Raw genomic sequence first — 144,179 nt, forward strand, 5'->3', positions numbered from 1 at the left:
AAACTAGCTATCAACAGTATGAAAAGCGACAGACAATAAGAATGGCAGATGGTTTGATAAACTACCACATATAGTATTTAGTTTCTCAATGCTAAATAGGAGTCATTGGCATGCAAACGTTTCATTTTATTACAGTAGATGTTTTACCAATGATTGGGGGACTTTTAAAAAGTGTGAAATAGACCGGATACAATGCATTGTGGAGCTTAAACTCATTGCGTTATCCTCTCCTGTGACCTCTAAGACTCTCACTGATGACAAAATGGCAAAAAGCCCAGAAAGAATAAAAGCCCATAATTCAACAATTCTCTCCCTGTTTTCTAGTTCTAATTTTTAACTTGCCTTCTTCAACAATCCTAGAAACCTACCTCGCATGAAAACTCCTAAGGCATTCGAGATGCTGTTTTAAAATTGATGTGCTGCACTACTGAAGCAGCCTGAGAACTATGACATATATAAAGGCAATATTAATGTTTGCCTAATAATAAAGAAATTGTCAGAAAATCCACTTCCTTTGCTTAAGCATGTTAAAGCGTGCCATGTTTACTCTGAAGTCCTGATCAATGGGGAACCATTTATTCATAGTTCAGCACTTTAAACTGTAAAGCCTCTCCTTGATAAATAGAAATGCACAGATTCCTTTTGTCACATTTTAGTTTAACCTGCAGTTTGTCCCCCCTTTCAGGATTATTGAATCATTTTGTATTTATTTATGCACTTACTCATTTACTGCAAGCAGCAGGATTTCAAAGTGTATCCTTGCATTGGTTAATACTAGGGCCAATCGTGTTTATTCCTTTATAAAGTAATAATGTTTCAGTCAGGTCCAGTTGAAATGCATCAAATATAAGTTTAATCAACCTATTTTTTTAGTATTAGCTGTAAAATGACACACTTTACCCTTAAATAAATGCAATCAAAATGGAGAGCAGAGTGTCTGTAACAATCTATATCAATAACTAATACACGCATAATACCGGATCAACACATTTTATCCTAGGCAATAGCCTACAACAGGCTAAATAAATAAGATAGTAGTTCAATACGAGGCATATCAGAATCTTTAGGAAGGCATGTTTTGTCTATCAAATATTGAATCATTGCTGATGTTCTAACCACATTTCTCAGAAACCACAAGAATAAAAAATCACTATCTTCCAAAATATTTTTGCAAAGAAAAAATAGCACTTTATCAGTCAAAACTGAATGATTCAATCAAAATGAAGTCATTTTCTTGTACCGTAGTACTCAATTTACATGTTAGCCTAGTACTCCAAAGTATATTTAAAATAAAAATAATAATAATAATAAAAAAAAAATATATGGTCATGCGTTATGGTAAGAACATCAACATATCAAGTATATTTGTGTACTTGTTTGATAGTGTTTTGGTCAGAAAAGTGTTTATGTTCTGAGTCGTTTACGAGCTTCATGAAGTTCATCATCGCTACCACACGATGCAAAGTATTTCAAAGTTTGCTTTCAATGCATTGTAGGTAAATATCCACTTTATACAGCCATCTTTTTGTTATGTGTTCTAAAGGCTGGAACACACCAAGCCGACGGTCAGCCGTCGGGCAGTTTTTCCTCGTCGGCCGACTAAGTTTCCTCAGTGTGTTCTGCACCGTCAGCTGAAGTTGGTCCTCGTCTGCTTTTTTTCAGCCGATTCGACATGTTGAATCGGTGTCGGAGCTCGATGGTCCGTCTGATCATTCTGATTGGCTGTTCAGCTACCACCTGCCACCTGCTGATTAGGACAGGCATGCTACTTGGCCGTCAGCTGTCGAGCGTCGGTTTGGTGTGTCTTTGGACACAGACGCTGCCGACATGAGCCAACCCCGCAGTCTGCTTTCGTCGCCACTAGTTTGTCGGCGTCGGCTTGGTGTGTTCCTGTCATAAAACACCTCGCATTTTGCTGAGTGAGCGAAACCACTTCTAAATGTATGAGCGAGCTCGAGCAGTCTTGAATTGACCCTTTGCCAGGAGTTTGATTGACAGGCGATCTAACCAATCATAACGCAGAGTCTGCCATTTTGTCTGACAAAGCAGTCAGGGGAGTTAGCAATGATATTACGCAGCGCCCGTGAGCCCCTGCTTGCACAGGGAACCATGGAGACGTTTGTGAGAGATGCTGCGTAATATCATTGCACTGCTGCAGCCATGGAACGGCAGCAAAGTTCCTTGATTAACTTTTCATTTTCCGTCGGTCTTAGTACACGATTTAACTACAGAAGAGTCAAGTTTTAAATAGGAAAAATATCAAAACTCTTTGGTCATTTTTAAGCGCAATGCTAACGGTCTAATCAGATTCAATGAACTATGCTAAGCTATGCTAAAAGTGGTACCGCCAGAACCGGAGATCGGCTGAATGGATTCAAAAACGGTAAAACTCAACTGTTTAATTCTAGGGGAGTTGGAAAATGAGCCTATTTTCAAAAAAAGTGGAGTGTTCCTTTAAATTTCTTTAAAAATGACAAAATTTGAGACTTTGTTTCAGATCAAAAGTAACCTGCCTTGTCTTGTCTGACGACGCATTGTCAGTGTCCTCTTTGCTCTGTGATGTGGCGAGAGATCGGCATGGTTTGTCGGACGTAGCAACAGTAACTAAAGTCTTTGCGAACGGTTAAATTGATAGTTGTTTTCGAATTCGGCATGTGTCATCAAAGTACCGAGAGAGCGATTAGAGTGCAGACGGTTCGTATGATTTCGAATTGCTGCCGCAGTACGTTGAAGATCGGTCTGCGACTCTGCGTAGCGCCGCTTCAAGTCGAACGCACATAAATGTGAGTGAACTGCTCAAATGATTCATAGTAATGAGAGAGCTGTTCGAATGAGTCAGTGAGTGAATGAGCTGTTCGATTCAGTGTGTGAGATAGCTGTTAGAATGCATCAGCGAGTGAGCTGTTCAAACGATTCAGTGTGTGAGGTTTTGCTATTTTGATCTATTCATGCACAAGAACCAATTAAAAAAAATGGTTCATAATTCGGTATTTGTTTTACTAAACTGCCAATAGGAGACACATAATATGATTAATAAAACATTCTAGGATAAAATTTTTCTCAGGTCTGTTTAAGGTGATACCCTTCGCCAGACAAAGGATTTATTTGTCACTAAAGAACATTCATTCATTCATTTATTCACTCAAGAAGCTACACAATATCACAAGGGCATTTGCAGCCTGGATGTGTAACTGACAGGTGTTGAATTTATAGTATTAAAAGGGCAATAGGAAAGTCGTGAATGAAATCCTTTGGACAGCTGCTTGGATCATTGTCTATTCTGCAAATATGTGTGACCCATAATAAAAACCAATATATTTTCCTTGACTGGTCACAGGGTGACTGTGTCCCTGAGTAAGAAGCATGTTATCGAGTAGGGAAGTGACAAGGTTATGACCTTTTCTGCAGGTTAACAGTCTCTGCCACGTATATTAATGGTAATAGATGTGTTACCTGACATTTCAAGATAAAAATTTATGTTTAGACATTGACCTGCTTCTGTCGCAGCCACACAGTATGAAACACACTGACATATGATGGTGTTTCACCTTCCATTATCATGGCTAAGTATGAGTTGTGAGAGGTGGGATGGGGTGCATGACCAAAATCTATATCGTAAAGGAGTACATCACAATATAGGTTTTCGGGAGGCCCCAGCGATTTCAACCGTGGGGTCCATATGGGGTGAGGCTATCTTTGGATATTCTAGTGAATTTGATACTTTCTTAATGAAACTACATATTAATTCATTATTTTCTCTTTTTATTTGGAGATTATAATAATAAGATTATTAGGTAACACTTTAGTTTAGGGTCCAACTCTCACTATTAACTAGTTGCTTATTATATTACTAGGATATTGGCTATTTATTATTACTTATAAAGCACATAATCCTAACCCTTATTCTGCATGATCATATTACATCCCTTAATCCTACTCAATACCTAAACTTAACAAGTTTTCAATTCACTTTAAAGAATGCTTGCAAAAGGCAATAGTCACATGGCTTTTTGTTCAGCTCATTTACTTATTTTAAATTAATGTCTTGACTGAACTTAAATTTGCCATTATTGCAGCAATTTACTTAAGCAATTACTTGATTTCTTAATCAGCTGAAGAGTTCTGTACAAAGTGTTCCTTTTATTCACATGGTTTTAAATTGTTTTTAAAGTATCTCATCTTATGTTTTTCTTTAAGAAATGTACATTTCATAGAGAGCTAAGTACAAAGAGATCATTTTAAGAAGAACAAGTAAACTCATTATGGCGTCACAAGACAAGTTACTAAATGTGACATGAATCAACAATGAAAATCAAATTGGCTAACAGGCAAACAAAACAATCATATTGATTATTTATACCGCAATGCATGCTGGGAAGAAGGCAAATGGGAGTGAATCTCAAAACCATTTGTGTAGTCATACAGTATTTGCAGAAAAGTGCATTAGTCAAACTTACCTGCTATGTTTCTTGGTTCAACTTAAAAAAAAAAAAAACTTGAGAAAAGCAAGTAAATCCAAAAAAGTTTAAATCTTTGGCTGTTATACAGCATTATTTACTTGCTCTAAGAATCATTTTTAACAATATTTGACCAGTTTGTCCTTACAAATGTAGTTTAGAGACTCCAATATTTGTAGATGATGGATGTGAATTGAAGCTCATTCGAAAGTAGATTCTGGATATGAAGCATGAAGAACAAGGGAAAGAAAAAGGAGAGAGAGAGAGTGAGCGATTGGATAACATGATTAAGTATTTTCAGAGCGTGACTTTTAAATCACAAGGACAGGAGATCTGAATGTAATTTACCTCAGATAGGATGAAATTCAAATTTGTCGTAACACACATGCACACAAACACACACACATTCACACACTATATAACCATCCGTCCCCTGTAGAACCCAGATACACAGGGATTGAAATACCCTCAAGAATGAGCATCTGAGTGTCACGCCACAGGACAGAATGGCATAAAGTGTCTGGCAAAGAATGAAAACAATAACAAAACAGGACAGAGTTCAGGGGAATGTCTTGGTGCTGACCTTCAGGACAGAGCTGGGAATGTCATTCTTTTTTTTTTTCTTCTTCTTCCCTGAAAGAATGGTTCCAGAGAGACAATAAATGTGCAGACAGGTTTCAAATAGAAATTCAAATAGAGTTTATCAAAGATAAATTTCTCTTTATGTCCGTTTCTGTGCAGTAATCTATGGCCCTGTTTCCACCTGGTATTAAGATGAGCTTTGATTGATCGGATCACAAGTAGATTGAGGAGACATATTCCCTGTTTACACCTGGTGTTTTACACCTGTCTCTTTTGTCCACTTTCAACCACTTCTGTCCTGATTTCTTCAAGGGAAGGGTCTATAGGTGGGTAAATGTATGGGCTTTTTCAGATTTTTTGATCTAATGCACAATTCACATATGAACACGCATGGAGACAGCAGAAAAACATACAGAGAGCAGCAGCTTTCTTTTCTGCTCAGACAGGTGCAAAACTGAGAGTGTGTTAAAGATCAGGAATGATGAGAGAACATTGTGCTTGGTACATTTTTTCCTCTTTAAACCAAACCTGGGTCTCTAGCTAACAAGGTTTAAATCCCATATGGCTAACGCCCTTCCCATAATGTTTTTACGCATTATGTCAGTAGGCGGAGAGAAGGTGGTCTTTTGTGGCTGTTCAAACGCATTTGACCACATTCGAATGTGTTTTCCACTACCTCTGGAAGTAGTCGAAAGTGGACAAGCTCAAAACATTTTAGACCTTGTTTGTCCACTTGCGATCCGATTGACCAAAACACATCTTAATACCAGGTGTAAAAAGGACCGAAGATATAATGCATTGTATATTGGAGGCCTTTGTTTTGCTACCTTGAAAATGGTAAATTCTCACTACTACTACAACACACAAACCTTCTTGTTTCAGAGATACTCTGACTCGGTCGTCTTGCCATAACAATTTGGCCCTTGTCAAAGTCGCTCAGATCTTTACTTCTGCCGATTTCTCCTGCACCCAACATGTTGTTTACAAGAATATATATATATATTAGTATATGATCACCCCTTTACGTCTAAAGATCACTTGTTTCTGATCATTAGATGTGGTTTTATGCTGTAAATATGTTAACTCCTGTAAAATGCATTCATGGTGCTGTTCCTCTTTTATAAATCATTTTAAATAAAAGTGTCTGCTAAATGATTAAATGTAGGCCTAAATGTAAATTTGAAAAATTCTGTCTTTTATTGCGCATAATCTTTCTGTATGTTATCTGTCCAAAACATCCTAAGTGTTTCCAGCAGTTCTGGCTTCCTGCTGTCTAATGAGCTCCAGAGCTCACAGAAAAGATCAGCAGATTTTATCACTGTCCGACTTTCCCATGGAGAGAGTCATTAAGCAAATTAGTAATGACAGGCTCATTTGCATATTCATAGAGTGCCCTAGATCATGCCCCAAGACAAAGTAATACTAACACAACAGGTACAGAGGTTCTCCACTGACATGCCTGCATGGTGATGTTTGATTTAGACTCAGAGGGTTTCACAGCAGTCTGAATTCATGTCCCATGAATGGTACATTATGAGGAAATTTTAATTAGCTCTACCAACTAAATTAATGTCCCAATGGATGATTAAAATGGATCGATTATGTTTGGAATATATAACTATGTCTATCTCTTGTCTTCTATTTCTGTTAAAGACAATTGTTTGCATAGTGATTGATTGCTTGTTTATCTGATAAAGTCTCTTATCGAATGCTTGAAAAAAATGGACTCATTATGGTTGTATTGCACAGCGACTGATGTGCTAACAGTGATATAATGTGTGTGTGTGCCTGGCATGCAGCCTTCTATCATTGATTGGCAGTGTGTGATTCAAGAAATCTCCTTCCCACTCAGCAGACACCATGATAAGATCAAAGAGTATATTTGATAACCCATCTCATTTTCAGCAGTCTCACTCTGCTCGGACTGTTATATCAGCATACCTCAAGCACATTCAGACCTTTAGTTTACGATGGGGAAATTCAGGCATTGGGGACAGGCCTAAATAAAAGTTGTTGTTTTTTTCTCCAAGTGGTGTTTATTTAAGAAAACTGTGTTTATTACAGGACTCAACTGTAATAGCTCATGTTTAGCCCTAAAGTTGATTTTTTTACAACAAGTACAAGTCTATACAAGTTCCTCTTGGGACTACAATGTCCATGTCCTCGTGAGGAGCAAATAATTATGAAAATCCTTGTGTCGTCAAAAAAATAAGAAATTCATATTTGATTCGAAATCATGATAAATAGATAAATACATAACAAAACATTACAACCCGTCTCAACAGCCTCACAAATAAATAAATAGAATCATAAATAACATTCAAAAACATCTTTGGCCAAACGAGGCCCGTGAAGATATTTCCTCCTCAAAACTCCCTCCACCAAAGCTTGGAATCCAGGTCACGGTCAGCTTCGGTTAGGGACGCCATTCATCCTTAAGAAGGGTGACGAAACAAAGCTAAACCATAAAAAGAAGAATAACAAACCGACTCCATTGAGGCACTTTTTAAGGATGTCAGAAAAATTTTGCATCTTCTATGTGGTTCTTTTTCTCTCTTTTTTTGTGAAAAGCAAAGCTGAATAAATATGACCAAAAACCTCCAACATTCATTTACAGATAATCCAAAGGCTGCATTTTATTCTGCCTTCCTTTATCCTCTCTTGTTTTGAGTATGAAATCAAGGCAAACTAAAAAGTTCAAAAAGAAAAAGGTCAAAAAGAACCACTACAAAATAATATAATGAAATCTTGTAAAAGAAAACACACATCTATGTTTGTTTCAAAGCAAAGAAAAGAAAGGGGGAAAAAAAACAAAAAACATTAGTGTTTGTTTTCAGTGGTGGTGCTGGATGTTACGTCTGATTGGCTCTCTGATCTTTCTCCAAATATCCCTGCGAGGGTTTTGAAGCGAGGCCCCCACTCGTTGAGGTAATCATAGTCCTCCTCCGTTTCCCCCTTCAAAGACTCTATAGAGCTTAGACTCTCCGCCACCGAGCCCTCGCCCTCGTAGGCGTATGTGGCCAGCGAGTCGTATGGCGGAGCGGAAGTGTCACCGTCGTGCTCTTGCAGCCTCTGACTGATGAAGTTGCTGATGTCAGCGCTGTTCTGCGAGGCTACTGGCCGCCGTGGACACAAACCCAACTCTGGCTTAACATCTCGGCGAAACAGGTTTTCCTTGATGACTTTGGGGTTGCGGAGGGTGCCCATGTCGAAGGCGTGCGTGTCCTCCTCGCCGCCTCCTTCATCATCGTAATGGATGACGTTGTCACGGATGTCCTCTTTAGACGTCATGAGAGTCTCTTTTTTCTTCTGCCGCCGAACCCCCACGTAGAGTACCACGATCACTGCGGGAAACAGAAATTAAATTTATCACCATTTTTTTTCACATCAACAAGGATGCTATCAGAATGTGCAGCTAAAACAAGGTCTCTAAGGCTACGTTCACACTGCAAGCGTTTATGCTAAATTCTGATTTTTGCTCAGATCTGATTTATTTTTTTTTTATTTTTTTGTATAGCCAAAATCAGATTTCCAGTGTGAACAGATCATGGTTCTGAACTGACCTGTATGCACAAAAGAACGATACAAATGGGGATGCCAGGTTTTTACCACTCAATTGCTTCTCAAAACTAGTTCAAAACTAGCCCAATTGCGTTCTGTGGGGTATCCCGGTAAAAAATCCCAGTTAAATACTACGGTTGCTTCAACCCATGGAGTTGCAAAACAACTCGCAGCAACAGTGAAAAAGTAACCCAAAAGACCATTTGCAAAGTAAGTTACTGTTGCTATGTCCAAAAAGCCATGCCGATCTCTCGCCACACATACAATACAAACAAAGAGGACACTGGTTATTTTTGATATGAAAAGTCTCAAATTTCAAATGTTGTCATTTTTAAAGAAATTTAAACAATGAATACCATTTTGTGGCTCTTTAATGTGTTGTGACAGATCGCTGTAGCGCCCCAGTTCAAGTGGCTCGTGAACTGATCATCTCTTCCTACTAGTTAATTTATAGCATCAAATAAACATGAATGAAAAACATAAGGAATGTTATTTCGCGGAAAGACCATTTTTCAAGTTCCACATATATTAATCTGCTAACTCCCCTGACTGCTTTGTCGGACAAAATGGCGGCATTATGATTGGTTAGATCGTCTGTCAATCAAACTCCTGGCGAAGGGTCAATTCTGCGGGAAAATCGCAGATTTGGCAACACACACAGCACGCTGTCATACAGAAGTAAACACAGAGGGCATTAAAGTAAGCAATTACGCGTTATAGTGTGATCTGCTGTGGAAGCAATATGGAAAATAAAGACTGATGTGACAAAAGAGCTGAGATTTTATGATAACAAAGCTCAAACTTTTATGATACAAGCCTTCATGTTTTGCTAATAGAGAAATGAGTTTTGATATCACTGCCCTCCTTACTGACTACCTTTCGCAACTGTCTTGATAACATTGGGTATATAAAAGTACGAACGCTGATTTCGAGTGATGTAAAAACGGATTTAGTATCACATATGGAAGTGGCCCAAATCCGAAATGAAAAGATCAGATTCCATGTGGTGTAATGTTCACACTGTCATGGGGAAAACCGATATGAGTCACATGTGGGCAAATAAATCAGATTTTATGCACTTTTTATACATAAATACAAAAAAATATATATACAGATACACTTTTATACATATATATATATATATATATATTTTTTTTTTTATAAATATAGATAAACATTTTATAAATACATAAAGTTTTTATACACTTTTAAAATTGAGTTTTCTCTTCCTGGAACTAAAATAGGAAAAATATGTCAACAGGATTTCAGCAACTCCTTCTGGGAGCGATTTTCTGTATATTTCTATCTGTGGCATAGATTCAACAAGGTGCAGGAAACGCCTTGTTCCTCAGAGACTTTGGTCCATATTGACATGATAGCATCACGCAGCTGCTGCAGATTTGTCTGTCATTCTCCTCTGACCTCTGGCATCAACAAGGCATTTTCACCCATAGAACTGGCACTCAATGGATATTTTTCCTTTTTCGGAGCATTCTCTGTAAACCCTAGAGATGGTTATGGGTGAAAATCACACTAGATCAACAGTTCCTGAAATATTCAGAGCAGCCTGTCTGGCACCAACAACCATAGTCTGTTATATCACCTTTCTTCCCAATTCTGATGCTGAACGTCAGTAGATTGTCTTGACCATGTCTACATGCACTGGGTTACATGTCATGTGATTGGCTAATTAGATATTTGCGTTAATAGGCAGTTAAGCATGTGTACCTAATAAAGTGGCTGGTGTGTGGAGTCAATGTGTAATATTTTATTATTTTCTCTGAATTTGAATAATGAAAATCATTATCACATGACTTAAGGTCATATTAACAACATTTCAGTAAAATGTTTTGTGGGCAAAAAGGCTTATTGACTATTGACATAGCAAAATCTTTTGTGTAAAATTCCCATTCACATGGATTCCTATCGAAATGACTCGAGTGGTAAATGTGACTGCATCTTTAAAAAAATATGCACAAAACAGTTAATACAATCTGAAAACAATGATAGCATACATTTTAGTTATTTTAGTTAACTATTATATTATTATATTATATTTTCAGGCTAGTCAAGCCAATATGCATGTGACAGGGGAAAAAAAGAGACAGTTAGCTCGTAATAATTAGAATGCGGGTCTTCTGTTCCTATAGCCACCGTATTGAGTGTTGTGATTTCTCCCATTCATTTTTCTACGGGTGACTCAAATTGTCCTCATTATGCTGTCTGTACAATCAGAGAGTGAGGCAGGCAGAAAAACGACAGAGGCCAGTGGAAACACTCTTCCTCATTCAATCAAGGCGACAACCCCCTCATTTGTCAGAGTTTTTCATGATTGGCAAACAGCTCCTGACTGCAGTCATCATTTAGACGTGGAATGAAAGCTGCAGCAGTAATGTGTGCCCTCCATCTGATGGACTCTCTCACCCATCGTGTGTGACTATTTCAGAACCCCATCTTCTTGCTTTGTCATTCATTTTATATTGACTGGCCACAGAAGATCCTCAACGAACAATAGACAGATCGCTGTATAGACACCTCAGTTGATCATGCGAGTGAACGTGATCATGCCTTTCTCTTTAATGCTAGTTACTAATCATGTATGAACATCTGAAAGTATGTTGAAAGATACAGTATAACTTACTGAAACATATGATATCTCATGCAATCGCTCAATCAGTGTTTTGATGGTGAAAAGACGTCAATAAAAGAGCTTGTAAACAATGTCAAATAGCATTACATTTACCTCAGGCAAGTCATTCAGTGGCCACAGCTTGTTAGTTCGCTAGAGAAATGAACTCTTTCGCTAAATATGTGCACTATATTTGCATATATATTCATTATACTTTACTTGTTAGTGATGTCTTGATTATTTAATGTATGTTTAAATAAATCTGTCATGAAAATGACAGCAACTGTGTAATTGATTATATTTCAACAACGAATTGGAGTAAAGACATCATTTTATAATTTGATTTTAAAGTTAATGCAAAAACTGCCTCATGTTTGCATAGGCTACGCTTTGTTATTTGAGTGTTGAACAAAATAGCAATTGAATTTAATAGTTTGGGCTATTTTAATATTATGAATTTAATATTATAGTAAGGGCTCTCAATATAGTTCACAGCATTAGCAGAGATATTTTTTATCCTTAAGAAACCTTTAATTAATTGATTTCATTTAAAGACCGAGACACAATTTGTTCAGTAAACCAGTTAAATGAAGAAAAAAAAAAAAAAACGCGACTTCAAAACCGAGGTACGTACTGAACTGTCAGTTTTGCGTACTGTTACTCCTGAATGGATATAGATAGATAGATAGATAGATAGATAGATAGATAGATAGATAGATAGATAGATAGATAGATAGATAGATAGATAGATAGATAGATAGATAGATAGATAGATAGATAGATTTAATTTACTATGTGGCCTTAGAATGCAGTAGCTCACTATGATTTGGAACAGAGCCATGATGAACACATACATACTGTGTCTCACACTGTGCTTGCCTGTAATGGAGATGTGGAGAGGTTGTAGGTTCAGGAAATTTCTAAGTACATAAGTTAACACCTGTACTATGTTTATTAGTATGCATCAAATTAGAGGAAACTGCTATAAAACAAACAACAAGGTTGTTATTATATAGTCTAACAGTCTACATCAGTGTCTGTGAGATGACAGTGCCCCCAAGTGACATATATTTGCATTGCAGCTCTCAACCATTCAAACATGTCAGACATGTAGCCTATTTTGTGAGTCAGTGTTTGTGATTTGACTGGAATATGCAGGAGATAGGTTAGAGATTGATAAGCCCTCATCCTCGGTACGCTGATCTCTTGCTCTGTCTGCCATGACTGCATCCGTGGAGCGGGAAATGGGTCAGTCTGACAAATGAAGCGCCGATAATGGCTTATCTCCAGTGCGACAATGTGTTCTCTTTCTGTGCTGTCTGTGATCCTGGCTGGCACCCTTAGCAAGGACGCAGTGATGCTGAGAGGTGCTTGCCGGTATCTGTGAGACAGGTCAGTCTTTAGAGCTCTGCAGCAGTCTCTTAAACACAAGCTGTCACATTACAGTATGTTAAAAGATGGATTGACTGTTTTTCTCAGTGGTGTGAAGATTAGCCTAGTGAAATGACTCAAGGTCATTCTACAACTGGAAGTGGTGTATATACAGCGAGAACAATTAAATGGATAGTCCAGAGAAAAAAATAAATAAAATTCTGTCATCTTTTACTCAACCTCATGTAGCTCAAAACCTGTGTGCATTTATTTATTTATTTATTTATTTTTCCTGCAGAAGACAAAAGAAGATATTTTGAAAAACTTTGGTAACCAAATCGCATCTGATTTCTATGGAAGCCCGTTTCCGCCACTAAAAAAAAAAAAAAAAAAAAAGCCACAAAAAAAAAAAAAAAAAAAAAAAAGCCACTAAAAAAAAAAAAAAAAAACATTAATTGCGACTTTTTATCTCAGAATTGCGAGTTATAAAGTCAGAATTCTGAGATATAAAGTCGCAATTGCGTGATAAAAAGTCAGAATTCTGAGATATAAAGTCGCAATTGCGTGATAAAAAGTCAGAATTCTGAGATATAAAGTCGCAATTGCGTGATAAAAAGTCAGAATTCTGAGATATAAAGTCGCAATTGCGAGTTATAAAGTCAGAATTCTGAGATATAAAGTCGCAATTGCGTGATAAAAAGTCAGAATTCTGAGATATAAAGTCGCAATTGCGAGTTATAAAGTCAGAATTCTGAGATATAAAGTCGCAATTGCGTGATAAAAAGTCAGAATTCTGAGATATAAAGTCGCAATTGCGTGATAAAAAGTCAGAATTCTGAGATATAAAGTCGCAATTGCGTGATAAAAAGTCAGAATTCTGACTTTTTTTCTCGCAATTAACTGATGGTCAGTATCTCTGTCTGTAACAGCGCATCCAACGATAGACGTGCTGCAGTGAAGTCTGAAGCTGTTGGATGTATTAAAATGTGCCACTTCAGCTTTGTCTGATTTATTGCGCCTCCGCCACAGCTGATTCTTCTTCTTCTTATGATTATTATGATATTGTTATTATCGTGTAAAATTCATTAGTGTATCCATTCTGTTAAAAACAACTTTTATTGTCCAAATACCTCGACTGTAATTTGCAGAATTGCATGATTCTATTTCTACCCTTGAGTTGCAAAGTTAATGAAACATGATAGGTATTGGTTGTTTTAGTATTAAGCCCACTAGATGGCAGTAAAAGCTGTTTTTTCTCCTTGAAACGCTGTGTACAAGGTTACCGTGGAAACATTCTATATGCATATTCCTGCGTAATGCATATGTCCGGAGACTAATCTATATGTGTCTCCTCCAGTAAATTCAATATTTCTTTATTGGTAAATCGGCGCTAGAAATAATCCTTTATGATGTCCTCTATTTAATGTATAATAATAACAAAGCAGTAATCCTGATGGTCAGTCGCAATGAAAGGAAACGCAAGCAAAGTAAGAACTGTGAGAAATAACGTTTCACAGTAGTGAGAAAAAGTCAGAATTCTGAGATATAAAGTCGCAATTGCGAGAAATAAAGTCAGAATTCTGACTTTATATCACGCAATTGCGACTTTATATCTCAGAATTCTGACTTTATAACTCGCAATTGCGACTTTTTATCTCAGAATTCTGACTTTATAACTCGCAATTGCGACTTTATATCTCAGAATTCTGACTTTATAACTCGCAATTGCGACTTTATATCTCAGAATTCTGACTTTATAACTCGCAATTGCGACTTTATATCTCAGAATTCTGACTTTATAACTCGCAATTGCGACTTTATATCTCAGAATTCTGACTTTATAACTCGCAATTGCGACTTTATATCTCAGAATTCTGACTTTATATCACGCAATTGCGACTTTATATCTCAGAATTCTGACTTTTTATCACGCAATTGTGACTTTATATCTCAGAATTCTGACTTTATAACTCGCAATTCTGAGATAAAAAGTCGCAATTAAACATTTTTTTTTTTTTAGTGGCTTTTTTTTTTTTTTTAAGTGGCGTTTTTTTTTTTTTTTTTTTAGTGGCGGAAACGGGCTTCCATAGATTTCCATTGTATGGATAAAAATTACAGTAAAAGTAAACATGAACCAAAAGTATTTGGATACCAATATTCTACAAGTAAAATTATGAGAGAAGTTTCATTTTCATTTTTTATTTTTATTTTTTATCCCTTTAAAGAGGGATTTGTGAAAGGAAAGGAAAACCATTTCTGAGGTGGAGCAAGTTCTTACAAAAACAAAATTTTCCTTTTCTTTCTTTCTTTCTTTATTTTTTTGGAATACAAGCAATAAGATTTGCATTAGATTTTGATTTCATGTCAACTTTAATATGGCTAATGTCAAAAGTAACCCATCAACTCTGCAAAAGGTAAATAATGTTCTTCTAAAATGTCTCCTTCTGTTAATACAATGCATTCCAGTTTTCTTTCAACCATAATGGCTAATGCAGGAAGGCTTAAATTGTATTTGAGGTCTCAGTCTGACCCTCTTCTTTTGTGATTCAACTTAATTTGCTCTACTCTAAAAAGAGAAGAATCCAGCCTAGTGTCCTTTGTAAGTGCAATGCTGAGGGATAAACAAAGGAAATGAGTTGAAATTTGATGGAGACAGAGGAGAGAAAAACATGAATGCGAACCTGAAATAGCAGAGAAGAGAAGTATTAAAATAACGACATCTAAACAAATCAATACGTTAGAGCTCGTCAACTGTGTGGATTTTCGAGGAATTGCGTGTACTCGCTGGACTTTTGCTTCTCGTAAAAACCTAGTATTGTGCACGTTATTTTTTGACAGATATTGATATTGTGATATTCAAATGATGTGGATTTTAAAACACAGGAATTGTAAGGTAATTATTGTTTTCTTAGCCAGCAAGTATTTATTGAAGTGATTTATACCCTTGAAAGTGTTTTGTCGATGTTTTGGTTCTAATATTCCAACAGACAACCCACCCAAGTTTTTGACGGACGTGATAACATGCGTAAGGATCTATGTTTTTAGGATTTCTGGATAATTATTATGATTTTGAGTCAATGACATGATGGGTCTTTTTTTTTTTTTTTTCCTCCAAAGGCCTTAATAATAATAAAAAACAAAGATATGACATCTAAAGTATGTAAGGTAGTACAACTAGATCTCTTTTACTGAATCCAAAAGGTTTTAATTCTATTTTGTTACATATAGAGGTATTTAAAAGGTAATTCGGTTTAACCAACCAAAGGCCAATACAGCCATTTCATTTGTGATTAAAATATCTTAAAATGTGTAGAAGTCGTTGCTTTGTTATGAGAAAAAATGCCCAGAAAAATGAATTTCATTGATGTCATTTGGAGTAACCAATATATGCGGTCAATATCATGTGACAGGATGTGACATCATTCAGACACTTGCAAAGGACCACATGGTTGTGAAGCAAAGTAACTAACTCTCTCTTAACTATTTGAAAAATTCATGTTTTCACCTGATCATACACATGTCCTGAAACATCAGGTCATTCTGTACAACCGCTATAAAACATGGAAAATGTTGTAATATTTTAAAAACTTGTGCTAAATGTAACATTTGTTGTTTTGCTAGTTAGCTAGATATCAACCTAGCAATGTTTGAAAATATTGTCATTCGGTATAACCAAAAGTGTCATCCGGTAAAACCGAAATTTTGGTTAAACCGAATGAATTTTTGGTGACAAATTTTGTCCATCTTGTAAAAAATGACAAAAGCAGTGTTAATTGATTTATAAAAGCCATCCATCCATCCATCCATCCATCCATCCATCCATCCATCCATCCATCCATCCATCCATCCATCCATCCATCCATCCATCCATCAGAATATAGATGACCTCAGTTACACTTCATTATCTTCTACATCTTTGACCTTGCAGTCTGCGCTGATGACACAAATTATACCATGCAGATTGTCCACGCTCCGTTCCAGCTCACGGACAGTCTGCGCGATGTAATTTTCATGAAGTATAGGCTTAAGTGTCAGTCCAGTGGACACACACATCATTTGCGATTGAAAGGCTTCAGTGTACTGCATGCTGAGATCTGTGTCTGAGGTTCATTCGAGGACAGCCAAGTGCTAACCTCATTTTGTTGAGAACGCTCTTACTTAATGACCAGCCAGCCCACACAAATTACCATGGAAACGAGGCCATAAAAGTCTCCACTTCATTCCTCACCCCTCCACCCCAACACCCCGCACATCCCGTATGCAAATGAACTGGGTTTATAACTCCTGAGATTTCCACGTCTAGACCTCAGGGGTTAAGTTAACACAGAGAGTAATTCAGCCAGCGATCTGATGTTAATGACACTCAGAGATTTAGGGCTTTCACCATGACGTTGATGGGCGAAGACAAGGCTCATTTAAACCCTTGCTTATTCGCTTTATCAAACTATCCTCCTCCTTACCTGTCTAGAATGGCCAATATACAAGGGCTTAATTAACAAGTGTGTTTTAATTAAACCATCCCAGAGAGTTTCAGAACGGCCTATAGAGTTCATGGAGTCCAACAAGAGCCTAAAGCCAGCTGAAAGAAGTCTTCATGAAATCTAAATTAAAATATACTTTTTAAATGCACGTTCATGGACATGCTGTGAATGATTCATTAGTGAATGTTATTTCAAGTAATAAAAAAAGAATCATAATCACTTTCCTTTTTGACTGGTGTAGCAAAATTTCTCAAACTTTCCCCTCAAACAAAACTGCCTCATTCTTGCACTTTTCATGATCCAATCAATATATATATATATATATATATATATATATATATATATATATATATATATATATATATATATATATATATATATATATATATATATATATAATTTTTTTTTAATTAATAAATGCTTTCAATTTGAAATATGTCATATTACAGAAAAAAAAAAAAAAAACAATTGCAAATGTGCTTCATGACTTAGTTCAAGGTAAGTGTGAAATTTTCAAACCAATAGCGTCACAAAATAATATTGTAAAAATAATGCTGTTTTGAATACTACATTAATTAGTATATAGAGTAGTGTGTATACTGTCCACAGTATGCAGATTTTCTGTATGCATAGAATACCCAGATGACCTAGAGCAGGGGTCCCCAAACTTGTTCCTGGAGGGCCGGTGTCCTGCAGAGTTTAGCTCCAACTTGCATCAGCACGCCTTCCTGGAAGTTTCTAGTATGCTTAGCAAGACCTTAATTAGCTGCTTCAGGTGTGTATGATTAGGGTTGGAGCTAAACTCTGGAGAGACACCGGCCCTTCAGGAGCAGGAATGGTGACCCCTGACCTAGAGTACTACATTTGACCTTCCATGACTGATAAACTGGAAGAATTTATTTCTGGACTCATTATTTGATCATATAAATATTGTCAAATATTCTTTACACCAAATTGGATTCAAATTGCAAAATAATTTTCAAAATGATAACTGAATGTTATGGAAGTTTGTTTCTGCCACTGAATAAAATAAAAAAATAAAAAAATAAGGTAACTGCGACTTTTTATCTCTTTTTTTTCTCAGAATTGCATGATACAAACTCAAAGTTATAAAGTCAGAATTGTGTGATATAATCTTGCAATTGCGAGTTATAAAGTTAGAATTTCATGATATAAAGTCAGAATTGCGAGATATAAAATCACAATTGTGAGTTATAAAGTCAGAATTGCAAGATATAAACTCAATTGTGAGTTATAAACTCAGAATTGTGAGGTATAAATTCAGATTTGCGAGATATAAACTTGCAATTCTAAAAAAAAAGTCATTCAGAGTCAATGATCTCACAAAGTCAATGATTTCACAATTCTGAGAAAAGAATTTATTAGCGAGTTTGTATCTTGCAATTCTGACTTTATAACACAAAATTGTGACTTTATGTTATGCAATTCTGACTTTATAACTCGCAGTTGCGACTATATCTCACAATTCTGAGGAAAAAAAACAGTTTGAATTGTGAGATGTAAACTTGCAATTGTGAGAAAAAATGTCAGAATTGTGAGATTAAAAAAAAAATAAACAATTGCAATTATCTTTATTTATTTTTTTTTATTTCGTGGTGAAAACACGCTTCCATAGAATGCCAAATAATGTGATTCAGAAGTGCCTGTACTATGACAGACACTATCACAGTCTCTTTAGTTATCTTTCAAAATAAGATCCTGGCAGCTTTTGCTTTGCAGTATGTATTGTCACTCCATATTGAGTTGGGATTACATTCAGTATATGGTGTCTGAACAGGCAGCTCTCTGTCATATGCTCTGATGGATGGATGTTCGCTTACCCAGCAGTATGACGATGCACACCAGAATAGCGATCAGGGCTCCGGTACTGAGGCCCACAGGGAGGAAAATGGCTTCAGCACTGCATGTTAATAAAGACCCATCGATGTCACAGCCGCACACACGGATGGTGAGGGTGCTGGTACTGCTCAAAGTCTGGAGGCCACCGTCCTCAATCACCACTGGAAGGTGGTAGATCTCCTGAGACCGCCGTTTAAAGCCACCACGCAGGGCCACGACTCCGGCAGTGTTATCTGGGGAAAGACAAAAAAAAACAACAGACATTTTAAGACTTCTCTGTGCAAAATATTTTTTGGCCATTTTGGAACAGTATACAGATTCTTTAGTAAAATTAATATTTTATTTATCATTATTATTATCTATTTTTATAACATTTTATTTGTTTTATTAATATTTTTACATTCATATTTTTGTATATTTATTATATTTATAATGTTTTATAATAATATATATATATATATATATATATAATATTTATTACAAATATTTTAATATGATTTTAAATTATATATATCCTCTGAGACCCAGAAAAAAAAAAAATGAAATTTAGTATTTTTTCACGTCATTATATTGTTTAGAGCACAAACAAATGAAAAAATAACATTTTTGAAAAATTATATTTTATTCATATGTTATGCGACTAACAGGACTTATAACATTGCATGAAATGATTAATTTTTTTTAATCACCCATTAATTTTTAGGCTTCAGGATTGTTTTTAACCAAACTTTGTATAAAGATGATTCTCAACTATGTTATGAAAGATATAATGGAATTAATTGATATACCATTTTACTTTATGCAATGTGTAGGTAAAATAGTCATACATGGATTTTCCCATTCAATACAATGTATCTATACACTGAATCTAATTCGCATATTAATGTGTTCCTGGAGCAATATGTAATGAAAAAAGAAGTATAATGGGAATAATGATTGCCAACATTTCCATAATAATATCTAATAATCAATAGGAATATTGATGTATAATTTCTTTCCCTATTTTCCTGAGATGTTGATTTATAACAAACAAATTGAACATGAATCCGATTTAAATGATAATTACAAAATATTATCATATTTCCATAAGAGTGCTAATTTTCATTTTCAGTCATATTTAAAGACCAAGAAGTTGTTGTTGTCATGGCGAAACCTCTTAAAATTTGGTATCTCTGCAAAGCCCTGAATGTGCTGTTTACAACTGTGACATGTATCATGTCAGAGAAAATCACTAAAATATAATGTGCACTACAGAGGACAGAAGTCTATTCCCGGGTCCCAGGAGGACACACACACACACACACACACTGCATGGGCTCAGAAAGCAACAAGGGAAGATAACATTATCAACATTACCAATACATTTTCCTTTTTATTAAGCTTCATGTCTAAATAATACCCCCAAAACAGAAAATCACAAATTGAAATTGCTGATGAGCTAGCACACAACTATTGATTGTTTGGTGACTTTGTTAACAGCCCTAGAGCTCCGCAGGAAGCGTAATTGTGTCATTATAAAGGATTGTTATTGATTTACCGTAACCGCTGCATCCTTCATACAAATGATTTTGTGTATCACAAGGAGCTCTCTTGCATGATTTTTTATAGTGCAAAATATTCAGTGTTTAGTGTATTACGCATAGTAGTTCAACAGGGATATTACACTACAGCTGAGTTCCGAATCCCCCTCAGGTGTCTAAATAATATGCTTTTTCTCTGTGAGGAGATGGTTTGAACCTGAACATTTATCTGCAATAATTTCAGGAGGTAGAGAAGTTCTTTCACAATCTACCTTCTGATGACCTACTGTAACACTGCTGGTCGACTGAGATTTATAACTTCCTGAAGGCTACTCCATCTCTCTTCCAAACCCTTCCAACAGAATCTGACATTTTCATGTCTCTAATCAAATGATGTGGGGGGGTGATTTATCCATTTAAAATAGTTTTAGTTTTGCATTTATTTTGGGTTTCAAAACACACACCCCATTCACTACCATTATAAAGCTTGGGAAAGCCATGATATTTTTAAATATAACTCCGATTGTGTTCATCTGAAAGAAGATAGTCATATACACCTAGGATGGCTTGAGGGAGTAAATCACGGGGTAATTTTCATTTTTGGGTGAACTATCCCTTTAAGGTGAATCTGCCTCCTGAACAAACTGATTCATATCACAACAGATTCAGAGAACAGAGAGAGCATTGATTGTTGCCTCAACACTGAAAATGAAATAGTGTTTTTCACAAGAGCTTTTTCCTTATAGCAAACCCCCAGGCTCTAGCCATAAAGGTTAACAGCAATAAACAATGTAGCTGTTTGTGTTTTAGGAAATTAGTGGGATATAGTTGGTGTGTTAATGTTCAGAGAAATGACATGTTGTCAAAAGACTTTGTCAGCATCATGGTGGCTGCAAGTTGCTGGTTATGAACTCTGATTAGCCCAGCTGACCCTGTCACCGTGACTTTATGCTGACCGCATTTTCTTGACGGGTGAGCATTTTCAAGAAAATCTTGCATGTTACAGGTAGCCCCTTTTCATCTCTTTTTTTTTTCTTTTTTTCTGAACTGCCTTCAGCAGAAACTGTCACCTTGTCCCAGTAAATTACATCTTAAGTGCGTATTCATGCCTGAAGTGAGGACAGACATTCCATGAGGCCAAAAATAGTAAATGTACACTATGTGAAAGTTGTTCACCGTAGTGGAGGAATAGCACTTCAGCTGTGCCATAAGAAACAATTACATAAAGCAGTTTTATGAACTTTCCTTGAATTAAATCATTTTTAATCTAAGGATTGCAATTTCTAGGCTATAGGATAATGAGTGCAACTATATATATATATATATATTTGAGGAGGCAGTGCCTCCTCAAAAAAAAAAAAAAAAAAAGATGAGAAAATAATCCATATTATATATAAAACAACACAAATATTACAAATTATGACATTGAAAAGGGTGCAAGACACACGTATTTCTAAAGGAACACTGCCCAACAGCGACTCCCGCAGGTAAAGTTACAACAGGAGTCATGCCTCCCTTTTCACTCATAGAAAACCATAGGAAATCATCAGACCCCCGGCGTGCGGTGGGTTTTGTGGGGGGTAATTGAGAATGAATGGGGGAAAGCCACGTGAGAGGAGGCAATGTCTCCATCGTGCTATGATTGGATGCAATTGGTTAAGATTGGATATGATTGGTTTGTGCGATGAATCCCACCTCTTGTTGACGTGAGCATTCTGTGCGTCAGTTTGACTGAACAAATAATGGTGTCAACGGCAAGACTAATAGAGAATACGAACCGACGTCACGCCTCGTTGCATGCCGGAGCGGCGCCGCCATTTTGACAGGATCGCCCTCTATTACTCGTACTGAAATTAATATGGATTCTTGCTTACTTTTTGTTTTGTTTCTGCCATTAAGTGGAACGTTAACATTTTTAATGGTATCGTTTGCAGGGAATAGAAGCTATTTTATCGCGTCGCATGATTATTTTATTTTATTTATTTTTTTTTTTTTTCACTGAAGTTTTATAGAATTTCGTTTACAGTGTTGATCTGTTTACCGTGTCGCACGCTGGACGCTCACCACTGCTTCAGCCATCTTATGAATATTCAAATAAATCTATGTGATCAACACACTGAGAAAAGTCGATTCATTTTTTTGTTGGAAAAATTTAAATGATGCTTAACCGAGCATACTGAGTGGGCCTACAACTGTTGTCATTGAAATCCAACTTTTCCACGATCACAGATGAGGAGAATCAGAGATTATGGGTCAAATTCAGCGGACAGACGGACACAAACACAATGTATTTTATTTTAACAAATGACAACCACACTAAGCAATTTCATACCTTTATAAAACCGTTATGAAGAAAATGTATAAAATGCTTGCATTTTAAGTGATACTGAAAGTTTATATTTTGGTCTCATCCGTTTTTCTGCATGTGCTTTATTTGTAAATAGAATTTGGTCTCTAATATCAGTCTAAGTGCATTAAGCCTTTTCTTGAGAGGTCACGTTTTTATAAACGTGTTGCGTTCATATTTTGGGCTCATTTGCGTATCTCCACGCAGTATGCTTTAATGAATATGTACAGAATTGTTGGTCACATGAAGCGTTTGTTAAGCATTTGAATATCCCCGTCAAGTTCTGCTAATTCACGAGCGCAGTGAGAGTCAGACTTGCAAAGGTAATATTAATTATTAAACCAAACGAAATCAAAACGTTCAAAAACACTTAGCAATGCCATTCTTTTATTGAGTGATAAGCAGTGGGTTTAATCAGTGCCATTAATAATAGATTTGCCATCCGGCGTCTCCTCGACCTGCTTCCCTTGGTGTTTTTACACGTAGAAAAGGCGAAAAAACGTTTTTCACTGTCTTGTTTTCTCTCAGAACGATGATCTGAGTTACTATCACAATTATCGATGCAGCATTAATGACATACAATGGTGACATTTTTCACAATCATGACAGAAAACAAATTACTGCACTAAACTCAATAACGGAAAGGCTGCGCAATCCTGTCAAGATGGCGAATAAACAAAGAAGTTACCCAGAACTCAATGCGGCGTGACGTCAGATTCATATTCTTTATTAAAAAGTAAGTAAACAGATCAGCCAGTTAGATTTCACTGCTGTATCAAGTCAAAAACAAACTTGAAATTGACTGCTGGTTTTTTTTTTTGTTTTAGTGCAATCAGCTTGGTAAATTAAAAATACAATTTGTGTCTGTGACAGACAGTGTTTACGGAGCATGACTGATGATCCAACAGAGCCTAAATTGACCATTAAAAAGAAAAACATCAATACACAAATAAAATATACTGTTTAAATTATTAGTGTCTTTAGTTATTATCTTGGAATGAATATAGAAATGCTTAAAACACTAACTTGATGAGATTGAGATTTGAGTTTTGATAAATAGAACATTACATTGTAAAATTACAAAATAGAATTGTATTTGGTTTCTTTTCTTTTTTTTCTTTTTTGATGTAATGTATGGTGACTGGGAGGGGACATGTTCGGATCATTTAGTTTTGTAGTGGGCACAACATATAAAAACGTAATAATATGTCGTGACCACAAGATATTAATTCGTGGGAACGTGATAACTCATGGCCACGAGATCATTTTGTCGAGGTAATGACATCCTTCTGTCGTGCCCACGCAATGTAAAGTCGTGGCCTCAAGATCATATGGTGAGGGAACTATATATTTTTCTTGTGGCCATGACTTCATTATGTTGAGGAAACGACATCTATTTCTCATGGCCACGAGTTAAATGTGTAAACAACCTGCGTGACCATTACAACCTGGAACTATCAAAAATGGATGAGACTAATAATATTTATTTTTAATTTAGAAATTATTATATTAACATAGTGCATATTGTATTGCGTGCTGTTACTTAGACAGCATTCAAATGAAGTTTATCAATAAATGTTTAAACGTTGTACATTTTAATCCCATCCAAGTTTTCTTTCTCATTCACTTATCGTTTATTTTTTATTTAATATTTTTATATTATTATTAGTTACATATGTATATTTATTTGCTTTATTTTCCCATTCATTTCCCATATTTCTTTATCTAATTAATATTCTGTACTTTATGTTACTGAAAGTTTGTATCCTGTAGGTTTAATACTGTAAATGCCCGATCATGCCAATAAAGTGTTGACTTTATGATTGTATTTCGGTAGCCTATTTCTGACGACAGTAGTTTAAATTAGCGTCTGTTTTCACTTGTAGCCCCTCGTGCCTGTGACAGCATTCGAATTAATTCAGAGTTTAAGTTTAAAGAATGTGTTACTATTTTAGAATATTTTGTTCATTATTTGTATATGACCTATGGAAGCTTTATTTATGATTTTATTTTATTTCTGTAGATGCATGGGAATTACAGGGAGTTAATTTACGGGAATATATATATATATATATATTCCACCCTTATTTTTCATTCTTAATTAAAAATAAATATTATCATGGTCTTATCCATTTGTGATAGTTCCAGGTTACTATGGTCACGCAGGTTGTTTACACATTTAACTTGTGGCCATAAGAAATAGATGTCATTCCCTCTCACATATGATCTCGAAGCCACGACTTTACATCACATGGCAACAACATGTCGTTACCTCGACAAAATGATCTCGTGGCCATGAGTTATCACGTTCCCACGAATTAATATCTTGTGGCTACGACATATTATTACATTCCCACGAGTTTATATGTTGTGGCCATGGCAAAACTAAATGAACTGATCATGTCCCCTCCCAGTCACCGTAGTAAAGTAATGTTCATTTAACAAGGAGGATGTGTCAATGTTAAGAGTAATGCACATGAATTTACATTTGACTCATAAATAAATAAAAAATGTGCCTCCTCATTTCAGAACACCACTGCACGCCACTGATATATACATATATATTACACACACACACACACACATATATAGTTTCTTTTTCACAGGCTGTAGACGTGAAGACAATACCTCCAATTATTCTGCAAAATCAAGGTGTTATCATGCTATGCCTTCGTTTTGAATAAGCGACCTCTAGCGGCTAAAATTTACATATTGTGCCTTTAACAATTTAATTATGTATTCAGTCATTTATTTAAATATTGTAACACTTTTTTAATGATTTAATTTTGAATAATTTGGCCCTCCATACACTTCCAAACAGATCTGTTGACAAGGGAATTACAGACAGACTCACTCCCAAAGTCTCTGATGGTGAAGTTTTTGGTCTTCACTCCCTCTTGAGGGGATTTGAAGGAAAATCGTTGTCCAGCTTGAGGGAGATCCTGGTCAGTTGCACTGATGACCTGAACCACCTAGGTGAAACAAAGTTAATCAAAAGATTATTGATCAGGGTTTAAAAATTTATCCTAAACGATTTCTGATAGCACATTTTATCACTGCTGGACACCCAGAATGTGGCAAAAATGCAAAACCTAAAGTAATCATTGCGTAACTTATCTTGTAATGGTTCATCTCTTGTTTAAAGTCATCATGAAATCAAAATGGACACTTTTCGTTTTTATTAAATGATTTATCTAATGATTTATCCATCATTATTACAATTTTTTTGTTAAAAAAAAAAAAAAAAAAAAAAAAAAAAAAAATTCCCCTCCCTCTTTCAGCAACATCTCTTCTCTGATGGGGTGTTTACTGGCATGAGGGCGGGACAACCTGTCACTAACATGAGATCGACCAATTGGAAACCACAACCATCCAACAACACAATCAATTCCCCATGGACAAAATCAAGTCCCGCCCTACAACTCCCGACCTGGTTTTACTCAGATATATGTTACAATAGGGAAGAAAAGACTATCACAACTTCTGTTTCATGCCGACTTTAAATATTTTATGGTGAATATTAATGTTTATGAAACTTCCTAATGATTTATGAAGGTTATTAGTGAACACAGACACATAAACTCTTAGACAATTATAGTGAACTTGCATTGGACAAAAATATACATTATTAAACATACACAACAATATTAAAATTGAAATTAATATCTTCAGGTCTTTATGGACAAACTATAGTAATAATTAAACATCTGAAACCATGGAGATGTTTTAAAAGACAGAGGATGTAGAAAACTCATTTGTCAGTATCTGTTTGGTCTTAATTAATGGAGCTATATATATATATATATATATATATATATATATATATATATATACAGCCACTTAATATATGCTTTATAAGAAAAACAACCCACTTTGCAGTGCTTTATGCATATGAATCAATTAAACTCAACATTAAATAAAGCATAATAAAAAAAAAAAAAAAAAAAAAAAAAGTGTTTTAACAACTACTCCTGTGATTTTTCTTTTCAATTCTGCACCTAAAACCAATTAGTCTGCTTTCACATCCAGTGATCATGATACACTGTGCATTAACATCGCAAGCAGATCGATCTTCCATAGCTAACAGACATCCGTACCGCCCACCCTCCCACTGGCATCACCTATTGTAGGGCTGTCACAAGCACCACAGGTGCATGCTGGGTAGGACAATTAGCACTGCACTAATTCATCACTTACCCAACAGGCTCTTTGTGTCCAATGTATCAATCAAACCACACAGTTCTGGCCAGAAGTGTGAGGATTTCTAATATTTAATATTATTATATATTTTTATTATATATATTTTTTGGTGAGGTAGGAATGTGGAAATAAAATAAAATAAAATTAAATTCAATAATAAAATAAAGTAAATGTCCATGTTTATATGGGAAAAATTATGATTTTTATTCTGTACAAACTGTATATTCTATCCCCTAACCCTAAACCATACCCATCAAAGAAAACTTTGTGCACATTTACATTTTTGGAAAAAAAAAGAAAAAAAAGAAATAAATAAATAATATGGTTTATAAGCTGTTTTCCTCATGGGGACAAAACATGTCTCCCACAAGGTCAACAATTTCTGGTATCAGCATCATTGTGGGGTCATAATGTAGGGAATACCTGAACCACACACACCCATGCACATACCCACACATACTGTACCTGGCTAAAACAGGGAATACACTGCACTTTCTGGATTTAATGAGAGTGTCAGAGTCTGGAGTCTGTCATACATCATCTTAAATGGCTCATTAGACCAGAATTGGTTTTCGACATGCAAACATACACACATGCACACACAACCATTTAAATGCACTCACCTGACCGACTTTGGCGCTCTCACACACAAAGGTCTCGTAAGGCATGGCCAGCTCTGGTGGAAACTCATTAATGTCCAGCACGTGAACTGTGACGGCCACTCTACTGGTCAGCACTGGGTTATCTACACAAACAACATAAACATACGATATTATGACAAACAGCTCCCTGTGTACTTTGCTTTATTGATTACATACATTACAATGCACAAGTTTACAGTCGTTCTTAAGTTATGGGAACATTCTGGTCCTAGGATGATTTTTTTTTTTCTTAGGATTATTTTTTTTCCTGGTCTTTAGGATGAAACAAAATCATATAAGTTTTAACTGAAAAAATAAGTATTGGATAATGAAAATTTGGGTAAGATTTTTCAGTAATTTTTTATTTTATTTTTTTTTAAAGCAAAGATGCATTAAATTGATCAAAAGTGACAGTAAAGACATTTATAATGTTACAATTTCAAATAAAAGTTTCAAATGTTTCTATTTCAAATAAATGATGTTCTTGTACACATTCTATTCATTCAATAATCCTAAAAAAATCCACAAAAGCAGCACAACTTTTTTTTTTTTTTTTGAGCAGCAAATCAGCATATTAGGATGACTTCTCAAGGATCATATGATACTGAAGACTGAAATTTAGCTTTGCATCACATGAATAAATTACATTTTAAAACATATTCAAGAGTCATTTTAAATTGTAATAACATTTCATAACATTACTGTTTTTACTGTATTTTTTATCAAATTAATGCAGCCTTAGTGAGCAAAAAAAAAAAAAAGAGGCTTCTTTGAAAAACATTTAAAAAAAATCGAACCAAACTCAAACTTTTGAACCGTAGTGCAGTTTGAAGAAGTTACTTTTTTAAAGATTTTAAGTAGTCAAGTACCCAAATACACTTTAAAACTGTTTAATAGGTATGATGGATTCAGAACTGCTTTGTATTTGGAATTGGATCAGCCATCACATTAATAACTCCACACTTCCTTTACTAAAATCATAGATAGCCTGCGTATCACATGAGCTTTCTATTGAAGAACTAATGATTTGAAAGTTATGTTCTAAACCACACCACTATACTGCCACCATGTGGTTTTACAATGAAAACTTTAAAAGGGGCTTTAAATATTATTCATAAGTTGTCCATAATTATCTATTCTATTCTATTCTATTCTATTCTATTCTATTCTATTCTATTCTATTCTATTCTATTCTATTCTATTCTATTCTATATACTGAATTTACTTAAGATGGACAATGACACTATTTTCTTTAAGAGCTGTTATCACTGTAAAGCTGCTTTGACACAATCTGCATTGAAAAAAGCACTATATAAATAAAGGTGACTTGACTATTCTAGTAGAACTACACAAAAATAGCTTTCATTATTTTTAATTGTATAGCATGGTTAAGAAAATAACGCAGAAGGTAATCCAAGAACTTTCTAGCTGACACACAAGGTCGCTGTTGTCATCTCTGGCACAGCTGTTGATTTTCTAACCCGTCTTGCTGATATTGTTTGAATTCTGCTTGAGCATGCAGTGTGGAGGTGAACATCAGTGCGGAATAAACTTTTATAGATCAGATCCGTGAGATGGGCTCAGCATGTCTGAGGAGAAGGTGAGAAGGCTTAGAACGAGGGATCTGAACTCATCCCTCCCAGGGGTCCCGTATAAAGCCAAGACCTGTGGGCGACCTTGATGAAGATGAGCAATCTTCCTGGAGAGAAAGTGAGAGAGTGTGTGTGTGTGTGTGTGTGTGTGTGTGTGCAGCTGTTTGTTACTTTAGCTTCAGGGACTCCAGGGTGTCTGATGTCCAGTAAAGAAAAAAAAAAATTACTGTTGCTACAATTTATCTGAGATCTGACACATCATCATTCTCCAGGCCCTGTGCTTCTGTCCCAAATGTCCTGCAGCAGATTACTTTTTTTTTTGTAGCCAAAGCTGAAGTTTTGAAAGAGTTTTGAGAAACTACATGTTAAATGCAACATTTGAACCCACATAAGCCAATTTAATATGTTCATATATGGCAACACATTATACATTTCTAACATGAACTTTTAGAAATTTCAGTTTGTCATTATATGAAACGTAACAGATGAGTAATCAATTTACATTCAAATTATCTTAAAAATGATTTAATAATTCAGGTTGTTACCCAAACTACTGATGATGGTGGTGATGACCTTTAACCCATAATTCTATATGACCGGCCTCTTTAAATGTCCGTGTATATGTGTGTTTAAATTAAAAAGTTCAACATGCTGATGAAAATGTTGAAGTTATAGGCTTAATGCTGAACGTCACATGAACAAACAGGTCTCATATGCTTATCGGAAAAAAAAGTGTTAACAGCTGTATGAACTGACAAAAATGTATATGGTTATGCTAATATTTTAGGCATCTTAAATAAATCATATTTAAATAAATAATATCTCTATATTTAATGAAGCACATACAAAAAACAAAACAAACACAAAAAAAAAAAAAAAAAACCTGAACCGACGTAATAAGTAATGCTAAAGGAGGTTAATATGAACATAAAACAATATACATTAATTATGTTAATGTTAATAATGATATATATTATAAACTGTTGCCTAATGCTAATATAATTCATTTTCTAACATTTTGCAACAAATTTTGATATAAAACATCCTTAAAGCCTAGAGAGTTTTTTTAATTACAACACAGATCTAAGTCTAGTAAACTATGGCTTAACCTTCAATGACTGCTTTTACCAGTAGATGGCGCTGTTGAATAAGAGTGAAATCATTTCGCTGCACTTCAGACAGAATAACAGTAAATGTGCCTTTGTGATGTTTTTGTCGTTTGTCTGCTGTGGGAGGCACAGTGATACACATCAATAGTTACTGTTTGCCTGGCTTCAAACAAATGAAACTGCTCTGATCACATATTTAAAAGGTGCCTTTAATTTAGATCAAAACAATTTTGCTTTGCAGGTTTGACTGGCTGTTTGTGTACATTAGCTTATGAGAGCACCACTTTCCTTTTCATTAAATTTAGATTGTGGCCTCGTTTACAGCTGGTATTGTACGACGTGTAAACAGGGCAAACAATTCTGTCTGCTGAAACACATTTTATAAAACATATTTGTTCTAACTGTAGTGTAAAAAGTTTTTTTCTTCAGCTAGCTGACTAATCACAGAAGAGATTATGTAAATCAGAGGTATCCATGTGTTTGGAATGGCATGTTTGGAAACTGTGTGCTGACTCATGCTTCCCTCAGCATTTTCATATTTAGTACGAAATGATTCAGAGACTCCAGAACATCTGGAATTCCACCTGGTGTGACATTAACACTCCTAAAAAGCTCAGGAGAGAGGAAGATAAAACAAGAATCTGCAATATATTCTAGACTAGCTTGTGATGGTGTTAAACAGGTGTTCTCAGCACCTCGTAATCACTGATTCTGAGAGATATAAAAACCGTCAAGCATGTTTTACAAGACTCTGTATAATGCTAGTAAGGGTATTACACATCACACGTTGGTGATATGAGCATTTATAAGTGCTCAAAAGTGGCTTGTTAAATACTTTTTGTATAGTTTATAGCTCCAAATTGACCAAGTGGGCGAAAAAGTTTTAACTACCTAAACTTTAGGAACATGCAAAACTACATAGTGAAATGGAAATATTCAATGGGATGCCTGAACAAGAACAACTATCATTTTTATATAAATAATATTTTATGTAATATACAAAAATTTTACTCCAACAATAAGCTTATATATATATATATATATATATATATATATATATATATATATATATATATATATATATATATATATATATATATATATATATATATATATATATATATATTGAAAAAAAAAAATCACAAATTTTGTATGTATGCAAATTGTATAATATCCAAAGTACACATTTCTAGTAATTGTGCAGTTAATTCTCATATTGTATTTTCAAAAAGTTTAGGAATATTTTTCCTCTCCCAAATTTGTCACTACCAAAACACAATAATACATAATTTAATAAGAAGGCTTATATTGACCTATTAAGATTTAGTTAACATCTACCTTGTAAATAAATAAATAAATAAATAAATAAATCATCAATAACAATTACAATTTTAACAATATTTCAAGTGTAATTTATGAGATTTGTTGTATTTTGAATCCAATCTTTCTTTGTAAAAGGAATAAAGTTAAACTTACTGATTTCAAAGTTAAGGATTCATTAGTTTGAATATACATTGAACCAAACACTATAATATCATCTTAGCTGATAATTCAATATATTTTTGACGGTTCCATATTTCGGTCGTAACTGCGCATTTTCAGTAGTAACAGTAATATGCTGGTAGAGACTACATCGCATTACAGAATTTTAACTTACATAGTAAAACACTACTAAAACATATTAAAATACTAATAATTTGCATAACTGTACCAAAATTTTGTTTATTTCCCCCACATATTGATTATGTGTTCCCTTTTGTCACAAATAATGACATGTTTCGGTAATGACTGTTTCGGTAGTGACAATTTTAGATACTTTTGAGCCTAGCTCAAAGATACTAATCAGCACATGGTTCGCTAGCACAGTTCTGAACAGTTGTACACAGAAAAAACAAAAACAAAACAACAACAACTACATTTTATCAAATAACACCCAAATTATTTGCTTAATTTCAGAAAAAAAAGGTGCTTGGTAGTGACGGTCCTGAAAGTTACACACAGATTTTCAGACTTTTGAACACATTTAACTCAAAATGATGGTACTAAAGGGACTAAAACATACACTGTTTCGGTAGTGACGTGGAAATGCGGGAAACTTTTTTCTTTTCTTTTTTTACATCAAGTTTCATGATTTAAAAATAAAATATAAATTAAATATATATATATTACTTTTTTAACAACAATGGAAAAAAAAAATACAAAAATGATTTCAATATAATTTTCACAAGTTGAAATTTAGGGGTTTGGGTTCGGGACAGCCACCTCTCAATTGAAAGTACCCAAAAAATTATGATTTTATATATATTAAGCTGAATGATATTTTAAAGGATCTCAGTAAACATCTAAAATTTGAATACTTATATGCTTTTTAAATGTGTTTTTTTGGTTCTGGGACAGCAATACTTTAGAATGGCCCATATATATATATATATATATATATATATATATATATATATATATATATATATATATATATATATATATATATATATATATATATTAGGGCTGTCAAACGATTAATCGCGATTAATCGCATACAAAATAAAAGTTTGAGTTTGCCTAATATATGTGGGTGTACTGTGTGTAATTATTATCTATATATAAATACAAACACATCCATGTATATATTTCAGAAATATTTACAAGCATATGTATTTATTTATATTTTTATATAATTTATATTATATATAAATACATATAAATACATTTTTTGTACATAAATAACATATTTCTCTTAAATATATACATTAATTTGTGTGTATTTATATATACATATTAATTACACACATTACTCACATATATTATACAAACTCAAACTTTTATTTTGTATGCGATTAATCGTGATTAATCATTTGACAGCCCTAATAGTAGAGGAAAAAGAAATATAGTTAGTGATATTCAAAAATATATATAATTTTTTGATAAACAGTAGAGATGGCTTAGTTTATCAAGTATTAATATATATTTTTTGAATAGCACTGACTATATTTTTTCTTCTTTTTTTTCTTATATTCAGAAAGCTATGACTTACAAATAAAAGACTGTGCTCTGTGATTTCTCTGAATCTGAATGATTCCATCAGGGCCAACGGAACATAATGTAAAATTGTCTAAAAGACACTGATAGTGCATACAATATGAATAAAAATGGAGCTTCTAACACAGGGTGGACAATTCCCACTGCAGTAGAGTGAAGTTTAACAGCTCTGACTTGTGCTAAGTCTCTCCCAAATTAGCTTTAGAAATCACAATTAGCATATCACCAGTGCAACCTTGAGAGACAGTGAGTAATAACCGTTACCATGGCGATAAAGACTCAACTTTTAATGACCTCTCATCCCCATTCCGTCTTAATGAATGTGAGTCGCCGCGTTTGTAATTTTGATTGAGCACCACATAGCCTCCAAGATAATGGCTTTGGTGACTTCTCAGCGGATTTGACGACTTGATGACGATGGATTTGCTTATTTACGTGGTGATTCAATCCACAGATCTTTTCCGACACAAACACAATTACAGCAATGACAAGTTTGACGTTGGTGCATGATCGCCTTTCAAATGGCTTCCTAAAATAGTCAATGCGAAATGTAGTTTGCAAACCCTTTTACTTCCATAATCCGACGGCCTTTCCAAATGAAATATAGCATATTCAACCAGAGAGATAAAAATTGTAGACGGGACTTTGGGAATTGGTCGGCTGATGAAAAGTGGGTATTATACCGCACAGTTGAGGTGGCTGGAGGGGAGGACTGACATTGTAAAAGTAAAATAAAATAAAATAAGAGTCAAAAACTGTTAAAGTTTGGGGTCAGTAAGTTCATTTTTTTTTTTTTTTTTTAAAGAAATTAATATTTTTATTCATCAGTGAAAATGATGCCCTTTTGAACTTTCTATTCATCAAAAAATCTGAATATGAAAAAAAGTATTTCCACAAACATATTAGGTAGCAATATTTTTAACATTGATAATAATAAGAAATGTTTCTTGAGCAGCAAATCAGCAAATTAGAATGATTTCTAAAGGATCGTGTGACACTGAAGACTGGAGTAATGATGCTGAAAATTCAGCTTTGATCGCAGGAATAAATTACATTTTAAACTATGTTCAAATAGAAAACTGTTATTTTAAATTGTACAAATATTTCACTATATTGATGTTTTTACTGTATTTTTAATAAAATAAATGCACCCTTGGTGAGCATAAAATGCTTCTTTCAAAAACTTTTAAAAATATTGCAGATGCTGCACATATAACATGAACCAAAGAACTGTGCACATTAAGACCAGTAATATGAAAATATAAACCATCAATTCTGATTTCAAATTTAACACCTTTTTGATTTTATCATTAATGTTTTATCATTAGCTGAGAATTGTAAGACAGTTCTGGGACGTAATTATATTGAACCACATTGACGAAAGACTTTGCTCAGGCATTTCAGAACAACCAAAACAGAAGTTCAGATGCTGTGCAACAAGATCGGTCCGCTGGTTGGTCCAGTTATGCCGTCCCAACGCAAAGTCACATGTCTTTTTTGATGCGCATCAAGGAATTTATTAGGTAAAAGTTTTTCCATCGTAGTTTATGTGCATGTTTTCTTATAGAACAAAAAGTTTATCCTACTCAATTGAGCACATGAGTTTTTTATCCATGCAAATTTATGCACATTTTGGCATCCAGCATTTTTTATTTTATACGATATCCCAAAATGCGCATAAAAACAGGTGGATGGAAACATAGCTATTATTGTTGAAAACATAAAATGAGGCCATGTCTTCTATAAATGAGCACACTGATGGTAAGGAACCATTACTTCAACAGCAGTTTAAGAACGTTGGAATACATCAATTGTTAAATTCAGGAGGTCAAGGAGAAAAGAAAGACACTGTAGTAATGATACATATTCCAGGAGAGTCGTCATATTTTATGAATGCTCGTAAAAAGCAGACTTAATGGAATTTGCTGCTGACTGCGCTGTGATGGGCCACTGTAAATCAGTTAGAAAAAATCCCTGCATTTAATACAATTGGACTTTTATGAATCACTTCTGAGGTTCACAGCCATACTTACTAACTTTAGTGGCCACAACTGAAATGTTGTGCTGCGCTATACTCTCCCTGTCCAGAAGCTCATTGGTGGAGATGGTCCCTCTAACTGGATCGATGTCGAAGAAGCTGTCCAGATCGCTCTTCCAGTCAATGGAATATCTGAAGAACAAACAACAGATTTAGTACATATCCCTCTACCGCACGCATTATGATAAATCTATAAAAAAAAAAATAATAATAAAAAAAAAAAAAAAAAATTGACTCTTTTTCTTTTCTTAGAATGGCTTAACTTAAAGTGCTGTAAAAAAACCAACAACGTACAATAGTGGAAATAACTTGTGTAAGTGTAAGTGTATATAGTTAATATTTTTACTCATAAATGTTGTTTGTATTGAATCAATTGGTGCTATTATAAGCTTTAGCAGTAATTATAAACAATACCTTATACTTATTTTCCAACATTTTGTGCTTTTCCATTCTCTTTTGCTGAATAATGCTTTATATTCTTTAAATTTCATTACATTTTTCATGAATATTATTTAAATTGCAAATGTAGACAGTTAAAAACAAATCTAATACTGTTCCTCATGTATCATAAAACATTGACATAAAACCAAAAACATTGCAGTTCATGAAAATTCAACATTACGCAATCTTATGAGAGGAAGGTTATGAACATGAACCCCCATAATCCTTGAAACTTCACCTTTTTTTCTGTGCGAAACTTCAAAAAGCATTTTTTTTTCAGAGGTGAGACACATGTACACATCACATTTGGTGCTCTTCACACTTACAATACACTTACATCCACTTACACCTGCCTTTTTGAGACACCATGATAGGACAGTGGTAGGTCTGGGCCAGTAGTACTTGCTGTGGTGGCAGATCTCTGGTGTTGATTTAATCCATAATACAAATGTCATGGTAGTCCTTAACCTACGACTAATCAACATTATATCACTAGCATTCATGTTTTTGTTGTTATAGCTTAACAGACTGCAGCTAACTTTTGGTAGCTATCTAACCTATTATAATAATGTCATTCCATTATTGCGCAGTGTTGCCATATGGCAACAAAGACATTTTCTCGATTTACCAAAAAACAATTTCATAAAAACTTTTTTGAGTGGGGAATATGTCATCATACCTTACCTGAGATGATGTTAACAATTTTTTTGTGAATGTGACATGGGCGGGTCCTTGTTTGTTACTGACGTTTTAGTTTGCTTTCAGCAACTACTGACAAGAGATGGCAGTCTGTCAGATATCGCGTCACAGAAAAAAAATTGCATGTCATGTGACTTAACCAAAGCACATCATTGGCTAAACTAAGGTCTTCTCTTACCAACAGAAAAAAAACTAGAATGTCTCTTAAAGAGACGGTGGCAAGGAAATGAACACAAAGAGTATGTTGCCATATGGCAACACTATGCGGTAGAGGGATATGATGGGCATTTTCACCTTTACTACATTCAAAAAAAACGTAGGATTGTTTCAACCCATGTTTGGGCCAAATATGGACAAACCCAACCATTGGGTTTAAAATTAAAATTTAAAAAAATTGAAATCAACAGTTGGGTTTGTCCATATTTGACCCAAACACGGGTTGAAACAATCCAGCATATTTTACTGTAGATGATGATCAAGAGTATATATTACATTTTTTTGTCCTTTTTTCGTCCTCACAGTTTTGCACAGCGCTCATTATGTTTGATTTAGTCATGCGACAAATGGGCATGAAAATATTGTGCACTCTAGTGAACTGCTATTTGTGGGTCCAGTTTTGAGCAGCTGTGATGTCGGTGTAATGGCCAGCAACCTTGTTAACGCACCCCTTAACTGTTCTCAGGGGGTATTTTACATGTGTCTCGGTGATACTTTGCACCTCAGTACACACGGATATGAGAAAGTTCGGTTTTCAATGACCTTGTTCACATTCTACTTGATGTTTTGGACTCATTCTCTCATAAACACTTTTCCAAATCTGTTCTGAACTCCTGGATGCATTAATGCAGACTGATATTTTCAAAACTGCTTATTTATTTATTTGTGGCTTGACCTAGAATTGAGCAAAAGGAAATGGAGTGGGAGCGCTGGGTGAGGTGGGAAGCTACGGTGTTTATATTTTCCACATTTCAGCTGCTGCCTTGTTAAATTTACTTAAAAGGTGGTCAACAAAAACGAAAAACATCTGAGGGTTTTGTGCATTTGCTTTGGATTCTCAACAAAAGCCTTTGATGTTCTGATTCACAACCGTTAGGTGGCCTGAATCTCCATAATAATCATCATACATACCATACAGAAACTGCAGCTGTGGGAATGTAATGCATATAAATGACTCACCCGGAATTTGTGTTAATATAGCGCATTTCAAAACAGAAAAAAATTGGGAAAAGAAAACCCTCAGTCGTGTGGCATCATGTGTGAGAGAAAGACATGTTCTGGCATTGGTCAAGCTGTGTTTGAAAGCCAAACATTTAATACGTAGAGCAAACAAGATTAGGAGGTAGTGCATGTAACCTTTTTAATATTTAAAAAAAAAAAAAAGTTCATTATAAAATATTTCTATTTAATGTTCTATCATTCATATATATATATTATATATATATATATATATATATATATATACACATACAGCTATGGAAAAAATTAAGAGACCACTTAACACTGATTTCTTAACTTGGAGTGGTTTTCCATATATATATATTTATATATATATATATATATATATATATATATATATATATATATATATATATATATATATATATATATATATATATATATATATACATACATTATCCTTATGAAAATACCAGAGATGGCTTGAAGAACACAGATAAACCTTAATACTGTTGCAATGGTGTGTTAATTCTCTTCATGTTTAATCAGTCAAAATGTATCTGCATTTTATTGCGCTACAGCGATTGCCGATGTCTTTGTCCATATAAGGTATTTCCTGGGACTTATGTGTTTTATGACAGATAACAACCATTGTTGCAGGTGCAATACCACCACCTACTGTACGTTGGGATGTCAACCAGACTCTGGTACTGGAAAGTTTACGTGTGATATTATCATACGTGTACTATTCATTTTAAATATTATGGTTATTGTCAATACCGGTATAATTCAACACCCCTAATTAAAGGTGCAGTGTGTAAAATTTGGGAGGATCTATTGACAGAAATGCAATTTAATAGTTTTATATATATGTTTTCAGTGGTGCATAAAGACCTTGCATAATGAACTGTTATGTTTTTATTACCTTAGAATGAGACATTTCTGTCTACATTTACTGCGAGCCCCCCTCCATGTCAAGTTGTCATTATGCGCGGCATGTTTCCACAGTAGCCCTAAACGGACAAACTGCTCTACAGATCATGTTTCGTCACTATGTTTGTTGGTGTTTTTAGAGGCAGCTTGCATAGTCACTACATTGAATATGCACAAAGTAGTAGTAGTAGTAGTAGTAGTAGTAGTAGTAGTAGTAGTACAAACCCGATTCCAAAAAAGTTGGGACACTGTACAAATTGTGAATAAAAACAGAATGCAATGATGTGGAAGTTTCAAATTTAAATATTTTATTCAGAATACAACATAGATGACATGTCAAATGTTTAAACTGAGAAAATGTATCATTTTAAGGGAAAAATAAGTTGATTTTAAATTTCATGGCATCAACACATCTCAAAAAAGTTGGGACAAGGCCATGTTTACCACTGTGTGGCATCCCCTCTTCTTTTTTATAACAGTATGCAAACGTCTGGGGACTGAGGAGACAAGTTGCTCAAGTTTAGGAATAGGAATGTTGTCTCATTCTTGTCTAATACAGGCTTCTAGTTGCTCAACTGTCTTTGGTCTTCTTTGTCGCATCTTCCTCTTTATGATGCGCCAAATGTTTTCTATGGGTGAAAGATCTGGACTGCAGTCTGGCCATTTCAGTACCCAGATCCTTCTTCTACGCAGCCATGATGTTGTAATTGAAGCAGTATGTGGTCTGGCATTGTCATGTTGGAAAATGCAAGGTCTTCCCTGAAAGAGACGATGTCTGGATGGGAGCATATGTTGTTCTAGAACTTGGATATACCTTTCAGCATTGATGGTGCCTTTCCAGATGTGTAAGCTGCCCATGCCACACGCACTCATGCAACCCCATACCATCAGAGATGCAGGCTTCTGAACTGAGCACTGATAAAAACTTGGGTTGTCCTTGTCCTCTTTAGGCCGGATGACATGGCGTCCCAGTTTTCCAAATAGAACTTCAAATTTTGATTCGTCTGACCACAGAACAGTTTTCCACTTTGCCACAGTCTATTTTAAATGAGCCTTGACCCAGAGAAAATGCCTGCGCTTCTGGATCATGTTTAGATATGGCTTCTTTTTTGACCTATAGAGTTTGCCATTCGGCAACAGCGAATGGCACGGTGGATTGTGTTCACCGACAATGATTTCTGGAAGTATTTTTGAGCCCATGTTGTGATTTCCATTACAGCAGCATTCCTGTATGTGATGCAGTGCCGTCTAAGGGCCCGAAGATCACGGGCATCCAGTATGGTTTTCCGGCCTTGACCCTTACGTACAGAGATTGTTCCAGATTCTCTGAATCTTTGGATGATGTTATTCACTGTAGATGATGATAACTTCAAACTCTTTGCAATTTTTCTCTGAGAAACTCCTTTCTGATATTGCTCCACTATTTTTCACCACAGCATTGGGGGAATTGGTGATCCTCTGCCCATCTTGACTTCTGAGAGACACTGCTACTCTGAGAGGCTCTTTTTATACCCAATCATGTTGCCAATTGACTTAATAAGTTGCAAATTGGTCCTCCAGCTGTTCCTTACATGTACATTTAACTTTTCCGGCCTCTTATTGCTACCTGTCCCAACTTTTTTGGAATGTGTAGCTCTCATGAAATCCAAAGTGAGCCAATATTTGGCATGATATTTCAAAATGTCTCACTTTCAACATTTGATATGTTATCTATATTCTATTGTGAATAAAATATAAGTTTATGAGATTTATAAATTATTGCATTCCTTTTTTATTCAAAATTTGTACAGTGTCCTAACTTTTTTGGAATCGGGTTTGTAAGAGTCGTCGTCTGATTTATTAGAATCAGAGACCATTCTTTGTTAGAGGTAAGAAGAAACCTCATTGCTTCACTGGCTAATATACTTTATGCTGTCTCAGACAATGACATCTTTGTTGTGTCAGCCAGACGGCCACCGTAGCTTCCGAAAGGGAGGGGTGCGCGGCGGTAGTTGCAGTTCGCAAGCTCGCCGCTAGATGCCGCAAAAATTTACACATTGCACTTTTACCACAATAACAATATTTCATTTTTTAAATATCACGGATATCATCAATACCAGTATATCACAACACCCCTATTTTCAATATTTTGTACATTTGTGTTCCTGAGTGGTACATACGTTTTGGTTCATTTCTAATTAGCTGATCATTAACCTAATGTATCTTGAGCAAAGCCTGTTTTAATTGAATTTTTTGAACAACAAATGCTGCTGCCACAAAAAAAAAGAAAAAAGCTTCAAACAGAATTTCAATATGCTGCTTCATTAATCTTTACAAGACTACAAGATTACAAAACAAACAGACTGATGAACAAATTATTCATTGTAGAAAGTAGTTAGAGACTGGCTCGACAGACCCTTGGCTGTGCGGAGAGATGAAGCAGAACATCAAATTTGTCCTATTTTAACAACTAACATAACTCTCTGTTCTATTCTTGTAGCGGGATGCCAGTCAGTTAAACAAATGTCTATTTCCTGAATTGTATCTCTTATTAATAAGCATAGTTATTTGTGAATTGAACAGGATCAGGGGTCATGCAGTCATATTCAAATGTTGACTCAAAGCTGAAACATTCATAAGTATTTGGAAAAAGAAAACAAGTGTTGTGGGTCGACTCAGCTGAAATTGCAGCTTTGCTGCGCCCGGGATCCAAATGTGTAATGAGATAAATATCCCAGAGGAAATATGAGTATGTTAAAAACAAACATTCATAAATACAGAAACATCTGAGGACAAACTGATCTAAAATCAACATGAAATGCTGTTCAAAACCCATTTTGCTATATGTACATGCACATTTATTTCTCTTTAACTGTTCGTTCAGTATTTCTCACCATCATCTTGGTTCTAGTCTGTACCTCTCTGACCAATCAACTGCAGCATTTCCCATGTCATTGCCTCCTTAGGAGGAATTTCTTATGTTGTATTTCCTCATTTGTCAGTCACTTTGGTTAAAAGCATCTTCTAAATGATGAAATATAAATGTGATATTCTGTACAGAACGTCATTCCTCCTATATTTTGCTCACTGTGGGCCTGTGACTTTTGGGTGGTTTACGACAAGAAATGTTTCGGTTAATGAACAACACAGCTTCCGATGAATTTACTTCTTTCATAAATCCATCTATTTTTGATCTCTCTGCAGCTATTTTCTTGACCCCTGTAGCTTGAAAAAAAAAAAAAAAAAAAAACGTAAAAAGCTTTGGAGGAAGTTGTAGGAACTTTCGCTACCAAACTTAGCACTTTAGCTATTTTGTTTCCCGCATTCACTCTGTGGGCCGCACGCGCTGGACACGCTCCTTGTATAGAAGTATTTTAAAAGCTTTGTTCTTTTTCGCACAGAAGCTCATTGGGGACTACTGTTTTCTGATGAGAAAGTGCACATCTCCATTGAGCAATGTTACAATGTTTCTAAATAATTAACTAAGAAAGGCCAAAACAAAAGCAAAACAAATTTTCCTCTCACAAATACAAAAGCTTTCTTTGTCCATTTTGCTTTGTTATATTGAATTAAATATTCATAGAGAACTGACTTATGATGTGTTGGGACCCCTCAGTGGTGCATCAATTGTTTGTCTTCTTGTAAAACTTTAAAAAAGCAATCTTAAGAAGTGCAACTCTAAAACATAATGGATTATAAAATGAGGTGAATCTTTCAGCATGCTGCTGTTTTGACCTCAGTGTGCACAACGCTATATAGAGATGTGTAAGATGGACTGAAAGCATGCATATGTGTCCAATTATAATCTTTATTTCTTAAATAAAATAAAACAAAATATATATTGTATTTTTTAAATAAAAACAATTAATTTATCACTATATCAGCACACAACCAAGTGTTCCATGGAAAAAAATAATTCTGGTACAACATAACGGTGATTAAATAATCCTTTAAGTATATGAAGCTCAAAGGACTGAACTAACACCATTCCAGTTACCAGCCCTGAGTCCTTCTGTATATGCTGTGTTTGCATACCTGACTGGACTGTTTCCTGCATCGAGATCCTGTGCAGTTACGGCTCCTATAATGGTGCCTTGCGGCGTGTCCTCGTAAACATCCATCATGTAGGTAGGTTTGCTGAAGACGGGAGGCTCATCCACATCCAGAACGTTTATCTTTACCGTTGCGGTGTCTTTAAACGGGCCAAAACTGTGGAACCGTGGATCCAGGTGTGCATTCGAGGCCTCCACTTTAAATGTGTACGCTTTTTTGGTCTCATAGTCCAGTGGCTGAAGAACGAGATACAGAAAAGAAGAAGAAGAAGTTGAATGCATCAGATTTCTTCAGGTAAAGAGTGTCAAGGCCTGTTGAATTAGGCAAAACTAAGGGGTCAACATTTGGCTGGTTATATACAGTATATACTGTACATACATTATTTGTATATGTGGCCCGTGCTGGCAAAATTAGCTAATTTCGAGCTATAGGTAAAACAAGTGAAAAATGTGCCCCTGGACCACAAAACTAGTCATAAGTCGCATGGGAATATTTGTAACAATAGCCAACAATACATTGTATGGGTCTAAATATCAATATTTTATGCCAAAAATCATTAGGATATTAAGTAAAGATCATGATCCATGAAGATATTTTGTAAATTTCCTACCATAAATATATCAAAAATGTATTTTTTATGAGTGGATATGTATTGCTAAGAACTTCATTTGGTCAACTTTAAAGGCGATTCTCTCAATATTTTGATCTTTTTTGCACCCTCAGATTCCAGATTTCCAAATAGTTGTATCTTGGCCAAATATTTTCCTATCCTAAGCTATACATCAATGGAAAGCTTATTTATTCAACTTCCAATGTCTAATGTGTCATATTCAGATGTCTAAATCTCGAAATTGAGGTTTTCACAAAAATTTGTTCATTAAGCCTTCATTTAGCGATCCCAATGCTCCAAATAGCAATTAAACATCTAAAAGTATCTTTATTTGTATGTTTTCTGAGAGTGTATACACATATATATATATTATATATATATATATATATATATGTATATATGTATATATGTATGTATGTATGTATGTATGTATGTATGTATGTGTGTGTGTGTGTGTGTGTGTGTGTGTGTGTGTGTGTGTGTGTGTGTGTGTGTGTGTGTGTGTGTGTGTGTGTTCTGTTAATTTTATATATCTTTGACTTAAACACCAATTTTCAAAAGTTTTGGGTTGTTAAGATTTGTTGTCTTATGCTCACAAAGGCTTCATTTACTTTATCAAAAATACAGTAAAAACAGTAATATTACAAAATATTATTACAATTTGAATTAACTGTTTTTATATTAATATATTTAAAAAATGTAATTTATTCCTGTGATGAATTTTCTGCACCATTACTCCAGTCTTCAGTGTCACATGATCCTTCAGGAATCATTCTAATAATCTGATTTGGTGCTTAAAAGAATAATTTATTATTATCATTGTTGAAAACAGTTGTGCTGCATTTTTTTAATGGAAGCCATGATACATATTTTTCAGGATTTTTTGATGAATATATAGCTCAAAAGAACAGCATTTATTTTGTAATATTATAAGTGTTGTTAGTGTCATTTTTGATCAATTTAATGTATGTTTGCTGAACAATAAAGTATTTTTTATAAAGGTTTTTTTTTTTTTTTTTTTTTTTTAGTTAGCCCCTGCTGGTAGGCATCAGGTAACATGGCATCGGGCTCTAAAAGATACTAATGAATAGTGTTCTCCAGGTATCATAGAACTCCTCCATGTTGGCTACTCATTGAGGTCTTACATTAATGCTTAATTTATTTATTTGTGTTTTATCTTTTTTTTTTTTTGCTGAATTACTCACTTTGATCATTCTATATGCAGGCCCTTTCTCAGATCTCGAGTGTGTCTATGTCTGAGGAAGTTTGTCACAATTGCTTTCATGCATGTCAAACAAACAACACACACACCAAAAACGGTTCTCATATGCTCCTTTGCGCATTTTCTCCTGATTTTGCTCCCCTCCCCCTTGATTCAGGGCCCTATTTTCTGCTGAAATCTATCTTTAAATTCTCACTTCAGTTGTTCTAAATCAAAGATTGTCTGTCATCATCAGTATGACAGCCGTAAAATGTGCTAGTGTGGATGATTGTGGTCTTGCACCACTAAATCAAAGTAGCCCATCTAGAGATGAAAATCATACAATGCTATTGTACAATCACAGCTTTCTGTCTCTGTCAATCTTTCTCTCTGGGAGACAGCAAAAGGGCGAAGGAGACAAAGATCATATATCTGACCTGTATACGGTTTCCATCATGAGCAATTTAGTTCAGTATCATCTTCAGATGAAAACAAACACCTCAGGTATAAATGACTGGCACCTGCAGATCAGTAAATACACAGCATATGCACTCTATATGGCAGTGACATGCATTTTGCACCTGAAACTTACAAAGCAAACAGATTTTAAGCTGAGAGAGGAAAAAAACATCAGCTAGCCCTAACCCTGGCAACTCCAAATCGTTTGGGATTTGTCTGTGTCAGATGCCCTTGCTGAAGTTTCCTCATCAACTAAATCAAATGGTGCTAATTAGAATCCCAATTAGGTGAAAGTGAACCTCCAAAAACTGTAGTCACTAATTACCTGAAGTTCTTGTTGACATGAAAACAGAAGCATTGGTATTACTGAAGTCTAAACTGCTTGAATACAGGGAAAATAAGCTCAGAGTTGCCCACAAGTAATTAGGACCAGAGTCATTGTATACAAAAGATATTCATCTCATTATTTAAACTAGCCTATGGCCTTCTGCGTCCCACAGAGACGACATTGTTTGGTCTTTAGAGGCCAAGAGATGCATTGATATTAAGGTCGCAAGCTATGGAAAAATGACAGAAAGGCAGTTTGCTAGCAAAATCGCTTGGTTTTCAGAAAAAAGGACACATGGAGGACTTCTATCTTCTTTAATATGCATAACGCTAGTAAAACTGTATTTCCATCCGGGCGACATTATGCCACGTTCCTCATTTCAATCAGAACACACAGCCTTTGTAACTCTTATTTGAAACAAAAGCTATAAATTGCTCTCTGACTGTCATTTCATGTGGTTATTTTCCATTTAGGTCCCCTCAAAGGGATCTTTAGTGATGCTCCTATTGAATTATAACTGGATCTTCACAGTCGCATCAGCCGAGAAAGCTCTGCGCCGCCTTATGATATACTTTCCCTCCATGACACAATATTTTCATTTATACTCCCCCAGAGTGAGTTTAAGGTCATTTAAACTATTTGGCCGCATAATAGCTTTGCTTCGGTATAAATTATTACTTACAAACATTCAAAAACAGAGGTATAGAGACATGAAACAGCATCCACCTCACTTCTGCACCAATGGTGACTTCATGAAAATGGGATATTTGTTGCAGTCATACAAATTTCAAACCATCTTCTTTACTCAGAAGATAATGAATTCCAATATAATATATGAAAAGAATATCTGACAGATTGGGAAAAAAACAAAAACATTATATGAACTGTGCACATCCTTGAACTTCAAGAGCACAGGCCAGCAGTGTATCAAAATGACAAATAATGAGAAGGAAGACAAAGCCTTTTATATATTTATTGAATATATATATATATATATATATATATATATATATATATATATATATATATATATATATATATATATATATATATAGGACTGCCTTTCTTTGATAAAAAAAAAAACGCAGAAAATATTAATATCAATTTTTTTCTATTTATTATATTTCAAAATATATTAATTAAAAAAAAGTATATATATATACACACACACATATATATATATATATATTTTTTTTTTTAATCAATATATGTACATATATACATATGAAGACTTCAGATGCAAAAGCCTCTAAGTGCTATCTGAAATTTTCTTCTAAAATGAGCATTTTTTATCAAGTTTGTATGTTTATGTTCAGTTATTTCACTTTAATTTGAATGAAAAGGACCTATTAATTGCCATTTAAAGTCTTCATATATACACACTGAAATATCACATGATCCTAAGTATTCAGACCCTTTGCTGTGACACTCATATATTTAACTCAGGTGCTGTCCATTTCTTCTGATCATCCTTGAGATGGTTCTACACCTTCATTTGAGTCCAGCTGTGTTTGATTATACTGATTGGACTTGAATAGGAAAGCCACACACCTGTCTATATAAGACCTTACAGTTCACAGTGCATGTCAGAGCAAATGAGAATCATGAGGTCAAAGGAACTGCCTGAAGAGCTCAGAGACAGAATTGTGGCAAGGCACAGATCTGGCCAAGGTTACAAAAAAAAATTCTGCTTCACTTAGGTTCCTAACAGCACAGTGGCCTCCATAATCCTTAAATGGAAGACGTTTGGGACGACCAGAACCCTTCCTAGAGCTGGCCGTCCGGCTAAACTGAGCTATCGGGTTAAAAAAGCCTTGGTGAGAGAGGTAAAGAAGAACCCGAAGATCACTGTGGCTGAGCTCCAGAGATCCAGTCGGGAGATGGGAGAAAGTTGTAGAAAGTCAACCATCACTGCAGCCCTCCACCAGTCGGGGCTTTATGGCAGAGTGGCCCGACGGAAGCCTCTCCTCAGTGCAAGACACATGAAAGCCCGCATGGAGTTTGCTAAAAAAACACCTGGAGGACTCTAAGATGGTGAGAAATAAGATTGTCTGGTCTGATGAGAACTTTTTGGAGTTAATTCTAAGCGGTATGTGTGGAGAAAACCAGGCACTGCTCATCACCTGTCCAATACAGTCCCAACAGTGAAGCATGGTGGTGGCAGCATCATGCTGTGGGGGTGTTTTTCAGCTGCAGGGACAGGACGACTTGTTGCAATCGAGGGAAAGATGAATGCGGCCAAGTACAGGCATATCCTGGATGAAAACCTTCTCCAGAGTGCTCAGGACCTCAGACTGGGCCGAAGGTTTACCTTCCAACAAGACAATGACCCTAAGCACACAGCTAAAAAAATGAAGGAGTGGCTTCACAACAACTCCGTGACTGTTCTTGAATGGCCCAGCCAGAGCCCTGACTTAAACCCAATTGAGCATCTCTGGAGAGACCTAAAAATGGCTGTCCATCAACGTTTACCATCCAACCTGACAGAACTGGAGAGGATCTACAAGGAGGAATGGCAGAGGATCCCCAAATCCAGGTGTGAAAAACTTGTTGCATCTTTCCCAAAAAGACTCATGGCTGTATTAGATCAAAAGGGTGCTTCTACTAAATACTGAGCAGGGTCTGAATACTTAGAAAAACTGAAATATCACATGGTTCTTTTTTAATAAATCTGCAAAAATGTCAACAATTCTGTGTTTTTCTGAACTTAAATGATTTTAGCTATGTATATATATATATATGTTACAGATCCCTTGTTTCCCTGGACTCCATTTCCCAGAATCCTCCTGTTCTCCACACCTGCACTCACTTCCCTCGTCAGTTCCTCATCATCACTCATCACCTGCACCTGGACTCTATTGTTAGCACTCCCTTTATATTGCACTCACTCCCTTCACTCCTCGTCCGTCTTGAATGTTGTATAACGTGTATGTTTGGTTCTCCTTGCCTTCTATGTATTAAATACTACGTGCAATTGTGGAAATCCGTATCTGCCTCTTCTCTACACCAGCATACCATAACAATATATATATATATATATATATATATATATATATATATATATATAATATTTGTAATTTATCTCTGTGTTGGCAAAGCTAAATTTTCATTAGTTCTTATTATTATCAATGTTGATTTATTTTTTTATTTTTTTATTTTTTATACATGCTTACTGTTTTTGTGAAAACTGACAACATTCAAAATTTAGGGTAAGAATAATAATAATAATAATAATTAATTAATAATTTTATTTAGCACAGATGCATTAAATTGATCAAAAGTGGCAGAAAATAGATTTCTGCTTTAAATTAATGCTGTTCTTTTAAATTTTCTATTCATCAAAGAGCTGAAAATTCAGCTTTATAAATGACATTTTAAAATATATTCAAATTGAAAACAGTACTCACAATATTTTTTACTGTATTTCAAATAAAATCAGCCTTTGTAAGCAAAAGCATTATAAAGCCTTATTTATTCCAATCTTTTGACCGATAGTGTATGTTCTTTAAGCATAATGGGAAAGAAGCAATCTATTATGCCATGTGCACATTTCCAAGCCAACACCTGCTCTTATTACCATGTGCATCAGATTCCCATTTGAGTTTTCACGACAGGTGAGGTGAAAAAGGTGAACGAGACGTGGCATCTCTTCGGCCGCCCGTGTCCAGTATTGATGGTGGATGGACGTGAACGGTGATTAAATGTCAGAGGAAGCTGCAGGATTATTGGAGGTGAGGAGGTTTAGCCTAGAAGAATGTCAAGAGCATCATTGCCCTTTTAGTGTGTGTGAGTGGCCACATCACCCCGCCGGCCCTAGTTAATGACTTTATGCCGAGACAAGGGGAGAGACAGAGGGGGAAAAAGAGAGAGAAAGAGAGAAAAGGCACCAGAAGGGTAATGACAGTGACTCAAAACTTCAAGTGTGTCACTGGTTGTTGATGAAACTGAATCACAATACGAAGACTATACTTTACAACATATTTTTTCTTGGAAAGGTCCTATATTGTACTAAACCCATGATTATATATGAGGACTGGGACAAACCAGCTGCTGAATGGAAAAAAAAAAAAAAAAAAAACATTTATCAAGAAAATGTTTTGAGACATTCACCTGTGTTAGGATGAATTGGAACCTTTTGAATTGGAAAAATTACTTAGAAAATGACTGTTTTTCCTTGCCTATCATTCAATATGCGTCAAAAAGAAAAATAATGTGTCAAACATCCATTACAAACACTGAAATATCTGACAGTGAATTAATGAATTGGGACTACAAGGCGGTTTCAAACTAATTTCCAACTCCATATATTGATTTGTCATTACAATCAGACAGACAATCTTATGGTCTTGACAAAATAACTACATTTTGCACATCACAGATCCATTAACTATTATTTATCAACATAAAACAGAAGAGTTACACACTCCAACATTATTTAACTTAATGGCTGATGTCACATCAAGTGAGTTTTGTCATTACAAAACATTGATTTTCAATTAAAGGTCACAGTATCAGGATACGACAGGGAGGACAATAACTCAAGGGAAACTCAGAAAATCTCAGGTGTTCAAATGAAACATTACACAAAAGAAAACATGCTACTGAGAGAAAAAAAAACTGAAAAACATTTGATTGTATAGAAAGACAGATGTTAAACATGTTGTTCAAGGAACATGCGGTAATGACACTAGCACAATAATGTAAAATGATTTATACTATCCCTTTAAGGCCATGTTGTAATTACTGTATTACGAGATTCAAACTTGAAAAAAGTGTTCACGTCCTCACAGAACAGTAATTACAGCTCGTAAACTGGGAATTCTCTGAAAGCTCCTACTTGTACCACGTGACCGTTGTACCACCTGACCACTGCAGATTCATTTGGCCATTGATGGTGTTGCCATAGAAAAGCATACTGTAGTTCCATGTTGGAGGATGTGAACAGCTTCATCATGTCTCATCTTGAAATGACGGTAATTACGACATGCCGTGAACGCAGCATTAGTTCTTGTTCCTGTTGCTAGTTGGTTTCTATGGTTACTCATTGGTTAATTGATTATGTTCAGTCTTTTGTTCCTCATTAAACCATGAATTTAAGTCATCAGTTTGATTCTTCCATTGTCCTGTATTGGAAGAAACGTTTATTGAGCAGCAAATCAGCATATTTTAATGATTTCTGAAAGATCATGTGACACTGAAGACTGGAGTAATGATGTTGAAAATCCAGCTTTACCATCACAGGAATAAATTACACTTTAAAATAAACTTAAATAGAAAACATTATTTTAAATTGTAATTATATTTATATTATATATATATATATATATATATATATATATATATAAAAATATATATATAAAAATATATATATATATAAATATATATATATAAATATATATATATATATATACATATATATATATACACAGAACAGCAATATTAAAATGAACAACAATAGCCATTATAAATGACAATAGGAAATAAACACAATAGTACGATTCAAATGTGTAAAAGCAGTGCTCTACAGGATTTAAGTTAAATATAGCCTTAATATTAAATTATTAAATTTAACATCGCCCAATTCAATTTACTCAGGAACAAATAATAGATTAATAAGACCAAAGATTGCTGTTTTATGTAACCAAAATGAATTATATCTCATGTTTAACCACTAGCGGTAAATCCTGAAGCGCTAGCCGAGATGAAGCTGTTCTCGGCGGGTACACGAGCACTGAACGGCCGCTGATGGCCTGAAGCTCGCATTTCTGAAAATGTCTAAACAAACTGTAAAATAGGTGCTATGATTGAATATGAGTCACATATTTCAGGTCTAAACAACATTCTCGCCTAAAAAAACTTTTAAAACTACAGTTCGTGGTATAACAAGTGTAGTATTTGTAAAAAAAAAACAACAAAAAAAACATGGTAGATTCGCTTGGCCGCCATAACAGTCGCCTCATTGCTATGTGTGTATATATTGGTGTTACATTTGGTCTCCCATTTTCCCACTAGAGACTAAACTGAGTGTATTGTATATACAGCTTTGTGTGTTTGTAACAAATACATTTGGTCTGAGAACCTGAAAGCTTTGGAGAATGTTAATCAACACTACGTAGATCAAAGGCCTCAGGAAAGGTGTTAGTAGTTCAGGCAGTACATGTATATGTGTACGTGAAGGAAATACTCATTTCCGTATCTGCGTGTACTGACACTTGAACGTTACCAGAACAAAAGACACTTTAAATTCAGCACTTCATGCCACTGAACTCTTTGATATGGTAATGTGCTCCCTCCTTGCACTGGTGTGAGTGCCAGCAGAGAAATCCAGATGATCGCAGCCCAAGCCATCAATGCCAGTCGTGGGAATTGAATAATTGCACACCTGATCCTGAAACAAGCAACATCCATTGTGTAGGTGCAGATGCTCCGAATCGTTCGATGCGATGTAAATATGTCCGGCATTAGCATTCTCTTCATGATTATTTCTAAAACACTAAGGGGCTTTTAGAACACAGCGTCACCGTCCTCTGGAGAATCTCTGCTGCAATGCACGGTGTAGATGTGAGAGCACTTTGATGTAAAGTTCGGTTTTATTTCCATTAGCGTTCAGGATCTGAGCTTATTCTTGGTAACCAGTAGGAGCATAGCAGACATTTTGCCCACACAGCCAAATACTGCATTATTCTATTCTTACTTAAGAAGATCTTTGTGAAATCAATAGCTATTATTAAAGTCAGCCCTTTAATCCTCAGGGCGTCTCTGCACGATATCAATACACCCTCTTATTAGTATGCAGAACTTGCTCACAGCTTTTCGTAGTGTAATGCAGTTTGCCTTCATCGAAATAAGATTACAATGTGAAGCACCCAGAAATAGTGCTCTTGTTGTTGTTGTTACAGTGTGCCTGTTAGCCTTGGCCTGTGAAATAGCTCCAAGTTTTCATGAAAAGGCTTTTTTTTTTTTTTTTCTCAGCACGAGCCCATCAGACGCTCACTCGCTTGTACACTTTCCTCTTTAGGACGTGGAAGCAGGATGATGCATTTTTAATAAGAGCTGGATCTGTTTGTGTTCGGAACAGCATTACACTAACACAACTTTTCTCATCCTCTTTTCAAGACAGGAATTAAAATGGATGCATAGATTCACTTCCTGTGGATGTCCCACAAGTGGCAGTACAGACTTATTGCAGTCACGCCTGCCACCTGTCATTCTTGCTCTGTCTAAATATACTGGAAAAAAATACAGTATTATCGCAATATCACATTTAATACTTAAAATGCAAATTCTAAAAATTTTCCTTTTTTTTTTTTGGCTCGAGAGGATATTACAGTTTTTACCATGTCCCTGGTGCTGCACTAACTTTATTAAAATAAATATTGCAGGTGTTTCTTAATTTAGTTTTTTTTCTAATACAAATGTTTGTAATCATTTTGTATGTTTTCTTGTGAGTAATGTTTTAATAATTAATCAATTTATATCCTTTATCAAACTAAATCTAGGTTCTAATAGCATTGTTATCTAGGAAATAATGTCAATTTATTTATTATTACAACATATTTTCCATATACTACCATGTATATATACAACACAGTATGGGCTCGGTAAGATTTTTATTTACCAAGGTAGCATTTATTTAATCAAATATACAGTAAAAACAGAAAAACTGCTTTCTATTTTAAAATTCTGGCCTACTTATATTTGCACCTTGTGCATACTAATTAAAAAGGACCCGATTATATATTCTAATTTGTCAGAATGTGCTTAATTTCTGGCAATGCAAGTCATGGCCAGGATGTCTTTCCGAGGTAAAGGACCTTTCTGCATCTCCTGCTGATCTGGGTGGATAAGAGCTCATTTAATCAGCATTAATGAGTGCATTATGGGATCATCTTGCAAGTTAGCTTATTGTATTTTATTAGCAAAACTGCACGGTGGATAATTTGTATTGACACAAAGTCACAGCTCCCAAAAACATTCACTCGGCTAGTGAACAACTTTTCAAGAGTACCAAAAACTGCAGTTGTGCAGTTCTAAAATTATACTGTTATGAATCTTTTGCTGACATAATTTGCTTTATATTATGAATTACTCTGGCAAGCAGCAACAAAATGTGTGTCAGCGAGGTAAAACAGGGAAAGGTAGCATCCTTCTGAAAGAAACAGATGGAAATTATTTGAATACTAAGACAAATATAGTAAATCACTTTGGATATTAATTAAATTAAAGGAATATTTTGGGACATTTTCAAGCCAATGTCCATATACTGATGCTTCTCTTTCAGAATGCACTTTTTGATGTGACTACAGTGTAATTGCTACTTTGCACTAACCATAGTCTTTAACTATAGTGGTTTGAGTAGAAGAACATAATGCCTACATATTTACAATAATACACCCAGAATGGAAGTGTTTTAAAACTATCATTTCAAAAAACTATAAACGCAACACATAAACAGTGGCTTCCATCATAAGTGAATTGCTGTGAAAACAGGTTTTTCGTGCATTATTAAAAACTGAGGGTCAAAAGTTATTGTCTGGAAATCAGCATTATGCCACAAATCCAAAACCTAGACATTACATTGAAAATAACCTAAATATTCCCGTAAGCCTCTTAGCTGAAGTACAGGTTGGAAGATAAAAGTATTTGGTGAATATCAGCATGGTTCCCTTGAGTAGATGTTTAGCCCAGTGGTTCTTAAGTGGTTTAGCGTCAGGAGGACCCAGATTTTACATTGGGCATGAAGTGGTGACCCAACAAAGCACCAAAATTGTTTATCATACTAAAGTAAATACTTTAATATTACCTGTTAAATTAATAATTTAAGTGTCTACTGAGTTACATACAAATGTTTACCCTAACACTATTGAATTTGTCTGAGAATGTCAAAAACACTGGCACAACATTGAAGCAACGTTGATTAGCCCAACTACATATGATTATATGGTTGCATTATATTATTCACATTAAACATAGTATGATCAGTATGGAAGCCCATTTTTGGGAAAAAAAAGTGCTTTATATTAAATTAAATTAAAAATATGAGATAAAGAAATTATCACATACCAAGTCATAATTATGAGATAAATAGTTGCATTTATGAGAAAAAGACATAATAATGAAAAAATTTGACCTTTTGCCATACTTTTGACTTTTTATCTTATGAATATGACTCAGTATCCCAGGGTTTTGACTTTCTCTCTCATAATTATCTCATTACTTTTTTTCTCATAAATTACGTCCTAATTATGATTTACCAAAGCATGATTTTTTTCCCTTGTTTTCTCTCTGTGGTCCATAATTCAATCAAATGGACATATGTCCCATTTTCGTTTCATGACCCACTAATTTAGAACCTTACGTTGCCATAATGCATTTCACCAAATCAGTAGCATAATCTCAAACTAGCATGCAACCACACAACCGAACTCATAAACTGTATCTCACAACACTGTTCCACAAGTATTGGCCAATACATCAAACTTGACATTGTTTTGATACTGAACGATCACTGGAGGTAAACACAGCAGTGTGTGCTCTGCATTGAGCAGAACTGTCTGGAAATAGACGGTAAAGCCTATTCCAACCACAGCAGGGTTTGGAGGTGCATACAGCCCTCTATTTGGAATCAGCAAAGCATGCAGAGCCCTCTACTGCTAAAATGAATTTTCTGTGTCGATAATTCATGTTGTAACTGGGATTGATGTCTTCGTTTAGATGGGGTTATCTCACAATAGTAAGGTAAAGTATGTTCATGATTGATGGATGCACTTTTTTGAGTTTCAAACAGGTGGATTCCGTGCACTGCAATTGTAAAGCTTAGGAGCATCAGGGTGATTATTAGTGTTCATTGTGTTCATGCGCTCAACAGATATATGTGCGATTGACTACAATGATTGACGCTTCAAAAACATGTTGTAAATAGACATCCCTAATATATCTGCTGATAGACGGATCCTTTGATAGAGGCCTGCTTTCAAATGCTCCCGTGTGTACTTGGTACCAAAGTCGGTACTTTTGACAACACTACAACAAATGTATATTGCACACTTGGTTTGATGCATATATCCGCAGACACACAAGTAGTGTCATAGCACACCTTAGGTTTCTAGATTCTTGACATTTGGTAGTATAAAATATCCCCTCTAATAACCTCAGTTCATAGCACTGACACAAACACAATGCTAACATCTCGTTACCCTCAGACTGCTGCTCTCAGCTAAAGTTTTTTATATCCCTTTTCCTTACCACATGGCGTGCATGCTGACATTCCTACTTGTACACACACACACACACACGCACACACACACATACACATCTGTGGAGTCCTTGATATGTATTATTGGATATTATCAAGTATACATCATCAGATCTTTGTCACTGCACTTGTCTGTCATGTCATTTCATCTCGCATTCACAGGTTTGCGTGAAGGTAAACAAGCCATTTCTGTTTCCAAATACAATTTTGTTCCTCTTGGCTGTTTGAAATAGCATACTATTTCTGCAGAATATACAACGTATACTGTGCACTGTATGCTAATATTACACATAAATGACCTACTTTCCATATGCATGGAATGCTATATTCCACAATACAATTCCGTCTGCGTCTAAAATCGCATACTTTCCTATTATATAGAAGGCGGAAAAAAGAATGTGACAAAAGTTCTCGTAAAAGAGAAGGCAAAAAGTACCCGGGGGTCCTACTACTTCTGGCAAGATTCTAAAGTGTGCATACGATGGAAAATTTACTATCCTATGAGCTCACGGGAGAGGATTTGTTTTATGAATGGCATTGAAGTGATAAATTATGCTAGGTCACATGATGATAACAACATGGCGAATGTAGTACGTCCGTTATACCACACACATTCATATATAGAGCACACTTTTTTAGCGGTCGCAAAGTACTCATTCAAGATAAGTACCTACTTAAGAGAGTGTATGTGATTCCGAACGCAGCCTCCATTTCCAGTATGAAAAATGAACAGGAAGTGATATCAGCTATGATTTTTAACTTAATACTGCCAAATGATAAGACATTTAACTAAAATATTGTAATAAACATGTAAAATAACTAAGATAACAACTGAATGCCACTTGCTAAAGTGTATTATACGTGGTGAAAGTTAATCAGGATTCCCATTCATCTCAATGACATGGGGTACAAAGCTCCAGAATTATCATGTGACCAATCACACTATGTTAGAACTTAGTGAAAAACATCCATTTCACGCTTTAAGTGCCCTCAAAATTTTTACTCTCAAACTGTACAATTTCCTTACAGAGAAACAAGATATTTACCATAGCTAGCCAGAATGTGACAAGGTCATGTGACATATTGAGGTCAAGTGACAACATTGCATACTAATTTTTGAAATCTTTATTTTTGCATAATGCATTATGTTTCACATAATAATTAATAACCATTATATGTAGATTTGCAGCATTCCACAATAAGTAAGCTATTCCCTTCTGAACATTGCCCTTTTTATTTATTTTACCAGTATATTAACCAGGAGTCACCCATAGGTGGCACTGCTTACACCTGTTAGAATGCCACAGTTCTGTTCCCAAACAAAACACATGTGGAATAAACAATGTGATTTTCACATTCAAGACTTTCCTCCTTCCCAAATGATCTCAAATAAGGTGAATATGTCATTACTATTTTATCATGGAAGTGGTGAGTCATTAAAATCCCAGTGACTGTGGCAGTTTGAACACTCTCAGCTGATTTATAGATCAAACAGCACATTAATGGCATACTTAATGGGGGATGAGAATCTCTGACAGAGTAGGACACTGCAGGAATGAGTCATTAGACTGAAGGCATTTCAGACTTTCAGAAGTCTCATTTCCATGTGGAAAATGAAGAGCAACATTGATTGTTGTGTTGAAATTCCGCTATGGGATGTCCATCTGCCTCACACCTTTACTTGTCATGTTTTGTTAGCCTCTCTGCAGCTCAGATTATCTTCAATATTTTGTCATTGTTTCTTTGTTTAAGTGAACTATGTGATAATTAGGAGGCTTGTATTCTGTGTTGCGTTGCCAACTCTGAGGGACTGGGAGATGGTGAGATCCTGTGGGATGAGACATCTCTCACAACTTAAAAGAATAATTGCTTTTGTTTACTAATGGGAGAAACGAGCATCATTTGTTTTTGATGACTAATCACAAGCTGACCCACTTACTGGGAATTCGGGGCTGTTGTTGCTTCACACCGTCGCACAGAATGCTGACTGGTGTGAAATGTAAGGCTCCCAACATGATTATTCCTGACTTTGGTTATGTATATACGTATGTATCTTTTTGTGTGTACAAATTCAAAAGATTTGGGTCGGTAAGACTTTTGAAAAGAACACTTTTGCTCACCATTTTGATCAAAATTACAATAAAAACAGTATTATTGTGAAATATAATTACAATTTTAAATAACTTTTTTTACTGTTTTTTTTTTTCTGATGTCAAAAGCTGTTTTCAGCATCATTTCCAGTCTTCATTGTCACACACAATCCTTCTAAAATAATTCTAATTTGCTGCTGCTTTTTGTTAAACTGTGAGACATAAAAAAAAAATCTGAATAGAAATTTCAAAAGAACAGAACAGAACTGAATTTGATTTGATCAAATTTGATTTTTATAAATATATATATAAAATATATATATATATATATATATATATATATATATATATATATATATATATATATATATATATATATATATATATATATATATATATATATAAATATTCATTTAATGCTGTATGTAAAAAATGTCTTACACTTCATAATTGTTTTTTGTTGTTGTTGTTGATTAAATTTAGTTTGTAATATTAAACCACAATATATGTTATTTAAAGGATTAGTCCACTTTCAAGTAAAATTTTCCTGATAATTTACTCACCCCCATGTCATTCAAGATGTTCATGTCTTTCTTTCTTCAGTCAAAAAGAAATTAAGTTTTTTGATGAAAACATTCCAGGATTATTCTCCTTATAATGAACTTCAATGGCCTCCAAACGGTTGAAGGTCAAAATTACAGTTTCATTGCAGCTTCAAAGGGCTTTAAATTATACCAGACGCGGAATAAGGGTCTTATCTAGCAGAACGATCGGTCATTTTCGAAAAAAAATACAACTGTATATGCTTTATAAACAAATGATCTCCTTTGTAAGTGCTTATGCTTTCCGTATTCTTCAAAAAGCTTACGCTGTATGTCCTACGCCTTCCCTGATCTGCTTACGGAAAAAAACAGAACTGGTGCCGCGTTCGTTCTGTCAGTAGAATAGGGAAGGTGTAGGACATACAGCGTAAGCTTTTTGAAAAATACGGAAAGCGGAAGCACGTGCAAGGCGATAATTTGTGTTTATAAAGCATATACAGTTGTATTTTTTTTTAGAAAATGACCAATCATTTTGCTAGATAAGACCCTTATTCCTCGTCTGGTGTAAAGCCCTTTGATGCTGCAGTGAAACTATAATTTTGACCTTCAACCTTTGGAGGCCATTGAAGTCCATTATAAGGAGAATAATCCTGGAATGTTTTCATCAACAACCTTAATTTCTTTTCGATTGAAGAAAGAAAGACATGAACATCTTGGATGACATGGGGGTGAGTAAATTATCAGGAAAATTTTATTTGAAAGTGAACTAATCCTTTAATAGCAGATTCTCGTTGTGACAACTTTGCATAAAGAAACCTTTTGAATTTTTCACTAAAAACTGTGACAACGAGCCCGAGTCTCCCCTAAATGTAAAATGTGTGGGGTCTGCAGCATCAAAGCCAGTTCCACACATTTAGTATTTCAATTGCCACTTTCACAAAACACACATTTCATGCACACTCACTAACAGACACACAAATGCATTACAATTCACAAAGCATTTTAATCTGACAAGAGCATCCTTTGAGTAGAACCGAAGATAAGGAAATATGTGCGCGTGTGTGTCTGTTTTCACGTATAAGTGTGTGTATGCTCATTATTGTGTTGCTGAGTGTTTATTTGAGGAATTGTAAATAGGGATGTTACGCACGATTGTAACGGGGATCGGCAGGGCCTATTGTTTGCTTTAATCGCTACTTTAGCCGAGAGGTTGTCTAAACATTTTCATGATCTCCTGTGCCGCCCATGTTCAAGCTGACAGTAGAGCAGGTAATCACTCAGAATCCTTAAGCCTTGATGATCCTCTCAACACACAGACACACACATACATCTCATTCAGGCGGCCAGCATAGTGCACCATTCAGCCAAAGCCCTGCTATAGTCTTCAGCTTACATTTGTGTTTTACAGGCAAAATAGCGCCTTTATCTGAACAGAAGTAGTTATTGAATATGCAACCACATACAAGCTTACTTCTATTTCTGCTATAGAAAGATAAGAGTAGTAAGGTTCCGGATTCAGCCTTTCTGTTTCAGTGAGTCATTCCAATACTGATTAAGTGACTCATTAGCATAATCAAAACTGATCATGAAAGTCTCTGTTGTATTTTTCATATAGTAAAATGCTTAAATGAGGCAGCTGTGGCCTAATGGTTTGAGCAGGAGTGTCCAATCCTTCTCCTGGAGTGCCACTGTCCTACAGAGATCTGCTTCAACCCCAGTTAAACGCACCTGAACCAGCTAATCAAGCTCTTACTAGACATACTAGAAACTTCTAGGCAGGTGTGTAGAGGCAATTTGGAGCTAAACTTTACAGGACAATGGCCCTCCAGGACTGACTTTGGACACCCCTGGGTTAGAGAGTCTGACTTGTATCCTGAAGGTCACGGGTTCGAGTCTCAGTACCTGCAGGAATGTACAGTAGGTGGGGAGAGTGATGAACAGCGCTCTTTTCCACTCTCATTACCCACAACTGAGGTGCCCTTGAGCAAGGCACCTAACCCCCAATTGCTCCCCGGGCGCCGCAGCAAAAATGGCACTTATGGGTAGGGTTAGGGTGTGGCTGGACCTTCAGGCTCCACCCATTATGTCCAGAGAAGGGGAGCTGGATGTCAAGCTCCACCCATTGGCTCTCCACCCATTGCTTACTAATAGTTAGTAAGGTAGTTGTTGTAGCATTTAAGTTTAGGTATTGGGCAGGATTTAGGGATGTAGAATATGGTCATGTAGACTAAATCCCGGGACACACTGCACAATTTTTGGCTGTCCCAGATGAAAGATTGTCATCGTGAAACAATCGTGGTGATTTCTGTGATCGTGGTTCTTAATCAGTGGTTCTATGTCGTACAGTGCGGGAGGTTCAAAGATGGCCGTTTTCCCAGATTTGCGACCAAAGATATCCTACGATCATTTTCTGACAGGTTCAGAAATTTACCTTGATCAACGCACAGTGCGTTTGCTGTTACGACCTACGTCTACTGACCAGCCAATAAAAATGTGACATGGCACTAAAACTTAAAACTGCTTACCTCAAGCTCTTTTCCCTTCTTCTTTTGCCACTTCCTTTTTTTCAGCACACATAACTACATCTGCCAAAGTGTGATTCAACATGGTCTTTTTGTTTACCACTAGCGCATGAGGATTACGTTTTATTCTTGTATAGAAACTTGCATCGTAGCCCACGAGTCAACAGGTGTCATCATGGTACAGTCTAAATGTACCCAAGTTTAATAGATCCATGTTGTACAGTGTGATAAAGTAATTATCTTATAGGATTGCTAAAATCATTAATATGTGCTTTATAAGTACTAATAAACAGCCAATATGCAAGCTAATACACAACTAGTTGTGTCCGTGATATGCAATAATTTTCCTTATAATATTGACATAGGAACTGTTTCCAATCCTAAAACAGCTGGAAGCCTACTTCGGCCACATGAGAAAAAAAAAAAACATCATTATGATATAAAAAGTCATCATTATGACATAAAGTTAAATGTTTTTGTCATAATTATTATGTAAATTTGAAATTGATAATTATAAAAAATTTGACTTTTAATAAAATCATTTTTGTCATAATTATTACTTTTTATCTCATAATTTAGATTTTTTTTTTCATGCCAAAATATAATTTTTCACACCAGTATCGCAGGTGTCTATTGTACAAAGTATAATCAGCATCACCATATACCGTGGCAAGCCTGAAAATAATTTTTTTAGCGACATAGGCATTATGCAGTAGATCTTGCCAATTAAAATAGCATCTTAAACTATACACAATTTGCAATGGCAAAAATTTCTAACAGTAGCATGCTACAGTATTCACCTTGACAAGCACTGCATTAGTATTACATGGTGGGACACAGTATCATACTCTAGCAGTCTACTGCACATTTGAGCAAATGTAAGACAAAATTTGGTTATTTGAAAATAAATTTGCACACTGTGCACAGAACACATATCACTTAGTTTTCTTTCAAAACATTAAGTAGAATTATAGCATCTTGAACATTCCCATTGTGTGTGTGAGTGTGTTTGAAATGCTAGTTTGTTCCTGTACTTTTGCTAAACTGTAGTAAACGCTTAATCCTGTTCTACCCACTGTTCTAAATCACAGAGGGGTCACCATACCTCATTGCTATCAAGCGCATAAACAGCACACATGTGCACAAAAACACTTCTCAGGCAAAAAACAAAACAAACAAAAAAGAAACCTCTTCACCTCATGTAAGCTGTGGCTTTTAGGGCACATGCTTTCACTGTGGAGAAAGAGACAGCATCTCCACACTGGCAGGATTGCTGTATGGACCTCCTATTGAGGAGAATGCATCATTCTGTCTCAATGTTGGCACGACACACAGTCAAACTGAGGGGTAAACAGAGACAATACATTCCCACAATAAATCTCTGGCTCTCTCTCAGCTGTACAGACACGCACAGACTGAAAGACAGAGAGGAAATAACTGCACTAATTTCTCTGACATTGTCCACACCTGTAATTGGTGTCCTGAACCCCCAAGAATACAGACAAAGCACTGAAACCTGTTAGTGGACTGACAGACAAGTGGAGGGAAGAAAATCATAATGCCACCTCTTGAAGCCTCAGTGGGGGAAAAAAGGTTGTGCACTGGAAAAGAAAAGGAGAAGAACAAAAAGCATGCTGATATTTTATAGATTTAGCCTTTAGTGCTGTGAGACTGCTGCTCAATAATCTATATTTCTATGGTAACAGAGATGCTGATGTTTTGGAAACGGTTGCTGTGGAAAGTGCACAAACAAGACCAAAAGTAATTTACCATTTCATTTGTGTTTCTCAAAGTATATTTACAGCATTGAATGTTGAGTATCATATTGTATTGTATTGTATTGTATTGTATTGTATTGTATTGTATTGTATTGTATTGTATATATATATATATATATATATATATATATATATATATATATATATATATATATATATATATATATATATATATATATATATATATATATATATATATATATATATATATTGTATATATATATATATATATTTTTTTTTTACTTGTAACTTGCAAACCAAAAGAAAAGATTAATCACTGCAAATAAAATAAGCATCTTATGAATCACATCACTTAGAAACTATTTCAGTCTGGTCCAGCTAATTGGCATGTGCACATTTTAGAGTAAGCAAACAGGTAATGGGCTTTTTAAATTGTAAGGCAGAACCTTCATCTCTACAGCTGCTGTTGAGCATATGATGAAAAGGACTGTATGGCTAAATCTCTTTCACTTGACAATTTTACCATTGCACAGTCCCGTAATATAATGACATTTTATTCCAGTCTTCATTTCGATTCATCAAGTGTGCAAAGTTCCATTTGTCTTTGAATCAATGACATATCTTGTGTCCAACTTAGAGAGATGTTTATAGGCAAAAACAGGCGATAGATCATTATAGACCTGACACTAATGTTCCAGCTGTTTTAATGGCATTACTTGATGCTTGCCTATTGTTTTATGACACACTTTCTTAGCTCTGCCTCCAAATCCCGTGTGATTCTTTATGTGATGTGTTGACAAAGAGAATATCAAATCACAACAAAAGCATTTATAGCTTCAGCGATTTAATAAGAGAGGTGTTTGCAACTCTGAGTGTGTATGTGTCAGATTTTATGAGTACCCTTGGAAATGGTGCAATGCTCTATTCCTGGAGGTAACCTAGTCATCTCTGTTTCTGGAAAAGATGGCAGGCAGCTAAAATGAATTCATGATGCCATTTTATATTGCTGTGGTATTTGTTTACATACAATTAGATTCCTTGATGCAATATTGCACCAAAACCACTGGGTCAATGAGAGATTTTGACAGAGCCAGACAGTACATTAATATGAAATAAGTCAAAATGTACTCTTTTCCCTACCTCTATCATGAGCGCAATATATATAATATTATATATTTGACAGGAAGCAGATTGAGATGCTCAAATAAACAGCAATATTTTAATGGTGTCACAGAGCCAAAGGGATTTAGTCTTATAGAGAAAAAAATATTATTGTTAATATTTTATTGTTCCTTTTTTTTTTTTTTTTTTTCCACTTGGAAGGCGATCATTTGTTTATATGCATATTACATTCCTTTAGAAAATGACCGATCGTTCTGCTAGATAAGACCCTTATTCCTCGTCTGGTATCGTTTAAAGCCCTTTGAAGCTGCACTGAAACTGTAATTTTGACCTTCAACCTTTTGGAGGCCATTGAAGTCCACTATAACGAGAATAATCCTGGAATGTTTTCATCAAAAACCTTCATTTCTTTTCGACTGAAGAAAGAAAGACATGAACATCTTGGATGACATGGGGGTGAGTAAATTATCAGGAAAATTTTATTTGAAAGTGAACTAATCATTTAATTATTACTATTCAAAAGATTGGGGTCAGTGATTTTTAAAAAAAAAAATATTAATACTTTTATTCAACAAGGACCCATTAATTTGATTTAAAAATACAATAAAAAACATTGTTACAAAAGATAAGTATTTCAAATAAATGCTGTTCTTTTGAATCCTGAAAAAAGTATCATGGTTTCCACAAGAGTAATATTAAAGGGTTAGTTGAAAGACCAAAACATGAAAATTATCCCATAATATACTCACCCTCAAGCCATCCTAGGTGTATATGACTTTCTTCTTTCAGCCAAACACAATCGGAGTTATATTAAAAAAAATATCCTGGCTAGTAAATGGTTCCTGAGAATTTGAAGCCCAAAAAAGTGCATTCATCCATCATAAAAGTAATTCATACAACTCCAGTTGGTTAATAAAGGCCTTCTGAAGCGAAGCAATGGATTTTTGTGAGAAAAATATCTATATTTAAAACTTTATAAATTATAATCGCTGGCTTTCGGCAATGGTACGCAAGTCTAGTTCTGGCGGAAGAGTGACCTCTGACCCGACACATAACGGTCAAGAATTACAAGTCTAAAGCGAGAATTTTTAAAGAGAAATGTCAGAGGATTTCAATATTAGAGAAGAGGAGCTTGAGTTTGTTGCCCTATTCCTTTGTAATCTCAGGAACCATCCACTCCCATTATAGAGCTGGGAAGAGACAGAATATTTAATATAGCTCAGATTGTATTTGGCCGAAAGAAGAAAGTCATATACACCTAGGATGGCTTGAGGGTGAATAAATTATGGGATAACTATCCCTTTAAGCAGCACAACCATTTTCAGCATTGATATTAATAATAAATGTTTCTTGAGTAGCAAATCAGCATATTAGAATGATTTCTGAAGGATCATGTGACACTAAAGACTGGAGTAATGATACGATTTTCCATCACAGGAATGAATTACATTTTGCCGCATATTAAAAATAGAAAACAGTTATTTTAAAAATGTCCCTTGAAGAGTTCAGATGCAAAAACTTCTGTGCCATCTGAGATTTTCTTCTAAAATGAGCATTTTTACCAAGCTTGCATGTTTATGTTCAGTTAATTCACTTTAATGGCAATGAAAATTACCTATTAATTGACATTAAAGTGAAATCACTGAACCTAAACATAAGAGCTTGATAAAAATGCTCATTTTAGAAGAAAATTTCAGATGGCACTTAGAGGCTTTTGCATCTGAACTCTTCATATACACTAATGGTTATTGTTCACAGCTTCAAAACCAGGTAAAACACTGCACTTAGTCAACCACTGTGATTTAATCCTGCACATAAACACTGCTGTCACTCCCAAAGTAGTGTGTACGTGATAGATGATATCCAGAATGTATTGTGAAAAAGATGTGGGGATTCCTGGCTGTGTTATTGTCATGCATGCTGTGTGCATTTAGAGGGAAGCATATGGACACAGTTAGTGCTCTCCACCCTCATATATCTCCACTAACACTTACAGAGATCAGCGCAGTGCGGTTTCAGTAATATTATACCAGCACACACTGTCCCGTATAAACTGCAGCTGTTTTTATTGACAAGGCTGTCCTCATTCCACTAGGCGGAGACAATAGAGATAATATAAAGAGATGGGTGCCGCATTAATAAGTCCTGTCACGCCTGTCCCGGTATTTAAGTACTGAGCTCAATTCAAATCAAAGAAAGTCACCTTGCGTACTCTCCAGCAGAGCTGAATGTTCTAGTTTACCTTTGGGGAGTTCTTAATGTCAGACACAATTACCCCAAAGTGCTCTTAACACTGATGTTTGAGTGATGTTTTGATAATGCGGTTGTATGAATGATGGGCTCTCTGTCGTTTTCAGTGTTTGGTTGAGTCATGACACAACATTTGAAGGACTACGGCAACTCGGCTAGACTCGGACCTAGAAAGAGGTCATTTTACATGTATATTAACTTACACACAATGACATATCTCAGGTTTCTGTAATTAAAAGTCAAGATTGTGTGTGTTTCTGTTATGTAGTTTGAGTTTATGGCAGCATGTAGAACCTTGAAAACTGATAACTGGCTTGATTAATAGGTTAACTTTTTTTTTTTTTTACACAATTTGACAAAATTACAGCGTGATTGGAAATTTCACAAGATATAAAAATTACCTTTATTTTTTTTTTTTTTTTTTTTTTTCTGTTGTCTTCACACAAAATACACCTCATATTTCATCTCAAGCACTCTTAGACTGACAGTTTTGTTGTCTTGGTAACCAAGTCCACTAACTTTTGATACTACTTCATTAACTGAAGGACAATCGTAATTAGTGTAATAATTGATAGAAATTATTTTCACACAGTAAATACTAAAATAGTTTATAATTATTTCACTCTGTTTTGGTTATAAGAAGTGGTGAGAGGTTACAATAAGCTTCCATTTGTTAAAATTATTAACTGCATTATTTAACATGAACTAACAATGAAAAAAAAATTCAGAAGCATTTAATAGTCTTGATTAATAGTAATTAATAATCAACATGTACTAATACATGATTAAAATCCAAAGTTTTATCTCTTAACATTAGTTAATGGACCTGAGCTGTCATGAACTAACAATGAACTGTTGTATTTTTATTAACCAAAATTAACAAAGATAAATAAATACTGTAACAAATGTACTTCTCATTGTTAGTTCATTTTAGTTAATGCATTTACAAACATTAACTAATGGCAATTTATTGTAAAGTGTTACCAGCAACGTTTTTGAAATGTAACAATCCAAATTCACATTTAGAAGATATAAGCAATCAAAACTTAGTCTCTCACTTCCACCAATATGGATCAGCGGTTTTGATGATTATCACTCTGCACTTCAGCTTCTCATCAGATTTTCTGACCAATCAAACGCTCTCTAGAATCTAAAGCGTCCAGCCCCCTACATTATAAATAGATGCTGAAGCTAGGGAACGATTAAGACAGTGTAAATACGCTTTCCATTGAGGCGAATTAAGTCTGGTTTCACGTTAATGTCATGCGAACCGCCACAGCACGCACACAGTCTGCTCCGATCCAGAGACACGATAGCACAGAGTGGATCATATGTGTGAGTTGGCACAGACCACAAAATGTATCGGACCCATTTGAATTCTGCACAAAATGCTATATTTTATAGCGTCGTGGAGGAGTTTAGATGGAAACTAAAGCTTTACCGACCTCAATGGCTCTGGCCGAGCTGTGATATAAATGGAATGCTATTGGCTGTTTCATAAAAAGGGAGGAGCTGTTCGATATGTCCCGCCCTGTCTTCCTGTTTCAGTGGAAATTACATCAACACAATGAATAATGCTACGCGTTCAAAGGCACTTCAGTGGGCCTTTAAGATTGTGTAAAGAAGTGTAAAGAATGAAAAAATATTTTAATGTCACCTCCAGTCTATATATTCATACAAATCAACCGCAGAGTCTTTAACCTGTATTTTGTTGTTAGAACTGATTGTACTGTAAATAAGGCGTTACCTTTTTGAGCATGATGATTCCCTCCTGATTGTGCTCGTTGGTGGTGATGTCAAACATGGCTCCGCCATCTCCAGGGACAATGTTGTATTCCACCTCCGCATTTTTTCCTATGTCCAGATCATGAGCTTTGATTCGGCCAACCGCTGACCCGACTGCTGATGACTCCGGTACACGCAGATGGAAGATGCCTGTAGAATCAAAATCAGGTTTTTTTAAGCATGTCTTGGGGAACCTACTGTTGTTTTGAGTAAATGATTCGGTTGAAGTCATGTTTGGAATAACATGTACCAATGAATAAAAATGTGATATGAAATAAACACCTAGAAATCCAAAAAAAGTATTTGAATACTTTCTGAGTACTGAGTTGTAAATATCCCCATCTCTTGAATATCTCCAGACCAGAACTCCGGTTGTCAGTCAGAATGACATTTGACAGATGTGAATACGATAACTTCTTGTCGCAATGAACACAATGGATATTTTTACCTCAGAGAAGAAAATACACAGATTTCATGTCGCATTTTTCTTAGTCTTGAATTTTCTGATTTCTAAATGCACATATTATATTTACATAACAAGAGATCCATACTGCCACAGTATTCCTCCTCCTGTGCCAAATTTCGGACGTTGGCAACCCTAGAGAGAACATTATTGTTGGAAAGAGCGTTTGATAACTGCCTCAATGCACTTGGCTGTAAATATGATATAACAATCAGGATGTCATGTTGGTTTCACACTACAATGCTTTTTGTTTAAGCTAAGCTACAACTGTGAAAACAGCTGAGCTAATGTCACACTACTAAAACTGTAGTTAAGTTGGTAGAACTACTTTTAGTTAGTTACCCCAATGCTGGTGAAGCCACATGCACAGTAGACACAAACAGATCATGCTGATTAGTGAAAATGAATGTGTTGAGTGGCCATGCCTGCAAAAAACCACCTCAGCTAATTAAGAAGTCATTAGATGCATTAGTGCAATGCACCAAAAAACAAACAACAAGAGAGAGAGAGGCAGAGACACGGCCCAGAATGCAGCAGTCATCATAGTGCCATCCTCTGAGACATGCAGATGGAAATCTACTTCTCTCCCAGGGTATTACCAATATTTACACAGCTAGAAAACCAGTGCTCATCACTGAATCTCAACATGATTTCTATTTCACGATTTCTGAGCACAAATGGAGCCTGTTCACGTACACCTGTTTAAAGGCTCGGCTTTATTTCAGTAGAAAAATAAACAAAGGAAGTTCTACAAGTATATAAAAGCATAAAATATGTGGCTGTTAAGTAGAAGCTATGAAGATTGCATGCTCACTTTTATGGTTGCTTTCACTTAGGAAACTGGTTTGTCTGAAATCTCATTAAGTCATGCATATTCAAATCTAGCATGATACACTCAAGAACCGGTGATATTTGCGTGCAGTTTTTTTTGTCTTTCTACTACTTCTCTGGGGATGCTGTTAAATATGCATTTACTGGTTTATGCAAACAAGATTTATAGATTCAAGTTTATTTATTTTTCAAGAAATGCTGGCATTATTTTCCTCTTAGGATGAATTCAGTTTTTAAACTTTCCTGTGTGTATTTAAAAAGAAATTGCTGCAAATTTACAGTACCAGGCAAAGGTTTAGACACACTTGCCTGAATTTATGTTTCTCATTATCTTAAAGACCTTATGATCTAAAGGTTTATGTTTAAATGATTTAAATTTGTTTTGTGGACTGAATAAATTGTGCCTACTAAAATTTCATATTTTAAAAAGAGCAGATGGCATACTTCTGAACTCTTTTACACTCCTGGGAAAAAAAAAAAAAAAAAAAAAAAAAAAAGTCAAGCTATTGGCTAAACATTAAGCTTTTAATTGTCTTAACCACAAATCATTGGACTGGAAATTAGCTAAATCTAAGCAAATGCACTACTTAAATACTGCCGTCTCAGAAAAAAAAAACATCAAAGACAGGATGAAGTTTCTGGCAGAATATGATAAGTTGTGTGTGGAGTGATGAGATGCATGGTGTCTTTGAAAATCTGGTGAGAAATCTAATAATAAATGCATCACTTCCACAGTGAAGCATGGAAGAAGAGGAGTCATTGTGCTGGTATTGATGAGTTATTTCACTGTGAAAAGTCACAGGTACCAAATATTGCAGCATGGTTTGCTTCCCAGCAGGCCCGGTTCTAGTATTGCATGACTGTGGGGGGCATTTCGAAAACTTGGTGGGGCAGCATAATATGATTTATGATTCATAGGTTTATGGTCCCCCTACCCCCTTTTAACTACTAAACAGTTTCCTCCATTTTTCCGATTTTTCCGATTAATAACCGCTTCAAATTTAATATTAGCTAATCACAAAAGTACTTTCTATAATTCTGAAATTGAAACATTTGTTGACTATTTAGTTAGTACAACTGTTTAATTGGACTGTTTAGAGACTTTTGGTCTAAGATACGAATGGCTTAAAATTACAATTAATTTGATTACTTTATTTTCTAAATATGACATAACATTTGGTATAATAATGGAAGATGAACACATTCAATGTCTACTGAACAATATTTTCATTTTGGGAAAATGTTATATTCATGTTATATTAATTTACTGTAAGTTCCTTAAAACAAAGCCATTGTTTTCTGTTTTGCAGAAAGAATTTTGAATTTACTCTAAATCTTTAAGAATGGTAAAATTTAAAAGTGGAAGAAGACAACTTGGTTCATTGAAGAAATTTAAACCATTAGAAGACCTGGTCGCATGATTCTTTCCTTTTTCGTGTTTTATTATATATTGTGGACTATATGTAAACATCTCATAATAATAAATTTTTGTTGCAGTGCCAAAAAAAAAAAAAAAATTGATCTCACATATTTATTTTTTAAATTATTGATATTTTGTAGATTCTGAAAGGTGTTATCACATCAAATAATAACAACAAATAGCGCAATATGCTGATAGAATATTTTAAAGCTGAACATAACTTAGCAAAACTATTTTATATTTTACTATAATAGTTACATCTATATATATATATATATTTTTTAAGTTTTTAATTTATTAATTTTCAAGATTTTTCATGACTTGGAAATCACATTTTTAAAATTCCAAGCTACATTTCCAAGTGTTCCATGATCGTGTAGCAATGTATTAACGGTGTGTGCGCGTTTAAATATTGACTAGAGTGCATTTATAAAGGAGCTGCATGTCATCTGCTCAAGTGATTGTCAATGGCCGTCTTGAGAAGTGATCAGATAAGGTGTGTCTTGGAAAACTGCTTAGAAAAAGGATGTGGATGAGGACATGAATGATTTTTACAAGTTGAAATCTTGTAATTATGGCAATTCTAGCATGGTGTGAGTGAGCACCTGAAGTGCTGAGCATGTCTGTGAGGGAGAATTGTAAAAGGATAAATACAACCACACAATGTTTCTAGTAATTCGTGTATAAACTAATTTAGTGTTTATATATTTTTTAGATTTTGAGTGCTATCACAAAAAAAATAGTATCCTAGGGATGTTGGAGGGGCACAAGAGAAATCTGGGGGGGCATTGCCCCTCCTAGCCCCCCCTAGACCCGGCCCTGCTTCCCACACTTAAAAAGTTGTCTAAAGAGGAATGATCAAATGTTGTTTTTCATCAAAACAATGCTCCTGCTCAAACTGCAAAGGCAACCAAGAAGTCCATCAGACTCATGGTTTGGCCTGGTCAGAGTCCAGTTTTGAACACTATAGTATTTGGTCTAACATTAAACTTAAATGAACTGGGAGACATTTTTCAACTACTCATGAACTGTCGGAATCCATTAACATTGAGTGGAACAACACTGACTCTTCTTCCTGTAAAAAGCTGTCTGCAAGTTAGGGAAGGCTATTCCATGCCAAGTTTCTTTATCTACAGTATTTGTGCAATTCTTGTTCATTTCCTGGCCAGTGATTTGTGATTAAAATGGTCACTAAATATTTTGCCCTTTTTGGCTTGGCCTAGGGGTGTACTTGTAAAGTAGTCTGTAGAATGTCTGTTGGGAATAGGGTTGTCAAAAGTAACGACTTCAGTTCTAAGTCGGTACTGAAATTTTACACAGATACACACGGGAGCATTTGAAAGCAGGTGTCCCTAATATATCCGCTGACAGAAGGTTTCCAATAGACGCTTGCTTGGTGAAGAGCGTCATTGATGTCTATTTACAACATGATTTTGAAGCGTTGATCTTTAGCCAATCATAGACATATCTGTTGAGCATGTGAACAATCAGAGGTGTTTAACAATCCACTCAATTGCTCAAAATGTTAGGGGGAAATGCTGGTATTTGACCACCCTAGTTGGGGAACCATCAAAATAAAGCGTTACCAAAATTCTTTATCACAGTATAGTTCCGATACTTCCATTTGTGTTATTTCATAGTTTTGATGGCTTTATTATTAATCTAAAATGCTGAAAATATGAGAATGAGCAGGTGTGTCCAAACTTTTGATTGATTTGAGTTGACGTGAGTTGGTAGTTTATCAGTTATGTCTTACTTTTAGAGAACCTAGGTGGGTTGTCGTTGACGTCACTCAGGGTGATGTTGATGGTGGTGGTCCCTGCCAGACCCCCTAACTGCCCGCCCATGTCTTTGGCCTGGATGAGAACCTGATACAGCTCCTTCACCTCCCGGTCCATGTTGGGTAGAGCTGTCCTGATCACCCCTGCGCACAGATCAAAAGAGAGCGAGACTGTGTTAATGGAAAGAAGAGAACAGAGAAAAGGACGATAAAGGGATCGTGAGGTAGACAGAAAGTGTAGATGAAGAGGCTGTGAATACAGGCAGGTATCAGTGTGCGGAGAGAATCGGATTACAGAAAAGAGGGTAAGGTGAGGAGAAGAATAGGGTTTAGACCTGAGAATGAGGCCTGCTGAGAAAGGGATGTGAATGGTAATCTAAAATAACAGACGCAATTGAGATAAGAAAATTGAGAATGGCAAAAAAAAGCAAACGGATGGTAGTCTGTACCATTGTGGAAAAGGAAACCAAAGCAAATTGAACTTAAAGGTGCAGTGTGTCATTTCTATGCTATTAATGATGTCCTGAAAATCGATTTTCCTTTCAGCATGACCTACCCACATTACATTGGTGTTATTTTAGGGTTCAACTTAGTGTTTGGGGATTATAGGTTAGTCCTGCTTCACAAAGTTTGCTACACATCTTTATAGGTATTTCCTGGCTGATGAGATGGTACCTATGATTTAACACATTTGATGTGGTGGTAAAATGTACCAACAGGTTTTGTGTCTCACGTTCTTTAACGGTCTGCCTAGAAACAAATGCCGTCACGCCAAACCCCTTGTAGAAGAGGAAAGCCTTCTCTGTGACAATTAGCAGTAATCAGGATCAAACGCTGGATTTTCAAAAGTATGTGAAGTTTGCATTCTTGAATGAATATTTTATTAGAAGCATGCCGGTCTGTTATTGTAGTGACATTGACTTTACATTTTTATCCCTCACTAAACATGACGCAGAACAAAACGAACTGTGATTGGTTGCGTTACATGTCAGTCAAACGTCCTTACGGTACCTATCAGTACGCGAGACTACCGATGCCATAACTAAACCACTAGATACTAAAAATGCCTCTTTCTCTATTAACGGCTGAAATATTGTTGTACTTGACCATTCTCAACCTTTTCTCTGACTGTTAGAATTAAAGGAATAGAGTTCAACACATGCGAAGCTGCATTTGTGGCATAATGTTAATAAACACAAAAAAATTATTTTGATGTGATAAAGGTTATGGTGAGGCACTTACTATACAGGTACTATGAAATGTGGCCAATGCTTGGAGAATTTAAAAGCATTATTTACAGTATGAAAGCACTTTTCTATACATTTTTTTATAATGTAACTTGTTTATTATTTGAGCTGTTCTATTACATTGCTATTACAAAGTTTTTTTCACACTAGAACAAAAAAAAAAAAATGTTAATATGCACATTATTTGCATCTTGTGGTTATACTTTCAAAACGTCATACTTTTAACGTCTATTTTAACAACATTTTTTGATTGGCTTCTTTGCATGCACAGTTCATATATCTTAGTTCATATTGTCATTCAAACTGCAAGTTGCTGAATACTGAATTGCAAATGTGTGCGTCTGTATGTTAATGTCTTTATGTTTGTAACTTGTAACATGATGGCAATTTCTGATTTAACTATTTTTGCAGTTTAGTTTCCATTAATGCTTTCAGTTGAATTCCGTACATAGCACATCAAATGCTGGAAAAATATATATGGCTATGTGAAAAAAAAAAAAAAAAAATCTTGATATTTCATATTTCATTATACCCCCTTCCGAACACTTTATTGCCTCTAGGAATCAGCAGTTAACAAAGGAAAAGCTCTCCTGGGTTCTTTAAAGTTCCAGCACTAGATGGTTTCTAAAGTACCACAGGACATAAAATATGTTCTCCTTGGGCATAAAATCTTTCCTGAATCCAGTGATATACACCTGCACTTTCAAGTGTTTTTCTCTAGCTAAAAGATTGAGGTCAGTCCTAAAGCTTCTGATACTTAACAGTCTTATCAAACTGACAAAGCCAATGTAGCAACACCTTCCCTCGCTTTTCTTCCATTAAGCACAACTAATGCGTTTCCCAATGCCACAAGAAGCTTTCCCAGATCAAGAGAGCACTTCATAGGATGAATTAGACATGGCGGTGAGCAGTTAAGAAGGACACGGACCATCATACAATGCCAGTTTCAGATGAAACGTAAAAGGGATGTCACATGTAATTCCCTAGGTCTGTTAGAGGAGGATCTTTTTTTTTTTTTTTTTTTTGACTTTAGTTTCGCATAGACAGATCTCTCTTTGAAGTTTGTGTCAGTAATTAAAGGAATAGTTCACCTAAAAATTACATTTTGTTATCATTTACAGCATCATCATACATTTTTCTTGCACTGAAAGCAGAAACTCTGCCTGAGATCTTCCTTTTGTATTTCAAGGAGGGAAGAAAGAAAATAACACTTGATTGGAACTACATGGGGGTGATTAAATGGTGGCAAACTTTCATTTTGGGTGAACTGTTCCTTTAAGGTGTGTGTTTCCTGAGTCTGTTTTCTCTCACGACTCTCAGTGTTGATTCCGTTATGCATTTTACCCCCTGCCTCTTTTTCCCGCCCTCGTCTCACTGCTTCTACTGTCGGTTTGTGTTGCCAATTTTTTTGCTTGGGACAAAAACAGATTTTTCTTCCTTACTAGTCATTTAATTTGTTCGGCTGCAGAATGTCACTCTTTGAGCCCAAGATATTATATTTTTTTTATTCATGTTTTCCCGTTTGCTATGCTTCATACTTGTACAACAGGGCCATAAACATACCGAAAACAAGTGGGAAATGCTCAGACATGCTCTGTGCCTCAAGTTTACCTTGCAGGTTTGTGCTTTTACATATTGGATATTACAGTCTACTGAATGCATTTGTAGACTCACTTTCATTGCAGTAAACACTCCTGAATATTGCATAACAAAATATTCACTGGCAGAATATAATAGGCAGTTTATTTGCTGCATCATTTGATGATGCTACAGTTCTTCCAGCCATATAAACAACAGAATAATCCATCTGCTTTTACCAAACTCATTTTATTTTCTACTTGGAGGGTATTGGGGTCTGAAATGTACCTGATTGTATAAATATAGATCTTTCCAGGCCTGTTTAGCTAACAGGATGTCTGTTTCTGTCCCGCTATTCAAAATAAATTGCAGTTCATTTTGAGTTACAAATCCATTTTCTTGGCTGTCCACATTATCAAATCAAACCGCCGAGCTTATTTGTCTAATAGGGTCAATGAATGTAATTATGTTGAAACCTGTGAACTGTGAAATTAATGAGCCTAGCCTGTTGTTATTACTCAAACCAAGCAGAGGAACTTGTTTGTTATAATTATAATTTCATTTTTAATGTAGCAGACAGTTTTATGTTTGTTTACTATGAGTGCTTTACCTGTTTTGGGGTCGACGGAGAAGTACGGCTGGCCATGCAGTATGCTGTAGACCACCCTGGCACTGTTGCCGTATGTAGGGTCGTCTGCATCTGTTGCCGTCACCTTCATCACGTACGTACCTGCAAACAGACAGAGGATATTCACATGAATAGATATTGTGTGAAAGAAGTGCTATGTTCAAGGTTATAACTGTAATAGCTCATGGATCGGCCCTTGGCAGATTGAATGTAGGGTTTGACCGTGACTCGAAAACAGGCCTACAGTATGGGCACGCCATAATATGCGTTGGTTGAGATGGGCTGACATAAAACCAAGTAGATTCCTATGTACTGATTTTCCACTGCATTTCGATATGTCTGAAATAGCAGTTTTTACATTACAAAGGCAGCACTTTTAAATTGCCCAGTAAATGACAAACTATCTGTACTGTAGAATGAGCTGATGGTCATGGGCCGCTGAATCACAGTGTTTTACTGAAATGCAGCAGTATTCTCCACTTCCACCATCTCGCAGTTTAGCAGCAATTGTGTGTTGTTTCTCTGAAATATTATAAATGATTCATTTTATTTTTGTGCAGGAACTGTTTTCTGATATATATATATCACACTCCTGCTTGTGTTATAGGAAATATATAGTTAGATAGAACGATAGATAGATAGAACGATAGATAGATAGAACGATAGATAGATAGAACGATAGATAGATAGAACGATAGAACGATAGATAGATAGAACGATAGAACGATAGATAGAACGATAGAACGATAGATAGAACGATAGATAGAACGATAGAATGATAGAACGATAGATAGAACGATAGAACGATAGAACGATAGATAGAACGATAGAACGATAGATAGAATGATAGAACGATAGATAGAACGATAGATAGATAGAACGATAGATAGATAGATAGAACGATAGAACGATAGATAGATAGAACGATAGAATGATAGAACGATAGATAGAACGATAGAACGATAGATAGATAGAACGATAGATAGATAGAACGATAGAACGATAGATAGATAGAACGATAGATAGAACGATAGAACGATAGATAGAACGATAGATAGAACGATAGATAGAACGATAGATAGATAGATAGAACGATAGATAGAACGATAGATAGATAGAACAATAGAACGATAGATAGATAGAACGATAGATAGATAGAACGATAGATAGAACGATAGAACGATAGATAGAACGATAGATAGAACGATAGATAGATAGAACGATAGATAGATAGAATGATAGATAGATAGATAGATAGATAGATAGATAGATAGATAGATAGATAGATAGATAGATAGAACGATAGATAGATAGATAGATAGATAGATAGAACGATAGAACGATAGATAGATAGAACGATAGAACGATAGATAGAACGATAGAACGATAGATAGATAGATAGATAGATAGATAGATAGATAGATAGATAGATAGATAGATAGATAGATAGATAGATAGATAGATAGATAGATAGATAGATAGTGCTATCTATCTATCTATCGTTCTATCATTCTATCTGTCGTTCTATCTATCTGTCACTCTATCTATCTGTCTGTCGTTCTCTGTCGTTCTATCTTGATCTGTCATTCTATCTATCTGTCATTTTATCTGTCGTTCTATGTCATTCTATTTGTTGTTCTATCTATCGTTCTATCTGTCGTTCTATCTGTCATTCTATCTGCACAGTAAAATCCCCAAAGTTAAATCAACTCTGCTCAGAGTACATATGGTCCCTCTCTATATAGTGTTAAAATAACACTGAAGCAGAGTTAAAGTTAATTAAATAATTAAGTGGAGTTGATTTAACTCTGGAGATTTTGCTGTGTACCATTCTATCTTTAAATATTATATAAAGATATTACATTTTTTATATCTTATCAAGATTGTTTTGAACACTTTTTGAACACTTCTTTTGACCACACAGTAGAATGAATTATCACAGTGTACTGTTTGAGATGAGATGAGGGAAAAGGAAGAAGAAAAAACAAAACAAAAAAAAAACAGTAAGGCCTTGCAAGAGAGAGAGACAGAGAGGGAGGAAAAAAACAAAACAAAACAAAACAAAAAAACAAAAGAAACGAAGAAGTAATTGTACAGATTTTAAATCAAGGCCATTTCCCAATGGAAGTCTTTTTCAAGCATCTGATGCAATTACCTTTTTTTTTTTTTTTTTTGAGTTCTCTCAGCACACATCGATATGTTTTCAGATCGTTCTGGCCTCCACATAAAAGAGGTGAAAAACATTAAAAACCTACACAGTTCTCCTCCTTTAAGTGACCTCCAAATTACAGTCACATTCTGTCAGAGCAAAATCCTGTAACCTGATAAAAAAAATACATCCAATGTCAAGAAATATGGTCAAAGGCAAGGCAGAATTGTAGGAATCCTCCCATGTTTGTGCATAACAGCAAGAAGTCTTTGTGGTGGCGGCAGCCACAATAGAAATCACACAGACATCTGCAAAATAGGCCTATTGCTTCAATGGTGGACTATGGTGCACTTATAAACCGGTCTATTCACATTTCGCTCTCCGAGATCATGAGTAGCTTTGATTCCACTGGGAAGGGGTGGGTTTCATTTCATTTCGTTGCCATTCAGATCAAGGAAAAGGCAATCTCAAAGTGAATTACCCTGATCTGTCATCCTCGGGGAAGCAACATGAAAAGGGCTTTGGTGCAGAATAGGGCATGTAGTTTATTAAGCTCGACACCAAATTGTATGTCAGACTTTTACACTTGGTTTTTACCTCTTGCCATGCAAAGCTTTTCTTATTTCTTTTGTTTATCTGAATTTATACTTGGCATTTCCATGATGAAAAACTCTTTAAACTCAAAAGCAAAAAAATGCTTTATTCTAAACAAAATTGTCTGCCATTTGCTTTGTGCTTATCAGATGAAAGGTGACTTACATCAGTGATATTATGTACAGTATGTTGCAACAAGTGATTTCTTTCTACGCACTCTATATTTCCAGTTGTTTTATCCTTACGATCATCAAGAATGATATGATATCATGTTTGAAGATATCATGTGGATTATCCAGCAGTGATACATTACGGTTATAACTTTGATTATATTAATCTAGATGGGCCTTTATTCCATAATTCAATTCTGTGGGTTAATTACCTGTTCACTGTGTTCTTGATTTTAAAACTCCCTGATTTGTTGATGAATGCAGTTTACTTATGTGTATGTATGTATGTGTCGACCACAGGGAGCCACTTGAATAGACCAACTTAATTACATACTACAACAGAAGACACCAGCATAGTACTGTGAAAAGTAAATTATACAAAAATATAGGGTAGATCAAGACAAATACATAATTGTAATATATAAGATAACCTCATGTTGTTTTTAGAGGACTTGTTTACTTGCATATCATTGTTTCACAATGCTGAAGCACAACAGACTTCTTCTCAAACACTTACAGTTCCACCAAATCTTGCTTTTCCTAAAATAGTCAGTAAATGCTTTCGTTCAGGCATGTTTTTAAGACTCATCTCTCTTGGGGCCTGTGACTGCAAATGATCGTGAGTCCCAGAGAATTACTGCTTCTGTTTACTGCGCTGTATCATTGCAGGCAATTCCTGCAGTTCTTAAAGCAACTTTGTCGAAATTACCATACATTAAGTGTTATACAAATAATTCATTTGGATTAAAATTAACTAAATGGAGTTGCAAAATTACTGAGGACCTTTGAAAAAAAAAAGTGTTTGCAGATATTTGTCACAGACACGCCAGGCTCCACCTCACCACAGTACCCACGCACCCAATCACCAGCTTATTAATCACCGCCACCTGCACCTCATTCACTCTGCAATCACCAGCACTACAAAGCCATCACTCTCACACACACTCACTGTCCGGTCTCGTTTGCACTACGCCATGTATATGCTTACCTTAAGGACTCCCCTTCAACATACTTACCTGCTCCAGCGATCTCCTTCATCTCCTTCGTCTCCTGGTCCCTTCGTGTGCTTACCCATCTGTGTGTGTGAGTGTCTCCAACGTCTCCCTCCATCTCAGCTCAACTCCTGGATCCACAAACCACACAAGGACAGTATTACTTTATATTCATCTCTCAAGAACCTGATAACAGCCATTACCACTCTGTGTTCCACATATTGTTCCAATAAACTCACCTGGATTGCTTTTATCTCTGCCTCCGTGTCTATATCATAACAGAAGACCGGACCCTAACAACTAACGGCATGATGACAAACGATCCATTCCAGGAACTCGTGGACGTGCTGCGTCGAGCACTCACACCACAGCCCTCAACATCGTCATCCCACAACACGGCTGTCTCCGCACCCACCAGCACCACTCCTTCACCTGCATTCACCGCCAGTCCCATGGCCAAACCGGCGCCCTACTCTGGATCGGCGGAGGAATGCAGCGGATTTCTTCTCCAATGTGAGCTGGTCCTGGAGATGCAGCCGCACCTCTACACCACAGACACGGCTAAAATAGCGTTCATTATTTCACAACTGCAAGGGAAGGCTCTGCAATGGGCAGATTCGTTGTGGACCCAGAAAGGCCCAGTCGTCCAATCCTATTCGGCGTTCGTCTCCCACTTCCGGGAAGTATTCGGGAAACCTCTGACTGATTCCTCGACTGGTGAGAAACTTTATAATCTAAAGCAAAGAAACCTATCTGTTAACGAATATGCCTTGCAGTTTCGAACGCTAGCCGCCACCAGCGGATGGAACGAGCAAGCCCTCATCACCACGTTCCGTCAGGGGCTGGAACCCTCCGTGCGGCTGCATCTCGCTGCATACGAGGACTCCATGGGATTAGAACGCTTCATCCAACTCGCCATCCGCGTGGGGTCCCGTATGCAGTCGTGCATTCAAGAACACCAGGGCCAGTCATCCACCACTAACCTCCTCCGTCGGTCCGAACCCGTCAGCTCCCCAGAACCAGCCAACGAACCCATGCAAATTGATCACTCTCGTCTCACCCCTAACGAAAGACAAAGAAGGCTGGCCCTGAATCTCTGTCTCTATTGCGGGACAATGGGGCATAATCTCTCCACATGCCCAATCCGTCCTCCTCGACCCGTGGTGAGTGCAATATTTCCCTCCATTCAGAAAATGAAACCACTCACTACAACTGTAACTCTTACTGCTGCCAACATCTCTGTTCCAGTGGTGGCGCTCCTTGATTCAGGGTCAGCCGGAAACTTCATCTCAGGCACCCTCTGTAGACAACTCAACCTTAAGATCTCTCCTTCACCGACGAGCTATCAAATCCACTCCATCACGGGCAAACCCCTAAGCCGCAGACACATCCGTCACTGCGTGGGTCCACTACAACTCAGCATCGGTATCCTGCACACTGAACACATCCATTTGCTGGTTCTGGAGGAATCCACCGCTGACGTGGTTCTAGGGCGCCCGTGGCTGGAACAACACAACCCCAACATCTCCTGGCGCACGGGCGAAGTCCTGAAGTGGGGCGATCACTGTTTCCCAGACTGCTTCCCAGCGCTTCCTGTTCCTAAACCTCCACTCTCCAAGTCTCTTCTCGTGAATGCCACGTCCATCGAGAGCCCTGTTGAGAAGCGCTCGGTGGATGTTCCCCCTGACTACGCCCCCTTCAGCGACGTCTTCTGCCCGCAACGCGCCTCCAAGCTTCCTCCACACCGGCCATGGGACTGCGCCATCGATCTGCTGCCGGGTGAACCAGTGCCCAGGGGACGCATATACCCCCTGTCCATACCGGAGGAGAAGGCCATGGAGGAATACATCAAGGAGGCACTCGAACAAGGTTACATCCGCCCGTCTACTTCCCCTGCTGCTTCAAGCTTCTTCTTCGTGGCAAAGAAGGACGGAGGCTTGAGGCCATGCATCGATTACCGTGCACTCAACAAGATCACCATCAAGTTCCGATACCCACTTCCCCTCGTCCCAGCGGCCCTGGAACATCTCCGCGGTGCCACTGTGTTCACCAAGTTGGACCTCCGCAGCGCGTATAACCTCATCCGGATACGTGAGGGGGACGAGTGGAAGACCGCCTTCGTCACGCCCACTGGACACTACGAGTACCTCGTGATGCCGTATGGCCTGGTCAACGCCCCCTCCGTATTCCAGGATTTCATCCACGAGGTGCTCCGGGAGTTTCTCCATAAGTCCGTTCTGGTTTATATAGATGACATCCTCATCTACTCCCGGAGCTTGGCCGAACATCGCCACCACGTTGCGGAGGTCCTCCAGCGCTTACGGCAGTTCCATCTCTTCCTCAAGGCTGAAAAATGCTCATTCCACCAACCCTCCGTCCAGTTCCTGGGGTACGTGATTGATCACAGTGGCATCCGGATGGACGAGGGGAAGGTCTCCGCCATACAGTCCTGGCCCACTCCTACCACCATCAAAGAACTCCAAAGATTCCTAGGTTTCTCCAATTTCTATCGCCGGTTCATCAAAAACTACAGCACAATCGTCAGTCCACTCACCAACCTCCTCCGTCACCAGCCCAAGTCTCTGTCCTGGTCTCCATTAGCCACCGACGCCTTTGAGACCCTGAAGAGGGCCTTCACCACCGCTCCCCTCCTCGTCCACCCTAACCCGGACCTCCCGTTCATAGTAGAGGTGGACGCATCTACCACCGGAGTGGGAGCGGTCCTTTCACAGCAGCAGGGGACACCAAGTAGACTCCATCCATGCGCCTTCTTCTCCCGCAAGCTCAACCCGGCGGAGGTCAACTACGACATCGGTGACCGCGAACTCCTGGCCGTCAAGCTTGCCCTTGAGGAGTGGAGGCATTGGTTGGAGGGAGCTACTCACCCATTTCAAGTCCTCACTGATCACAAGAATCTCGAATATCTGAAGGCCGCAAAGAGACTCAATCCTCGCCAAGCTCGCTGGGCTATGTTCTTCTCTAGATTCAACTTCTCCATCTCCTACCGTCCTGGTTCAAAGAATACGAAGGCTGACGCCTTATCTCGCCTCTATGCTCCTGAGGAAAAGCCCGAAGAACCTGATACTATTCTGCCGGAGTCCATCTTCGTGAGCCCCATCCAGTGGTCCGAAGAAACCATTCCCTCCGCCAATGCCTCCACACGCACTCCGCCGGGTTGCCCACCGGGCTTGCAGTACATCACACGGACACGTCGCACTCCACTCCTGCACAACGTTCACTCTTCACTTGGCACTGGTCACCCGGGGGTCAAGGAGACCCTCTCGTTGCTCAAACAACGCTTCTGGTGGCCCAACATGGCCAACGACGTCAGGAGGTACGTGCAGGGCTGCAGGGAGTGTGCCATCTCCAAGAGCCCACGCCATCTTCCCACCGGCAAGCTCTTTCCTCTGCCCGTTCCTGAGAGACCCTGGTCACACCTGGGAGTGGACTTCGTCACCGATCTCCCCGAGTCTGACGGTCACACATGCATCCTGGTGGTGGTGGACCGCTTCTCAAAGTCCTGCCGTCTGATACCCCTGGAGGGTCTACCTACCGCCATGGCCACCGCAGAACTAATGTTTAATCATGTTTTTCGCTATTATGGATTACCTGAAGACATCGTCTCCGACAGAGGACCCCAGTTTGTCTCACACGTCTGGAAAGCCTTCTTCTCCCTCCTGGGTGTGACCGTCAGCCTATCGTCTGGATACCATCCTCAGTCGAACGGGCAGACGGAACGGAAGATCCAGGAGATCGGCCGCTTCCTGCGTACCTTCTGTCACGGCCACCAGAACTCCTGGAACCAGTACCTGGGTTGGGCCGAGTACGCACAAAACTCTCTCCGCCAAGCCTCAACGGGACTAACACCCTTCCAGTGCGTACTCGGCTACCAACCCCCGATGTTCCCCTGGGACGGGGAACCCTCCAACGTTCCGGCAGTCGACTACTGGTTCCGGGAGAGCGAGAGGGTGTGGGACTCAGCTCACCACCAGCTGCAGAGGGCCCTGCGCAGACGCAAGATGGCAGCCGACCTTCGACGCTCCGAGGCTCCTGTCTACCAGCCGGGGCAGAAGGTCTGGCTGTCCACCCGGGACATCAGGATGCGTCTGCCCTGCAAAAAGCTGAGTCCCCGCTTCATTGGCCCGTTCACCATCCTTCGGCAGATCAACCCCGTCACCTATCGTCTCCAACTCCCGGCACAGTATAGTAGAATCCATCCTACATTTCACGTGTCTCTACTTAAACCTCACCACCCTTCTGTTGTTCCCTCCACAGAGCCTGACGTGGCAGCCGCCGAGCCCCCCTTCCACTTCTCCTAGAAGACGGCACAGCCTACGTGGTCCACGAGATCTTGGATTCCCGGCGCCGTGGTGGTAAACTCGAATACCTCGTGGACTGGGAGGACTATGGTCCCGAGGAACGCTCATGGATTCCCAGGAACGATATCCTTGATCCTCTTCTGTTACAGAACTTCCATACCAACCATCCAGACAGACCTGCCCCGCGACCCAGGGGAAGACCACCACGACGTCGGGGTCCGCGGCCCTCAGGAGCGGGCCGTGGGAGGGGGGGTACTGTCACAGACACGCCAGGCTCCACCTCACCACAGTACCCACGCACCCAATCACCAGCTTATTAATCACCGCCACCTGCACCTCATTCACTCTGCAATCACCAGCACTACAAAGCCATCACTCTCACACACACTCACTGTCCGGTCTCGTTTGCACTACGCCATGTATATGCTTACCTTAAGGACTCCCCTTCAACATACTTACCTGCTCCAGCGATCTCCTTCATCTCCTTCGTCTCCTGGTCCCTTGGTGTGCTTACCCATCTGTGTGTGTGAGTGTCTCCAACGTCTCCCTCCATCTCAGCTCAACTCCTGGATCCACAAACCACACAAGGACAGTATTACTTTATATTCATCTCTCAAGAACCTGATAACAGCCATTACCACTCTGTGTTCCACATATTGTTCCAATAAACTCACCTGGATTGCTTTTATCTCTGCCTCCGTGTCTATATCATAACAATATTGAGCAGACAGTCTAATAATACTCTAATGACTAGTTGACGTAGTCAAAGTCAGGTTAAAATTAGTAGAATATCTAAAGTGGACTATCGAAATAAAGTGTTACTAAACTGTTTGACATTTAGTATAAATTAGACATTGTAAACAAATGAGAATCCATCAATATTACTTGAATTGTGCACACAGTTTTAAACTAAAAGTAATAATGGATATTGTTTAGTGAACCCTTGTCATGACAAATATACCACAGAGCATAGATGAATGCTGAGACATGTGCTACGTTATTATATTATAAATGTCATTAATGATTTTTATTTTGCATGTATTTTGCATATTTTGCTCTGTATAATTTCTGCTATAAATTTGTAATCAATTTCTGTTGTTGAAATCTAATTTCAAATAGGTTTGCGATTAAATGTTTCAGTTGCATGCAGTGAGTTCAAACAACTATGGTGGGCCCGACTATCATGTTTCCAACTAAACTGGTTCTCTTCTTTAGACTATAAATCAGTGAAGTACCCAGTTAAATGTTATATAACACAAAGGAACCAGCATTTCATCGACCGTCATGTTTGCAGGGAACGTAGCGTCATATTACACAGCTCCCCAGCGTGGCCTCGGGGATTGATGCATCGTCTGCAATCATATTTGACATCATGATTAAGAATATTTGTACAAATAATGGAGGCCATTATGACTTTAACAAGCTCTGCAATGTGTTCCATGAATGCAAGAGGATAGCGCTACATTGATCTGCTAGTAGTTACGGCTATTGGATTAGGCTGTGTGGAAATCAATACAACTTCTGGCCGGCTTTAGAGACGAGCCTTTTTAGAGACAGTAACAAAATAAGGTCCCGCTGCCATCATCACCCAGAGCAGATGCCTTGGTGAAATAATCAGTAATACAATCAAGGTTTCTACCCTGTGAGATGAGAAATCCTACTAGGGCAGTGTAATCCAGTTTGGCGGGGATTTGGAGCCCATGCACTTCTCATTATCTGACGGCACACAGTAATATCTGGATTAGCTCCCCTCTGCCACACCAATGAATATTTGGCAAACTCATAACATGAGTAATGTATGACCTCTAGCATCCCTCGCTGTAACACTGTCGCAATCATCTGTGTAACCTTTAGGCTTCATTGATTGGCTTATTTCGTTTTCATTCATTAATTTGTTCACACACTCACTCACTCATTCATTTATTGTTCGTTTGTTTTCTATTTCATTGACTGGAACAACAACATACAAATGATGACAATAGCCCCTTTCACACATACAGTCTTTACTGCTAAATTACCAGTATGTATGCTTTCTGCTTTAAGTCTGCTTTGGGCCAATCATAAACTTCTTATGGAGATGACGTGATTACTCCATGTTGTTTACAGTAAGCTCCGCTGGTTTTTAATAGTTTTTTTTTTTATGTAAATATGCGCTAGATGGACATCTTTGACCATTGCGCCACATCTCGCAGCTTTTTCAACATGTTGCGCTCAAGACCCGGCCTTCTTTTCTATTCATCAGTGCTGCGGCTCTGCAGTTAGATACTATTATGTGCAACTCGTGTTTTAAAGAGCAAAAACGTGTTCAGTTTGATCATCCCCTTATGTCTGTCACTAAGACGTCAAGTTCAACATGAAACTGAAGCGTTTCTCCTCATGCGGGCGAATGAAGACAATAGTGCAGTGTTTAAGGATAATTTCCGATGACTGGCCTTACAGATTTTACTGGTATGTTAGTGCTGAAGTGTGAATGGTCTCTTACCGGTAAAAAGCCAGAATGCCATTTCTTGTGTGAACAGCATATTTGTGTATTTACTGATAAAGTTATTCTGGTAATTTTTACGGTAATTTACCGGGATTGCTGTGTGAAAGGGGCTAATTATAATCTCAGGTAGCCTACTGATTATATGCTTTATTTAATGTTAAAAGAATTTAATGAGAGTTTGAATATGATTTTGCATGACCTTTACAGCCAAACTGACGGCGACAATGGATAATTAACCTCAGATCTTGAAAATAAATTAAAGGAAACAAGAATGTTCAAACTGTGAACTCAGTGTGAATAAACAAGTGTATTCTATGACAAAGACTGTTTCACTCAGTGTTTATTTGTCAAGATATTAAAAAGGTATAATATTTAGGAATTTAATTATGTAATTATCCATTTCTTTGTGAGTGCAGTGCTCTTGCAGACAGAGAGAGCCATCCACATGCTGTTCTGCTTGGCTGTGATTTTTTATTTATCTTGTCACGTCTTGTTGTCGCGTCACGTCTGGTGGATGACCATGGTGTGGACAGACAAATTGCTTGTTGCTGGAATCTGGTTTTCTTGGCTTTGTAACTTTAAGGCTTCATTGACTGGCTTTCATAGGTTAAATTTCAGATTTCTATTCATTTTTTTATTTTGTTTTGTTTTGTTTATATAGGAACCATTATCATTTTTACAACAATTAGTTCACATTAAAGGAACACTCCACTTTTTTTTGAAAATAGGCTCATTTTCCAACTCCCCTAGAGTTAAACAGTTGAGTTTTACCGTTTTCGAATCCATTCAGCCGATCTCCGGTTCTGGCGGTACCACTTTTAGCATAGCTTAGTATAGTTCATTGAATCTGATTAGACCGTTAGCATCGCGCTTAAAAATGACCAAAGAGTTTTGATATTTTTCCTATTTAAAACTTGACTCTTCTGTAGTTAAATCGTGTACTAAGACCGACAGAAAATGAAAAGTTGAAAAGGAACTTTGCTGCCGTATCATGGCTGCAGCAGTGCAATGATATTATGCAGCGTCTCTCACAAACGTCTCCATGGTTGCAAGGCACGTTCCCTGTGCAAGCAGGGGCTCACGGGCGCTGCGTAATATCATTGCACTGCTGCAGCCATGGAACGGCAGCAAAGTTCCTTGATTATTACGCCTGAATGAATGTATAGTTCCTAGCCATATCAGCCTAGAAAATCACAACTTTTTATTTTCCGTCGGTCTTAGTACATGATTTAACTACAGAAGAGTCAAGTTTTAAATAATAAAAATATCAAAACTCTTTGGTCATTTTTAAGCGCGATGCTAACGGTCTAATCAGATTCAATGAACTATGCTAAGCTATGCTAAAAGTGGTACCGCCAGAACCGGAGATCGGCTGAATGGATTCGAAAACGGTAAAACTCAACTGTTTAACTCTAGGGGAGTTGGAAAATGAGCCTATTTTCAAAAAAAGTGGAGTGTTCCTTTAATGTAGCATGAACAAACATTAATTATGAATATTTGTAAACATAAATGATATTAATTTAATGTTTATAAATTGTAATAATATTTTTATATATAATTATTATACATTATCCTAGAATATTAAATGCTGTAAGAATATTGTTAGTTCATGATTTCCTAACATATTAACTAATGTTAGTGAATTGAACCTTGTAGTTAAAAATAAATGAAGAAAGAAAAAATCAGGGCTTTACTGACAGAATTCCAACCCCTAGCACTGAACACTACCTATGCTTCAGCAGAAGCAACCATCTTAATGGACTTCTTACCCACAGGTGACATCTCAGGTACACTAGCCGTGTAGGGGCCTTCCAGGAACTTTGGCTCATTGTCGTTGATGTCCTGCACCTTGATGACAAACTCTGATTCTGGTTCTAGAGGACGGTTGGTGTCGATGTCCACCGCTTGTGCCCGTAGCGTGTAGTAAGGCTTCTCCTCCCGATCCAGACTGCGCAAAGCGTGTATGTCCCCGGTGGTTTGGTCGATGGTGAAGATGGTTCCAGCCCCCTCGCCTGAGAGAGTATATTTCACTGCACTATCCCCTTTATCCAAGTCAGTGTGTAACTAAGGGAGACAGAAAGAGTAGCACAAATGTGTCAAACAGTAGCAAAGATATACGATATACTGTATAATACAGCTCTCTGGAAAACACAAGAGTGTTTTAATGACCTTAGTGGTGTATTTGATTATATTGATTGGTTTGCTTATGGTTAATTAAGAAGTTAAAGGATTAATTCACTTTAGAATTTAAATTTGCTGATAATTTACTCACCCCCATGTCATCCACGATGTTTGTTTTTTTCTTTTTCAGTCAAAATGAAATTAAGGTTTTTGAGGAAAACATTCCAGGATTTTTCTCCTTATAGTGGACTTCAATGGCTACCAATGGGTTGAAGGTCAAAACTGCAGCTTCAAAGGGTTATACACAATCCCAGATGAGGAATAAGGGTCTTATCTAGCAAAACTATCAGTCATTTTCTAAAAAAAATACTTTTTAAACACAAATGCTCATCTTGCACTAGCTCTGTGGTTGGAAAGGTCATGCGTGATGTAAGTGGAAGTACAGAGCAAGTGTCTACACTAAAAATGACCTTTACAAAAAAAAAAAAAAAGGTAAAACAATGATGTTGGACAATTTCAAAGTTGGAGGAGAAAATGAGATGGAGTTTTTCTACTGCGGTACTTCCGCCTACGTCACACGTGACCTTTCCAACATGATTATGTAATGCGTGGCACATCGTAGAGCATTGCAAGACGAGCATTTGTAGTTCTTTTTTTTTTTTTTTTTTTTTTTTTTTTTTAATAAAATGACCCATTGTTTTGCTAGATAAAACCCTTATTCCTCATCTGGAATCATGTAGAGCTCTTTGAAGCTGCACTGAAACTGCAGTTTGGCCCTCCAAACCCCTGTAGTCCACAATATGGAGAAAAATCCTGGAATGTTTTCCTCAGAAAACATGATTTCTTTTCTACTGAAGAAAGAAAGACATAAACACCTTGGATGACATGGGGGTGAGTAAATGATCAGAAAATTTTAATTCTGAAGTGAACTAATCCTTTAAGGGAAGGAACATTGCTTTATTTTTCCAATACAGTATAGAGAAAAACAGTGGTTCCCAATCACATTCCTGGAGGCCCCCAACACTGCATATTTTGTATCTCTCCTTTGTCTGACACACCCATTTCAGGTCTTGAAGTCTCTACTAATGAGCTAATGATCTGAATCAAGTGTGTTTAATTAAGAAAACATGCAGTGTTGATTACACGTATAAGAATACCCTGTATGTGTTATATAAACTCTACATAAGAGTCTGGAAGTTTATAATGTAATTATTCCTGACAGAAAATTTTAGTGTTTCATCATTGACTTCACATTTCAGCATGCTTAAAAGATTTCCTTTGATTTGAACTCTGAGGATGTGATTTTCTCTGGTAGCCTGCAGGTAGATGAACCTGACCTAATTCTATCCGCACAGTATGTTGCGTGTCTCTCTGTCTGCTTTGCTTAAATCCTCTTTTTATTTTTTATTACTTATTATTTTATTTTTGTTATAGCAGACTAGTCATATTTTCTGGGATGCTGTGTTAGTCTCGGAGGATAATGTGTCTCTGAAGTTGAATTATGAAGAAAAAAGCCTGATTTTATGATATATATATATTTTTTTTATTTTCAATCTATGATCAGAATGTTTGGGCTAAATTTAAATTGTATCAATGGTCTCCCTTTTAATTAACGAGTTTTAATATTGAGGAATTAATGAGACATTTTATAAATAATTTTCCACCCACAGATGATTTTGATTTGGAATTTGAATGTCATTAAGAATGACAAGAATGAAAATTTATACAATTGCAAGTAAAATAAATAATTAATTTTTATATAATTTTATGTTTTATAATTATATATACATTTACTTATTTAGCTAGACACATAATATCTATTTTTACTGCTGTTATATGAATTTTATTCTGTTTTTAATTTGACTTTCAAATCTGCACCTTATTTGCTATCTCATAAATTGACCTTTCACCGAGAGTTTGATTGACATGCGATCTAACCAATCATAACACAGAGTCTGCCATTTTGTCTGACAAAGCAGTCAGGGGATTTAGTAGATTAACATCGGTGGACTTGAACTTGAAAAATGGTGTGTATTGTGTTCTTTTCGCGGTTGAAACAGCATTCCTTCTGATGTTCGTTCATGTTTATTTGATGCTATAAATTAACTGGGAAAAGATGATCGGTTCACGAGCCACTTGAACTCGATCTGTCATGACACATTAAAGAGCCACAAAATGGTATTGTTTAAATTTCTTTAAAACTTACAAAATTTGAGACTTTGTTTCATATCAAAAGTAACCTGCCTTATCTTGTCTGTCTTGTCAGTGTCTTCTTTGCTCTGTGATGTATTTTTCACTGCGTGAGAACATGATGTGTGATGTGAGAGCTGAATGGCTTGTCGGACGTAGCAACAGTAACTAAAGGAAGTGGGTCTAATGAACGGTTGTATCTAAATTGACTTGCATTTGAATGCAGTCGAAGCATTAATATTGTTCAATAATTATATCATATCAATGCTGTGCAGTCATTAATCATATGCAAGTCTCTCATCTGAGGGAGCATCAATCAGAGATTGTGCTGAAGTTGTTGAAACTTTAAAAAGCTTTTGTTTTTCCCAATCTGCATAATATCTAGAACGCACCGTAAATCAGAAAGAGAGCTTAATTATCAGACCGCTTCAATGTCACATGTCTGCACATTCAGAAATAAATGAAAAGAAAGAGAATAGATAAAGAAAAGGGAGATTTTCAAAAGAGCTAAAATTCAACAATCACTCTCCAGTAATAACTAGAAGTGGGAAAGTTAGGTGATACTAATTAAAAATTGAATTAGCATAACAATAGCAATCAATTGCACAAAAAGGATTCATGTGCAGACTGGATTCTCAAGACATCTTGAAAGAAATCTCATGAATAGTATTCACGCAGAATTAGAGAGAACATATTTATCTCTCCTTCTCTCTTGGATAATAAGTTCAGGAAAAAAAAAAAAATCACAAATCAGACTAACTGACCTTCCGAGACATTCATTATGCTCTCAGAAGAAACACTTGCTCTTATTTTTCACACCCACATGACAAGTTGAAGTCATTCAGCAAAAACTGACAAGCATAAAAAAGTGATAAAGGTAAGAAATATGTATTTACATGCAAATCCTTGCCAAATCAAAAATACAGCAGGGAAGAAACAGAAAATAGTGGTTCAGCGCGTACTAAGATGTCTTTTACCTGTTAGATGTGCATTCACACATACACACACATTATGTTCACTATATTAGTGAGGCCATTGAATAGACTTCCATTGATCTTATATTATTTTAATGATATTTTCTATCACCTAACCCAACTCCTACCCCTAAACATAACCCTCACTGAAATGTGCAAAACACTTCACATAAAAAACATGTTTTTGCCTATTTATAAGCCTTTTTAACTATAATAGTCAACTTTTGAAGTGGATCAAAACCATTCATCAAAGTTGTCCTAAGATCTAAGTTGTCCTAAGAAGAAGATTTTAGGACAACTTTGATGAAAGGTTTTGATTCACTTCAAATATTGACTAGTGTAGCTGGGACCCGTAAAATGTCCTCACTAGTCGGTTGTCCTAATATTTCTCTATATAAGTGAGGACATTGGGCCCTCAAGTATAGCCAGACCTACACACACACACACACACACACACACACACAAAACAAAACAAAACAAAACAAAACAAAACAAAACAAAACAAAACAAAACAAAACAAAACAAAACAAAAAACAAAACAAAACAAAACAAAACAAAACAAAACAAAACAAAACAAAACAAAACAAAACAAAACAAAACAAAACAAAACAAAACAAAACAAAACAAAACATCATGACAAAAATGATTTCTATTATTGCCCTTGTGGGGATATCAACAAATTCATCTCTCCCCTGTCATTCTGCTAAGCTAGATACGTTGCAGAGCTTCAGTGTTTACGTCCGAACACTGGCTCAGCAAAGCCGTTGAAAAACATATTTAACGGCCGGCTCCTGCGTCAGCGTCACACACGTGTTGTGCTGCTCATGTGACCAGATCCGGCCAATACTGAGCTGCCGTTCGGATGTAAACACTGAAGCTCTGCAAGGACAGGGAGAATGACAGGGGAGAGATGAATTCGTTGAATAAAGTCATTATTTTTGTTTTGTTTTTACGCACAAAAAGTATTCTCGTCTCTTCATAACATTAAGGTCGAACCACAAATTTTTTAATGTTTTTACTACTTTTCTGGACCTTGTATGTGGTAATTTCATTGCTTTCAATAGAGGATATATATATATATATATATATAAAACTAGTGGATTTCATCAAAATATCTTAATTTGTGTTCTGAAGACGAACGAAGGTCTTATGAGTGTGGATTAATTAATGATATAAATTATGTTGTTTTCTAAATATCTAGACTAGAGTAAAGATAAGCACTGGATTTCATGTGTTACTGTCACAGTCAACAGGTGCTGAGAGAGCAACAGTCGAATACTTGCCTCCTCTCACAATAGGGACAATTAGAGGACTGTTCCCGCCTACGGATTCAATAGGGTTCTAATATACTGGAGGAATAAATAAAGGGTCTATTATCATTCGGAGCACTTCATATATAAGACGAAGAATCAACCTGTCAGAATTCCTTCTTTAGCTGCCTTTTTAGTGGTTACAACACTAGTAATTATTAAAGCTGTAATTCTTTCAGAGAGGATAAAGAGAAGCTGTGTCTGCATGATATTTATGTGTTTTCAAAGCTCTGACCATATCTCATTGATCTTTTAGTGTGCCTTTTGTAATGGTATGCATGGTTGATAAGCTCAGCTCTCCACATTATGTATCTTTCTGTGTTCAAGAGTGTGCATGATCCTACGGTTCACTACATGGTGTCTGACCAGTAATTAAATGCATGTTTGGTTTGCAAAGGAAGTGTCAGCTCGATGACTGGATATTTCTTACACACCGGGATAATGAAACCCCTTGAGGACCAGCATTCCTGCACACTCACAGCATGCTAATACAGTCAGACCGGGGCCTAAACACTCAGCCAATTCAGTTAAATAAATACATTCCCCAGCGTGTTACGACTGCGAGGAGTCTGAGCAAATGAGCACTAGAGTCATTTACTCCAAATCTGTGCGTGTGTGTGTATGGATGTGAAAAAGCAGACATCTGTGCAAGAGGTTAAATATATAATTGTGTGTGTATGTATGTATGTATAATGTATAATATATATATATACAGTACAGTCCAAAAGTTTGGAACCACTAAGATTTTTAATGTTTTTAAAAGAAGTTTTGTCTGCTCACCAAAGCTACATTTATTTAATTAAAAATACAGTAAAAAACAGTAATATTGTGAAATATTATTACAATTTAAATATACTTGACAAAGTAATTTATTCCTGTGATGCAAAGCTGAATTTTCAGCATCGTTACTCCAGTCTTCAGTGTCACATGATCCTTCAGAAATCATTCTAATATGCTAATTTGCTGCTCAATAAACATTTATGATTATTTTCAATGTTGAAAACAGTTGTGTACTTTTTTTAAAAAAAAAGTTTAAAAGAACAGCATTTATCTGAAATACAAAGCTTCTCATTATACACTACCGTTCAAAAGTTTGGGGTCAGTAAGAATTTTTATTTTCATTTTTTTGAAAAGAAATTAAAGAAATGAATACTTTTATTCAGCAAGGATGCATTAAATCAATCAAAAGTGGCAGTAAAGACATTCATAATGTTACAAAAGATTAGATTTCAGATAAACACTGTTCTTTTGAACTTTCTATTCATCAAATAATGCTGAAAAAAAATATTGTACACAAATATTTTGTACAATTGTACACATTAAATGTTTCTTGAGCAGCAGATCAACATATTAGAATGATTTCTGAAGGATCATGTGACACTGAAGACTGGAGTAATGATGCTGAAAATTCAGCTTTGCCATCACAGGAATAAATTACTTTGTGAAATATATTCAAATAGAAAACAGTTATTTTAAATTGTAATAATATTTCACAATATTACTATTTTTACTGTATTTTTAATTAAATAAATGTAGCCTTGGTGAGCAGACGAAACTTCTTTTAAAAACATTAAAAATCTTAGTGTATATATATGTGTGTGTGTGTGTGTGTGTGTGTATAATATGTATGTGACCATGGACCACAAAACCAAAGAGATTTCTTTCAAAACATTAAAAATTCTTAATAACGGTGCTGTAAATCTCATCAGTCACTTTAGGAATGATTCAATTGGCTTAGGAATATTCATAAATGGGTGTGTTGGGATCAGGATGTGTTTTACATGCATCAAGTCTGTGTTGATAAAATAAGAGAACAGAAGTGTGTCTGTGTGTTTCTGGTGCCATGGGCTGAAGACTCACTTTAAACTGTGAAAACAGGCTCACACTCCTGTAGTTTGTCATACAGTTCACTGTTTGATTATGTGTTACAGTGAGAAAGCGCATTTTTTGAGCTTTGTTTTTTGCTCATGAGGTAGAATACTGACGTGCTTTTGCATGTGTGTGTGTGTGTGTGTGTGTGTTTTATGAAACAAACACACCAGCTCCAACAGATGGAGACAGTCTCAGGTGGGTAAACAGCTGATCTAATCACAAGCAATTAAGGAATACTACATTGTACTTCCACATCAAAAATGCAGCCACACGCTCACATAACAACTAGAAAAAAAGAAAAGTAGAAAAGCTGCACATAAACAAACTATCAAAGTCCATCAGGCTCAAATGACAAAGGAAATATGGCAGTATATGTCAGCTTTTCAAACTATGCGTTAAGAGGACAAAAGTTTGTTGTTCTGTTTTCAGAATATTATACACAGTGTTGGGGAAAGTTACTTTTATAAGTAATATGTTATAATATTGCGTTACTCCCTAAAAAAAGTAACTGTTACTTTTTATGGAAAATAATCCGTTATGTTACACTGTAAAAAGTGCTACACCCACAAAGTAGATTTTATATACTTTAAATAGTTGTAATCTAGTTTATTTTATTTGTTTTATACTAAAAAGTATCAATATACTTCCTCTTTACTTAAAATACATCAGTTTTTATATAACAATATATTTTAAGTAAAACTATTGCAATTTATTTGAGTAGTTATTTGTATGTGGTTGTTGTGTACAAGAAATGTTATAAAAGTGAGTTGACATACACAATTTATTAGAGCAGCTGTCGGTGGCAGGTGTGTGTTCATCAAACTTAAATGTTTTAAATTTTATAAGTTGGCATTATCCGTTTTTCACTGGCGGGACTCACAGGCAGATGCAGCATCTTCCTCGGCACTTCAACTGTTTGTTTGCTACAGCGGATCTGAATTTCAGGGACTGATAACACGGTAAGTTGAGCAAATTTAGCCGAATGATTGTTGATGTAAAGTCACGCGAAATTGCTTACTCCACTAGGAAGCTGAGGTTAGGCTTTGCAAATTGTACCTGTATAGCTAGCTATCCTGCACACATGACATGTTAAGATGGCTGCACAGTGCTAAACAGTGTGGTCTTGTTGGAAACGATCGGCAGACAACGGCAGTTGAGACTGTTGTTAATATGAAATTAAATTAGTGTAGTCATGCATACTATGTGTTTTAAGTCTACTTTGGCTAACGCTAACTAACGATTAAAAGTGATATTATTTGTAAAATCAGTGCCAAAGTAGCCCTAAAACATATTAGGCACGACTACAGCACTTATTTAATTTCATATTAACAACACGGTCTCTGGTGGGGGATGCCGCTGTCATGGGGTGTCGTGGGGTTATCATCAGCAGCAGATAGTTGTATGATTTTAGAGATTTGATCCATGTTTTTTTTTAATGCTGCATAGTAAATTAATAACAGATTTTTGGTTGGGAAAAAACTAAAATATTTCTATCCTATTATTTAAATAAGTTACATTTACCTTAACCTATTTTCCTGGTCTTTAGATACCAAAGAACTTTTACCTTGGGTCTTCAAGCTTCACATCCAGGTAAGAAAAACTTCAAAATAAATACAATTACAGCTATAACTATTCCCAGTTAAGTAAAACATAGAAAAAATTGCAAACGTGTGAGCTCCATACAATTACATTTCTGAAGAAGTTTTTTATGTACCTACCACCAATAGAAGGCAGATATGATAATCTATGATCATCTCCTTCTCCCCACAAAAAAAAAAAAAAAAAAAATCACCAAATAGAGCAGTTTCTTATTATCAGTCAGTCTTTCTCTGAAGCAGATTGCTTGCTAAACAATGCCAGATTGAATGTAAAAATATGATGTTTTGTCATCTTTTTAAGGCAACATCATCAAAGTGGAGACAGCTGTAAAATTTCGAGTCATCCTGGACCATGAAATAAATAAACTTTTTCTTCTTGGAATGCCACATACAGTTAAAGAGTTTGAAGAAGTGATAAAAGAAACATTTGGGATCTCAGTGGACCAGGATTTTGATGACTTTGTTACTTTAAGTTCAACTGATGACCTGAAGGATAGGGACACACTGAATGAAGGTAGTGTATGTTCTACCTGTCATATTGTTTACAAATGTTGACATTCCTGAGCTTATGGTTGTGAATTTTGATCAGATTTTACTTTTTGATAGGAACCATTTGCCTGTGGAGAAAAGGAGAAAGTGGTCCTGAGATGCCTGATTGAGTACATGGGGGAGACACAGGGAGACCTCATCCACCACGTATGTATTGGGCTATTTTTCTGTATGTATGTATTAATATTGAGATGATATGGGGTTATTACATTTGCTCTTGGAAGATATTTAAACTCTGTATAGCTTAATAAACAGTAATGTGATGACCAATCAGGCAAGGACAATTGCATTGTTTTATTGTAATGCATCCTTTGAACCAGAAAAAGACAACATTCATGCTACAGTAGATCATGATAGTTTAGTACCCACACTCTATGGCATGGTAGACTTCACTCTGGTCACATGCTCTAGCCACAGTGTCCATCTAGTATCCACCACCTTTAGCAACAAAAGTACAATTTTGACTTTGTGTCTTATCTGTCTTCTACCTGTCTGCTATATTCATCTCATTACCTGTTTGTCTGACCAAACTCTTGATTCTTTTTTGTCTCCACTAATAGAGTCATGATGAAACAGAGGTGCACACGGAGCTCAGCAGTTGCCCACTGAAAATTTACATGTGCCATCAGCCCGATACGATTGCGATCATCATTGAAGGACAGCCCATGGTCAGAGATGTGCCAAACCTGTCGAAAGCATGCTGCCTCCTGTTTGGACTTAACTATGCCCTCGACCTCATGTTTCCCTCAAAACTGGTGAACACTTTTGAGATACTGTATATCAGAGACTCTTTTTGGGATTGGACCCCTGCATCCTAAGCCATCATCCAAGTACGCAAATCTCCTCACCAAGTTATTTTAGATGATTTATCAATGGCGTATGGCATTGTTTTCCATAATGTGATACAATATGATGTTATGGCACACATTTACCTTTATCTAAACATTGCAGATTGGGCAGATTTTTATATTTTACCTTACTGTTCAGAACAGGTTGAAAATACACTTGTACAGTGTTTATTTATTTATTTATTTATTTATATATATATTATTGTGTACATGTACGGCCACATTTATTGTCTGTTTTGTAGTCACTGTTAAGAGTGAAACTGGTTGACATTGAATAAATGTTATTGTCTTCAATATATCTTCCCATCTTTTTCTTCTTCAATTGAATTTGTAATAGTTATTGTTTTTAAATTTTATTGTTATTAAATCTAATCACTGAAGTGCTTAGAATATAGACATTTAGATTTCTTTTCTGAGGTTATAGCCAGGACTAAATTAAAATGTTTTTTTCACATATAATTAGGTTAATTTTACTAAGAAAATAAAGTTCATAAAACCTAATTAAAATGAGTACAGGTAACTTGTAGCAACCCATAAATAAGTTACCTGTACCAATAAAAGTAGATTTATCCAACGGAGAATTACTAGTACTATTAGTTAACTCAACTTGATTTTGTTGCGTTTGTATTAAGTAATGTTACAGTGTTTATTATACTTAAAAAAGGCTGCAAGTTGACTCAACTTAAAACATCCAATGCAGCCACTTGCCTCACTTTTTATAAGTTAGATCTAGGTATTACTTTTTACAGTGTACTCGAATTACTTTTTCTCACCCGGGCTTGGCTTGTTTGTTTTTTAATCACACATAAATTTATATTTTTGGAAAATGTAAGGCCTTTTCACATCAACAATGAAACGAATAAGCCTCAGGCTGAAGGAAATGCGAATTAATTTCTGTACAGCAGAGGGCGAAGCTAAAAAAAAAGCTGTGCTGCCATTTTGGATTGTAGAAGAATAGGACGCAGGAGAAGAAAGGCTGTGTTTGAAATCACCCCCTATTACTTTAAGTGGTGCACTATTTGAGGTTAACAATCCCACAATGCACTGCAATAATGAGTGTACAACCGATTTATGCTCAACACTTACAAAATACCAAAGTCCCTTTAAGACAAATCATTTCACTCTGCGTCCATCTTTGAAATACCTCTCGGGCATCTTGGGCATCATGCAGCTCCTATTTCTTTGAATAGGGAAACATCAAATTCTCCAAAGCTGTTCGCCAAGCTTTCAATTAAATTTCATATTTGAAATCACCAATGAATTCTGACAACAACTGTTTCATAATTTTTTGTTCCAAACGCTCGAATCATGAGAAAAAAAAACTGTACTTTTTAGGCTGGATCAAGCTAATGCGCATGCGCAGACCTAAATGCGTGTCTCTTGTGCCTCATAGAGTACCTCAGGGATGACGTGTTTTTGTAGGCCAACCCAGAAGTTAGTGGCGCATGGGTTCCGTCGATTGAAAGCCTATCCATTTTTCCCATAGACTTTTGGAAAATCGACATGTAAATGTACACACTTATTTCTTCAAATACCCTACAACATAATAAAAACATCTATCACTTGCAATATACATACGCAAAATTATAGTGACACCTACTGGAAAGTTCTACATCATTTATTATTGTTACACTGATGTTTGTAAGAACATGGGGGAAAAAATCAGCCTGGTTGTCATACAGATATTCAGCATTTTAATTATGTGCAATATATAAAAAGTAAAACCAGCTTTCAATTAATTAACTGATGCAAGATTGCCAAGCTTTAATGCTTCTATACATGATAGATGAAGACGTTTTTTTTTTTTTTCCTTAGCCTAAAATGGGGATCATAGTTCAAATTATTAATAAGCTATATGAATAAGTTGAAGGAAAAGTGTTAAAAAGCAATTTCAACTTTCAAGTCAGTAATATCGGCTCACTCTGAATTCATCTGGCCTCAATGCAAAGAGCGGGCGATACTGCTAGGAACATTAGCTTTTTTTTTAACTAAGTGTTCAGTGCAATTCAAGCAGAAATCTCATTATTATAAAAGTTGGATTAGAATACGTGTATTATATTGGCAGTGCAGATAAATGACATCATTATTCCTTTTTCCCTAAACCTATCTGTGCCAGCGCATTCGTCATCTGTGGCATACAGAATAGGCTGCTGCGTTGCTAGCGTTTCACATGCATAATTTGGGGCAGAGTTAACTGTACAAATGACTTCACATCTGCAGAATTAGTTTGGCATCAGGTTTTTGTGAGCTAAACGGCATGAGCTTTAGATTACTACAGCATGATTGTTTTTGGGGTGTTGGATTATTGTGCTGCTCAGGTTCTTGCATGCAACAAACACCATTTCATGGCCATTTTGGATCAAGGTTCTTCAAATGTAATTTGGATTAAGTAACCTTTAAACTTGATTCACCCATTATACTGAATTCACAGTGTTTATGAAGGATTTCATAGTGCACAATGCTGCACACAGACATGAAGAGGCTGTCTTGTTCAGAGCAACTGAATAACATGTTTTATATGGAACTGTACAATTGTAATTGGAACAATAAGACAATGAATTTTGTCAATTGGCTTGACAACAATAGAAAAATTTAAGTTTGAAGGGGTTTTTTTCTCTCTTGAATATTCTGAGGACTGTACTGTATCAATGGATAGAAGTTTTCAAAGGAAGAATAGGCAGTTTAGAAGATTATTGGATTGTCAATTGCAAGAAAACCATAAGTCTGACCAGAAAAATATAAATGATAAAGTCCATGTCACGCTTACATTAGTTTTGACTGCTTTCGACTAGCCATACATTAGAGGGAAAATAAATGAATAGGGGCCAGATTTACTAAATAGCGTGAGAGGACAATTTTAATTGTGAATGAATTGTAATGAATTGTGATCTACTGACGACACGCAAATTAAAGCTAACAGAGACAATCGGATAATTTCCATAATGACCAACGCAATATACCAAGACCAGCGCAAATTAGCATCTGTTTAATACATACTTTTTTTGGCCAGTAAATAATGGTGCTAACACCAGTAAATTGACAAGCACAAACCTTAGTAAATCTTAGTAAAGTGATTCAAAATATTTGTATGTTTATATTTCACCAAACACTGCAAAATAGTTTAGTTAGAAGAGTAATGCTGCGTTCACACCAAACGCGAATAGAGCGTCAAATTCGCGTCTACTGCATCTAGTTTGCCGCTTGAACATTTTGAATGCATTCGCGCGTCTAGAGCGAAATAGACCGGACGCGAATGAAGCGGTAAGCGCGAGTGATTTACATGTTAAGTCAATGCAAAGACGCGAATTGACATCCTGCGGCGCGATTCGCGCGAATGAAGCGGCGCGAATGACGCGATTCGCGCGAATGAAGCGGCGCGAATGACGCGATTCGCGCGAATGACGCGGCGCGAATTGAGCGATTCGCGCGAATGACGCGGCGCGAATTGAGCGATTCGCGCGAATGACGCGATTCGCGCGAATGGCGCAAGTTGAAAAATCTGAACTTTGGCGAATTTCCGCGCCGCGTTAACCAATCGGGAGCTTGCTCTAGTAGTGACGTGACGTAGCGAGCTGAGGCAGAAATTCGAAACAACAATGGAGGACAAAATCATCGTCGCTGTACATCTTCATACAGTTATAGAAACAGAAATAAAAAGGATCGTGTTTGAAAGAAAGTGAGTGAGGAGGTCGGACAATCTGATAAGTTGTAAAAAACGGTCTTTACTCAATTTGAGCTATATATATACATATATATAAATACATATTAAGACTACAAGCCAACTAAAGACGACCAATTGAGCTTATTCGCTGTAATTTACAATTATTTCCCCACTGACAAGTTGTGTTTATTCAGAGGAAGTGTGCAGAAAGCAGTGGGAGAGTCTGGGACACATAAAGGAGCGGGAGAGCCCCTCTCATGACGCGAATTTGCGTCTGTTGTGAAGGGATTTTCACGCGCGAATGAAGCGAATGTCACGCGCGAATGAAGCGAGTAAACTCAAAATGTTCAAGCGGTGAACACAGCAGGCGAAATCCGCTTCTTGTGGGAGGGGCAAGTGTTAGGCGGTTGTCTGTTTGCAAGATGGCTGATGTTGATCGTGCGTTCATCGAGAGAGCCACTGCTTTGTATTTACTCTGGAGAGCAGAACAGCGGCGTAGGGGTCAGCGTCGGGAAGGCCGCGGGTCGATAAACGTGTACGTGACTCAAAAGTGAAATGTGTATTTACAACTTACCAGGTAGCCCAATCTCCTCACCGACACTCTTCCAAGCGAGCTCCTTTTTATTCCTGTCTGAAGTATGAACTTGTGTCATAAATCTCTGGGTGACTGCTCACCTCCATTTTGAATGAGTGACTCCGGGCAGGCCTGCCGCCACAGCAGCAAGCAGGCTCCTGATTGGTTAACGCGGCGCGAATTTACGCCAAAGTTAAAATTTTTCAACTCGGGCGTCACTCGTCTGTACATTGACTTAACATTGAAATCATTCGCGCCAGACGCTCTATTCGCGTTTGGTGTGAACAGATGCAAAACCCTCTAAATCCATCAGACTTCTTTTCTTTAAAATGAACATTTTTTTACCAGGCTTTTACGATCAAGTCCAGGAGTTTCATTTTAAAGGTAATGATAAGGTTATTAGCTAGTGAATAAAATAACTTTTTTTTTTCAAAAATGTCACTCTAGACAATTTATTGGTTTTTAACAAGTTAGATTTTCTTTTGCTTCAAAACCAGCTAAATCCACTTGTGCTTTTTTTGCAAAAACCTCTAAATCCACCTATTTGGGACAAGACATGGTAAATAGTTGAAAAATCACTAAAGATGCAACTAAAAACCCTGAAAAAGATGAGAGCACTTATCACTTAAAAACTAAACAGTAGACAAACCTCTTTACACAGGGATCTAACACGTCTCTTCTATTCAGCCTCCACTTTTTGCCTCCTCTGTTTATATGGCACAGCTTCCATATGAGACAGAAGAATAGCATCTTGTTTGACTTTGTCTTTGGTGAAATAGAGCTGTTGTTTGATGTATAATAAATCCGATTCCTTCAAAGTAACGGCACTGCACGAAGAACTGTTACGAGTGCATGATACAATTGCGACCAAGCCATTTCCACTGTAGGCTATTTTGCCTTATGACAGGCGGAGTTTTGAGGTAAATAATGTTTTCTTCTGCCATTCAATGTTAGGACAGGCTGATCCATTTCATCATACTCCATCTTTTATTTTAAAAACCTCAATGTGAATCTGACTCTAAAAAAAAAAACTCCTCAGCGCGCCGCTATATTGAAACCGCTTGGAATCATATGATTCGATTCGCGCCTTCTGATTGGTTCTCGGAATATAGCGGCTTTTGCTGCCAAAGGGAAGTGGCGTCTAGAGGCTTTTGTCAACAAACCGATATTTCTGAATGGGCTGACGCTGCGATTTAGAGGATTTGAAGCACGTGATTTGTTGAACGTGTACTAGGTGCCGTAAGCATTGTCATTATCTCATTTTTGACAGAGATGGCGTTTAGCGGCTTTGCATCTTTTACTCTTCAGTTATACTAGGGCATTTCACACAATAGAAATAGTTAACCCTGGGTCATTCTACACCCCGGGTAATGTTTCACGTTTCACACTGCTCATAATTTACCTAAGGTTAATTAATCCTGGGTATTCATAAACTGACGTTTCACATTTTACATCCCTAAACCTTGGGTTTCTTCATTCTTATAGACCTCTTTGGAGCAGACGTCACAATTACGTCACTTGTAGCTGCGCACGCATAGTGGTTGCAGAAAAATAGCGGTAGCAATAAGAGGAAAATGTGCAAAATCCACAGAACAAGAGAAAAACGTTTTTTTTTTTTTTTTTTTTTTTTTTTTTTTGTGCCTCTGGATGTTGGAATCGGAATGCAAAAATATATATATATATATATATATATATATATATATATATATATATATATATATATATAGTCTTCATTTTAAAAGAAAACCATCGTTGAAAACGTCCTTTGAAGCTAAACGGAGACATTTCACAGACTGGACTGATGACACCTGCAAGGATTAGTCTACTATTAAAGCAGGAATTTAATTTAAACAGTAAGTCTACATAATATTCACATATTCAGTTCAGAGGACATACATACACAGCATACAGCAGGAAATAATATTTAAACCTATAACATTTTACATAGATAACTTTTAAACATAGTCTTTAGTCATAGTCATAGACTTTTTTTCTTGCATTTGCGTGTTTATGACTCCCAGTTCGGCCATTATAACTCGCAATTGTGAGTTTATTTCACAATTCTGAGGGGAAAAAAAAGTCAGAATTGCGGAATAAATTGCAATTCAGAAAATGAGTATAACAAGTTACAGGATAACGAGCATATCTCACAATTCTGTTTTTCTTTGTAAGTAATGTGAGATATAAACTCAGGTTTGCGAGAATTAAAAGTCAGAATTGTGAGATATATTTTTTATTCTTTTATTTCGTGGCTTCCATAGACTGCTACTGCTCAACTGTCATTTTCTGCAACCAGGTAGGCTCCGCCTATAAAAAACGTCATCGCTGTTTGCAAACACCAAATTGGTCTATTGGCATATTTGCAGTGTCACTGTCATTTATTGGATAAATGCAGCATGTGACCAGTTTATATAGCCCTAGCATTGCACATCCTCGTATTGCCGACTGTACTATTGAGTTTATATTGAATGGACATTTTGCATTATAAAGGTAAGAATGAAAATGTGTCTTCTTCACTCAGATTGTCGCGTTTTCTGTCAGCATTTTACATTTTGCCTTTCAAATGCTGAATTTACTTTTTATATACAATGCACAATGTTTCCATGACTGTTCAAAGCAGGCAAATATGAGTGTGATTGGTTGTCTGTTGCTAAGCATCTACCTGTAACATTCTAACACTGCATCATTTAATTTACACAGGGTTAAAAGCCGTGATTAGAACGATGATAACCTGGGGTTAAGCGCAGTGTGAAAAACCTTACTACTAAGTCTGTGCTGAGTTAAAAAAGTTTGTCTCTTTAGAAGCCCCAAATTTGGTTTTGTGAAACCAACGTAATCAATACAACAATAACTGCAGTGTTTAGTGTTGCATCTCCACAGCTTTAGCGTTCATGACACTATGGTGCTGTAAACAGTCTTATCAGGTATACATTTCCAATCATGCTTGAGTCTCATTAAATGCACACAGTAAAGCTGACCTCTCTTTTAAACAAGCTATGTCGTGAGACACACACAGGTAAAGATTGGCCTGTTTAAGATAAGCTCTATGGCACAAAATCCATTATTATCTGCTATTAGTTGCTGTCAGCCTGCAAGGTCAACCCTAGATGAGGAATTCAGAAGAGGCTCAATCTGGCTTGGAATTGGCACAGAAGCACTTCTGATCCCAGCAAGGTCAAGTGTTACTTGAGTGCTCAAGTGTGTTGTTGCATTCTGGGTACCAGAGTAAGCATTCTGGAATTATCTGTCTCGAATCCATGTAATTGTTTTCATTTAGACTAGGCAATCATTTATGGGCAGTGATGGTGAATACAAAATAAATACAAACTGAAATGCAAACCTGCAAAAATTAAATATGTTAAATAATACAAATTTAATTTGCACATTTAATCTCACTTTAGATGAAAACCCTGGGTTTTCATCTTAACATGAAGCAAATCTTTTCAAAGTTTGCAAAAAAAAAAAAAAAAGACAAATGCAAATTAGGTGTGTTTTCATCAAGTTGTTCGAGTGGTTGATGGTGGTATTGGTAACCTTTATCCAACAGTAAATAAAACTCTGTGACTGAGTGTTCGTGAAGGGTTCGCCTAAACACTTTGAATAAGAAAACAATAAACAAGAGCCGTCTGAAATCTTCTCGACTTTATCAAGTATCACAACTCACTTGATAAACTCACTTGGTTGTGTTATCAACTCACTTCTTAACGACAGTTGAGCATCCTTCTTTGAGAAGATATGGCTTCTTACACACAATAAGGCAGTTGTGTGTTTATTAGTCATGTTTAATCAATCAAAGCATTTCTGTTTGTTCAGCAATAGTATGATAGGGATTTCCTGGAAAGATGCGTTTACTGCAGCGCATATTCAGAGTTTTGGGCTTTCAAATGGAGAAGCATTTACTACTGATCACAGAGCCGTACAGCTCTGACAAGCTGCGCATAAAATAATCACAGCCTTTGCCAAATCGCATGTGGTTTAATCACGATAAATTGTGTAGCCATAGTTTGCTATGTCAGAATTTATTCAGCAAATGCGTTTCCATCTCTCATTATTCACATTAACACGTTTTCACACAAGTCAAAATCCACCTCAAGCAAACATAAAAACTTTTTTAGCAAATTAAGGTATTTGTATTGAAAATTTGGCATTTCCATCACTCGTTTCTGATGCGATACTTCAAAATGCTTGCAAAACAGGGTGATGGAAACAGATATTGTCTTTGCTGCTGACCTTTGATGATCCAATTCAACTATTCTAATTAGCAAACATGACTTTAGATAAACATCACATTTGTGTTTCATATTTTCGTTTTTATTAAATGTGCTCTAAGTGATCCTGGGTGGAGTAACTTCATGTTGACGTTCGAAGTGTTCGAAGTCAAACAAAAGAGAGGCTAGCTAGACCCTCCCTCCTCCTCCTCCTCCCCCTCCCCTCCGTGCTTCCTGAAACAGTCATGAACGCACATTTAAAATCATTCTTGTCGGTTATTGGCTGGAGCATGTTTATTATGTTTCGTGGTCCAGGCTGCACCAGGTAGTTTTTGTTGCCGTTTTTGGAGCTTGTGGCGACTACAGAGACCGTGTTTTTTTTTTTTTTTTTTTTTACAGTGTGTTCAAGGGACAGGCAGCTAGCGGATAGTGAGGAGATGTTATGATGTATGTGACAAAAAAATGTTTTGGCCTAAAAACGCGTGACATCGCTTAGAGCACCTTTAATAAAGTAAAAGTATTGAATTTTCTTCTCCTGCAGTCCAGGGGTACATTTCCAGTACAATGCCGTAACTCGCTGCATAACTGCCATAGTTCGATGCATCATTTAAGAAATAAACTAGCTAGTCACAACTGTTTCCCGAAATCATTGTTCAACCATGTTAGTTAATGTCACACAGGTGGTTGATTAATTCATTATTTTTTAATGAATCCCTTTGAAATCAAATTAATGCCATATTTTTTTGCAATAAATTACAGACATGGCATCTGAGAATTAATTTTCATTTTTATGAGTTATTTTGGTTAATTTCCAGATTCAATCACAGGCACATGCGCACTCTTCAAAAATGGCACTTTAAATCTCTTGACAACCTAAAAGATGTAAATGACATTTGTATACATTCAAAATAAAATATATAGATTGTACTGAATGCCAGCTTTCTTATTTTGCCCAATATAAGGGTTTAAGTCATCATGCCATGCAAACAAGAAACTATGCTTCTAACCACAGGTCGAGAGCTAGTTCCATCCACACAACTTTGCAATGCTGTTTGCGAATGTTCTTTAGAATCACAAAGACTCGTTGAACTATGCTGATGTGAAATGCATGACAAGTCATCAATATCTTTTGCCCATTTAGGACTACATTTATAGATTTCATTAAAACATTTATTTCAGTCTTTAAAAGGAACGCAACCATAGATGGCATGGTGCATGGTGTGCTTAACCATAAATAAGCCCAGTTAAGTGATCCATGGCAATGGCACTCAAAACCTCTATTAATGCTTTAGACATGCTTGCTGAAGAGAGTGAATGGATAATTGCAGTGTGTCTTGCTGGGTCTATGTACATGGTAACCTTGATTAGTGTACAGGTCACTGGAGAGATTCTGTCTGGTCATTTGACGCTGATTACTGGAGAGAACAGCCTGTGATTGCATTATAGAGCTCAGTGCTCTTGCTCCAGGTACTGTGCATTTATGGAGTGTGTTATAGACATTTTAAGGGTCGGTTTAACCATTTACCTTATGAACTATTTTAAACAGCTAGATTAAATTGAAGGGATGGATGATTTTGTAGATCATTACGAATTGTGCATGTAAAGCTTATTCTCTTTCATGTCAAAGTCAACATGAAACAACGCTCCTAACCCATTTTACTTCTCTAATGTGACATTTCTGAGCGAAATTAAATAGTCAATGAGAAAAAAAAAAGTAGGGCAGTACTAGATTTTATCCAGAGGGAATTGATTGGATTGTGAAAAGTGGTGTTTTATACCAGGTTGTATCTGAATCTGTAAAGATTCTGAATTTTTGATGAGGTTTTTAGACCATGTCATGAAGGTCAAATTCACCCAGATATTCATCTTAACCTATTCCAGCAGTTGAATCCATTGTCATTTTATTTTTTTGAGTGACTTATATGTCTAATTCAATATTACTTGCTGTTTCTTTGTAAATATTTTTCTAGCAATTTCTGAGTGAAAGTTGTTTCAAAGTAAATCCAATGTCTTTTTTTTTCAGTATTACATTAATGTTAACCAGAATTACGTTACTTGCTTAAGAAAGGCTGGCTTACGTAAAACAGTAGGCTTACTTTCTGGCCAAGGTGTTATCAGTTGAAAAGGAAAGTAACATTACTGCATTTTGATAAAGTTAGTCTTCATGATATTTTTATTTACTTTTAAACAATGATTAATTTACGCACAATAAAACCGTATTAAGAAAGTACATAGGCTCAATTTGTGATTTCATATTGATGTTGAAGTTGTATCATGCTGTGTACATCCATCCATGTTTATCTGTAAAAATGTATTCTCTCTTTTTATTTATTTATTTATTTATTTTTGCACACTGAATTGGTAAATAACCCTCTTGACTCCCATGCACAGATCCATGTCTTCATAAGTTATGTTGAAAAGATCTGAGAGCTAATGATAGGTTGTCTCAGACAGATAAGATTGCAGTCTTTTCTGGGAATTAATCTGAGAATAGGTGATGGGAAGAGATGAGGTGGACGTGGGTGTCAATAACACGATGGAAGTGTCGACCTGTCAGCCAGAAAGAGCGCACGTAAACAAGCTGTAAAATGGATGGTCTTTCTGCAAAATTCATTATTGAGGAAAGTGTTTTCTGAAGTTTTTCTAAAGGAAATTGTGCAGCAAAGTTGTATGCTGACAACCTCAATTTCAGCCTGTTCATCATTCAAGGCTGCTGCAATTTGAATTAACAAATTTTTATGGTTATTTTAAGGTGTTTGTTTCCTCTTGTGATTAAAATATTTGGCCACCATTAACTGTTGTTGCATGAATATATATATATATATATATATATATATATATATATATATATATATATATATATATATATATATATATATATATATATATTAGTGTTTAACAAGAAAAAACTAGCAGCATAAAGGTTTGAAACAACTTAGTGATTTTTTGGAAGGGTGAACTGTTCCCTTCACAAAAAGAGCACAAGACTAAGGCAGAGACAGCAAAGGAGAGGCCAAATGGTTTGTTGAAAAGGCTGTTTCATAGCAGTTGATGAACAGACTGTGCTGCTGAGAAAGGAAGATGAATGAAAGATGACGTCAGTGCAGGTAAAACTGTGAGAATGGAAAGGTTTCAAAAGATCTGGAGCATCTTGCCCAGCTGCCATTATTGGATTGGGTCTGTAAATACCCATCTCAAATTTTCCCAGACAATGCGGTATACATCTCCTTTAGAGGGAGTGACTCTTTCATTTATCAGACTCTTTGTTAAGGGCACGGATCCTCTTCTGTGTTCCCTGCACATACAGTTTCCTGTGCCTTTCTTACCGAAGCTTGCCGTGGGATGGACACACACACAGAAAAAGCTCAGTCGGCTGCGTCTTTGTAAACACAGTATAAACCCTTGATCCGCTTGGGTCTCCTGATGATTCGTTTGTGCTCATCTGGGATTGAAATCCTCAGATATGAGGTGAATGTGATCCAGCTTAACTTTCTGAGAAGCTCCCTCTGCTTTACAGTCAATCTGAAATGCCGTTTGCAGCCGTTTTGCATCCGCAAACTGACGTATTTGAGTGAAACTGAATTTTCATGGGTGTAAATGTGTATTTAAATATCTGTATCCATTTCATGCCCTGTAAACCATTGGGTATATAGGACAATTACTTAGTTTGTACTAAGTTTGTTCATTAAAGTTCATTTAATTGGAAAATTCTCCAAAAAAGTATTTTTGTTATGGTACTTATATATTTGGTATTGAGTGCTTAATTACTTATACAGTAGTCTTACTCAATTAAAGGGTTAGTTCACCCAAAAATGAAAATTCTGTCATTATCACTTACCCTCATGCCGTTCCACACCCGTAAGACCTTCGTTAATCTTTGGAACGCAAGTTAAGATATTTTAGTTGAAATCCGATGGCTCCGCGAGGCCTGCATAGGGAGCAATGACACTTCCTCTCTCAAGATCCATAAAGGTACTAAAAACATATTTAAATCGGTTCATGTGAGTTCAGTGGTTCAATATTAATATTATAAAGCGACGAGAATATTTTTTGGTGTGCCAAAAAAAAAACAAAATAACGACTTATTTAGTGATGGCCGATTTCAAAACACTGCTTCAGGAAGATGCATAAATGAATCAGTGTATGGAATATGCTGTTCGGAGCGCCAAAGTCACGTGATTTCAGCCGTTGGCAGTTTGACATGATTCGATACACTGATTCATTTTTTCTCCGATGCTTCATGAATAGGGTTGGGAACCGAGAACCGGTTCTCATCCGGAACCGGTAGTGTTTTTTGAAAAGAACCGGAACCGTGCAAGATTTTTATGTTTCGGTTCCGAAAACGGTTCTGGTGTGATGGGTGGTCGAAGTGCGGGGAGCGTATCCTTTCATAGAGACGTCTCACCTCATGAATATTATAACTAGCAATGAATGCACTGAAAAGCCCTCGCGCGGCGCTACTCATATACGCAAGATTTCAATAGAGAGAGTGCCCAAACCTGCACGATTAATCTTTAAAAGATCGCGTTCTCGATTTCATCACCCACATGATCGCCCCTGTATATTCAACCTTTGACAAAAGTAAAATCGCGACATTCAAACCTGCGTTTGCGCTGCCGTTGATCTGAAGAGAGTTGTAATGTGTATATAAACAGCTTCACAGTCTTTTCAAAAGCACAGTATCATTATTTCTGTGTGACAAATAGGCTTATTCCAATTATAACAGAAGTATACAAAAGTTTATTATTCAGATAGAAACGCTGATGTTTATGTATAATAAATTACATTCTGTTCTGAAAGTGACGACTGTATCGATTGCATTGTTACACCACTAGGTGGCAACAAATTTATTGTTAAAAATGTGTCTATCAATGAATCATTCTTTCAGAAACAAGTCTTTATGAATCCAACTTGCAATAATATTCTGTTTCACCTGTCTGAATCTTGCATATGTGTTCAAGCATCTTATCTAATTTGTGGTAACACTTTATAAGGTTAATTTATGAACTAATCATCAGTAATACCTTTGTTACTGTATTTGTTAATCTTTGTTAATGTTAATAAAAATACAGCCGTTCAGAGATGTTACTTCACAGTGCATTAACCAATGTTAACAAATACAACTCTTGATTTTAATAATGTAAATGTTGAAATTAACATTAACAAAGATTATAAATGCTGTAGAAATGCAGTTCATTATTAGTTCATGTTAATGTAGTTAACTAATGTTAACTAATGAACCTTATTGTAAAGTGTTAGCGAATTTGTTGAGATTTTAATTTTACACAAAAAGGACTGTTTGAGTCGAGTATTGTGCATTTTTCCCTTACTACTATTTTTTAATAGTTGTTTAATTATTTTAATGGAACCGGAATCGTTAGGCAGAACCGGACAACCGGAACCGGAAAATTTCTCACGATTCCCAACCCTATTCATGAAGCAGTGTTTTGAAATCGGCCATCACTTTATAAGTCGTTATTTAGCTTTTTTTGGCGCACCAAAAATATTCTCGCCGCTTTATAATATTAATATTGAACCACTGTGCTTTGTTTTTAGTTTTTAGTACCTTTATGGATCTTGAGACAGGAAGTGTCATTGCTCCCTATGCAGGGCTCACGGAGCCATCAGATTTCAACTAAAATATCTTAATTTGTGTTCCGAAAATTAACGAAGGTCTTATGGGTGTGCAATGGCATGAGGGTGAGTAATAAATGACAGAATTTTCATTTTTGAGTGAACTAACCCTTTAATTTAATGAGAAAATTCTCTACTGTCTCTTGTTTCTCGCAGTCAATTTCAAAAGGTAAGAATGTTTAAGGTATTTACTTTTAAATATGCAGGTACAACTAAAGGCACTATATGTACATTTTCGCTGGTAGAGGTCGCTTATTCAAAACAAAGTCATAGCTTGTTCATGGATGTTCATGGATGAGATTATTAACGTTACTGTAGTATGAAGCAGAGCAGGACTGAGTGCTATGCGGGCAGAAGCGAGGCCGCTGGAGCAATTGCTAATGAAAGACGAGCGCGACACGTCTCGAGAGCAGCAGGACTTTTATTATGCCTCAATCGCCGCTTCAGCTTCTTCTGGTCAAGTGTATGTGGGGTAAAGCAGCACTGTTTTATCATATTAGATACATTTGTGTGTTGAAAGTTGTTATAGTGCTACTTTGCGTTCGCTCGGTGGCTACTAAATGAGAAAACGAGATTTAAACAAAAAGACTTACTGTGTTGAGCTTTATAACATGATTATTTTTTCTGTTGTTGAATGTATCCATCCAAACAGTTGCTCACCTGTCTAATAAAACACATAACATATTAAAGCATCTTTGGTGTTTCCATGATTTCTACAAAATAAATCTGGAAACCGAGGATATGATAACGCGGGTATGATGTCCATGTAATGGTTAAAATTGCTTATTTCTTTGGATTTAAACATTATTGGAAACATTTGGGATAATGCAAGTATACAAGTCAACAAAATATATAACATTGTTCTAGTGGTTTATGGATATTAAAAAAAAACCAAGCTGGGTAAAATATGGAAAAACCCAGCAGGTTGGGTTAAAAGGCACTTATTATGCCCTCTTTCACATGATGTAATATAAGTCTCTGGTCTGGTCAAGTTTCAGCTTAAAATACCCCACAAATTTGCCCCTATTTGAGGGTGAGCAAAAACACGCCTTTCCAAAATTGTTTGAGAAAAATGTCTGGGTGAAAACAACCCAATCCCTGGTTTTGTCCATATTTAACCCAGCAGTTTTTAGAGTGTACCTGATATATATTTGTCTACTCAAGAATGTTCTTGGCTAATTTTTTTGATATAGTACCCATACTTTAATGTATATTAATCCTTTTTTTTTTTTTTTTTTAATTAATCCAGAATTGATTGGATTAATAGACATTGGGCATTAAATACCAGAATGGAGCCATGAGGTTGTAAGGATGGGGTTAAAAAGTTTGAGGGATTCATGATAGCTGAAAATGAAAGTTCGGAGGCGGAGCAAGATATTACGTTTTGATGGAACATTTTTTTTCCTTTGGAATAATGTGTCTCGATGAATCATGTACAATAAGACCAGAAACATGCATTAAGAAAGTAAAGGGGATCAGTTTTGATTTCATGCTGACTTGAAACATCATAAAAAGACACAGATACACATCCTATCAAATTACTTTTGTATATTGGTTCATTTGCTTTTTAAAATTACAGCTATCAGATATGAAAGGTTGGAAACCGAAGTTGACTGATTGCACTTTGTCTAATGATGTCATAAGTAATGTTACATTATAAAGTTGCTTAAACCCACCGACCTGTGTCTTTGAGATTATGTATAGTCTTTATTATGTTATTAGCTCAGATGATTGAAGAAAGAGGTGAATTGTGGGTGGTCATAAGTGACAGAGAGAGGAGGGTTTAATGGTGATTGAAAGGCTAAAGCAGGACAGGGAGAGGAGGAGAAAGAGAACTTGATTTACAGCAAGCCGAATGATTGCCGTTTTTTCCTGCGAACATACATTGCTCAACACCGGGGACAGTAGTGCATTATTTAATTGAGGAATTGAGGCTTTGTTGTGGTATTCCCAAAGGCTCAGTGAGGCTTTTATTCATCCGTAATAAATGATAAAGTGCTGATGTGTTGTAGAGTTTCTCCTGTGTCTGGAGGGTGTGATGTTCCCATGCTCACAGCTTTTGCATAAATGCATACCGAGAAAAAAAAAAAAAAAAAAAAAACCTGCCTGCTGTTGCATATTATGTGTCAATCCATCAACTCTTCTGCTTGGAATGAATATTTCATGCTTGCAAAAATGTTATCTTATAAAATAAGATATCTATTTGGTCTCCACTGCCAAAATTCCATGTCTACCACTACAACATGGTTGGTTATTACTGTTATGCAGTACATGTCAAAGTCCCTGTTATAAGGTAAAATATTAAACTAACAATTTTTGAAGATGAATTAATTTTAAATTATTACACTACATTTGAGCATTGCTATTTTGCTATTTTTGTCATGTCTTTGGGTGCTCTTTGTTAATACCATTTGCAAAATCATTTTTTTTTTCAAATCTGCTTTTAATTCTGCAGTTCAAATTCAAAACATGTTTTCTTGAGAATATTGTTTTAATTAGTAATCAATCATTTCCATCCTGTTAGACACCCTGTTAATTAACACTATAAGTAAGTGTCTGTTCTTACCAGACATATTTCTGAAAGACTTGTATATACTTTTATAGAATTACTTCCTCAGCATATAGTTTTTTAAAGGTTACAGATCACAAAGGGTACTGCTTAACATGAATGACCCAGGTCATGTGATTTAAGTATTACTTTTTCTGAAGAAAATGTGAGTGGAGCAGAGCTCTTTATAATGATGCTTGAATGTTATGGGTGGTTGCTATGGCATTACTATGCAGTTGTTGATGTTTCCTGAGTGGTTAATAGTGCGTTGCTATGCGGTTGCTGAGGAGTTCTTATTGGTTTGTAGTGCGTTGCTATGCGGTTGCTGAGGTGTTCTTATTGGTTTGTAGAGTGCAACAGTGCCTGCCCAATTATTCAAAGGCGCTGGTTTTGGAAGTATTTTTTTCATTAATTTCTCCCATAGGGATTTAAAAAAAAGTTTTGTTAAAGCATTATAGGCTATGAACCAAGCTAATCAGCTACAAGGTAAATCATAATATTACAAACATTGATTTGGATCAAAGAAATATTTGAAAATCAGAGAAACATACAAAGACTATGTACTTAACAGCTTTACTGAGGGAAACAACTACAATTCCATGTAGCATTACGAACAACATAATCAAATTAAAAATGATGGAGAAATATAAAATGACATGTTTAAAAATGTTGATTATATCTATTAAACAACATATTTTAAGTTTATTGCAAAATGCATGTACTAACAAATATTTAATGTTTATACAATAAAATATTTATATTTAAAATATTTTGAGAGCGTAGGGAGACCAACATGTTATTTGCTGTGCTTCATCGGTGGAGCTAAAGAGCTCTTTTGTCGCGGTTTGCTTGTTTCGACTCTCCGATTGGTGGAATTTTCTGTACAGCATCATGGGTAATGTACATTTTCACAAATTCCACTGTTAACCATGGTTAATAATAAGTTTCAGTAATGCGGCTGATGTCTTCAAAAAGAAGCAAACACAGCAAACAGGTCTCTAAGTTATCATAAAAAAAAAAAAAATCAGATGAAACCTGATTGTTGAACTCTGTTGGTTTGTAGTGTGTTTCTGTGTGTTTGCTGAGGTGTTCTGATATGGATTGTTTAAACAGTTAAATAAAAGTAACAGAAATAAAAAATAAATAAATAAATGTGTTCATGAGCTAAATGTATGTGTAGTTTCTTCATAAACACATGTAACATATTCAGCTGTGTTTTGTAAGATTATGACAGGCCTCACTCTTCACAGTTCATCAGAAATACCAACCCAAGCCCAAACAAAAAGCAGTTTGCATGCCAATAGATAAAGGAAATAAACATGGCAAAGAAACAATACAAAGTCCCAAGTGCAATTTATGCCTGACTAAGAAGCCTAAAGAAATGCAAGCATTGTTGTTTCCTCTCCTTTTTCATTTTGTTTATTCCTTTGACACCATGGCACACAACACTCTCTCTGTCACACAGCAGTAAACAAATGTTAGGAGAGTCTTGCATTTATTAATCCAGAATAGACAAAAGCCAGTCCCTGGTTCAAGGTAAAACACAAAGCAAACCAAAAGAAAAAGCTTCCTTGCATTTCCTCTTACCTCTAAGCCATGATCTGTTACGGTCTTGGAACTCATTGAATGTGCATTGTGACATTACTGTGTTTATTTTATTTTGCATTATGCTAATCAGTTTTGCTGGTATTTTAGCTCATTGTCCTGATTAAGACGTCTTACATAAACCACTCCGAAGAGTATGCAAAGCAGACACCGCTAAAGGTGGCGAAGTATTCGTCTGTGCCGCAAGTCATGTTTGCTGATGTGTTGTGGCCTTGAGCATTCCATTGTCACTTTTTTTCTTTGTTTCTCCTAGTTTTCTTGGTAAATTCACAATTACTTGCCTGATAATGAAACAGCTATTGTTGAAAGTGAAAGAAATTTTCTACTAGAAATCCAGACAGTATAGTTTGAAATAAAAAGTTAAGCAAATGCTAAATACAATATGTCATTTCCTTCCACTCGCAGTGACATATAGGACGTATCAGGTGATTTGTTCCATTAAACTATGGGTAAAGGGTGGGGGGCACAAGTTCATACTTCATTAGTGGGAAAATCCTCTTTAAATGTTAAATAAAGTGAGGTGTTCAAATCATGCTTCACTCGGCAGGGGACGAAGCCATCTGTTTTAAGATGACTTTGGCACAAAATGAAGCCTTAATCACTACTAAGAACTGAACTTCACTCTGAGAGATTTGTTTAGTCTCTTCCTCTCCACATGTCTTGATGTATTTGGAAAAGGCGGTGACAGTGACAGAGGCAAGGCCCATCAGCGATGAATCTTACTAATGCAAAATAATATTCATACTGAAATGTCTCATTTTACTTGATAAGTGTGTGGAAAGATCAGGTCGGGTTATGATCTGCTAAAGGCGATGTTCTTTGGAAGACTACGGCACTTTTCTGCATGAAAATTAGATTTCAGCTTCATGTTGTGCTGTTATGACCACATGCTCGGAAATGCACCAATGAATATGAATGGTTTGTGATTAAAGATCACTGTCAGCGCGCACATGTCTTCCACCAAAACGTGTGCATCATGCTAAAAACCCCATTTTCACCTGATGACAGATTCATGTACTTGCAATACAATAGAAAAATTACATTATTTGACCTGTCAGCTGCATCATTATTAGAATTAATGGCAAAGTCTCACTGTTTGTATTGTCTTGTGGCTGGATTTCATTGCTTCCAATATTTGCTGATGTATTTTCTATAAACACAAAGATTTTTTTTTTTTTTTTCATGAAACAATGCTTCTTTGGAGTAACAGACAAAAACATAAACTACAGTGTGAATTATAGTTGCTTGACAGTTCAAGATAAATGGACTCACTAACTAACATTGGCATGCAAGTGTTTATGCAGACCAGAGGGATGCAAAAAAAAAAAAAATACATCGCATACATCCAGGTTTTATGCACATATGTTTGTATAAATGTTTAGTAAATGAGACAATTTGGTGATTCTGTTTGACTGTTTCGAGGATTTGTATTAGATCTCAAATCATCTTTTTGGTAGTACTGTTTTTGGTATTACAATGGGTAAGCTGTCACTACTTATGTTTTCTTGCATAACTATCTTGCAAGTCATGGTAAGTAAGCACCTACTGAAACGTTAAAGTAATGGAAATATTATAGCAGATGCCTGTCTATTCTGTGCATTTAGCTTATCTTAAAGTGCCCCTATTATGCTTTATCAAATATTATCTTTCATGCAATGTGTAATGTAGCTGTCTGTGAATGTAAATGATCTGCAAAGTTGTGAAGCCTAAAGTGCATAATAAATAAAGTTATTGTCTCTCAAAACAAAGAATCGACTCTGAACCACCTAAACGAGTCGTCAGGAATTCGAATCCCGATTCCGTGACGGTTACACGTCACTAAGTAACACATTTGCCTAATGCCCGCCCATGTTCTACGTTGTCTGCCTGTGAACAACTTGGCCCGCCCTCAAACACTGTAGCTAGTTCTGTGTACATGTCGAGAAAAAGCTGTTTTCTGTTAAAATTACCATAGCGCCACAACAGCAGGGCTGCTTCTCAAATCTCCTGAGGTCTAAATAGAATTTACAAAACACTTATGCATTAAAGATGGGACAGTACCCACTTTATTTGGACCAACCTGCCCCTCAGAGTCACAACCTGTCAGATTAATTATTGACATATATATTTTCTACCAAGTGTTCAAAAGACATAGTTTTGTGTTTTATATTGTGTAGGTCTCCGGCTAACCGGCTAACTCATGTTATTACTATTACCTAAAATTGTGTCCATTAATGCAGATTGTCTGTCAATCTTTCTACTGTGAGTAATGATAAAGGATGGAACTTTATAAAAGATATATGACCGCACACTTGCAAATAAACGTTTCGGCAAAAAGTCTGGTATATTAAAGTATTTGCAAGTGAGTGTGTGGTTATATCTCCTTTATACAGATTTGTTATCTTTGACCTGCACCTTGGATGGTGTCCGTTTGCTTAAGAGTTTTTATAAAGGATGGAGCTTTTACAAATTTTCAAAAAGTTACATCAGTCATTCACGTTAGTGTTCGGTGACGGGTAATATATGCACCGTTAACTGATACAGTTAATAATACAGTTCCCACATGTGCACTGCAATAAATTAGAAATATACACATCGGTTTGTTGATGGACATACACTTCACACGTCAAACTGAGTAACGTTTCACTGAGAAACGTCCTGCTCAAGTCGTCCTTGCGATGGAGGATCAACTAGGAATAACTAGTTTTTCCAATGTTTTATAATCGTACCCGTGCTCGGATTGATATGGTAAAAGCGACGCCATCGTTACTGTCTTTGCAGTAACTCGGGAAAAGGCGGAATTTAGAGAGACTGAATCATCGGACGAGTCATTTGAGAATCATTTAAAAATGTGGTGATGTATATTGTATATTATGAGAAAATTAAAAAGTTATTTATTTTTTTTTTTACCTTTGATGCATGTAAAGCTGTTGTAGGAGACCTCCTAAACAAAATATAAGGAACCTTTAAAATAGCATAATGGGGCACTTTGAGCAGCGCTAAGAAATTGAGTCTCTGAGTTCCTTTAATATGGGACAGAATATGTTAATTAATTTAGGCAAACGAATATGAGCTGTGGGTTTGGATTAAACAAATTAAATGAAAGGCAGACAGATCCCATGGCAGAGGGGACTGGCTTTGGCTCAGCAGAGTATGACTTCTGAAAGCTGTTATGGTTATTAACCAGAGTTGCAGTTGAAATGCAATCATTTTTCATATTTTTGATGAAAGCACTTTGTACCTTTCCAACATATTGTGGGTCCGAGCCCATGTACTCCTCAAGCACAAAGAACTGGTTCCACACCCAGCCCCTCTTGACCCTCTGGAATCCTCTGGAACCTCCATTCCTTCCTGCTGCCGATGGCCCCGTCTGGCTGTGGGGCCACTCTTGCCCTGGCCTGCTTTGGAAGGGAGCACAGGAGCTCTGCTCAAAGAGGAAGCACAGGAACAGCAGAAGGCAGTTCCTCCTCAGCATTGGGCGGACTGTTATGGTGCTGTTCCCACGTCAAGGTCCAGAGGAAAAAGGTGAGAGACAAGAGATCCAGGGCTCCGAGGCTCACGAGCTGGAGCGTGAATCCAGTAGAGATTAAGGAGAGGTCAAGGGTCTGGTGCTCTACCACTCCCCTCGCTGGAGATATGACTCAAGTCACCCAGGTAATAAATTCATCACCTGCAACTGAAAATGAAGAAATCAGTTTTGTAGCCATGAAAAATAAATGTATTTATTATTATTTTTTAAAAGTGCAATAGCTACAATACACATTTTGTGGAATAGAGATAACAGTGACCCCGTTTTGTCCCCTGTTTGGCATCTGAAAGGATGTTCAGTGAAAGCACAGGAACATAAATGCTTAATACATCCTCTAAAATGCTCTATGGCTGCTGTGGAATGCTGTCTTTCTATTAATACTGCCCGTACATTCACAGCATGTCCATTCTTAGAGAGATCTGAAATTGCATAGTGAATAGCTGTCATAATGGATATGCATGGAGGCCCCCTATTTTTTTCTGCCTTAAGAAAAAAGCTCCCATATAGCAATGGATTATAAAGAATTTGTATGAGAAGTATGAACTCTACTTTTGTCCCATCACTTGTTATTCCTATATGGCTTAGAGAAATATTTGTCTTAGTAGTAATAGTATTAGGGCTGCTGTGCTGATACAATCATAAAAATAGAGCAATATTTGTTGTCATGATATTGTGCTTTAGATCCTTTTTTTATTTTGTGCATTCACATCATGTCCTGCAGATCAATAACTGAAGAAGCAAGTCGTCCAGATAAGCACAGAGGTTCATTCTGTTATGGACATGCTGTGTGTGTTTCATGCTGTAGTCACAATCCAATTCATGATGTTGTGATGCATTGCATTGCATTGAATTGTGACATATTTATAATGATGATATCGTATTTTAAGGTAGTTGTCGATAACCCAGTCCTAAATAGTATTATTATTAGTTGAACACAAGGTAATTGCAACTTATTTTTGGTAAATTGGAACTGTGACTTTTATTTCTTCATAAATTATAACATACTCTGACACTTTCTGTCACTTTCACACCCACACACTTGTCACTATGTACTGTCCAATGGGAAAGTGGAGCGGACATTTATCTGTGAATCCTTATCATCATATCATGTTAAGTATAACCTTTGTCACTTTGTTAGCAAAAAGCAATTGAATTAAAGTCAACAGCAATTTTACATAGAAGCTGTCACCAGGAGCAGCTTGCAATTATTGCTCGGATCCATCAAGGATTGTAACGAGCTAGTGGTTATCTGAGCATCTCTGGCTAGGAACGCGATGTGTCAGGTTCCTAAATTACCATGATTAGATGGTAATTTAATCAATCATTTAGTTTCTCTTAGAATGGGACAAAGCATATCCCCCTTGTTCAAAAACAAAAACGGCAAATAAACCTTTCAGCATGAATTTGGATGGAATTAAACCATATTTGAGATGCAATAGGCCACGGTACATCCAAGAGCAGAGACAAAGCATTACTGGGGATTGACATTTCTTTAGATATTGATTCCATAGGCAATTTAGCACTGTTTGAGATCAGTTCAGGGAATTTTGTGGAAGGGAAAGCCTTCTAATTGGTCATTCAAGCACTACTAATAAAATGTCCTTGTGTTAGAAGGACCAGAACAGTAAATCGTAAGGAAATATACACTGTAGTACCAAACTCAATTATGAAAAATAACAATGAACAACAGAGCGAGTCTACTTCATATGTACACTTCAGGCAGCTCCATAACCCACAATGCAACACGATTGTGACGTCACTGCATATTGTGTTTAATTTACCCCACCACAAACAACTCTATGTTATATTAATTTGTATATATATATATATATATATATATATATATATATATATATATATATATATATATATATATATCTATATATATATATATATATATATATATATATATATATATATATATATATATATATATATATATATATATATATAATATAAATAAAACACACATTTATACATATAGAATGCTGCATTAAACAATTTTGTAAGGGGGAAAAAATAAATAATAAATCAATTCCATAGCCGAATTCTAAGTGACCAAGAGCTTAGGATGTTCCAATTCAGCCCATTGCAAAGGTTTCACCAGTAGTGGGCATTAATGCAAAATAAGCAATGACATACATCCGAGTCAACGAAAAACTGGAATGCAGCCTTGTAGTTCTTGTGTTTCTCTTTTCTTCATTGATTCTGCTTGTTAACAGCAGGTGTTCATCACTAATTCTCAGTCATCACTGATTTAATAGCTTAATTATTTCATTAACTTGAACTCTGCTTTAGTGTTACTTTAACACTCTGTAAAGAGGGACCAAACATACTCTGAGCAGAGTTGATTTAACTCTGGGGATTTTGTTGTGTAGTATAAAACAATAGTTATATCATTGTTAAGATTTACTTCACATTATAAAAGATATTTGTTGGGCCTTTGATCTTTGGCAATGTCAAGGGACTGAAAGAGACATATAAGAGACCGCTGCTCTCACACAAATGAGGCACTAGCATGATGTATTTGTCTAATGCATGGCCAAACATGAAAGTGTATGAAATCTGCATTTAGGTTTGATGTTCTAGTTATATAATACATTTCCCAGTGTTTCAGTAGCCTTCCTCTACCTCCTGATGCTATGCTGTAACAGAGGTACATCACTGCGAGCCTGTGCTCAACACCTCATCGATCCTGTAAATACATCTCACCCGTAAGATTATAGTTTTGAACATTTTCAGTTTTGCTAGCTCTCACACCACCTGATTTGTCCTGATGCCAACCCAATAATTCTCCGATATGCCTCAGTACATCTCGCCTCTCCTGTGTGCTTCATTGGCTGCGGGATTGATCGCTAGCTGTTTGTGCCCAGGTCAATGTGCTTATCAGTTTGCCAGCGCTGAACCCCACCTGCTACCACCCAGTGGTAGTTTGGCAGCATTCAAGTGCATCAAGTGTAAACAGTTAAGCAGTCCTGCCAGGTTTCTCAGTTAGCACACAATAGATCTGGAGGTGCTGGCACACCAAGAGTGGTCGAGGGGGCCAAAGGAAGGAGTAGCTCTTAAAGCCTGCCAGACTTGATACACCTGCAGGGGAGGTGTCGATGAAAAAGCAGTTGACTTCTTATCCCTGGATGCTCTCAGCCGAAACAGCCTTTTTCAAAGCCAAATAAAATCAAAGAGACACTTCAAACTGGTTCATATAGAGCGAGACACGGCTAGTGAAATTTAACCTGCCTGTTCTAATCAAGAAGCAAATGTGAAAAGCTAAAATGATTCAGAGTCATAAATTTAAGCAAGGGTTATAAAATCTCAGCAGTAACTTCAGGCTCTTAGCATGCAGGTTCCATCTGAGTTGTCTCCAATGAAATGTGCCTTTCTAAATCAGGTTAGATTACATATTTACTATCTAATGTACTATGCACTGTATGCTTAGTATTTGCCATGCAGTCAGTGAATGAGGAAAGCAAACAGAGGGATGTGCATTTGTGTCTTATCTTGATAGGAATGCATGAAACATATCTCTGCACATCTGAATGCTTATTTCAAATGGCATTTTAAACACAGTCTTTCCCTAAAAAAAAATATATATATATATATCTTTACTTCATTATATATATGGTATAACTTCAGAATAATCCATATCAATATTTCTAATGATCACATGCTGTGAGCGGGATTTGAACCAGTGTCTCCTGCATATGAGGCGGGCGCGCTAACAAGGATGCTAAAGACTGCCGTCTAGCTTTAGTTGCTAGTGCGCCTCTTGAGGCCAAGGGAGTGAGGTTTACTCGCACAGCTAATGCTAGCTGGCCTCCGCTACACTCGCCACACTAAACCTCACTCTCACCTGGGTCAGGGCACCAGCGTAACCCTTCCGGTCCTACTAGCTCCGCTGCAAGCAGGACTCGAACCGGTGTCTCCGGCATTTGAGGCGGGCCCACTAACAAGGACGCTAAAGACCACAGTCTATAGTGTCAGTTGCTAGTGCGCCTCCGCCACACTCACCCCCCTAAACCTCACTCCCATGTGTCATGGCATGTGACCTCCTCGCTCCGAGCAGGACTCAAATGGGTCTGTCTCCGACATGGGAGGTGGATCCGCTAACAAGGACGAATGTGGCCTCCGCCACACTTACCCCCCTAAACCTCACTCCCACATGTGTCACGGCATGTGACCTCCCCGCTCTGAGCAGGACTCGAATGGGTCTTTCTCCGACATGGGAGGCAGATCCGCTAACAAGGACGTCCGTTACACAATAAAATGTAATTTATGTAGTAATTGATTGTTTTTTTTATATTTTGTATTGATTCTTACTTACTATAACTATATGTACATACTATGCATGCACATACACACATACACACACGCACACATACATTAGATCTGATTGTTTCCAAATATTTTTGGCTTTGTCTATAGGGCAGTATGGAGAAGACAGGAAGCAGTGACACAGGAGAGATAGAAACTTGGGTCACCTTAAGTGTTGTTGCATCATATGTCAGATCCCTGCCTACAAGGCTATGGCTTCTTCATACTTTTTCAAAACAAGAACATCTGATCAACTGGCACTTTCATTGTGTATGCGAAAGCGTGGTGCATCTGTATAGTTTGACTGATTTTAAAATGTCCCTGCAATGTTAAAGGCAAGCCTACGCCCTTGATTCCTCCGCATGGAGAAGGCTTATGTCAACACTTTAGAAACCTCCGTCACTACAGCATAGATTGAGGTGACCTGAAGTCAAACTCATCCCAGTCATTCGACGCCTGTGAAACGCATATCTCTCTTCAACTAGAGTTTTTTTCAAGAGACTGCTCTGAATTTCACTCAATTACAAAATATCTTCTGCAGTTCCAGCCCAGTCCTTTGGTCAAAATGTGACTGATTTATACGGAGGCCTGTGCAAGTTGCGTCATACCACTTTTGGAAGCAGTAGGCCTAATGTAAAATTATTTAGCAGAGGAAAATAGCATTCGTTCACTGACTGATCTCACCGTACGGAGAGAAAGTGGACCAGCAGGGAGAGGGAAGCATTCACGCTACATTTCAAGGAGACGACTGACTGCGGTAGATGAATTCCCAGACAGCCCCAGACTGCCAGCCTCCATTACGTTCTTCCAATCTCCATAACCTGAATGACTTAAACACATCTGGACATTTAGGCTAATTAAGGTTCCATGATTGATCCTGTTAAGCAATTAAAGGATTGGATTAAACAAAGTTCAAGGAAAACCAACCCATCAGCAGGAGTTCATTTGACGATTTGCATTTAATTAGCGTTGGTGGGTCTGGGCAAATTACCTAGCCTAAATTTGCCAGTCTGAGAAGGCATGCTCCAGACTAAAAATATCGATCCTATGTGAGTTTGTTGTTGTCCTTGGAGGTATTCTCAGATTCACTCAATATTTATCTCAAATTTAAGGGATTTTATGAAATATTTACTCTAAATTCCAACAGAACTAGGTTTCTAAAAAGACAACATTGAAGCTTCAAAGAATTCAAATTGTAATAATTTTTGAGTCCACGTCATGTAAGATTTTATTGACTGATTTAATATTCAAAGATGAACAAATTTGGTCATAATTTTCCTATCCGTATGTACTTTTAAAAAATGTAATAACACTTTACAGTAAGGTCTCATTTGTTAACATTAGTTAACATGAACTAACTATGAGCAATACATTTTTACAGCATTTATTAACTTTTGTTGATGTTAGTTAAAAATATAATATAGTTCATGTTAGTTCACAGTGAATTCACTAATGTTTACATATGCAACTTTTGATATTAAAAATGTATTAGTAGTAATGTAGGAATTAACATTAATTAAGACCAATAAATATTTTAAAAATATCGTTAGTTCATGTTAACTGTAGTGAACTAAAGAAATAAAAACCTTATTGTGAAATGTGTTGTCTTTTTCCCCATCCAATTTAATTCAGACCAACTTTGTAAACTAAATAAATAATTCATTTAAAAATCTAATTCTAAAGATTAATTCAGTAATCAAACATTGTTCCTTCACCTCTAAACACCTCAAGTAGAGTTAGGTATGAACTTTTATGAAAGTTTTATTGTGTTTTTGCATTCCTTTTGAAGCTTGAAAGTTTTAGTCCTCATTCATTATTATTGTATGGAAAAGAACAAATAGTGCAATTGTTTATTTTCTTCTTTTGTGTTTCTCTGAAAAATAAAGGTCATTTGGGTTTGGAAAAACAAGAAGATGATTAAATGTTGACAGAATTCTCTATTCTTTTAAGTTTAAGCATCATTATATGTCAGAGTATAATGTTGTGAAAACCATCATTTCAGAACATGTCTAATATGTGATTGCATTGACTGTCTCCACTGTTGGTCTTTCAAAATTGATTATAAATTGCATAATTCTATAAGTCATTGCCATATTAATTCAATCTGAACTGGTCTCGCTGACACCCGTTGTCTTCGACTAATTCCATAGACCTGAAACGCTGGCATGGGAGAGATGACTTTATCAAGGTTATGCAGCATTTCCCCTTTCACTTACACCCGCAAGATGCTGCTTTAAAGTCCAAACTCATCAGCCAGTTTCTTCTCCTCCTCCACCTGTGCTCGCGATCAAGACAAGCTGTCACGACGTGGGTCGTCCGTGTGACGGTGAGGGTCAGAGCTTATTCTGCGCTGACATAATGGGATATGACTGCTCCCGCGGTTCCGGGAGAGTCCAGAACGCTCCGCCGGTCGTTTTCGACGGGCCGCGTTGAGCCGCATGCTTGATGAGAGCGCGCTTCATTAGCATGTGTCAAGCCTTGCGTTTGGAGCCCTGACCTGCATGTTGGCCCCCGATAACATGGAGCCTGGGCCTGACAGCATTCCCTGAGTGTTGCCCGACGTTCCCCATTCTCATCACCTTCAATAATCAGCGAGCATATGGCTCGCCGAGCTGCCGCCGCCGATTAAGAGGCGGGAGACGAAACTCCCTGGGAAAGTTATTAGTTGTCAGGCCTGTCGTAAACATGATTAACTGATAAGCAGCTGCAACTGTGGCAAACTGGAGAAAGAAAGATGGAGCTCATCTGGATGAAGACCTTAATCTAAAATCTGTTTATCACTCAACGGTAGATGCAGGGTGGTGGTATTTTAATTGTGTCGATGGCACAGGTGCATGTCTGTGTGTGTGGTGACTGTATGGTGAGTAATATTTTATTAGGCATGGAAGTCAGAGCTGTTTTAATTAAGGTAAATGGATCCTCAGGATTCTTTTGGGAATTTTAGAAGGATAGCATAGCAATTCTTGTTTCTCTCCTCTCCTACGTACTCGGCAGCATACTATAAATCTTGTGGGACTACAAACCACGAAACAGGGCTATGACTACAAATTGTAATATATATTGTGCATGAGCGTTTGTATTAGTTTGTATTTTGCATATGCATTTTATATTTTTAAATAGTGTCATGTCCATATTGTAACTTTCAGCATTCAAAAATGTACATGTAAATGTTAAGTATGAATATTGGTATAAATTGGGATTAGTTTGGCTTTAAATAAGCCCCTAGGACAGGGGTTGAGGACAATCATATGGGATGTGTATACCGTCATTACATATATTCTTCTTTCTGTAAGGAGAGTGCTGCTATAAACCTGTGCTGTCCAGGTAACCCATCATTTACCAAGTGGGCATTTGCTTTGGGATATGGCGTTAAGACAGAGACACATATGCATAATTCAGCATGCAAACTTGCAAACATATTACTCACCATAAGAAAAGGGTCAGCAGAGATTTATGTGTTTAAAAAAAAAAAAAAAAAAAAAAAACTAATATCCCAGCAAACACATAACATTCCCCTAATGTTAGTTTTTAGTTCTCATTTGGTTATTTTTTTGAGAACCAAAAAGTTCTAGGAACATCCTAGGAATGTTAAGAAAATATTCCTTGTTAATGTTAACCAAAAACAAAATAATCTTCTGGGAACAAAAAAAAAACAAAACAAAACAAAACAAAAAAACCTAACATTTGGAAACGTTATAATAGCGTTATGAGAACATTAGAATAACATTATACAAACCAAAATCTAACATTCTGGGAACGTTAGATTAATGTTAGGATAACATCAGAATAACGTTCTGGGAACATTAGATTAACATTAGAATAACTTATGTGAACCAAAAAATAACATTCTGGCAATGTTAAGAAAACTTTCCCGACTAACCAGAAACAAGCCATAAAAATTTATGTTCTGGAAACCAAAAACGTACATTCTGGAAACGTTAGATTAACATTAGAATAACATTCTGGGAACCAAAAACTAACATTCTGGAAATGTTATAATAACAATATACAACCCAAAAACTAACATTCTGAGAACGTTAGATTAACGTCAGAATACTGTTAGAATAATGTTCTGGGAACCAAAAACTAACGTTCTGGGAAGTTATAATACCATTATGTGAACATTAGAACGTTATACAAACCAAAATCTAACGTTCTGGGAACATTAGAATAAAGTTAGAATAACTTCTGGGAACCAAAAACTAACATTCTGGCAATGTTAAGAAAACATTCCCAGCTAACCAAAAACAAGCCATAAAAAGTAACGTTCTGGGAATCAAAATCAAAAATTTACATTTTGGAAACATTATAATAATGTCATGAGAATGTTAAAAAAATGTTATAAAACCAAAAACTTGGAACCAAAAACTAACGTTCTAGAAACGGTATAATAACGTTATACAAACCAAAAAAACGAACATTCTGGGAATTTTAGATTAACGTTAGAGTACTTTTAGAATACCATTAGAATAACGTTCTGGGAACCAAAAATGAACATTCTGGAAACATTACAATAATGTTAGAATAAGATTCTGGGAACCAAAAACGAATGTTCTGGAAACGTTATAATAATGTTATACAAACTGAAAACTATCGTTCTGGGAATGTTCTGCGTATCAAAAATGAATGTTCTGGAAATGTTACATTAACATTATGCCAAAGTTAGAATTATACAAACCAAAATGAACGTTATACAAACCAAAAATGAACATTCTGGAACATTACATTAATGTTGGAATAACGTTCTGGGAACGTTAAGAAAATGTTCCTGGCTAACCAAAAACAAAAAAAATAAAAAATCTGGGAACCAAAAATTGTTAGCTGGGATGGTGCCAGTAACATTTGAGTCTAAGATGTAAATTACAATGCAAACAGGCGGTAAAAATACAATACAAGATGCTCCATGAAGGGAATTATTTGTGCTGCTTGGAGAAATATATTATTCTATAAATGACCAGGAGTGTGCAAATTATACATCACCGATAGCGGTTCACCTTTGTGAGTTGGGATGAATTGTTTTCACATGAACTGCACCCCTGACCACCTTTTGCAAGGCCCTGTAAAAACGCAGTCGTTGTTTATCACTGCTTTGAAACCAGGACTGCAGGGAGGAGAAAGACAGGACAAAGACTCGAAGAAAAATGAGAACGAGAAGGGGGTGTTTATATAAAGACAGGGCGAGAAAACAAAGATGGAAAGAGCTAATAAAGTGTGTACCAGACTCAACCAGCCTAATAAATAATCAAGAAAGGGCTCATGAATTTAACAAAAGGACACAAAGAAGCTGAACCCAGTAAACCATTTTCCTGGAAATGGAAGACCATTTGAAATGTGCATATCTGCTAAAAGATATTTGTCAAAGTTTAGGAGCATTAGCATATATGATCTGAAAGCTAACAAACATTATCTGAAAGCCACAGAACTCCAATTTGATTTCATATGATCTTTAAGCCTGTGCAAAGTCACTTTTGGTTTGATAATTCAAGCTGTGTGCCAGTGTGTGGCAGTGCTAAGCTCAGGAGCAAAGGCTATCACACCTCAGTACATCTGAATCACAGCCAAGCTGTTCTTATAGTTTTCATTTGGTCTGTATTGCTGAGTCAACAGATTGCTTTTACTCAAGTCTTCACTCCTTTCCCTTGTTCCACTCATCTACTTCTCCTTGTTCTACACCCATCTCATTGTGCTACTGTCAGTTTGAGCGACACATGTGAGAATTAAGCTTTATATTAAGAGCAGTGATCAATGCCCGCAAATGAATATTTAGTTTGGTGTTTTTGCTCAAGCTTTGACTCAAAGGGTGATTAAACAATTCACTGGTTATATTTTGGTGCAGGACAATCATTGTAAAGCAGCTCTATACATGACTATAGGGTCGATACTCAGAAAGAAACAAAGACTGGTATATAAGAAAATACAGAAGATCAAATGAGTTTTTAACTCACAGGTTTACAATAAAACTTGGCAGCGTGTTGATGAGAACATTGGAGTTAGGGTAAAAATGCCACCAAAATCAGCAGAAAAATGCCCTCATAGTGAGTTTCGGTACTTCTGCATCTAACAGTTTCAGAAAGGAGTCTTTATTTCAGTCAGTATCTTTATTAAATAAGTTTAGATTCAATTAGGTTCACTTATTGCCTTTTTAAGCTGAAATATTGTGAAATTCCCAGAAAATCAGTTCCAGGGGGGCAATTATTGCCACTTAAAAAGAAAGTTCTGACTCTGCTCTATTGACTGACCTTTCTTCTGTTCCGCACTTCCAGTGACTTCCATTCAGCTGGAAAAGGTGCACTGATTGTCTGTAGATTCTATCTAAATCAATGGCACTTTGGCTACTAGAGGAACCGATGTTTATCAGCAGAAGGAATAGCGTAGCAGTACAGTCTGTTCCTCTGATAGACTGACTAAGGTAAGAGCCTTCTGGATCTAAAAGCAAAGTGACATGTTTGCCAGGGTTTAGACACATTGTTTATCCTCTCATTCATTTGCTGTATGTTCTAGTCAATACAACATTGCTGTGTAAACACTGTGGGATCAGGAGCTTTTCAGTGTCCAAATTTTGTAGAAGACGTACCCACCAGAGAAACGGTCATTTGAGTGACTCAAACCCCAAACTAAGCTTCCTATTAACCAGCCAGCCATCTGGAACAACTGCCTGCAGCTTTGTGCTGGTGGCCTGAGCTCCCATCCCATGCATGTCCTCCATCACAGCCTGGCCCTGGGCGGGAGGCAGGGGGAAGGAGGGAAGCTAACCCGCACGGATGGAGCTTAAGCCCCAGAGAGACCTCGGGCAGACTGGATTAAATGCCAATCGTGTCTGTCACTTAAATCTCCCAACAGTCCTGAGAACTCCATCCCACTGTAGGGCTGTAGCAACACATTTATTTCTTCTTATCTTTTCTCCAAACAGATTGTAGACCAAAATAAGAACTGTTTTTTAAAGGGGTAGTTCACCCAAATGTGAAATTATTATGTCATCTGCTACTCACTCCCATGCCATTTTAGATTTGTATGCTGGTATTTTTCCAAAGAATACAAAAGTAGAATATTCAAGCAACTCATAATGGAATACAGTTTCAGAGTAAAAAAATAAATAAATAAAATAAAATAAAATAAAATAAAAAGATAATTGTGACTAAAGTCAACCCCCCAAAAATTTATTTTGGACACACTTACAAATTACATGAATCAAATCAAGTGGCATCTGCAAACAAATAATGAGCTTTTCTCAAAACCAACTTCACCTTTAAGAGATTTTTTAAAATTATTATTTTTATTTTTTACCAACTTGTTGGATGTGGCGACATTAAGTCAGTTCTCCTTAAATTCTAGCAGAGTAACAACATTTTTATACATTTTTAGTGGCTTATGTTTCCAAACAGGTCACTGTATATCCCATAATTGCTTTTCACAATGTTATCTTCACTGTATATCATTTAAATTGAATAAACGTGACCATAAATGTTGACCATAAATGCATTCATAATGTTATAAAAGATTTTTATTTCAAATAAGTACTTTCTATTATCAAAGAATCACAGTGAAAAAATGTATCAAAGTTTTCACAAAAAATATTTTTGAGTACAAAAATAAATAATAATGATAATAATAATAATAATAATAATAATAATAATAATAATGAATCCATAAATCATAAAAGTAGAACTATATTCCAAATTGTGGTTTGCTCCTCATACAAAGCTATTGAAAACCGTGTCTATGCCGGACACGAGAGATGTGATGCGACAAAACACAATAAAGTCCATTATTAATCAATGATGCTGTCTACACTGGATGTGGCGCAGCGCGACAACAAATCCCTGACAGTAAACTGATGTTACCTTTGATGTACTTCAAGCGCTACTTCTGTAACAAAGAGCAAATGGATTTGCAAATGGATAATAGCACTCCTACCTTTTCACCGTTTGTATCACTCCGCTTTAAGCAACTGTCATGGTGGCCAAGCAAATCCACTGTTTATACAGCAATTTCCTATTGTCATTTATAATGGCTATTGTTTTTTTGTTAAAGGTGCGCTAGAACTTCTTTTTAAAAGATGTAATATAAGTCTAAGGTGTACCCTGAATGTGTCTGTGAAGTTTCAGCTCAAAATACCCCATAGATTTTTTTTTTTATTAATTTTTTTAACTGCCTATTTTGGGGCATCATTAACTATGCGCCGATATATAGGTTGCGGCCCCTTTAATTCTCTTGCCTTGAACATGATAAACAAAGTTCACACAGTTAATATGTTGTGAAGTTGTGTTTATGAATTATACAGACTGCAAGTGTTTAAAAATGAAAATAGCGACGGCTCGTCTCCGTGAATACAGTAAGAAATGAGGGTAACTTTAATTTAACAGTAAATTAGCAACATGCTAATGAAACATTTAGAAAGACAATTCACAAATATGACTAAAAATATCATGATATCATGGATCATGTCAGTTATTATCGCTCCATATGCCATTTTTTGCTGTTGTTCTTGCTTGCTAACCTAGTCTGATGATTCAGCTGTGCACATCCAGACGTTCTGCCCTTGTCTAATGCCTTGAACATGAGCTGGCATATGCAAATATTGGGGTCGTACATATTAATGATAACAGTCGGTGTTATGTTGAGATTCGCCTGTTCTTCGGAGGTCTTTTAAACAAATGAGATTTACATAAGAAGGAGGAACCAATGGAGTTTGAAACTCACTGTATGTCTTTTCCATGTACTGAACTCTTGTTATTGAACTATGCCAAGGTAAATTCAATTTTTGATTCTAGGGCACCTTTAAATATTGTTGTTCAATAAATATTACTATTAGCGCTTAATATGGATTGAGTGAAAGTTGCATCAATTAGATGGTGGCAAACTTTACGAGTGAGTGAGACTTTTAAATTGAAAGGGACTTTTGTAAACAAAGGACGTTGTTTTAGCGCTGTATGTTATGGAAAATTCTTTTCACTGTAGAAAAGACAAATACAAAGATCACTTTCCTTAGCAGACATTCAAACTGATTTTTTTAATGGATATATTATGGACATCGACTGAAGAATGAAAGTTATATCAGACACAGGTAATGCTCACTCAGGTGATCTCTCTCTCTATCTCTCTCTCTGTCTCAATAATACTGTACAAAATACAATGAGTTTCAATGGAGGGACTCAACATTCCTTTTTTAAAGTTTTTTGAAGCTTGAAACAGTTGATAAATGAGGAGTTGTTAAATGCTGTATAATGATTATTAAGAATTCCTTATTTTGTGTTCCAGCATTTTCATTTTTGGCTGAGCTATTCCTTTGATTTAAAAAAAAAAAAAAAGAAAAAGAAAAAAAAGTGGAATTATTTAAATAGTTCAGGCAAATTTAAATCTCATGATTTGGTCTGCATGTTCCAAATCTTTTTACACTCTCCTTGATCTACTTCTGCATGACCTGCTGAAAGCAGTGCAGCTGCCATAACATCACAGAAATGAACTCTCATTTACCCCCTGAAGACACAGCGAGTGTGAACACACAGACAGAGATAGCCGCGGGCTAGGAACAGCATAGATACGGAAGGCACTGAGTCAGCAGAGCCCTATGGGAACACATCAGGCCTCGCTGCCAAGAATCAGGGCCTGTGATGCAAGTACCAAACGAATGCAAACAAAACTCTGTGTTTGGGAGAGGGAAACATCATCTGACAGCTTAGAGATGGCTCCAAGCATCTGGACTTTATATTTTCCTGCTACCTGTCACATGTCACAATTGCAGAAATCAGGATTTTTTTTTTTTTTTTAAATACATAGCAAATGAAAACGAGTGGGGCAGTTGTCAAAACTGGAGCTTTGTGACTTTAAACACCCTGAAAGCAAGTAAAAAGCGCATGTCAAGTTCAAAACACCTGGTGTTAGACATTCTGATCCAAAAGTCCAAGCGGTCAGAAATCAGAAAAGGAATCTCAAAACAAGATGTAAGATGACGGAGAGAAAGGGAGACAGAGAGAAAGGGAGAAAGATCAGAAAGGAAACACTGTCAGTGCGAGCAGAGGAATTTAAAAACCCTGCAGCTTCAACAACACTAGCGGCAATGACACATCATTTATGGGTCTGAAACCCTCTTTGTCCTGAGCATAAGCTTTCAGTCCTTTGATTTCAGTTCAAGAGCTGAATCCACAAAGCGTTGCAGAGCAATGGAGCCTGTTTCTGGAATAATAATAATAATAATAATAATGATAAGGATATGTTTAATTTATATAGTGCCTTTCCCAAGCTCAAGGACGCTGTACAGAGACAGTTGATTCACATGAACAAAACAATCATATTACAATCAGGCGCACAATAGACAGTTGTCCAGTCCTAGGATAGAGATGGATGCAGTTGCATATCATTGGACATACATAAAACAGAGATACGTGACATAGTAAAGGTGACAACAAAAAAGGATAGTGGTAATGAATGAAAAACAAAGAATAATGGATTCATAAATACACAGACAAAAATACTTACATAGAATACAGCTGGTTGTACAGGAAAAGGAAAGTGGCTAGAGATCATGTAATGACCAGAAATATTGTGGAGCAACAGTTCCTCTTAGTGTTTACCAATGATCATCAGCATAGACGGGAAGAGAGCTGGGACTATTTCAGCTGCTTTGCTGTTCCTGCACTGCAGTTTACAGACAAAACCAAAACCTAGTGAACTCCCTGTCTACTGCCTACAGTTTATGGCAGCATTCTAAATGAAATTTTAAATGAACTTTATCAGCAGAAACTGACCAATAATCATTGACAAAAGTTTTTATTTTTATTTTTTTTTTATTATTATTGTTATTCTCTTTTTTTATTATTCTCAAGTGTCTTTCCATGTATTCCAAAACAAAGTTAATGAACAATGTCATAAAAATAAATATATTATTATTATTATTATTATTGTACGGAAGAGGATTAGGGCCAAGCAATAATAAAAAAATAAAACTATCTCGAGATTAAAGTTGTTAAATTACGAGAAAAAAGTCAAGATAAAATGTTGAGGATAAAGTCATTAAATTACGAGAAAAAAGTCGTTAAATTACGAGAACAAATTCATTAAATTATGAGAAAAATATCGATAATTTCGAGAAAAAAGTCGAGATAAAATGTTGAGAATAAAGTCATAAAATTACGAGAACAAATTCGTTAAATTATGAGAACAATGTTGTTAAATTTCTAGAAAAAAGTCGAGATAAAATGTTGAGAATAAAGTAATTAAATTATGAGAAAAAAGTTGTTAAATTACGAGAACAAATTTGTTAAATTATGAGAAAAATGTCGTTAAATTTCGAGAATAAAGTCGAGATAAAATGTTGAGAATAAAGTCATTAAATTACGAGAAAAAAGTTGTTAAATTACGAAAACAAATTCGACTTTTTTCTCGAAGTTTAACGACATTGTTCTCATAATTTAACAAATTTGTTCTTGTAATTTAATGACTTTTTTCTCGAAATTTAACAACTTTAATCTCAAGATGGTTTTATTTTTATATTACTGCTTGGCCCTAATCCTCTTCCGTATTATTGGGATTAAATCACAACTTATGTTATTAGAATCAATATGATAAAGTTATTTTAACATATTGCTAAGCTAATACTGCAATAGATACTGGGTTACCTTTTTTATTTGATCTATTTTAATCAGTGTTCCTTTTCAGTCGGAACTGAACCGACTAATTGAGATCCCAACGTCTCCGTTCCGTCCTTCAGGGAACGAGGGTTACATACGTAACTGATACGTTTTTATGTATTGAAAGCTGTCAGGATTCTGTTTTGTCATGTCTTTTATTTTGTAACTTGTCGTTTGTTCTGTTGTAGTCCTTGTCTTGGTCATTGTAGTTTTTGTTAATTAGTTCCAGGCGTTTCTTATGTCAGGTAGGCCTATTTAATCATGTACTAGGTCTTGCTTTGTGTGGATTATTGTTGATTCGTGATTATGTATGTCTAGAGCCTTCATGTGCAGTGTCATGGTCAAGTGATGGATACCTCTCATGTTTGGAGCTATTAAACATCTTTTATCTGCATATAGCTCCAGTTTGATTTCTTGAGGCCACGTTACAAAAGCATTAAGTATATACTCAATTATAAGAAAATAACTATAACATGTACACTACTGTTCAAAAGTTTGGTGCCAGTAAGATTTTTAATAATAAATTAATTTGTTTATTTAGAAAGGATGCATTAATTGATCAAAAGTGACAGTACAGACATTTATAATATTACAAAAGATTTCCATTTTAAATACATGTTGTTCTTTCTATTTAAAGGGTCCTAAAAAGAAGAATCCTGTGACATTGAAGACTGGAGTAATTATGAATAATAAGTAATTTTGACTGTACATCACTTTTAGTATGAAGGCATCTTCTAACAAGCTGACTCATTTATGAAACTTTTCTCACTTTCTTTATCCTTTGTAACCTGAACTTTTAAATGAGCTGTTTGCAACTGCACCATATGTTCACTGGGCAATTTGAAAGATGACTTGAAATAGTCATATTAATTCATAAGGTATGGCTATATCTGCACTCAGATTCTAGACTCATCTTTATTCACGAGTACACTGTGTCAGTGAGAGAACACTGTAGTTTACAAATGAATATTAACGGCATTCAGCTAATGCTGTTTTGATTGACACATCATTCTTTATCAAGCCTCCAAATGTATGGGTTCAGAAATGAACAACTATTTTTTTTCCATGAATAAACAGTTTTTTATCTAAAATGTTCCCAATGCAGACCTTCCAGAAAGTCATAGATTTGTACAAGGCCAACAAAAAAAAGCAGACTGTTACTCTTGTGCTGTTTTGGGGAATTTTGATTTTCAGTGATTTTCCGTCAAATGTCCCAGATGGAGCCGATTTATGTTTGTGTGTTTGCTTTAATACATTTCGTTCAGTGTGTGCAGAAAAATAAACCAGCGTCAGGAAAACTTATGAGTGATGGAGGATGTAAAAGCAACTGTTTTTCTCTGCGTAAGTGTCCCTTGTTGAAAACTTTTATTAGAGAGAAGGAAATGAAATCTTCCGAGCCAATAAATCACTTGCATGCCTAATTCTCCCTTTTGCTACATTTGATTCCCTTTAAACGAGAAGCTTCATTAGTCTGACTGTAAAGCACTGTTCCACTCCTGCTCTCCCATAAGAGCACTTTCCAAGCAAATGATAATTGTGTTAATTTGCAACGCTTTACTTAATGGAAACACTCATTCTGAATCATTGTTTTTTTTTTTTTTTTTTTTCATTTGGTCCCATTGGATCAGAGTTCTTGGCATACAGACTTATAGACTTCAAACTGTGGTCTTACAGTTGTTGTTGTTGTTGTTGTTGCATTTGCGGAATGACTGGGTTCTGTAATTGTGCAAAAGTAATCCACCAACTGCAGGTAAAACTGTCAAAATAGTGATTAACCTCACTTCTCTGAGTTTTTGACTGAGTACTTCCAGCAAATAATCTCTTGGCGGTAACCAAGATGAGTCATCTTCCACAGCAACAAATCTTTTCATCTGAAAAACGATGCCAATGATATTTTTAAACCCTTTTAACGAATGCCAAATGAAAGAACATTCATTTTAATTGATGGAAAAAGCTACACTTAATTTTGTGAATTTGACAGATTGCCTGCAGCAGGCTTTTTCATTGCGGCAGTCTATCAACTGGCGTTCTTACTGGTCATCTGATGCAGTTTTTTATTGTGTCGTTGTTATTTTAATTATTAAATTAAGTAATTAAACCCTGTGAATTAAATGTGTAATAAACCCTAAATGTTTTTAAAAAAAGTACCATTGGCATTTCTTTTGCAATCTCATGAACTCCTGTTTGGGAAGTGCTGGGTAGCAGATTATGTCCATCACTTGTTCTGCTAAATCAATATTTGATATACCTCTATTTGGTTTTATGATTATTATCTATGCAAGGGCCTTTGCGTTTTGGTGTGTCTGCCAATAATTTGCTTGAAATTGATTTTGCACAAATCATTCATGTGCTGATTCTGTCACCAAATCAAACTCTTTATTCTTATTCTAGAAGGTGACACGGCACTTCAGCAATAATCACAACTTCCTCTTTATAGGGTTATACAATATAGAAGTCTGGCTTCGGTCAACTGTTCTGATTTTAGAAACAACAAATTCAAGTCAGATATTCCACAATAGCTCACCATGCTCAATGGTTATATTAGTGGCAACCAATTATCTCAATGAGGCGCATATCTCATGCACTTTACTGACCAGCTAATGGATCTCATGGTGAATACTTGTTTAGCATGTCTTTTTTATGTTCAGATTTGTATGTTTAACCACTGGATTTGCCAGGTTACTGGCATCAGAGCTTTGTTTGAGGCAAGATTTGTTTGTTAGGAGCAAGTTTGGTTACACTTTATTTTACAGTATGTGTATTTACAGTGTACTTACCCAGGAAAGTATATAAGGTAGCTACATGGGTTAAGGTTAGGTTTAGGGGTAGGTTCAGGGTTAGTACCAAGTTATAACCCAGTTATTGTAATTGCTATAATAAGTACATGACTGTAAAATAAAGTGCTACCACAAATTTTGAAAAGTCCATAAATTTAAGATTTATGTTTTAGAATTGCATACACAATTTCCATCAATTTAACATGCATAAACTAATGAGCTTAAAGGTGCCCTAGAACTTTTTTTTTTTAAAGATGTAATATAAGTCTAAGGTGTCCCCTGAATGTGTCTGTGAAGTTTCGGCTCAAAATACCCCATCGATTTTTTTTTTAATAAATTTTTTAAACTGCCTATTTTTGGGCATAATTAGAAATGAGATGATTCAGGGTGTGTGGCCCTTTAAATCTGGTGCTCCACGCCCCAAGAGCTCGTGCTTGCTTACCTAGTCTGTTGATTCAGCTGTGCACAGATCCAGATGTTTTGCCCTTGTCTAATGCCTTTCATAATGTTGGGAACATGGGCTGGCATATGCAAATACGTAACAGTCTGTGTTATGTTGAGATTCGCCTGTTCTTCAGAGGTCTTTTAAACAAATGAGATTTATATAAGAAGGAGGAAACAATGGAGTTTGAGACTCACTGTATGTCATTTCCATGTACTGAACTCTTGTTATTCAACTATGCCGAGGTAAATTCAATTTTTGAGTCTAGGGCACCTTTAATGCAATGCTAATTTGCATCAGTACATACACTCACCAGCTGCTTTATTTGGTAGACCTGTTCAACTCCACATTAATGTAAATATCAAATTAGCCAATCACATGGCAGCAACTCATGGTCAAGAAGATCTGCTGAAGTTCAAACTGAGCACCAGAATGGGCAAGAAAGGTGATTTAAGTGACTTTGAACATGGCATGGTTGTTGGTGCCAGATGGGCTGGTCTGAGTATTTCAGAACCTGCTGATCTACTGGGATTTTCATGCACAACCATATCTAGGGTTTCCAGAGAATGGTCAGAAAAAGAGACCATTCTCTGGAGTGGGTGAAAATGCCTTGTTGAAGCCTAAGGTCAGAAGAGAATGGCCAGACTGGTTTGAGCTGATAGAAGGCAACAATAACTCAAATAGCCACTTGTTACAACCGAGGTTCACCAAAATGGGACAACAGAAGATTGGAAAAACATTACCTGGTCTGATGAGTCTCGATTTCTGGTGTGACATTGAGATTGTGGCGACATTGAGTTGGTGACCTTGGTTGAGTTGGTACCAATTTAGCATCATTTAAACTCCACAGCCTACCTGAGTATTGTTGCTAACCTTGTCCATTCCTTTATGACTACAGTGTACCCGTCTTCTGATGATTTATTCCAGCAGGATAACGCGCCATGTCACAAAGCTCAAATCATCTGAAACTGGTTTCTTGAACATGACAATGAGTTCACAATACTCAAATGGCCTCCACAGTCACCAGATCTCAATCCAGTAGAGCATCTTTGGGATCTCATGGAATGAGAGACTTGCATCATGGATGTGTAGCCGACAAATCTGCTGCAGCTGCGTGGTACTATCATGTGAAAATGAACCAAAATCTCTGAGGAATATTTACTATCTATCCCACGAAGAATTGAGGCAGTTCTGAAGGCAAAAGGGGCGTCCAATCCGATACTAGCAATGTATACCTAATATAATGGACGGTGAGTGTAAATGAAACAGCCAAGAAACATAAGATTTCTGTAATAGTACTAATAAACTGAGGCTTTGCTGTATCGTGAATAAGTCACGGCTGCAGTACCTCGAGTACGGTTACCACACAATACAAATATTAAAGCCAAAAACTATGTATCAATGCAACTTTCATGAAGTAAAATCACTAAAGCCTTCTTTCCGCCGGAAAAATAGTCCCTGACCGTGAACAGCAACAGAAGTTACATTATTACGCCATTAGATGGTGGCCAAGACTGTCTTTATGAGTGAGTCACTCCGTAACAAAGACTTTTAAATTGAAAAGATTGAATTGTTGTGAACACGGAACAAGACGCAACTGACTTAGGTCTTCCTGTGCTTTGACTAGCGCTGTCAGTCACAGGAAAACCCCTTAATCTGAAGGAAAATGCTAAATCTGAATGCAGGTAATAAACTCGTTCAGTTGATCTTTTTCTCACAATACTCTTCTACATAATACAGTAAGCTTCAATGAACAAGATCAACTGAGAACAAACAGTTTACGTTGCTAAGAGTGGTTGCTAAGGGTGTTGTGCAGTGATACACTGAACCGTTGGGTGAAGCGGTCATAGTCGTGTTTTATCATGAACAAAACGCATCTACTGACCAATCAGAATCAAGGACAGGAACTAACCATTTTATAAATACACAATAGCCCGGTTTATGTATTATATCATCAATAAATTGGTAACACTTCATTTTAGGGTCTTTTAACTAGTTGCTTATGAGCATGCATATTACTAGAATATTGGCTGTTTATTAGTAGTTATTAAGCACATATTAATGCCTTATTCTACATTCTTCATCCTACCCAAAACCTAAACTTAACAACTAACTTACTATAAATTCAGTTTATTTCAATCTCATACATTTGAACTAATTGAATATCACTTCTTCCACAGCTAGCCATATTTTAACCATGTTCATACTTTTTAAATAAATAACAATAAACAGATTTGATTATAAGCTATTTAAAAAAAATATTAAAAAATATGCAAAAAATAATCAACTTTTTTTTTTTTTTTTTTTTTTTTTAAATCTAGAAATCTTACCCGTTTCATGTATTGCTGACAAATATGCAAACACATTAAGTGTTGCACTTTGGGTTTTCTATGTTGGGTGTTCTATGCAATTATCACTTACACATTGTGTGCTATTTTTTGCAGTGCAACAGTTCACGCATGCTGGCACATCACTAACATAATGAACATTTCTGCAGTTACAGGTTCTTCTTGGAGTCTACTTCTCATTCCAATAACTCCAAGCTATGCAGAGTGGAGCGGTTTTGAGGAAAGCATTATGAGCATAGACCGGAGGTATTTGAGATTCTAACATGACTATTTATTGATGTGCAATGAGAAATCCGAGTGCATGGGGCAAACGCATAAATAGAGAGGTAATAATGATAGCCTGTTTATTGTATGACTTAAGGTCACAATCTAAATAAAATGCTTATGAAAACAGCCCCAGATGCCCTTCCTCAGGGGCCACTGGGAGACCCCATGATACTATTTAGCATTCGCTCAGCCCTGATCTGATTTGCATGATTATGAAGAATGAGGGGGAAAGAAAACAGCACAAATCTCTATTCCCTCCTGGAGCAGCAACAAGTGCTTTTTCTGGGCATTTATAAAGAAGCTGATTGAATTTGTATTTCGGAGGTGCGTGAGTAAATAAAGGTGCCGAGGCATCAGATTGAGAGCAGTTAGCAGGGGCTCTTAAATAGAGCCTGTTGGAGTGTCGCGTTGTGCTTTTATGCTCTGGGGGAAGAAGAGGAGGATTGTGTCTTCATCACCCCTACATTGAGACTGATGTCTGCTGACAGTCAGATGATTGCCATTATGGCTGGAAGAATAGCAACAGGTCCGCACACACGTCTGGTGATGAAAATGAGAGTGTCTGTCTCTGTAAGAAATACTTGCTATTTTCAGTAGTGCTTATCTGTAAGTGAATAAGGGAACGGTGATTGGACCGAGTCACAGATGGAGGAAGCCAGAGAATTAGGCTCATTGTTTCTGTGTGTGGCATTTGCATATTAGCTCAATTGTTTAATTTTACAAGATCATTCAATCTTGTGTCCGTGTGTCCTAAAAATCGGCCTGTTTAATTAACTAGCTTTGTTACTTTCGGGTCTCGGGTGATTTGAACGGCAGGATCGGGCTGAGGGTTGGTCACTATGAAAACAAATGAGCTTTTCTTTTGACACCGTGAATGAGAAAACCTCTGCAGATATAAATATTAAAACATGTCGTCTTTATCTAATTGACTTTTGGGTCTAATATAGCCTGTGCAGATTAACATTCTTTTGGACTAGTTTTGTTTCCGTATACAGGTGCCATATACAATTTTCATTAATGACAACAGCAGGTATGGTTAAGTAGTACAGAAACTGTCATTACTGACCCTCGTGTCATTTCAAACCTGTATGTTGTTATTTATTTATTTATTTTTATTTATTTATTTTTTTACATCGAATGCAATGACAGTTTGAAGTGGCGGTTTATAGTGACTATGACTGTCAAACTCAAAAAAGGACTAAAAAACACCATAGAAATGTATTGTATTTTATTGTATAGTTTACTACAAATTTACATTCATGCATATATTATATTATATTAAATAAAATATTTATTTATATTTATGTTTTTTTTTTTTTTTTTTCATACATTGCATTTGTGGTATACATTTTCCTGGGTTTTCCTGGGTTTTCCAGGAAAATGCATGAAATGATATGTATACCACAAATGCAATATCATTTCATGCATTTTCCTGGTAATCAAACCCATGATATATATATTCAGTTATTTCACTTTAATGACAATGAAAAGGACCTATTAATTGCCATTAAAGTGAAATTACTGAACCTAAACCTACAAGCTTGATAAAAATGCTCATTTTATAAGAAAATTTCAGATGGCACTTAGAGGCTTTTGCATCTGAAGCCTTCATATATTTTATTTTAGTTTATTTTGACTTGAATTTATTTCTCACATTTGTGTACATTTACCACACAGCCATTATCAGTTGAATACTGCGATATCTGGTAATTACAGTTCTTCATAAAACCAAGTCACATACATATTTTCCACTCAATGTGGAGGCTGTATGTTTTTATTTGGCAAACAAGAAAATTAGTCCTTGTTTTACCTCAGCAAGATTCATCGCCCCATTTTTTCCCATTACAACTCTAATCTAAATGCAAATTTTGATTGGCTTTCTTCTCCAAAGCGCTTGGATGCAATTCGTAGACAAGCTTTTTCCTCTCCAAATGGGAACATCATTTTTATGGTGGGTTTCGATAAAAGGTGATGATGGTCTACTGGGTTAATGTGCCACCTAGGGTCTCAATGAAGCATCTCAATTCGAGAGCAGGGATTTGTGTTAAATGAACAAAAGCACTCACAACAAGAGTGCCAATCCATCATATCATCCTTTGGGACATGATAAACCCACATTTTCTCTTCCTATCGCTCCTTCTCGGTCGACTGTGTGCGTTTGAGTGCGCTCATGTGTTTCTTAATACCCTACATAACAAGCTTAAAATACATTTGTATTGATGCGGAGACTCGACGGCAGACGCTCTATTGTTAGGACACAATTCAGGTGGGCGCAACGGTGTCAGAACATTGATCCAAGAGAACTGCCTCTCGCTGCCCCACAAATGCATGCTCGTCCCCAGCCGTACCATTCAGACTCCCAAATTAACACAGTGTTTCTCATCCTTCATTGCTCCGTGTCATCTGACAGGCTGAAAAATAGCAGAAATGCTTCAAGCTCATGTTCCTGTCTGTGCCGACGACCAGCTCTCACGGGCTATAGCGAGGGAACAAAACCTTGCTGAGCCCCGTATGGTTTACTGCATCTGGGTCTGTGGAAGAAGATACGGACCAGTGGTGGTAAAAGGCTTCATTTTATCCACTTCCAGCCGCCGTGGCCATCAATTTTTGCTCTGGCCAGCAGTTAGAATGAGTGACATGGCATTCACTTAGCTCTAGCTGTCAAGCATTCCTTTGGCAGACACACATAAATGCACACACACTTGTAAATACATTTACAATGCCACATTCAGCTATTGCATTGTGCTAGGTAAGATACGAGAACCAGAACTCTTGTGTTAAAAGTACTTGAGCATTATGGCACTTCAATGAGAAGTGTGAGTTGTGAACTTGCAGTCTACAATGAATGTAATGAGCGAAAGAAACACTCTAGACAATGAACAGACAAAGCATTGCTGTATTTTGGTGTCCTCATTGGTTGCTTGCAGCAAACGTTGTGTAATC

General features: G+C 36.4%; 1 protein-coding gene across 1 annotated transcript; it reads right to left on the reverse strand.

Moving 5' to 3' along the window:
• Positions 1–7,859: 7,859 nt before the first annotated feature.
• cdh12b (cadherin 12b) lies at positions 7,860–119,410 on the reverse strand. Its single transcript, XM_067368772.1, has 11 exons — positions 119,177–119,410; positions 88,034–88,328; positions 75,538–75,657; positions 72,079–72,246; positions 67,571–67,758; positions 42,688–42,941; positions 35,420–35,556; positions 27,632–27,753; positions 25,663–25,780; positions 18,923–19,174; positions 7,860–8,383 (listed from the first exon to the last, which is right to left on the reverse strand). The coding sequence occupies exons 1-11, from the start codon at positions 119,408–119,410 to the stop codon at positions 7,860–7,862; spliced, it is 2,412 nt and encodes an 803-aa protein (XP_067224873.1).
• Positions 119,411–144,179: the final 24,769 nt, after the last annotated feature.

This window comes from Chanodichthys erythropterus, chromosome 19 (genome assembly GCF_024489055.1).
Source record: "Chanodichthys erythropterus isolate Z2021 chromosome 19, ASM2448905v1, whole genome shotgun sequence".
Taxonomy (NCBI): domain Eukaryota; kingdom Metazoa; phylum Chordata; class Actinopteri; order Cypriniformes; family Xenocyprididae; genus Chanodichthys; species Chanodichthys erythropterus.

Excerpts from the sequence above, each read along its gene's own strand:
- cdh12b (XM_067368772.1), bottom strand. The coding sequence starts at position 119,410 with ATGCTGAGGAGGAACTGCCTTCTGCTGTTCCTGTGCTTCCTCTTTGAG. Across the intron at positions 25,781-27,631 it reads AGAGCGCCAAAGTCGGTCAG|GTGGTTCAGGTCATCAGTGC; the intron begins GTGAGTGCATTT and ends TGTTTCACCTAG. Across the intron at positions 19,175-25,662 it reads CACCATCAGAGACTTTGGGA|ATAACACTGCCGGAGTCGTG; the intron begins GTGAGTCTGTCT and ends GTCTTTCCCCAG.